The sequence below is a fragment of the Argopecten irradians genome, chromosome 4, assembly GCF_041381155.1.
Source record: "Argopecten irradians isolate NY chromosome 4, Ai_NY, whole genome shotgun sequence".
Lineage (NCBI taxonomy): Eukaryota > Metazoa > Mollusca > Bivalvia > Pectinida > Pectinidae > Argopecten > Argopecten irradians.
In genome coordinates, this window is record NC_091137.1 from 29130940 (window position 1) to 29275118 (window position 144179).

At 34.4% G+C, this 144179-nt stretch overlaps 5 protein-coding genes across 5 annotated transcripts; 1 reads left to right on the forward strand and 4 right to left on the reverse strand.

Moving 5' to 3' along the window:
- Positions 1-536: 536 nt before the first annotated feature.
- On the forward strand, positions 537-33761 carry LOC138322216 (uncharacterized). Its single transcript, XM_069266263.1, has 4 exons — positions 537-576; positions 2039-2635; positions 3182-4381; positions 32458-33761. The coding sequence occupies exons 1-4, from the start codon at positions 537-539 to the stop codon at positions 33759-33761; spliced, it is 3141 nt and encodes a 1046-aa protein (XP_069122364.1).
- Positions 33762-37299: 3538 nt separating this feature from the next.
- Positions 37300-50631, reverse strand: LOC138321217 (uncharacterized). Its single transcript, XM_069264733.1, has 5 exons — positions 49965-50631; positions 46574-46718; positions 39413-39529; positions 38781-38847; positions 37300-37779 (listed from the first exon to the last, which is right to left on the reverse strand). The coding sequence occupies exons 2-4, from the start codon at positions 46705-46707 to the stop codon at positions 38784-38786; spliced, it is 315 nt and encodes a 104-aa protein (XP_069120834.1). The 5' UTR covers positions 46708-46718; positions 49965-50631; the 3' UTR covers positions 37300-37779; positions 38781-38783.
- Positions 50632-58362: 7731 nt separating this feature from the next.
- On the reverse strand, positions 58363-102428 carry LOC138321220 (cell death abnormality protein 1-like). Its single transcript, XM_069264735.1, has 16 exons — positions 100499-102428; positions 99301-100107; positions 98946-99077; positions 98306-98443; positions 85208-85354; positions 69959-70093; positions 68161-68349; positions 67659-67840; positions 66943-67121; positions 66036-66106; positions 65439-65594; positions 63409-63439; positions 63109-63143; positions 60860-60953; positions 60433-60596; positions 58363-59896 (listed from the first exon to the last, which is right to left on the reverse strand). Exons 1-16 carry the CDS (start codon positions 102366-102368, stop codon positions 59859-59861), a joined length of 4368 nt encoding a protein of 1455 aa, XP_069120836.1. The 5' UTR covers positions 102369-102428; the 3' UTR covers positions 58363-59858.
- Positions 102424-116683, reverse strand: LOC138321218 (multiple epidermal growth factor-like domains protein 10). The gene is made up of 5 exons (XM_069264734.1): positions 116604-116683; positions 115943-116046; positions 104867-104980; positions 104243-104374; positions 102424-103997 (listed from the first exon to the last, which is right to left on the reverse strand). Exons 2-5 carry the CDS (start codon positions 116013-116015, stop codon positions 102424-102426), a joined length of 1893 nt encoding a protein of 630 aa, XP_069120835.1. The 5' UTR covers positions 116016-116046; positions 116604-116683.
- A 7594-nt stretch (positions 116684-124277) lies between these two features.
- Positions 124278-135873, reverse strand: LOC138321221 (tax1-binding protein 1 homolog). The gene is given in 11 exon segments (XM_069264736.1): positions 124278-124937; positions 125357-125485; positions 130281-130408; positions 130950-131030; positions 131365-131467; positions 132018-132170; positions 133555-133788; positions 134240-134550; positions 134860-135289; positions 135587-135789; positions 135792-135873. Coding segments are annotated over 11 exon segments (2229 nt in total). The 3' UTR covers positions 124278-124562.
- Positions 135874-144179: the final 8306 nt, after the last annotated feature.

The following is a 144179-nucleotide window of genomic DNA, read 5'->3' on the forward strand; positions in this document are numbered from 1 at the left end:
TTAAAACATAAAGAAGGAGATCAAATACGACAATGCCAGAAAACAAATGGATATTGGATAATAAAGATATCGACGAGATTCATAGAAACAGGAAAATCTATATATCTCTTTATATTAATTAAAAATATAATTCTCGTACTGTACTTGCAAAAGGGGCTTCGTTTGTAAATCTGATGATACGATCATTCAGCTTACAAACAGCTCTAGACACTCCCGGGGTCCACACACAGCAGGGTTTAGTCCTTCGTGTCCAGAAGTTGGAATTGTACTTCCGATTTTTAATCAAAATGTTAGTTTGCTTACTGGTATTTGTACACACTCTTTCTGTAGGATATGCAAATACACGTGATGATACCAAGCGTCTGTACCGAGACTTGGAACTAGTTTTTGATGTCGCTCACCTGCGTCCTGTAATGAACTTATCAGAAAGCGTTAAAGTAACTGTAGATCTTTATTTAGTTGGGATATATGCCTTTGATATCGATACCCAGGTACTTCACTGTAACGTCTTCTGGAATATAATATGGAGAAACAAGATGTTGCAGTGGGAACCTGATCATTATGGAGGTTTGGAAGGTTTGACCATTCCACTAAACGGTGTTTGATCACCAGATTTAAACATTGGTAATTCTAGAGGGAATGATAAGGCCCTAACAGATTCGCAAAATGAGCAAATCGAACTAACAGCTGATGGAACACTGATCTGGTGGCCTGGTCGGGATATAGAAACTATCTGCACTTTTGAGATAACGTATTAGCCTTTCGATATCCAAACATGCCAGATTGTCTTAGAGAAATGGAACCTGAATGATTTCAAACAGTCTTTAGAATTTTTGACAGACGCCACATTTATAAAACGGTAAGTTCCTTTCGGAGAGTGGGTTTTCGGAAATACTAAACTTTTATTTGTGACCATCTTTTACAAGTTTACCTAATTCAGGAGATGATCAGGCCAAAGGAATTAGTTCTAGCCCCCCTTAGGCTATACCCGATTATCTTTCTCATCAAATCGCTTCTGTTTTGTATTGACGTGCTTTCAAGTGAGTGAATATAGACTTGGACTTGATTATATTTAGTTTCTCACTTTCATCTTTATTGCATATCTGGATAGAGTGAAAATATTCAACCGTCGTCTGTCGACTAATGTCTGGTCTTTTTGAGTGTGTACATTCATTGCTTAAGATGATTCTATATGTGGCATTATTCTATGGTTCTTACAATACTGATTAATGTCTGTATATTATACCCAACAGTACCAAGGAATCATCGACTTGGTGGAAATCTGTATTAAAGAAAAAATACTTTAAAAATAACTATTTTTTTTTTTGCGGGTGGGGGCGAGTTAGGTGGTGCGATGTTAATTTCGGTGAATAACATCAAATCACTGCCCTTACTCTGTCCTCTGCGAGTAGTAGCGATAGTAATCCGTTTGACTTACAAGGTTGCGCAATGTTTTCGGATAGCAATAACAATCAGTTGAATATGTTACAAATAGGATGTTTTACTGACTATGTTGTTAAAACTAATGTAATTTCATTTATGATCGGCTGAATACTTATTTGTATGATAGTTTGACCGGCGTCAAAAATTCTTGATATTAATGACAGTCCTTATTTGATTATTTATTGGGTTTGTATAATACTGTAGATGCTTATTCTTTTTTAAGTAGTACATCCCTATAGAACAGATTGAATCAAGTTAATCGGGATTTAACAAAGTTTAAATGAGTGAATTAATGGTGAAATAACAAAAATCTATTACTTTTTACATCGATAACACGTATTTAATCAGAATGTATTGTGCCAAAGGTTGCCTGTATATTCAGCATGACACTTGGGAGTTGGTATGTAAATATGATATTAACAATGAGAGACGATCATTCAATTTACAGACAGTTCTAGACATTCGTGATAGCACGTGGAACAAATACGCACGGACCTGGACTTACTTTATCGTGTTACGGAGTTAGTATTGTGCTGACGATTTTATATCAAGATGTTAACTTGCTTACTCATTCTACTACAAATTCTTTCTTTAGGGTACGCAAATACTCTTGATAATACCAAGCGTTTGTACCAAGACCTGGAACCAGTTTTTGAAGATGCACATCTGCGCCCTGTAATGAATTTATCTGAAGTTGTAGAAATAAAAGTAGACCTTTACTTGGTTGGAATATACTCCTTTGACGTCAGTACGCAGGTACTCCGCTGTAACGTATACTGGTCTATAATATGGAGAAATACGATGCTGCAATGGGATCCTGATCACTACGGTGGCTTAGATGATTTGAACATTCCACTAAAAAGTGTTTGGTCTCCGGATTTAATTATTGGTAACGCTAGAGGGGATAATAAAGTATTAGCTGACGGGCTTAGTGAGCAAATCGGGCTATCAGCTGATGGAACACTGATATGGTGGCCAGGAGGGAATACCGAAACGAGCTGCACCTTTGACATAACGTATTATCCTTTCGATATCCAAACGTGTCAAATTGTTTTAGAGAAATGGTATCTGAATGATTCTAAACAGTCTTTAGATCCATTGACGTACACCATCAATACCGACATGTACCAACCGAATGGAGAGTGGGAACTGAGCGGCACTAAAGTGACAAAATCAGTTCTTCTGTTTGAAGGTCACAATTTTACCCAACTATTTTATACTATTGAATTAACAAGAAGATGGCACAGGAAATGTTTAACAATAGTTCTGCCCATTTCTTTTTGTATGTATTTACTGACCAAATCATGATAATGACAGTCCTTATTGATTATTTAATGGGTTCGTCTAATCATTAGATAGCTTATTCTTTTAAGTAGTACATCCAATAGAACGGATTGACTCCGTACTCGGGATAACAAAGATAAATGACTGAATTACTAGGAGCAAAACAAAATCTATACCTTTTTACATCGATACACGTATTTAATCAGAATGCTATTGTGCCAAACGTTCCCTGTATATTCAGCATGACACTTGGGAGTTGGTATGTAAATATGATATTAACAATGAGAGACGATCATTCAATTTACAGACAGTTCTAGACATTCGTGATAGCACGTGGAACAAATACGCACGGACCTGGACTTACTTTATCGTGTTACGGAGTTAGTATTGTGCTGACGATTTTATATCAAGATGTTAACTTGCTTACTCATTCTACTACAAATTCTTTCTTTAGGGCACGCAAATACTCTTGATGATACCAAACGTTTGTACCAAGACCTGGAACCAGTTTTTGAAGATGCACATCTGCGCCCTGTAATGAATTTATCTGAAGTTGTAGAAATAAAAGTAGACCTTTACTTGGTTGGAATATACTCCTTTGACGTCAGTACGCAGGTACTCCGCTGTAACGTATACTGGTCTATAATATGGAGAAATACGATGCTGCAATGGGATCCTGATCACTACGGTGGCTTAGATGATTTGAACATTCCACTAAAAAGTGTTTGGTCTCCGGATTTAATTATTGGTAACGCTAGAGGGGATAATAAAGTATTAACTGACGGGCTTAGTGAGCAAATCGGGCTATCAGCTGATGGAACACTGATATGGTGGCCAGGAGGGAATACCGAAACGAGCTGCACCTTTGACATAACGTATTATCCTTTCGATATCCAAACGTGTCAAATTGTTTTAGAGAAATGGTATCTGAATGATTCTAAACAGTCTTTAGATCCATTGACGTACACCATCAATACCGACATGTACCAACCGAATGGAGAGTGGGAACTGAGCGGCACTAAAGTGACAAAATCAGTTCTTCTGTTTGAAGGTCACAATTTTACCCAACTATTTTATACTTTTGAATTAACAAGAAGATGGCACAGGAAATGTTTAACAATAGTTCTGCCCATAGTCATCTTATCTTTCACCAACTGCTTCTGTTTTTGTATGCCGGCTTCAAGTGGTGAAAAGACTGGACTTGCCATATCAATTTTTCTCACCTTCATCTTTCTGCTATCTGGATTGAGTGACAATATCCCACCGTCGTCTGTGACAATGTCTGTTTTTGAGGTGTACATCAATGTACAGCTGACTTTAAGTGGATTTTGTGTGGTTCTTACAATACTGATAATGTCTGTATATTATACCCAAAGTACCACGAACATCGCTTGGTGGAAATCTCTTTTTCGTTATTTGTTCGGCACACTAACAGCAAAGAATGTGTTCATCAATCCCTCAGACGATCGAGTTTTGAAACAAAATGGTATTACAAACGGAGCTATCGGGAATGGTGACGTCATTGATACATTTGATGGACAACATACTGAGGCTGAAATTGTAAAGGATTCGCGTGTGATCGGGTGCGGACAGCACCGGAATAATATCGTTGATGATGGAAGTGTGTGGCAGGTGACAGCGGAAAGAATGGAAAGTATTATTGGATCTCGTTTTCAAAATTGTATTCATTCGTGTATGTCCTTGTTTATTATTATCGTTGCTATCCGTCTCTCAAACGAATTGGTTTTTTTCTCATGGATGTATTCCCTTTAATTTAGGATATAATTGATATATAATTGCCACATCCGGTCTTGAAAAAAGTGGTTTGGAATTTGATATTACATGTAAGTAGAAAAGATAAAATTGACATTTTAATCGAGGTAAGGCTTTAAACAACACATTTATATAACTGTTTGTGCTGGATATTGGTGATGGTATTCAGAAACACTTATAATCAAACCTTTCCTGTAACTCTGTGGTAGATCTCAAATTGTTAGTGTTGAGAATAAAGAAGAAAATTGAAAGCGTGCACATGATGCACATGATAAATGCATCAACTATGGGAATTTTATCTCGTTTTGTAACCACTCGATGGAAAACCATTCCATAGTGTATTCTTATTAATGATTGGTAGACATTAAAGAATAAAATGCTCGTTTAAAAAAAAAACCATGAATATTCATAGGACCTTTATTGAAGATAAATAACCGCGACCGAGCTCCAATCCAATAATAGTTATACTGTGTAATGAAATTAATCTTCATGGCAAGATTTGAACACATTATTTTTTTATAGAATATTTCTTTGTATGTTTTATTTTGTCGAACATTTTGTTATAAATATAATTTAGGAAGCCAAGATTGAAATGTCGATAAAACACGGAACAGCAGACGATTAATTATGTTTGCTTGTTTAATTGTGTGTGAAAAATTGACTATAACGAAAATTGATTTACTGCTTTTTGCATTTTGATATTTAAACATCGAACTCGACGTGTTAATCGTAGCTAGCATTAATCTCATGTCACCGTACATTGAATTTATTAATATTTTTGATGTTTTATTTGTATTTGATACTCTAATCACTGACACTACCTCATAGTCGAGTGTTTGCCTGTGTAAGGTTTACGATAATTGAAGTTTGATGAAGACTAGGTAAAGTTTTTGCAGTCGACGCCATCATCACATTTAGAAATACGCCGTGTCCCTATTGATATGAGGTCAGGTGTATTAACTGATGATTGGAATGCTTTAAAGCACTTTCCGCAATTTGTGGATGATGCCCTGATTTGACCTACATTTGGCGACTGTGGTCCTGTGTAGCAGAAAACGCTTACTCTTCCTTTACATCTGGGTTACTGTCTTCTCTGCTTTCCCCACAGTGTCCAGATTCGTTATTTCTAAATTTGGTAGTATTTTTTTTCTAAACCAATCAATTATATTACAAAATGGCTATTTCAACCGCCAAAATGTATAGAGAGGAAATGAATGAACAGTTGTCAGTAGAACAATAGTATTACTTTTTGTCTCGACACCTTAGAGAGTTGTTTGTTAATTGCGGGTGCATTTTAAAGTTTTTCTGCAATAAATTTGTATTGGCAGAGCAGCATAAAAATGTAAGATAAATACTAGTTTATAGCTTTAAAATACCAAGAAATTTTCCATAGATTATAGATTTATAATTGCTTCAATAAACATTTAATTTTTAATTTTTCCAAGCGATAAGAAATTTATAGTTAAACCGTGAAAGATAGGAAAATCAAATTAAAGGCTATTGGATATAGAAATAGTGGTAGTTTTTGTATAATAGATGAAGATACTTTATAGAACTAATTTTATTATTGGGTGGAGTTAATTTCTTTGATGCTAAACATAAACTGCTTACTATGTATCTAGTAGGCACAGTAAATCGCCAATACTAAAGTTGGCAACTGATGAAGCCGGATAAAACATTAAATAATGTTTCAAATTGGTTAGTTACGACAAGTGTTTATAAAACAAATGTTAATTTTCATAATGATTCGCTTGATACTTTATTGTATGTATTTACTAGACCCAAATCATGATAATGACAGTCCTTATTGATTATTTAATGGGTTCGTCTAATCAATAGATAGCTTATTCTTTTAAGTAGTACATCCAATAGAACGATTGACTCCGTACTCGGATAACAAAGATAAATGACTGAATTACTAGGAGCAAAACAAAATCTATACCTTTTTACATCGATACACGTATTTAATCAGAATGCTATTGTGCCAAAGGTTGCCTGTATATTCAGCATGACACTTGGGAGTTGGTATGTAAATATGATATTAACAATGAGAGACGATCATTCAATTTACAGACAGTTCTAGACATTCGTGATAACTCGTGGAACAAATACGCACGGACCTGGAATTACTTTATCGTGTTACGGAGTTAGTATGTGCTGACGATTTTTATATCAAGATGTTAACTTGCTTACTCATTCTACTACAAATTCTTTCTTTAGGGTACGCAAATACTCTTGATAATACCAAGCGTTTGTACCAAGATCTGGAACCAGTTTTTGAAGATGCGCATCTGCGCCCTGTAATGAATTTATCTGAAGTTGTAGAAATAAAAGTAGACCTTTACTTGGTTGGAATATACTCCTTTTGACGTCAGTACGCAGGTACTTCGCTGTAACGTATACTGGTCTATAATGTGGAGAAATAGGATGCTGCAATGGGATCCTGATCACTACGGAGGCTTAGATGGTTTGAACATTCCACTAACAAGTGTTTGGTCTCCGGATTTAATTATTGGTAACGCTAGAGGGGATAATAAAGTATTAGCTGACGGGCTTAGTGAGCAAATCGGGCTATCAGCTGATGGAACACTGATATGGTGGGCCAGGAGGGAATACCGAAACGAGCTGCACCTTTGACATAACGTATTATCCTTTCGATATCCAAACGTGTCAAATTGTTTTAGAGAAATGGTATCTGAATGATTCTAAACAGTCTTTAGATCCATTGACGTACACCATCAATACCGACATGTACCAACCGAATGGAGAGTGGTGAACTGAGCGCAACTAAAGTGACAAAATCAGTTCTTCTGTTTGAAGGTCAAATTTTACCCAACTATTTCATACTTTTTGAATTAACAAGAAGATGGCACAGGAAATGTTTAACAATAGTTCTGCCCATAGTCATCTTATCTTTCACCAACTGCTTTCTGTTTTTGTATGCCGGCTTCAAGTGGTGAAAAGACTGACTTGCCATATCAATTTTTCTCACCTTCATCTTTCTGCTATCTGGATTGAGTGACAATATTCCACCGTCGTCTGTGACAATGTCTGTTTTTGAGGTGTACATCAATGTACAGCTGACTTTAAGTGATTTATTTATGGTTCTTACAATACTGATAATGTCTGTATATTATACCCAAAGTACCACGAACATCGCTTGGTGGAAATTTTATTAAGAAATACTTTAAAACTATTTTTTTTTTTGGGGGGGGGGCGAGTTAATTTCGTGAATAACATAATCTGCTTACTTGTTCTAGTAGTAGCGATAGTAAATCGTTTGCTAAAGTTGGCAATGATGAAGCAATAAAACATTGAATATGTTCAAATGGTTTACGACTATGTTTTAAACAAATGTAATTTCAATATGTTCGCTGATACTTTTTGTATGTATTTACCGACCAAATCATGATAATGACAGTCCTTATTGATTATTTAATGGGTTCGTCTAATCAGTAGATAGCTTATTCTTTTAATTAGTACATCCAATACAACGATTGACTCCGTACTCGGGATAACAAAGATAAATGACTGAATTACTAGGAGCAGAACAAAATCTATACCTTTTTACATCGATACACGTATTTAATCAGAATGCTATTGTGCCAAAGGTTGCCTGTATATTCAGCATGACACTTGGGAGTTGGTATGTAAATATGATATTAACAATGAGAGACGATCATTCAATTTACAGACAGTTCTAGACATTCGTGATAGCACGTGGAACAAATACGCACGGACCTGGACTTACTTTATCGTGTTACGGAGTTAGTATTGTGCTGACGATTTTATATCAAGATGTTAACTTGCTTACTCATTCTACTACAAATTCTTTCTTTAGGGTACGCAAATACTCTTGATAATACCAAGCGTTTGTACCAAGACCTGGAACCAGTTTTTTGAAGATGCACATCTGCGCCCTGTAATGAATTTTATCTGAAAGTTGTAGAAATAAAAGTAGACCTTTACTTGGTTGGAATATACTCCTTTGACGTCAGTACGCAGGTACTCCGCTGTAACGTATACTGGTCTATAATATGGAGAAATACGATGCTGCAATGGGATCCTGATCACTACGGTGGCTTAGATGATTTGAACATTCCACTAAAAAGTGTTTTTGGTCTCCGGATTTAATTATTGGTAATCGCTAGAGAGGGGATAATAAAGTATTAGCTGACGGGCTTAGTGAGCAAATCGGGCTATCAGCTGATGGAACACTGATATGGTGGCCAGGAGGGAATACCGAAACGAGCTGCACCATTGACATAACGTATTATCCTTTCGATATCCAAACGTTGTCAAATTGTTTTAGAGAAATGGTATCTGAATGATTCTAAACAGTCTTTAGATCCATTGACGTAACACCATCAATACCGACATGTAGCCAACCGAATGGAAGAGTGGGAACTGAGCGGCACTAAAGTGACAAAATCTGTTCTTCTGTTTGAAGGGTCAAACAATTTTACCCAACTAATTTTATACTATTGAATTAACAAGAAGATGGCACAGGAAATGTTTAACAATAGTTCTGCCCATAGTCATCTTTATCTTTCACCAACTGCTTCTGTTTTTGTATGCCGGCTTCAAGTGGTGAAAAGACTGGACTTGCCATATCAATTTTTCTCACCTTCATCTTTCTGCTATCTGGATTGAGTGACAATATCCCACCGTCGTCTGTGACAATGTCTGTTTTTGAGGTGTACATCAATGTACAGCTGACTTTAAGTGGATTATGTGTGGTTCTTACAATACTGATAATGTCTGTATATTATACCCAAAGTACCACGAACATCGCTTGGTGGAAATCTCTTTTTCGTTATTTGTTCGGCACACTAACAGCAAAGAATGTGTTCATCAATCCCTCAGACGATCGAGTTTTGAAACAAAATGGTATTACAAACGGAGCTATCGGGAATGGTGACGTCATTGATACATTTGATGGACAACATACTGAGGCTGAAATTGTAAAGGATTCGCGTGTGATCGGGTGCGGACAGCACCGGAATAATATCGTTGATGATGGAAGTGTGTGGAAGGTGACAGCGGAAAGAATGGACAAAGTATTATTCGTGATATATCTCGTTTTCAATTTCCTTGAATTGATTGCCATCTCTACATTACTTGCAAATCGTTGAAAAGCGTTCATTTTTTCGGGTTTATGTCCCGCAAATTATGTCCTTGTTTATTATTATCGTTGCTATCCTTATTAAGTCTCTCAAACGAATTGGTTTTATATATCTCATGGATGTATTCCCTTTAATTTAGGATATAGTCATCTGTGATAATTGATATATAATTATGCCACAATATCCGGTGACCTTGAAAAAAGTGGTTTGGAATTTGATATTACATGTAAGTAGAAAAGATAAAATTGACATTTTAATCGAGGTAAGGCTTAAAGGCAACACATTTATATAACTGTTTGTGCTGGATATTGGTGATGGTATTCAGAAACACTTATAATCAAACCTTTCCTGTAACTCTGTGGTAGATCTCAATTTGTTAGTGTTGAGAATAAAGAAGAAAATTGAAAGCGTGCACATGATGCACATGATAAATGCATCAACTATGGGAATTTTATCTCGTTTTGTAACTACTCGATGAAAAACCATTCCATAGTGTATTCTTATTAATGATTGGTAGACATTAAAGAATAAAATGCTCGTTTTAAAAAAATCATGAAAATTCATAGGACCTTTATTGAAGATAAATAACCGCGACCGAGCTCCAATCCAATAATAGTTATACTGTGTAATGAAATTAATCTTCATGGCAAGATTTGAACACATTATTTTTTTATAGAATATTTCTTTGTATGTTTTATTTTGTCGAACATTTTGTTATAAATATAATTTAGGAAGCCAAGATTGAAATGTCGATAAAACACGGTACAGCAGACGATTAATCATGTTTGCTTGTTTAATTGTGAGTGAAGAATTGACTATAACGAAAATTGATTTACTGCTTTTGCATTTTGATATTTAAACATCGAACTCGACGTGTTAATCGTAGCTAGCATTAATCTCATGTCACCGTACATTGAATTTATTAATATTTTGATGTTTTATTTGTATTTGATACTCTAATCACTGACACTACCTCATAGTCGAGTGTTTGCCTGTGTAAGGTTTACGATAATTGAAGTTTGATGAAGACTAGGTAAAGTTTTGCAGTCGACGCCATCATCACATTTAGAAATACGCCGTGTCCCTATGTGATATGAGGTCAGGTGTATTAACTGATGATTGGAATGCTTTAAAGCACTTCCGCAATTTGGGATGCCCTGATTTGACCTACATTTGGCGACTGTGGTCTGTGTAGCAGAAAACGCTTACTCTTCCTTTACATCTGGTTACTGTCTTCTCTGCTTTCCCCACAGTGTCGAGATTCGTTATTTCTAAATTTGGTGGGTTTTTTCTAAACCAATCAATTATATTACAAAATGGCTGTTTCATCCGCAAAATGTATAGAGATGAATGAATGAACTGTTGTCAGTAGAACAATATTATTACTTTTTTTTGTCTCGACACCTTAGAGAGTTGTTTGTTAATTGCAGCGCATTTTAAAGTTTTCTGCATTAAATTTGTATTGTCAGAGCATCATAAAATTAAGATAAACACTAGTTTATAGCTTTAAAATACGAAATTTCAGAAACTTTTTATTTTTGGTATTTTCTGAAATAAAGACAATCCCCATAGATTATAATGGCTTCATAAACATTTAATTTTAATTTCAAGATAGAAAATATGTTAACGTTAAGATATGAAATCAAATTAAGGCTTTTGATATAGAAATAGGTGTTTTGTATAGGAGATTTCAGAAAAGATGGCGATGACGTCACACAAAGGTACATCCGGGCGCTCAAAGGTACAACTCTGTATATCTGTACACATTAACATGGTGGGAACACAGCCGCTTCGATTTTTGTTTACATTTTATTGTAATAAATAGTACGACCATCCGAGAATTGTTACTTTATCTTAATTTCAAAAGGATATTGCAAATATCAGCTTGAAATTACAAATTAAATTCCAAGTTCCGCAAATATAGTACTGAAATTTTAATAAGCGATCACTGTTTTCTTAGTCTTACTTTGTAAAACACCTTAAGATGTGTGATTGTCACCAAATTAAAGTTTGCTTTCGTAGATCACCCCAAGCGCACGGCAGCCATTACGTACAGTACTGCCGAGATCTCGAATTTCGCCCTTTTTTAGAGTCACAAAATTACGTATTCTAGATAATTTGTTCGTCAGAAATTTTGGATTTTAGCTCATGACATACAAATGAGTCAGTTTATAGTTACTTTTTATCGTATTTTTAAACAAACTTTTAGTATTTTAGGATTTTCGAAGCCGTGCGCAATGTGTCCTGGTCGGCATTTACAGTATTACGATCTGTATTCATAAATCTAAATGTAGTCTATCTAACATGCATTCAAATTATTTTAAAGTAATATCACTTCAATTTGAGACTTCACTAGCAGTCCATGGAATAAAAGCGACTGACATTAAAAAATAAACTCTACAGCATTAAAACCAAGGACGTATAAATCCTTGATTAAAACTGAACGATTTCACCATTTTAATTTTCGAGATCTCGGCAGCCATACGTTTACGTAAACATGTACATTGCGAAGATCTGCATATAAGTGTAACACAGTGGTTTATAGCATTCCTTTAAAGGAAGATATACACGGAAAAGAACGAAATATATATCTTTTACAAGTACTTATTGAGATATGTGTTGGTAATTACGTATTTATATTATTAAATTCCCAACTATGGGCTGTGTCCTGAGGTGATCTACCAGCGAAGGCTCCATGCACGAGCGGCCGTGGTCTGGCAATGTGGTTCACATTTCGTTATATTTAATAGTATTGTGAACAAGTTTTTCATGTATAACAGAAACGTTACACAATAAAATCAATGATCTATTCATGACTTTTCCCAACAAGGATTTCTACCTGTGAAGAAAAAACGGGTACTGTGACGGCCCGACACCGCTTGGCAAGCTGGCTTCAACACTCTATCTACACAAATTAATATATTCAGCAATAAACAATTGTAAATACAAAAATATAAATGTCTGTAACCTCTGAAACAATAAGAAACAATTTTAAAATCGGAATTTGCAAGTATGAATGTGTATACTTTTGTCAAAGTATCGATTGTGTAGCAGCGATGTACGTATCTGTTATTGTTTTTATTAGTCGCCATACTGTGTTTGTACCTTTGAGGACCCGGATGTAAACTTTCTGTGACGTCACGCCATCTTTTCTGAAATCTCCTATTATGAAATACTTTAAAACTAATTTTTTGGAGCGAGTTAATTTCGTTAATAACATAAACTGCTTACTTGTTCTAGTAGGCACAGTAAATCGCTTACGAAAATTGGCAATGATGAAGCCGTAAAACATTGAATATGTTCAAATGGTTTACGACTATGTTTTAAACAAATGTAATTTCAATATGATCGCTGATACTTTTTGTATGTATTTACTGACCAAATCATGATAATGGCAGTCCTTATTGATAATTTTTTTGTAATTGTTTTATTTTTTCCAACAGCAGTAATATATACAGAAAAAACAGTTTAATTAATTATTTTTAAATCATATAGCTTATCATAATGATATTCCTTCTAATCATGCTCATTATTTCTTATCATCATTATCATTCTCACCAGATTTTCATTCACATTTAAAAGTTCATCCTAATCAGTCATAATTGATCCTCATCAACATACTCAAAATATCATTCTCATAAGTCATAGCCATTCATTATCACTTTCACCAATCAAATCCTTTCATCATTTACATTTACTCATATCTTTTACCGTAATTTATCATTTACATCACTCATCCTCATCATCATGGCCACCCATCATCAATGCTGTAATCATTCATCATCATCCTCATCATCTTTATTATCATCTCATCATCATTATCATTCATCATACTTATCATTCATAATCCTAATCATTCATATCATCATTATCATTCATCAGCATCTTCATATATAACTCATTCTCATTTTCATAATCACTCGTCATTATCATAAGTCCTTTCAAATCTTCCTTAGTAATATTAATGATTATGATTAATTAACTAAACATAATTGAGCTGTTGGTATAAATAAAGGCACCACACAGCATTCATACCACTTACACCACATACACGGACCTACTCGCACATACATATATTCTATTTTTCTCACAAACAAGAAAAGTCCTCACTTACATACTCATCTTTACACCCATACATACACATTAGAAAAAACACGAAAAGGAAAAGAGAAATAAAGTAGTAAACAATAGATTGAGAAAGAGAGGAAGAGAACAGAGATAAACGAGAAAGAGACTGGGCTAGAGACAAAAAATAACCCTTTGATATTTTTCCATTAATGTGGCATTTATGCTCGGTGAACGTGAGTTTTGCTTGGAATTGTTAAGACGTATGTGTTAGAATTTGAAGAATACTTCGATAAAATAGAATAAGAAGATCAATAATAATCAAGCTTATGACTATGCCTGCCCTTATATATTACAATTACGCAATAATATATACCGGTATAAGTATATATTCATACAAAAATATATACAGGAAATCCATGTGCTTATAATTTCATGAGTTTTCCCCATTTCCTCCATTTATTTTTACATTTCTGATGTGCAGTTTCACCATTGCTGCAAGCAATATGTATTTGAGAAGTATAATGCTCATAGATACAATTAATAAGTGCATGTGGATTTAAAGCTTTATGTAGACATCTTGGTTTATATATGTAAAATTTTACTATGATTAAAATTTCATTATCTAGTCTATTTGTTGGAGAAGGTCTATCATTCAGACACATACCAAAATGAAAACTTGGCTTATTATATTGAAATGGGATATACAAAGCATTTAAAAGTGTCTCTATAGTTTGCAAAAATCTCTGAGTCTCCCTGCATTCCCATAAAATATGAACAATATTCTCATTTTCAAGATTATAGATTACATATTGGATTATTAACTAATCCTACTTTATATAAAAATGAGTTTGTTGTTAAAATATTTTGAACTACCCTGTATTGAAACCATTGTAGCTTTGTGTTGTTAGTTATCTTGAAAGGATTGTTATATATTTTGTCCCAATTTAATTCAATTTCATCAAATAGATACTCCCATTTTCTTCTACCAGGTGAAATAAAATCACCATTCATGGCCTTATTGATTATTTAATGGGTTCGTCTAATCATTAGATAGCTTATTCTTTTAAGTAGTACATCCAATAGAACGATTGACTCCGTACTCGGGATAACAAAGATAAATGACTGAATTACTAGGAGCAAAACAAAATCTATACCTTTTTACATCGATACACGTACTTAAAGAATTTGGGCAGTCAAAAATCATAATTTCAGTTTATGCTGGAAATGGCTTTATTAGACCGTGTAGAAACCTCTCCGTGCCGCGCGCGACCGGAATAACCTGTAAACCGCTGTTATCGTGGTCAAATTTTCTGACCACCCGATTATGCATATTTTCTAGCCCTAAACCGTGTGACGTCATAATAGTCCGTGGCTTATGGCTGTACTATAACTGATGTGCTATCACTTATATCGACGGTCACAGGAAAAGCCGATCAAAGATTGTTTTATGATTACTTTTGAGTGAAGTTAATCGTACAATAACTTCGGCTCGAATATAAATAATTAAAAGAGTGAAATTCGATGTTTCAAGACTCTAATTTATGCTCTAATAGCAGGTATCTTCGTGTAATTATGAAAGAAAATCCACATAGAAATAAAACTTTCAGAATTTTTGTCGAGGAGTTCAGCAACAAATAAGCTTTACTTAGACAATATTTTCCTGTAGTCTGTATCTTTGATACATTGTGAATTGCAAAGTTTGTGACTGTAAAATGAAATTTTACGTAACAATTTAAGAAATCCTTGATTAAAGCATCAAGGATATAATGCTTGACATACGTACACACCGATGAGTGATCATTACAAACATTGTGTTGTGTGGTGCTAACCGAATAAATCGAGATACATTTATTGCAATACCGTAAAACGTTTCAACATGTGGTAGAACGAATTAACTTTTGATATTATAAAAGATCAAATAATTGAGATATTAAGCAAAACAAACTAGTTTTTTCAGACCGTGCGGTCGCTTTCAATTTTTAATCGATATACGAGTAGATACACCAATGTTATAGATATATAATTAGCCATGCCTTTGGTTTGATGGTTATGAAATACCTGGGCCAGGATTTTGTTTACCTGTACACAATGCCATTCATCGAACTCACCTGTAATTACCTGGCCGCGGGCAATTTGCTATACGGTGGACTATATCGGGTATTTGCTATTGTCTTACTGTCAATCAGGTTAGGACATCCGTTAATTGAATTATGGAAACCCCGTACATCTATGCTCTAGGATTTTTATTGTCACCTCTATTTTTAAAACGAAGATGTAAAAACAAATGGAAATAAAATATACCTGATCATACCTAGGAATATATATTACATACACATATATATATATGTGGTACACAGGTAAAACAAAAATGGAAGGTGACTTATTCAGAAACAAAAATGGTTCTAAAAACTATTTCAACTAAAGGTTTAACCTTAAAAATTATTCCAGTCTAGTACTGTAATTACGGAATCGTGGCATATAGCAATTTTCCGTAATTTCTAAGGTATTAGTAAAAATTCTAAGCATGTATTTTCACCGTTTCGAATCTAAATGTACATGTATAGTCATACAAGAAGGGTTACAGCATTATCACACTAAATACACTTATTTAAATATCACTTAGTATATTTTTAAAAAGGTACAAGATATTACATCAATTTATAATGCCTGTATACAAGTAATTTCAATTTTCATTTGAACACTTTATGTGGTTACTTTTTGGATTATACGATAAATGTTCATATATCATACTATTAAATCTCGGTATGATATACAAAACGGTCGACAATGAATAAACTATTTTAAGAATTTAGTATAATTTTGAAATAATGAATTTAAATCTTCACTTAAACAGTAATTTAGGAACATATATCAGAAATACCATTGATGAATTTCTGCTTTTTAGTAAACGTTATGGATAAAGTTTCAAAGGCAACAATATAGATAAAAATATCATTTTCGGTATAAGTTCGGTACTGTTACTCCAATATCACATAACTGATAACCGTCCACATGTTTTTTTTACTTAAAAACTGTGCCGTGTTTGCATCGTTATAGCAGAAGTTTGAAATAAAAACACGGATTCTAGATATATTCATGCTAAATTTTGGGATTTTACTCGTAAAAAGATAGTGTTACATTATACTGTTTTTTATTACACTGATATTTACATCATATGCTTTCTAAATCTCAGTCCAGACTGATCCGAACATCATTTTGATATCGCTATCAAATTGGACTGATTATCTAATCTAAAGTTAGATATATGCTTGTTTGAATTTTTGAAATGGTGTAAATGGAACGTTTGGAAACTGAAAATATCTACATCATAAAGCTAGAATAACTATTTACTCGAAAATCTCAAATCGTAGATCTAACGTATACGTATACATGTATAGTACTAGGCTTACCTTGTGTAGCCGCGGACTACTCTGACATCACCAGACCACGTGACCACCTAGCTCATTATCTCTAAACCGTAGTCGACACTACCCGTAAATCACGACCAAAACCAACCGATAGCGCTAATTTTTCATTCATCCAAAGCAATATCCTGACGTAATATCAAAAAAAAATTTTGGCTGCACATATCCTTTAATCAGAATGCTAGTGTGCCAAAGGTTGCCTGTATATTCAGCATGACCCTTGCTTGGGAGTTGGTATGTAAATATGATATTAACAATGAGAGACGATCATTCAATTTACAGAAAGTTCTAGACATTCTCGTGGAACAAATACGCACGGACCTGGACTTACTTTATCGTGTTACGGAGTTAGTATGTGCTGACGATTTTATATCAAGATGTTAGCTTGCTCACTCATTCTACTACAAATTCTTTCTTTAGGGTACGCAAATACTCTTGATGATACCAAGCGTTTGTACTAAGACCTGGAACCAGTTTTTGAAGATGCACATATGCGCCCTGTAATGAATTTATCTTAAGTTGTAGAAATAAAAGTAGACCTTTACTTGGTTGGAATATACTCCTTTGACGTCAGTACGCAGGTACTCCGCTGTAACGTATACTGGTCTATAATGTGGAGAAATAGGATGCTGCAATGGGATCCTGATCACTACGGAGGCTTAGATGGTTTGAACATTCCACTAACAAGTGTTTGGTCTCCGGATTTAATTATTGGTAACGCTAGAGGGGATAATAAAGTATTAGCTGACGGGCTTAGTGAGCAAATCGGGCTATCAGCTGAAGGAACACTGATATGGTGGCCAGGAGGGAATACCGAAACGAACTGCACCTTTGACATAACGTATTATCCTTTCGATATCCAAACGTGTCAAATTGTTTTAGAAAAATTGTATCTGAATGATTCTAAACAGTCTTTAGATCCATTGACGTACGCCATCAATACCGACATGTACCAACCGAATGGAGAGTGGGAACTGAGTCGCACTGAAGTGACAAAATCTGTTCTTCTGTTTGAAGGTTACAATTTTACCCAACTATTTTATACCATTGAATTAACAAGAAGATGGCACAGGAAATGCTTAACAATAATATTGCCGATAGTGATCTTATCCTTCATCAACTGCTTCTGTTTTTGTATGCCTGCTTCAAGTGGTGAAAAGACTGGACTTGCCATATCAATTTTTCTCACCTTCATCTTTCTGCTATCTGGATTGAGTGACAATATCCCACCGTCGTCTGTGACAATGTCTGTTTTTGAGGTGTACATCAATGTACAGCTGACTTTAAGTGGATTATGTGTGGTTCTTACAATACTGACAATGTCTGTATATTATACCCAAAGTACCACGAACGTCTCATGGTGGAAATCTCTGCTGCGTCATATGTTCTGCATGTCAAAGGCAAAGAGTGTTTGTATTAATCCTTCGGGCAGTACTGTTATGAAACACAATGGCATTAGCAACACGGAATCATTGATTAGTGATATAAGATTGGAAGATATACCTAAGAATTATCCATGCATGAAAAGAACTCTCGGGAGAGGTGATTTAATTGATACATCTAAAGGCCAGAGTCCTGAGGCTGGATTTGTACAGAACCTATGTGCGGTTGGGGATGTACAGAATCAGAATTATGTATTTGAGGAAGGAAATATATGCCAGGACATAGCTGAACGAATGGACAAAATGTTGTTTAAAATATTTATCGTTCTCAATTCCCTTGAGTTGATAGCCCTGTTTATATTACCTGCGAATCGTTGAAATGGGTACAATCTTTGTTTTGTAACAACGAGTTGATTTGTTACCTCTCGTGGATGTATTCCTTTTCATCGAGGACATGGTCATCTGTGATCCTCGGCATACGCTGCTTCAATTTCGAGTAACATGCATACATTTGTATTTTTGCTTTTCATCTTTGTGTAACCATAAATGGTAAACGCAAATACTTGAAAGATGTACAAATTTTGATATATTGTCCCGAAAAATTGGTCTACCATGTTTTTACAAATAAATGACCTCAACCCTCATTTCCGGTCACAGGAGTCAAATAGGCCATTAAAGAACTTCTGGTAAATAACTATGAAAGCTAAATACCTAATATCTTTATTGTTTGTTTAAGTTGGGCGTCTTTAGCCTATTTGGTGTTTTGAATTTTATCTATTTTATACATCTGTTAAATTCTACTATATGTTGATTAATAATCAAATGGTACATTTACTTGGCCTCTTGTTCATCGATGCATGCGTTTGCCTTAACATCGACAATGTCATGTATCATGCAATGCACTGTTGGCGATGCTTTTACCTTTTACTCAACCTTTTCCTGTACTTGTTGTTGTGGATTGTTAGTCTCGATAGAATGATCTTAGTAACGTCCTATTGACAACCGTGATGATTTAAGGACGTGTCAGGTATAGATTGTAGAGGAAACCCGGAGAAAACCATTGCCCAGCGGCCAGTACCTTACAACTGCCCCACAAGGGATTCCAACTAGCAACCAGCAGTGAAGGGCTTGTAGTAATGTGGGGACAACTTAAGAACTCGGCCATCGCGGCACCACAAATGATTTTTTGTTCAGTCATATGAAAACATAGAATTTATGATGAAAGAATTTCAATCGTGCACATTGTGAATGACTCAGCTATGGACACTATTATAACCATCCGATGACAAAGCATTAAGGTGTTATCATATTGTTATAGACAAAAATGTTATTCTTAATGGTCAAAACGACCGTGTTTTTGTTTTACAAGTGATTTGTTCTGTAATCGTTATGATATCACTGTTCCATATTTTGTTTGCCTAGAAAGGGGAATATCAAATGTTATATCAGTAGAAATACCATTAGATCTTTATTGAAGATAAATAAGCAGAGCTCCATTATATGTCATCAATATCCATTAGGCTATTATTGGTAATAAATTCATTAGATTTTTATTGATGATCAATAAGCGCAGCAGGTCTCCATTATTTATCATGAATATTCATTAGATTTCCATTGATGATTAATAAGCGCTGCAGGGGAGGACGCCACAAAATGTCATGAATATTAATTAGATTTTTATTGGTTATAAGTAAGCGTAGCAGGACTCAATTATGTTCTAATAAAGAAGAAAGTTACAAATCCGAAACTTAATAATTTTGCTACCTAAAGAAACTTTTCTTCCAAAAAGGATTTGAACACACCATTTTTGAATAAGACATTTCCTTTAGTATTTCAATTTATGGAACATTTTGTTGTAAATGTAATTTAGGTAGTCAACATTGATATGCTAATAAAACAGAACAAAAGACAATAAATTATGTTTATTCGTTTGATTGTGAGTGTTATAATGATTGTAACGAAAATTGATTTATCGTTTGCATGTTAATATTCGACCACCTTTTCCGTGCAAATCGCGGAAAAGTCATGTAATTTGACATACAAATGATTGGATATTAAAAGTTGTATCGAGTATCAGCTAGAGACCCTGTGTACCCTGTTTTACACCGAAAAAATGAAATAATGTACACGATGATGTTTCACCACGGAAACTGAGTGCGTCACAAAGAATATTGATATTTCCTTAAAATTACGTTTTAGGAAGAAACCACTGAACCTATCATACATCAACTTCGCTAGACAAAGATATTCAGTACGATGCTCTACCTGAAACCCTTGGCGGATCTCATGTCTAAAGAGAAGTTCCTTATTCAAATTCTGATTGGATGCTGCTAGGTTCAGCCGACCAATGACAAACCGTTTTCTATATGCCAACAACACTGAACAGAAGTGATGTCAGTGACCATTGAGGCACACCATTTCCGTCATCAATAGCTTCTACAAATGTCTAATTACCATTTCGTCAATTATTAAATGTTTTAGGTCTGTTACATGAAGTAATTAGATACGTTTCTTTCTAAATAGATAGAAAAACTAAATGCATAATGCGTAGTTTCTGTTTCACAAAGTATAACCACAGGCGTTTGGCTCTATGGATATTATTCTCTCTATATATATATGTAATACTGTGTCAAGGTATATAACTTGGCCGGTCATATAACACTACCCAATTTCAGAAAAAAGTATGATTATTAACAAACTGTATAAGATGTGACAATGGGAAGATTCTCAATCGACAGCCAGATAATTTATGTTTAATTTGGTATATGATACAATATATATTATGCGGTATAAATGTCTCCAGAAACAACGGAAAACAATCAGATTTCAACTGGTCGGACAATGTGATGTAGTTCGATAGACACGCCAGGGCGCATGGGTATCTCAAACACCACTGCATGACAACGCTTCAACTTCACAAGAATAAAAGCTAGGAAGAAAACAAACTTAACGGTATGTTAGTGTACATCTATATGCCATCCTCTGAGAAAATGTATGTCTCTCGCCGCCATGTTAGTATGTGTGTAGAACTTTTGTTTTTTCGGCGTTGATCGACTCTCGCAAATTATTTGACCAACCTACGCCGAGAGACACATGTTAATAATTATACTTTTCAATCTAATTAAAATTAGAGTTGTAATTCCGCTCCACTCACGTTACGCTCCAATATAAGATCTAACGATGCCCCATTCGGGGTCACCTCAGCATGACCCCTATGGTTAGCCAATCAGCGTGTCGCCTACGGAATCTTCGGTGTGGTTGATTCATTCGGAAGTGTAAACGGATAATAGTACGTCCCGAAATATTCCGATTCCAGGCGAGAGGTCATTCTAAGGTGACCTCGAACGGGGCATCGTTAGATCTTGTATTGGAGCGTAACGCGGAATTGCAAGTCTAATTTTAATTAGATTGTTATACTTTTTTTCTGAAATTGGGTAATGTTATATGAACGGCCGAGTAATAGACATTGACACAGTATTACATATATATATAGAGAGAGAAAAATGTCCATAGAGCAAAACTTCTGTAGTGTAGTTAAACAAATTATGCAAAGATATACCTCATCTCTTGATAAAATTGGCCTCTGAGGCATCAAAATTGATGTGCGAATAAATAACTTACAAATACACGTATGCTTATCTTTGGTATTTTTTATCAGCTGCATACGACGTTTTGCAAAAGGAACTGCCATTTTCTCTATTTATTGGTTGCTTATTCCGTACATAGAAGAGGCACAAATGTGGTCATCAAGCAGGTGGCACAGTGCCGGAATTTCAACTTTGACGTGAGTTCTGTAAAGGGAGAGTATCATACTGAATACTCTTGGCTTGTGTAGTTGATTTTATTTATAAATGACTGGTGTTTTTACTGTATTTTGATTAGCCGATACGTTTCTTAGAAGTATTCATCAACTGCGATATAAACCCCGAAATCGGCGGCGAAAAGCACGCGAGGTTACTGGACTCGGTCCAGATGCCTCTCACGAGTCCAGTAACCTGTGTCAAAAATAGATCGAGGGAAACACCCTTAAGATGTGACTTCATAATCACTTTTAACGTCGAGTCGTAAGATCAACGGTCATCAACTGCAAACTTCAATTGATAATGAACAAATTAATCAAGAACGATAGACAGCGATAAAATAATCCGGTTCATCCAGTCTGAGACATTAACAAGAGGCATTTGGATATTTACCATATACAACATGTAATTGATAAACTACATTTGTAAAAAGAACATTTGCAAATATCATCCTCTTTATTGTAGTAAAGTCTTTTTGAGAGTCAGGTTAATATCTTGTAAATGTCATTATAATAAAAACAGTTATCGACCTATTTTCAGGTGGATACGATGAGTTATCAACCCTCGAAAATGATATAACACTCGGCCTCCGGCCTCAGGATATATCACTTACTCGGGTTGATAACTCACCGTATCCACCTGAAACTAGGTCGATAATTGTATAATATATACCACATATTCCCATTAACATTAAACGATGTCATTAGATGCCACTGTGTGGCCATTATGCATTGCTAACGAAAACTCATTAATTTACAGTAAAGATGCAATTTCTTCTAACTTTATCCAATTTGCTTCGCGACGCAGGTTTGCATTTTTCTTGGTTAAGTGTATCTCGCATTAGAAGAAAGCAATCATATATTGTTAAACATTGAAGAAAACGTTATGCAGAAAACGGCACATTCAGAACGGTCATCATGGTCATATGACAATGTACAGAGCGCAGTGTGTTGAAACCATTAAATGCTTATATATGTTTAAATTATTAAAATTACAATATGATCGCTGGCTCGTTTAGTATGTATTTGCTGACCAATTCATGATAATGACATTTCTCATTGACTACTTACTGCTTTTATCTAATCATTAGATTGCTTTTAACTGTTAAGTAAGACATCAAATTGATCAGGACGATTGATTCCGTACTTGGGGTAATAAAGATAATTGAATGAATTGCTAGAATCAGGACAAAATCTATATCACTTCAAATCGATGCGATACCCGTACTTAATGAGAACGCTAGTGTGACTAACGTTCCCTGAGTATTCAGCATGTCACTTGGGAGTTGGTATGTAAATATGATATTAACAATGAACGACGATCATTCAAATTACCGACTGCTCTAGACACTCGTGAAAGCACTTGGATCGGACACACACTGAGCTGGAAATACTTCATCGTATCTCAGAAGTATTGTACTGACGATTCCATATCAAGATGTTAGCTTGCTTAATCATTCTTGTACAGATTCTTTCTTTAGGATACGCAAATACTCTTGATGAATACAAGCGTTTGTACCAAGACCTGGAACCAGTTTTTGAGGACGCACATCTTCGCCCTGTAATGAACTTATCGGAAATCGTAGAGGTAAGAGTAGACCTTTACTTAGCTGGAATACACTCGTTTGACGTTACTTCCCAAGTACTCCGCTGTAATATGTTCTGGAATATTTTGTGGAGAAATAGGATGTTGCAATGGAACTCTGATCACTATCGAGGCATAGAAAAGTTGATCATTCCCCTAAAGAGTGTTTGGTCTCCGGATTTAATTATTGGTAACGCTATAGGGGATAATAAAGTTCTAAGAGACGGAAGTGGTGAGGAAATTTGGCTATCAGCTGATGGAAATCTGATATGGTGGCCAGGAGGGAATACCGAAACGAGCTGCACCTTTGACATTACGTATTATCCTTTCGATATCCAAACGTGTCAAATTGTTTTAGAGAAATGGTATCTGAATGATTCTAAACAGTCTTTAGATCCATTGACATACGCCATCAATACCGACATGTACCAACCGAATGGAGAATGGGAACTGAGTGGCACGAAAGTGACAAAATCTGTTCTTCTGTTTGAAGGTCACAATTTTACCCAAATATTTTATACTATTGAATTAACAAGAAGATGGCACAGGAAATGTTTAACAATAATTCTGCCGATAGTGATCTTATCCTTCATCAACTGCTTCTGTTTTTGTATGCCTGCTTCAAGTGGTGAAAAAACTGGACTTGCCATAGCAATTTTTCTCACCTTCATCTTTTTGCTATCTGGCTTGAGTGAGAGTATTCCCCCGTCGTCTGTGACAATGTCTGTTTTTGAGGTGTACATCAATGCACAGCTGACTTTAAGTGGATTATGTGTGGTTCTTACAATACTGACTGTGTCTGTGTATTATACCAAAAGTACCACGACCATCTCTTGCTGTAAATCTCTTCTACGTCATCTGTTCTGCATTTCAACACCAAAGAGTGTCTGTATCAATCCCTCGGGCAGTACAGTTATGAAACACAACAGTATTCGCAACACGGAATCATTGATTAACGATATTAAATTGGAAGGTAGACCTAACAATAACCCATGCATGAAGAAAACTCTCAGGAGGGGTGACCGTATTGATACATTTAATGACCAGAGTCCTGAGGCTGGATTTGTACAGAATTCATGCGCGGTCGAGTATATACAAGACCAGAATGATGTCTTTGAGGAAGAAAATACATGTCAGGATATAGCTGAACGAATAGACAAAATGTTGTTTATAACATTTATCGTTTTCAATTCCCTTGAGTTGATAGTCCTGTTTACATTACTTGCTAAATGTTGAAATGGGTGTATATTTTTATATTTTGTGTTGTAATAAGTCATGAGTTATACTGATGTAATTCCGGGTAACATGCATATTTTGTACTTTGCTGTTCATCGTTTTATAAGCATAAAAAGTAAATGCATTTACTTGAAAAGTGTACAAATGTGGTTATCTGAAATGAAAGATTGGTCTATGAAGTTTAATTGAATGACTGCGGTCATATACAGTCACAGGAGGCAAAAATAGGTCAATTTCATTAAAAAAAAACCTTGTGGTCAATAACTATGAAGCCTAGATACTTGATATTGGTACTGTGTCATAATGGGATAAAGGGCAAAAAGGGATAAAGTTCGTTCAATTGAATGACCTTGACGTTAATTCCAGGCACCATGGGTCAAATAGACAAACATTTTAAAATGATATCTTGTTAATAACTAAACGACATAGATAACTAATATTTATCATATCGGGATGAAAGCCTTCAAAGTTTGCTCAAAGGAATTACATTGGCTTTCAATCAAAGTCACAAGGGTCCAACGGGCTTAAACCTATAAACGATTTCTTTTGAATAATTGTAGGCCTAGGGATGAAATATTGAGTCTGTACCATGCTGGGTACGCTACTCTGACCACGTGATAAGTGTATCGTAGTGTAGTGCGATCACCCGTGGGTCTCCGACGATGGTGTTAAATGTTCCAATTTAGTCAATGACTTCCTGTAATGATATAAAGTTATATGTGCTGTAATTTTCATACTCACGAATCAAGGAGAACTTTAAATATGTTATTCAGCACCAAAAGTTACCAACATTTTGAGAGTATCAATGCTTACAATCCATAGGAATTAATTTTAGAAGTACCAATAAGAGCTGAAATTTAATTTTGGTAATAAGTACATACAGTCAAATCATGAAGCCAATTTGTTGTATGCAATTTCACGCCACGTTTTTACAGTGTTATTAACAATTTTAAAGTGATTTTGGAGGTATGTTTGATTCTTAATATGTATAAGGCTTGTCTGTCCATGTCGATGACTTTCACAGCTTAGTTCATCAAACCTAATGGCTTTCAATGATAACTGAAGAAAATTTAGCATGTCAAAATATTCGCCCAGTTACGGCACACATAACTTTAAGAGGCCTAGATACTTGTTCAAATGTATGCTTTCGGCCTTATTTCAAGGTAGAAAAGGTCAAATAGACTAAAATCTTGAACAACTTATTATCAGTAAATAAGAAACGTAGATACCTGATATTGGGACTTTGGCATGCTTGAATGAAAGGCCATTGTCAATGAAAACAACTTCAGTCTGAGTAAGTGATAGATCTGTATTCAAAGCATTTCAAATGTGTTCACAATGTCTTTATTTCTTGTTAAAGAAAAGTTGTTTTCCTTTAGTCAATTTGGTATTTGGTATTTAATATGTTTTTTTGTAACTGTGAACTTCTATATGTGGTATCATTTTGATAAACAAATGACCGATAATGGCATTTTGATTATCGATGCATGCGTTTTCCTTAAAGTTAACAATATAATGTATCATCAAACTGTTGGTGATGCTTTTCGAAAACACCTATTTACTTATATCCAACGGCTATTGGGATTTCAGATTGTTAATCTCGGTAAATCTTAGTAACGTCCTACTGACAACCGTGATAATTGAAGATAAATAAGCGCTACAGGGCACCATTCTAAAAGAAGAAAACGTTACAATTTAGAAACATAAAATGTTTGCTGTCTAAAGAAATTGCTCTTCCAAAAGGATTCGAACACAACATTTCTGAATAAGATATTTCCTTTAATATTGTATGTATTTTTTGTTGTAAATGTAATTTTGGTAGTCAACTTTGAAATGCTAATAAAGCAGAACAAAAGATAATAAACTATGTTAAGTCGTTTAATTGTGAGTGTTCAAACGATTGAAACGAAAATTGGTTCATGAAACAAAATGTTTTTCATGTCAACATTTGACCACAAATTTATTTGACGTGCAAATCTTATCTAGCATTTATCATAAACCATCGTTCTTTGAATTGATTATGTGTGTTATATTTGTATTTCTTTCACTCGTTACTGGCAAGAGAGTTTTCCACACGTATCTACTACTTGCAGCACAAAGGTTGTTCCAACATAGCACCTTCCTTTCATCATCTTCGACAACAATGTCAAGTTTTTTTAGCCCACCATCATCAGATGGTGGGCTATTCAAATCGCTTTTCGTCCGTTGTCTGTGGTCCGTCAGTCCGTTAACATTTCATGTTACCGCTATTTCTCAGAAAGGGCTGAAGGGATCCTTCTCAAATTTCACATGTATGTTTCCATAGGGCTCTTATTGTGCATATTGTATTTTGGGACCCATCGGTCGACAAGATGGTCGACAGACCGCTATCTTGGATTTTGATAGTTAAAGTTTGTTACCGCTTTTTCTCAGAAAGTACTGAAGGGATCTGTCTCAAATTTCATGTGCAGGTTCCCCTAGGGATCTAGTTGTGCATATTGCATTTTTGGACCGATCGGTTAACAACATGACCGACAGACCGTCATCTTTAATTTTGAAAGTTAAAGTTTGTTACCGCTTTTTCTCAGAAAATACTGAAGGGATCCTTCTCAGATTTCATGTGCAGGTTCCCCTAGGGCCCTAGTTGTGCATATAGCTTTTCTGGACCGATCGGTTAACATGACCGACAGGCCGCTATCTTTGATTTTGACAATGAAAGTTTGTTACTGATATTTCTCAGAAAGTACTGAAGAGATCTGTCTCAAATTTCATGCGCAGGTTCCCCAAGGGGTCTAGTTGTGCATATTGCACATTGCATTTTGTACCGATCGGTCAACAAGACGGCCGACAAGCAGCCATCTTGGATTTTGATAATTGAAGTACCCAATATGTAGTAAAAGTTTGAAAAGCAGAAAAAAAATCCCTCTTTCCATTGTCAGACATAGATCATTCTTTAATGGGCGCCAAGATCCCTCTGGGATCTCTTGTATTTATTTATTTCCAATTCAACAGAATAAAAGGTCCATTTAGAGAATGGATAACAAAATAAATACATTTAACATAAATATAAAACGTCACACATAAGAATTGGTTGTCTAGGTAAGAACAATTAAAAGCACTATTGACACATTTAAAAAGGAAACCTATATCTAAAATTGTCTGGCTTCTAAGCTAGGTTAATAAAAATATTTACAGATGTCAGCGTAAGACCTAGAATTGTTATCAATGTGGGTTTTACAAATGTAAAAACATCAAAATATTTCGTTGGGCAACTTCTAAATTATAAATTAAATATATTTGGTAAGGAAACAGCAGTATTCTAACTGACTGTTCATAAGAATGATATACAAAGACCTTAAAACTGACACCAGCTTCAAACTTTTACATGGTCAAAGAGATTTGGAAAATTAAAATAGAAGGCAGATTGTTGATAAAAACAACTAAAACTTTAGGACCAAGTATCGAGTCTTGGGACACGCCTGAAGCTACATCACACCAACTGGATTTTGGCCCTTTTACAGTAATCCGCTGGAATATACCTTTTATATAGGATGTAAACCAATTTAGAATACTGTCTTTTTTGTTTTTCAAAAACTAAACATAAAATTGGAAGTAACGACACATTTCTGTAATTAGAAACGTCATTACGTTTACCTGATTTGAAAAAGCTCTTCTAGAAACAGTCGGGAAAATGGCCTCGTTCAGTGAACGATTAAACATGTTGCACAGTGGTACACATAACTCTTCGGCACACTCTTTAAAAATAGCAGCAGAAATATTGTCGTAGCCACAAGCCTTTTAAAGATCTATTTGTTTCAGTGCTTTAACATATGTCCATTTCAGAACTATGCTGCTGAAAGGACAGTAATGCAAAATTATAAAACTGCAATTCTTCGAAAACGAAAGTAAATGTGTAAGTGTCATGATCGTAATATAATTTCATCTAATTCAGTTTCGTCTACTCTGTATTGAATTATTTATTATTTTAAGCGTGTCCATACTCGGTGCCAATAGCGTACTAGTTATTTTTGGCGCTTTAGTCTTTCCTGTTCTGAAGGTATACATTGGCCTCCTGGACGACTGTTCTAGCTATACATGTTTGTCTGACTTCAGCTAATAATCACAGACTATACCCACAAGAACATGTTTATATGGCCAGTCTCCCCTTTGAACTTTCTGTGTGATTTGTTTCAGGATAAGGTATGTATTCAATAACACACTTGCTGGTGGGATATATTGTTCTGTTTCATCATACTGGGTCGCTGAGGATTGTGTATTACTTCGTTTTAGATTAACAGAACAAGTTACGAGATCCTCTTTGTATATTTGAAATTAGCAACTTTTCGTCAATTTAGCACACCAGACCTAGCCTAGCCAAAAAAATATCAAAAAATGAATTGATGAAAACAATTTATAAAACTGCCAAAATAAAGTCGATAATTATTTTCGTATACGCATGCGCGAAAATATTGTCCTTGGCATATGGACACGCAAACAGAAGGTACATACACAAGAAACCATTGACTTTCAAAATAAATCGAATTATATCCAAGTACAGATGAAGTGCCCATTCTTTGAACGTTGAAACTGGTAGATACATCGGTATCCCTAGACCACAATGGTTGTGTATTGTTGTGATAGCCATGAGGTTGAAGATGAAGCCCATTTTATTTTATTATGTCCAAGATTTTTAGATTTAAGGGTAAAATACTTAAAACTATACTTTTATCGTCGACCATCTGTTTTCAAGATGATTGAATTGTTTTGTAGTACCCATGTAAAAAGTTGAAGAAATTTTGGTAAATATTCAATTCAGGCAACGGCTAGAAGGAAAGTACTACTAAGTTTATTTATATAATATATGTATTGAACACAAACTTATCGTAGCAAATTGCACACAAGATCTCTCATTACCAGTACTTATTGTCTTTTCTATGTTATTAATTCATGTAGTTTGAAAACTGCAATTAACATTTACATTAACTGCATGTAAATTAACTGTAACTGTATGACACACATATATTTTGTTTCTTGTTTTCTCATGACAAACTTATTAATATTAACACATGTTTTTGTAATGTATATGATATTTTTTGTTGTATTCCATTATCTGTGTTCTCCGCCATCATGCAAATATTTAATATGTTGTCATATGTATGTTTATTGTAATCCTATATACAATAGCATTGTATTAATAATGATATGAAATATAGATAGAGTTATTTCCTTTTCATTGTCATTCCAAAAAAATATTTTCACTCTCATCCTCGGTTTTTCTGTTGACGATGTTGTCAAAATCTGATCAACGAAATTATTTTCCTTTCAGCATCTTTGTTGCAATGCAGTCTAAACGTTGTTTTGGCTTCATGATTTAAGGAAATATTTCTTTCACAACATCCACGTTTCTTCTATCGATGCAGGCTTAACAGATTCAACAAAATCTTCTTACTTTCAGCATATCTACAAATTCTTTGCTTTCTCATCCAGTGTGTTTCTCTTGGAAATGCATTCCAGAAAATAATCGCTTTCTCAATCTTCGTGTTTCTGCTGAAAATTCCGGTTTAACAAAATCTACGAAATCATCTTTATCTCGGCGTCTGTATTGTCCTGTCGATGCTTGATCTGAACGAGTTCCTCGAAAGCATCACTTTCCCAGTCTCTCTGACCAACCACAAACATAAATGTGAAACTGTGACGCCCGGCAGGGCCGAGCCAACCGAACCGAACCCACATATGATATTTTTTGCATTCGCAGTATATCAACTACCGAGAAGTACACTGGACAAGTTCCATGGCATTTTCCCAGTCTCAATTTCATTACTTCTCACGATTGTGTTTCTCCTGGATGGGTTAGCTAAACGAGTTCTACGAAATGATCCTAATCCCAGCTAATATGTGTTTCCCCTGGTGATGAGGACTTAAATAGTTAGTTCTGAAATGTATCTTACTTTGCAGAAGATATTGGCTTAGAAGTTTCAGGAAATATATCAATGACAACATCGGTGTTTTCCCTGTCGATGCGGCTTATTGACTTCCCCAAACTTATCCCTGTCCGTTTTACCTGACTGCTTTTTCATCTTGTCTCAACGAGTTCTACGAAATCATCTAAGTACCAGTTCCTACATGTTTCTTCTGGCTGGATAAGCAATATGCTATGGTGAAGAACAATGTGACCTTTTGTCAGACGATCAACTTCCTGGTTGTGAATGTTTACAATACTTCGCTAGGTTGTCTTCTGGTGGTAACATTACCCGACTGTACGTGTTGAAGGAGGTTATAAACAGGTTGCTGATGCTGCAACCTAATAGCCTCGTGACCTGATCATTTGGAATGTTTAAGGCCATAAGCTCCTTGCTATGAATTGGATGTGGTCTTTTATATTCACGAAGTTCATGGTTTAGAGGTAGTTCAGTCGTGTCTGCTACGTTTGGTCAGAAAAATCTTATGTTCAGAAAAAAACTCTATACCAACATTGATGTTTTCATCTCATTTTTAGTAAATGATGTGTGACAATTTTTTGATCAGTGTTGTCCGATGTCGGAAAAATGACGCAAACCAGCAGTGTACTCCCGATTACCACCTATCCCCGGATATCGGCCGATCATTGTAACCATAGCATAAAGGTGGTTTGTTCGAACGTAATCCAATTTGCTTATATCTTGGTGCGTTGAATTTCGGCATTATATGGAAGCTTTCATGTGTTTTCAAAAATTGCAGAAAAAGTTATGCAGAAAATGGCATAACTAAAACCGTCCTCATGTTCCTATGCAGTCCTTCATGTCAATCAATGGTAATGTGCAAAGCGTAGTATTGAAAGCATTTAAACGTTTAATATGCCTAAATGCTTTTTACGACTGTATTCTAAAACAAATAAGATTACACAATATGTTAGCTGTCTCCTTTTGTATGTATTTACTGATCAATTCCTGATAATACAATTTTGTATTGATTACTTAATGGGTTTCATATTAACACTACTTAGCTCATAACTCTAAGTAGGACATCAAATAGAACGATGGATTCCGTACGTTGGGTTATCATGAAAAAAGGACTGAATTGCTAGAAGCAGAATTTTTTTTATAACTCTTTACATCGATGCGATACCCGTACTTAATTATAATGCTAGTGTGGCAAACGTTCCCTGTATATTCTACATGACAACAGGGAGTTGGTATGTAAATATGATATTAACAATGATAGACAATCATCAGGTCTAGACGATACTCGTAATTGCGCGAGGGACAGACGCACACTAAGTTGAAGTTATTTCATCGTTTCCCGGAATTAGAATTGTACTGACGATTTTATATCAAGATGTCAGCTTGCTTACTCATTCTTTTACAAATTCTTTGTTTAGGGTATGCAAATACTATTGATGATACTAAGCGTCTTTACCAAGACTTGGAACCAGCTTTCGATGCCGCTGATATGCGCCCTGTAACGAACTTATCGGAAGTTGTAGAAGTAACAGTGGATTTTTACTTGGTTGGAATACACTCCTTTGACGTTACTACGCAAGTACTCCGCTGTAATATGTTCTGGAATATATTGTGGAGAAATAGGATGCTGCAATGGGACCCTGATCACTACGGAGGCTTAGATGGTTTGAACATTCCACTAAATAGTGTTTGGTCTCCGGATTTAATTATTGCAAACGCTAGAGGGGATAATAAACTTCAAACTGACGGGTTAAGTGAAAAAATCGAGCTAACAGCTGATGGAACACTGATCTGGTGGCCGGGGCGGGATACAGAAACGAGCTGCACCTTTGACATAACATACTATCCTTTCGATAGCCAAGCATGCCAGGTTGTCTTAGCGAAATGGTATCTGAACGATTCTAAACAGTCTTTAGATCCATTGACGTACGCCATCAATACCGACATGTACCAACCGAATGGAGAGTGGGAACTGAGCGGCACGAAAGTGACAAAATATGTTCTTCTGTTTGAAGGTTACAATTTTACCCAAATATTTTACACCATTGAATTAAGAAGAAGATGGCACAGGAAATGTTTAACAATCATTCTGCCGATAGTGATATTATCCTTCATCAACTGCTTCTGTTTTTGTATGCCTACTTCAAGTGGTGAAAAGACTGGACTTGCCATATCAATTTTTCTCACCTTCATGTTTCTGCTATCTGGCTTAAGTAACAGTATTCCTTCGTCGTCTGTGACAATGTCTGTTTTTGAGGTGTACATCAATGCACAGCTGACTTTAAGTGGATTATGTGTGGTTCTTACAATACTGACTGCGTCTGTATACTATACCCAAAGCACTATGATCATCGTTTGGTGGAAATCTCTTCTTCGTCATCTGTTCTGCACGCTAACACCAAAGATTGTTTTGAAACACAACGGTATTCGCAACACGAATGCAGTTATTGATAATATAGGGTTAGAAGGTAGACCTCAAAATTACCCATTCATGAACAAAACTCTAAAGGGTGGCGACGACATTGATGGCCAAAGTTCCAAGACTAGGTGTGTACAGAACTCACGCGCGGTCGGGTATATACAGGAGCAGAATGTTGAATCGGAGGAAGGAAATATATGGCAGGAGGTAGCTGAAAAAATGGACAAAATTTTCTTCGCGACATTTTTCGTTTTCAATTTACTTGAGGTGATTGCTCTCGTTATATTACTTGCGAATCGTTGAAAAAGTATTTGTAACAAAAGTTGATTTGTTACATCTCATGGATATATTTCTTTTCATCTAGGACATAGTCATCTGTGATCATCGCCATATGCTACTTCAATTTAGGATAACTAACCTATTTTTACTTTATCTTTCATCGTTATATAGGCATAAATTGTAAAACATTTTATATATTTGTAAACTTTAAGTTTCGACACAAATGTTTAGAAAGTCGCCGTTTAACTGTATATAATCTTCAACTTTTGCTGCTGTTGATTTCAATTAGTTAGTCTCGATAAAAATGGTCAATTATATGAATGATGTTTTTGTTTGTGTTTTTGAAATGTCACAGAATATAATTCGGCATCGCCATGGTACAATTACAGGCTTGCTCATAGCTCAACTTTGGACTATAGTGATATTTTGTGCGTATAGGTCCACTCAGGATTACTAGGGTTCATAGAAGTCCGGCGGCTTTTCTTAGTTATATTCTGTAACGGTAGTGGACAACAAGGGAAATCTTCAGTATGATGTCAGTAGTCAGTTTTTGGGTACCAAAACATTAATTTGACTTCTAATGATAACAAAATACCTGAGCTTGGCTTCATTCTAAGGAAGAAAACATATTTAATTTATTGTCCGATATTTTTTTCAGAATATTTTTGATTTGGGTTTTTATGCCATTCATATTTTTACGTCTTTGAACGCACTAGTTGTATAGGCAATATTTCAAATAATGCATGTGAATTGGATGAAACATTTTGATATTATTGTATTTGCTCAGTTCAAACGAAACATTTTTCTATCACAATATTCATGTCAAAATCCATTACAATTTCCATCAGTGGCAAAAATCGATCGATGATAACTTCTATTTTAATCTAAAAATAGTTCTATTGTTCAAGCTATATAAAATAATTCCAAAAGACGTGAAAAGTATTATGTTTACCATATAGTTATTTCTAATTTAAAAAGAATGATAACAATGGATTCTTTATTAAAGAGTTTGTATATATTAATCAGTACATTTATGCTGGTGAAAATCACTGCACCTTATTTGCATATTGCGGTATATTCAAGTTTCTCTTATCGTGGCCTGTCATTGTCTAACTACTGATAAAATTGTGTTAGAAACAAGTCATGTGGTATCCGAAATGTGTTCTGTTTTATTCTGTACTATGTCGTCACACTTGTTGTGTGATTTTTTAAAATCATGACTTTTCCGATATTCTCATCATATTTTAGTTAATGATTTGACCCGAATATGACCTTAAGTTGTATGAAAAGTGTGGTCAGTGAAGTAGAGAACGCTATCTCTTCCTGAACACTTAATTTCGTTCTCCTTTATGTTGCTGTTGTTACATTATTTTTGAATTATTTGTCTATTTAGTTACAAAACGTTTCGCCGTCATTTCCAACTGTCTGCTTTGATACCCGAAAGGTATTTAACATATAAGAGAACAGCAATGTGATATGTAGTATTATAGGGTGAAAATTGTATATTATTGATTCATTTACCGATTCTTTGTGGTCTAGTATATGGACAAAACATTGCAGTGTATCATTCTGAATACATTCAGCGTATAATTTATATTAAGTTACTAATATAGAAGATAAAATTAGAGTTTTGTACATAAACATTGCCACTTAATCTTTTAATATCTCTTGTGTACCAATTATATATAATTTAGTGCATGATTGATCCAATTTAATCAACATTCTTTTAAACGGTGATCCCCGAAAACTCTAGTAAGCGATGAACTTAATGGTATTTAAGTTGAGCCTCCTCGATACTCCAGGGGTTACTACCACTTATAATCTCTACACCTGGAATATTGTCATAGCAAACCTGAAGGGTTTATGTATGACAACTGATGAGCAGTTTTGTCCTTTGATGTATATGGTCTTTGATTGGTCAGTTTCTCTCTCCTGAACTGCCTTCAGCTTTTCTATGATATATTCCAGTAATGGATATATCATAGCAATAATAGTAACACATGTAGAAGTGGCAGATGGCACATGTCGTGATAGTGACTTTGATTGAATCTAAAGAAACAATAAGCCGACATATCACAAATTGAAATAACAGATTATTGAAAACGGAATCTTAATGCTAAGTATTCTATTTAAAAATAAACTTTATCAACCTGCATCTTGTAAAACTTTTCTTTTCAGTAGTCGACTATTTATTGTTGAATAAATAGAGGTAACATAGAATAGTGTGAAGCCATTTGATTTCTCGTAGACATGCTTTACATCATCATGCCTTACACACAGCTATCATGCCGATTTAATTCATCATCTACAGTATTAAAACGTCTGATAAGCCTATTTTAAAACCTTTTTGCGTCAATATTTTTTGTAAATACTACTAGATATCCACGAATTTAAATATTCATGAATATAAAATCGTAAGTATTAAGTTTTGTTTTATGTAAAAGATGGATAAAAATAAAGACAATTTTGAATTAGTCTTTTTATTTCAACAAATTCCTTTTTAATTTCATAAACAATTGACAGTACAGACAAAATACACAATGAACAGATTTGTCTTTATAGAGAGTAATTATGCATTTTCTAACTCAGATACATTTAGATGCCGTGGGTTGTTTAAACAAATGTAAAAAAACAACCCGAACGAACTGTGATATCACATGCAATTATGATAGATAGCTAGTCAATGTGTGTGATCTTAACTTTTGAAATCATTCTTTAATATAATTTCCCTAGGAAATTTGACTTTTCTTTACCATTAAAATCTGAAAATTACTTGAAAATGACCAAAGGCTGACCAAAATTCATAGATTTATGTACAAACTATTTGTTACTTTATAAAAATTCAAAAATTTCATTTATAAAATGTTATGAACATCAGATAATGCATATTCGAATTTTAATAGTACTGTATTTAGTATGCTGCAGTGCATTATGCGCATGGGAATTTGAAAGTTTTAAAAATTGAAATACACTCGTAAAGTTTCAAACAATTTAGCCAGTTTTAATTATCTACATTGTATCGCTGCAGAATCTGGATTGTAAGCATTAATTAGCGTTTTTAAGATAATGTAATCATCATCGTTTTTGTTAATTTATGTGTTTTGATATCTATCAGAATTTTGTGGACCTTGGTGTCCCCTTTGTTGATACCTACGTCTGTTTGTCAGTTAATCTTATGTCTTCTTTAAGTCATGAAATAATCTGCTATCGTTTTATCATTATAAGAGAGAAATGAATCAGGTGAAAGTGTAGGAATTGACACAAACTACAACATATTACATGTACGTCGTTGCATCTAACAGAGTTTCCTCCCTTCCGGGAAGGTATCCACTGCTGGAGTCGTTTTCACTGAAAAGTATAACGCAATGCTTGAAAACATAGGACGTCATGGCGTCACGAACTCTTTTTGTTGTAGAGTCGTTATATCGGTATATAACTTGTATTTTTGATATTTATTAAAGCATACACAATGCCCGTAAAATATGCCTTTTGCAATTAATGTTTTATAAATAATAATCAATTTATGAGAAAACTTGAGAAAATAATGAAAAACTATAAGGTACTGTATATTGAAATTAGCATTTAATAATTAATTATATCAAATATAACGTTAAGTAAACATTCATGATATTGAGAGCATTCAACAGTATATTTTTACGGAAACAACAACTTTAATTTAACGTAAAGTAGAAAAGTAATGTAATTACTCTTACGAAATACCTAGCTTTGAATGGACATTAAAGAGGAAATCTATTTTGAGCTAGATCTCGTTTTAAAACACCCTTATTTTACCATGAAATTATTGATGTCCACAATCATATGACTCCCAAAAAACAGAATACATTACAATAAATCATAACATTTCTTCAAAATACATTTTTCGTAAGAATCCACTGATTCTTACATAACAAAAATCTCATTAAAGTTCAAAATTTTTCAAATTCGTCCAGCCGTAGTTTGTCAAATAACACCAGTACAGAATGTCGAAAGTTTCAAGTACAATGTACTTCATTAAGGATTTATCTCATCAGTAGTCATGTATCTGTAATGAAAAGAATTGAAAGATGTGAATATGAAATTGTTACAAAAAGACACAATATTTAGGAATATAAAATGCAATGTTTTTTCTCAAATAATTTCAGGTCAAGAAATTTCCGAGAAAATTCTGATCAATATGAGGTCAAAATCTCTAATCCTGAAATTCTGGTGAATTTCATTTCAATTTCAGGTTAGGGAGTATCGGCTGTGTAATGAAGCTTATTGTACATGTGTCCGCCTGTGAATGTATTTGGTAAGAACCCCGAACATTTTCACTCCGAAAGTAATTCCACATTGATATAAATAATTTTCGAACATTGTTGAATATCATTTGTGACTGAATGAAGAGAATATTCTAAGTGACTGATAAAATTATTTGACCGCTTCAGATAAGGAGTTATATAGACGTTCCCCGACAAGTGACTGTTGTTTATCATGTTTATCAAACTCGAGTTAGTTAATTTTTCAAAGTTTTAAAAGACACGAACTTTAGCGAGTGTCTTGGCAATTTGAAAATTAACTAACTCGAGTTTAGATAAACATGATAAACAACAGTCACGCGTTGGGGAACTTATTCATCCCATAACTTTAACTCTATATTTATAGCGTGGTGACCATTTTCTCTTATTCATTCAGGGAAACTTACCATCATAAATTATGTAATGATATCTTTCCGCCATAAAATATAGTGTCTTAATAGTGATCTAATATTAAATTGTTTACACTATGAATAAGAATCTACCTGTTATAAGTAAATACAATGCTATTTTAAAGAAAGGTGCTATGAAAAGTATCCTGAAGTTGAAAGCCAATCGGAATCAAGAGATCTTGGCATTGACAAATCAGAGGCGCCGTAGGTATTTACACACTTGTGTTTGTGTGTGTAAACATAAATGATAACCAATTACTATGGAATTGATCACATGGTTTTTCCATTGTGAAACATGTATAGTTATGGCATAAATCTAAAAATACTGCATTTTAGTGTTTAACTCAGTGTTATACCTTTCAACTTAGTCGCTTGTCCACATCGCGTCCCAATAGCTTCATAAACCAGCCGTAGTCATCGAAGCTGTTCAAAAGGAAAAAGATAATAAACTGAAATTTAAGGTTAAATCTGTTAACCTGACATAACAAGTTTTATTAGATTTTGTGTATTGAACTGTTTTGAGGTTTTATATCACCTGGATATTACATTACACAAAATTAAAATTGACAACAAATATTTGAAAATAAAGAAAATAAGGAATTCAGGAAAATATGATTAAAACAGTTTAATCTCAATCGGTTCACTAAGAGAATGTTTGAATTATTCTAATTAATTCTTTTCTTTTTGGTATCCAAAAAATATAACTGATACTTTATGGTGAAAACAAAGCTTGAATACAAACTCTTTCTCAATATAACGTCGACCTCGAGATGCCAAAACGACGTTGGTAAAGTTCGATTTACTGTACTATCGATTAGTCCTAAATCCCGGTGATTGTGATGTCATATTCTGCGGTGTTTTTGACGTCATAATCACCAGAAAGCCGTATTTTTAAGTCACGATCACCGGAAGGTAGGACTAATCGACGGTAAAGCGTACTCAAGTCATTTTTGTATAACGAAATCATCGTATCGTTTGATTTACTTACGTCAATCCGTTAAAGGCGTTTTGATCGAACGCCCTTTTCCATGTTCTAACAGCACGTTTCCGTGACCATGGTCCAAGAGGAGCTTGTGCACATATTGGTGGACAAGCTGTAACTGAACTGCAAAACGAAACAAATTAATACAGTTTTATTAAAATTGAATTACTAACACAAGTTATGTACAACGTTTCACAACATTCAACGAAAACATTCAATATAACGAACATATAGAAAGAAAATGGTACACACCTATATAAAGGAACATATTCTACTTATAACATTGAACATACTTAGATACAGCAACTTCCTCAATTTGGCACATTGGGTAGCTATATCATACTTTCATAAATGATGTTATTTGTATTGGTTATATCACCTATTTTGGTATATGCTAGAGCTTAAACTAATGGTAATTGTACCTTCACAAAATTTAAATATCCTCCTTAGAATAGCATCTAGCAAAGAAAAATTGTGGTCCTAAATTGTCATGCTGGCTTGTTCCAGTATGATATACATGGATATTTAGAGTTTGCACTGACATGGACTCAATAGACATGCTTTCTAGTATTATCATTATCAGTGTATAATGATAGTACAACACGTGCGGCGATTCTATTGTTACAGGAATAGTCGCTTGTATATGATAGTGCTGTGATTAAGAGAGGGTATTGCACGATACGGCTAACAGACAGCAAATGTGTCATAGAGTATATAACAAGGATAATCCTTTCCAAGAATTATGTTGTGCTTTGTCACGTGATAGAGAGTGATAAAGAGTCTGTAGGTGCCGTAATCTACATAATCTACATAAATGGTCTAAGTACTGTCCGAAGTTAAATAAAGCCTCTCTAAATAGGATGAGACATATACAGCCAACTTTATCATGACAGCGCACATAAGGTCAATCAAACAAAGCACACTTGTTATTCTTCTGTTTGTTTTTGCTGTATCCTTCGGATAGTAAGACATCATTGTGTGGTTTAGATACGAAATTACTTTATTCTATACTGGAAAACTTAGATGTTCCCGAACATTTTTATTTTGAAAAAAAGAGATAATAATTATAATCATCAACATTTAGGGAAGCTAACCATCACATGTTGTTTATAGTTCTCTCCTTCTGCCAATTAAATATAGAGCTTAGAGAGTTAATATTATGTTGTTTTATATCTTTAAATAAACAACTACGTACCTGCTATAAATGCAGTTAAAAAGAAATGGGCTATGAAAAGTCGAAAGTCATATGCGGCCAATAGGAATAAAATGTTTGCACACATTAGGGTATCTACACATAATTGATAATCGATTGATATTGAGTTCACCACATGCTTTTTACACACACACAATAATTATCCAATTTCCTAGCATAGACAGTATGCTTTATATGCGAAACTTCTTTATTGCTACCATCCCAGGATGGTAGCTTTTAAAATCGGTCGCTTTGCCTGCCATGTTGCTTGGATTTCACATGGTTATAAATAGTCTGTTCACTTTGATTGGCTGGCCAAAACGATTTGCGTGTGTTGATTGGTTACTTGTAGTTGAAGATATCATGTGTGTAAGGGCCACCAGTGAGAAAATTATTGCAAACAAATTATCATTAGATAAACCCAGAGAAGTCCGAATGGTTTTTTTCTGGTTGTCGGACATTATTCTCAGAATTCACACAAGGCGGCGCTACACGCACTGAATAGAATATAAGCCTGCTAACGGATCCCCTCGGAGAAATTGACGGAAATCACTCCGAGATGCCGCGATTGTATAAGTTCGGTGATTTGCCGAGTTTTCTTTACATTGTCGGGAGCGCGTGGAGCATCTATATACATAATGTATAGCCTAACTAGTACTGTAAGCTAGATGCTCATGACCTACTTGTAAAAGCTGTCCGTACATGGGAGATGCTGAAACAAAGTTAGGCTTTACTTACTATAAAAGGGATAATTGGGGAACTGTATGTGCTTAAGTAAAGTACAGTTTTTACCGAAATGTTATGCTTGCTTCTATGCGTATACATGTATTATGTATTTTACCAACTTGTCCTAGTACACGTACATGTATATCAATACAGTGTATATTAGACGGTCGCGCGGAACACTTGTTAGCATTAGGAAAAGGCCCACTACACCTTCTGAATAACTTTATTAAAATAAAAAAACCAGTTAATTTTCATATTACGCAAGTCGTATTATGTTTCCGGACGTCGTCATAATTGCAACACGTTATTACTATACTGCGCCAGACGGCAAAACTTCAACTTATTTGGTGTTGCAACCTCATCTTTGGCCATCGTTATCGGTTTTTATTATGATATATTTGTTTTTAAAGAGACTTTCATTCTTTTCCCGGAAAGGTAGCCTAGTGGCCGTTTCATGAATATCATGAAGTTGCTTATGTAGGTAGTATCGGGTTATACGATATATATGAGGAACTCTAACGTACTTGGCAGGCATGTATAGTCTAAAACAATGAAGCCTTAGTCCAAATCTAACTCTAGAGCAATCTTAAAACTAAAATTGATAATATGATAAGATAACAGTAAAGAAAAAAGTTCAAGAGGTATGTATAAAGCCACACTTGGATTAAAATGACGGGAGCTTCAAAGATCAATGTTATTTACAATATCAAGTTTCGAAAACTTGTGTGACATTATCGATTTATATGTAACCCATCTTTATGTTTCCGACTTTGTTGGTTTCCATGGAACTGGACCAGTATGCCACTGACAAACTGGATAAGTATTAATATACGATTTCCTATCAATCAAATTCAATTGTATTACTGTAAGATGACATTATTCGCTGTGTAATTATTTTCGCTTTATTCGTGATTTTTTAATGTGTAACCTCCGTAAAACGATCTCACAAAATATAACAAAAACAAGCAAAATATATAAACACGCAGTGCGAAAATTGGAACATCGCAATTGGTAAGAAAGCTGACTAAGAAAGACACCCACACGCGCTGTTTTATTTTGCGTGTTTTTCAGGTATTTACAAATTGCACAATCTGCAGATCCATAAACCCTGTACCAAAACACGTTGTATTTATTGTCCAACCTTAACCAAACAAAGCTATGACGTAACATACCTTTAACACAGGTTTTTATAATTCTGCCACTTAAAATAAAGTCCCAGTTATCAACCTCTGTTCGTTTTCCTGTCATACATATTTAGACACGAACAACAACCACCGCAAGTAACGAACAGATAAACACACACGATATTTTCCTTGTTTTTATCTTTTTAGTATTTGTTTCATGATGGTGTTTAATATGTAATTAATTTCAAATTAAAAATAGAGAGCACAAAATACACAGGCAAACTCGCCTTCTCTAGTGACGTCATTTGGGTGTCACTTCCCTAACAAGCATATTCACGTTCCAACCTAAAATTAGGATCTCGGATCAGATAAGTACTCCCCCACTGTAGGCTGAAGTATAAACAACCACTAGAAACAGTGACAGAATCTCTAAGGGAATGCCAAATTTATATCACTGCATTTATAAATAGTGGCATACGGAGGGTCAGCTTCCAAAAACAATGAAGAATAGACAGACATAAGGGCGAAATCCGTAATACTGAAATCAATACATCCTCTTAACATATCATGGTTAGAAAGTCACACTTAACATTGACATGTTGTAATGTAAAATATAATTGTTTTTGCTGATATTGCTGCTGTCAGTTTCGCGTACAAAGCTGACAGTACTTGTTATGAAGTAGCAGCAGGTATAAGTCCATCGTTGTGGTCATGTGGTCACTATCACATCAGGGCTATCATGTAAACAGTGTATACTTTTGATAGAAAATGTACACAGCCATGAGTGGTCGATACACCCCGAGCACGAATATCGCCCCCTCGTGAGAAAGGAAGAGCCCTGGATACACATCACGATAACGTAGAAAAAAGTTACATTAAAATATATTTTCTTTATAATGTAGAAGCATGAAATCCAATCTGAGAAAGCATATTGACTTGATTCTTTGTTAATACATGTTTTGTTTATAATTGTGTTTTTAACCAGATTCTTAGGCTTGGTAAAGGCCTTCACGAAAGACTCATATGCTAATAATAATGCGATATTAACAGTCAGGACCTATTCTTGGTACGTATGTTTGTGACAGAAAATCAGTATGAAAGATTGTCATAGCCATTGTAACTATAACAGTAAGGTCAGAACTGTTTGATCTCGTCATTGTTCACAATGGTCCTATATCAAGTAAGCGTGATCGCATGGCTAGGTCTTCACTATAGGGATTACGTGTAGCTGATTATGTTCATCACGGCTTTGGATGTCTTATAAATAGCCCTTCAGACTAATATTTAATGATACAATGTTCGATGTCTATGATATTAGGATTAACATGGCACACTTTCCCGTGTCATTTCAAAAGGCCTCTCTAATTAGTATTTTAAAACTTCAGTTTAAGAAGATATTTCGAATCTTAAATATGTCATTTAAATTTAAAAGGTTGGTGTTTTAAAATGTTTCATTTGGTTTCCTTTCAGTTTGTCATCTCGTTTTACAATTTGGATCTAGACTGACATTTAGAAAGCCGAGATAGTTGTTCGGTGTACAAGTAAAGTACATAGATTTTAAATGCATTTGTGAGAAAAATTGCCTAACCTTGGAAGCTACTAAATGTCCCGTCCAGGCGTTCTATAAGGCAGTAATAAGAAAGTGGTTAAAATCGAGCGTGATGGACAGTGGCGGTATTTAGTCAGTATTAAATACATCGTTGCCGTAAGCTGAAATAATGGGCCGTCATCTTCTGTAGGCCATCATATTATAGCTTCAATGACGTCAATGATAATTATCTGACAGTCATGGAGTAAAATTCAGTAGTCATGGTTATGGGATTTTGAACAGGTAATGACATTTACTTTATTTCTTTTCTAGGAAATGGAAGTATCATTGCTTCAAATTGCAGTACATATTTAGCCGCATTTTTTTATTTTCTCCATGTTACAAATTGTTGTCCATATCCATTCTGTTCTACTAATAGCATAAAATGAGTTAATCACAGAAACTACTTGTGCGATTCTCGTCAAACTTAGTTTAAGTGTAATATCTTCGAGGTTTTTAATTTGCTTTTCTGGACAAAGCATCTATTCAAAATGGCTGCCACAACCTCTGATTGTTGAATTATATTTCACAAAGAGGCGTCATATTTACCTCATACAAACATTTTGTAGTTGTAAACAATTTTTTTATCACCTACCAAATGGCATTACAGTAGTCATTATTGTATATTACCTACCACATGGTAGTACAATAGTCATAAAAGGTATTGTATATTACCTACCAAATGACATTACAGTAGTCATAAAAAGTATAGTATATTACCTACCACATGGCAGTGTACATTAGTCATAAAAAGTATTATATATAACCTATCAAATGGCATAACAGTAGTCATAAAAGTCTTTTATATTACCTATCAAATGGCATAACAGTAGTCATAAAAAGTATTATATATTACCTACCAAATGGCATTACAGTAGTCATAAAAAAGTTTGTATATTACCTACCAAATGGCATTACAGTAGTCATAAAAAGTATTGTATATTACCTACCAAATGGATTACAGTAGTCATAAAAGTATGTATTTCTACCAATTAAGTAGTCATAAATATAGTATATTACCTACCAAATGGTATTACAGTAGTCATAAAAAGTTTTGTATATTGCCTACCACATGGCATTACAGTAGTCATAAAAGGTATTGTATATTACCTACCAAATGGCATAACAGTAGTCATAACAAGTCTTTTATATTACCTACCAAATGGCATTACAGTAGTCATAATAAGTATTATATATTACCTACCAAATGGCATTACAGTAGTCATAAAAAGTATTATATATTACCTACCAAATGGCATTACAGTAGTCACAATAAGTATTATATATTACCTACCAAATGGCATTGCAGTAGTCAAAAGTATTATATTACCTACCAAATGATTACAGTAGTATAAAAGTATATATATTACCTACCAAATGGATTCAGTAGTCATAAAAATATATATTACCTACCAAATGGCATTACAGTAGTCATAAAAGTTTATATTACCTACCAAATGGCATTACAGTAGTCATAAAAAGTATTGTATATTACCTACCAAATGATATTACAGTAGTCATAAAAAGTATTGTATATTACCTACCAAATGGCATTACAGTAGTCATAAAAAGTATTGTATATTACCTACCAAATGGCATTACAGTAGTCATAAAAAGTATTGTATATTACCTACCAAATGGCATTACAGTAGTCATAAATGTATTGTATATTACCTACCACATGGCAGTACAGTAGTCATAAAAAGTATTATATATTACCTACCAAATGGCATTACAGTAGTCATAAAAAGTATTGTATATTACCTACCAAATGGCATTACAGTAGTCATAAAAAGTATTGTATATTACCTACCAAATGGCATTACAGTAGTCATAAAAGGTATTGTATATTACCTACCAAATGGCATTACAGTAGTCATAATAAGTATTATATATTACCTACCAAATGGCATTACAGTAGTCATAACAAGTATTGTATATTACCTACCAAATGGCATTACAGTTGTCATAAAAAGTATTGTATATTACCTACCAAATGGCATTACAGTTGTCATAAAAAGCAAGTATTGTATATTACCTACCAAATGGCATTACAGTAGTCATAAAAAGTATTGTATATTACCTACCAAATGGCATTACAGTTGTCATAAAAAGTATTGTATATTACCTACCAAATGGCATTACAGTAGTCATAAAAGGTATTGTATATTACCTACCAAATGGCATTACAGTAGTCATAGAAAGTATTGTATATTACCTACCAAATGGCATTACAGTAGTCATAAAAAGTATTGTATATTACCTACCAAATGGCATTACAGTAGTCATAAAAGGTATTGTATATTACCTACCAAATGGCATTACAGTAGTCATAATAAGTATTATATATTACCTACCAAATGGCATTACAGTTGTCATAAAAAGTTTTGTATATTACCTACCAAATGGCATTACAGTTGTCATAAAAAGTATTGTATATTACCTACCAAATGGCATTACAGTAGTCATAATAAGTATTATATATTACCTACCAAATGGCATTACAGTAGTCATAAAAAGTATTGTATATTACCTACCAAATGGCATTACAGTAGTCATAAAAAGATGCCATAGCCGCAGCGTCATCGGATTTCGTTTCTATTGTGGACGGAGCTGCACTGGACAATCGCATGATGGTCAAGACCAAGAGAAGACCGACACATGACGTCATGACTTCAAAGGCTGAAAAATGGAAAGGTCTCATTATTAGTTCATATTTTACAGACAACATAAGTCTTGAATAGGTGGTTTATGGAAAACATTTTGCAATCAAATCAAGTGTGAATATAATGATCTATAATAAAGTAGAATATATTTCTAAGGATAAAATGCAAACCCGGAGGTAAATACTATATGTAGGCCCATAAGTTGCAAAAACGCTCAAACGCGTCATTGACCTCACGTATCGCAAATGCATTTTTTTAACAATATAATTTAAACTTAATGAAAATACCCTTCACGGCTTTTTTAATAACCTCCTTCGACTTTAAGGAAATATCATATCCTGAAAACCATGACAGAAATATACTTGAAAGTTTCTATTGAAAATTATTACAGAAGACACTAAAACAATCCTAAATTGAGGATTAGTTCTACACAGGATCAAAATCAAAATCGCGGTATCTCATCGCTCGCAAAATACTCGAAATTAAATCAAAATTGATTTACAACACATTGTTTCGCTATTAGGGCGATATCACTGATTATACACCATAAGACTAGAAATAAGTTAAACTGATTTGAGATACAGACACAAGATGACAATACCAAATGCAATATAACATGCCTTGTCCGTCAGAGAAATTGCGAAGCTGCTATAAAATTTTGATGGTTTTCCTTGAAGAACGGCGGACATTACGATGCTTAGAACAAGATGGCTTGGCAGGAGACATAAACGGGTCAATTTAACAAGATTCTAAATTAGGAGATGTACTTAATCATCAATTGCTTTTCTTGTGTAAATCATCGTGTGTTAATGCCGTCACGTGCTAGACCCGAGTAGGAGAGGTTTGATTGGTTTACGGGGTATAACGAGCATTTAACGTCTGGTTTACGATATATTAAAGGTTGCTTAGTAGTGGTTTTGGTCTGCCATCATTGAATTCCTTCCAAGATTCCAATGCAGATCCGGAAACTAAACATAGAACAGCGTAGTAACATAATTAATGAACAAGCGATTTCTACAGAACAACATGGTTTATAATAGAGAGAACGTGAAAGAGAAGAATATGATATACTCTGATTTTCCACTGAATTATCATTGACTTGTACATGGTCACGTGACGTTAAATATATTGCATACCGACTCCGGGTTTCCATGTTTAGAAACATCAAGTCAATATTACTCATGAATTCATTGCCCAAACGTTGGATTCTTCAGGGTGGCGACCCATGGCTAACGTTTTTCTTGTAATTAACATGCAGATTAGTGATTTTTTTTTTAAATGCATTTGTTAAAATACTGCATTTATATGTACATACCTAATATAAAAGTACAGACCTTTGTTTTGGTCCATATGGCGATATAACGCCATAGTTAAGTTTAAAATAATGATACGGGATACGACCTCGGCCATTATCTAATCTACCCGAGTGGTATAACACTATATGGACCACAACAAAAGGTCCATTATTGATATATAGTTTTTATCACTAAATATTTACGCGATACTTCTGTTTTGAAATTTACAGTTGTAAATGTGTTACTATACTCTCATTAAACAATTTAGTGATTGTTATGTTCGCGTACACACCAAATCGCGAAACGAAAAACAGCTTATTTACAGTATAAAAATGCTTTGCGATTTAGCAGGTTTGCATTCATGATCATCTAATGTTTGAAGTCGTTCTTTACTCCAAACTACCACTGTATGATTGATTAAATACTTAACGGCGTAAAGATAACATTATCAATAATGTCTAGTTTAATGCTGGGAATAACTACTGAACTAAATACTTCAAAGGTTTAAAGTTATTTACGCTTGTTTGCGGATAATCGAAAGCTATTGAATATACGATTATACTACCGATATTTTCCCCTAGAAGTGCAGATTAGAACAACATGTAAAACCACTTTTATTTGATCAAATCATTTGCTTAGGAGAATTTCGTTTTCCCTGAATACAGAATCCATTAAGAGAATATTATGCTTTATTCATATTTCATGGTCAACTCGTATTTTAGATACTCATCTATTACCTGTACAAATCATACATAGCTACCAGTGTTAATGAAGAGTAAGGTAAGTTAATTGCGATTGGGAAAATGAACAAGTTGATGAATATTTATGTTGTTTGTGTACACCAAGGTTGCTCAACGCCATAGATTCTACAAATAATGTTACAGGAAATAATTTTCTTAGATACATAAGATATACGTCAATTTTGAGATACTTTTACACGAAAGATTAATGCGTTATTGAACTGCGTTTTCTATTTTTAGATCCACTACTTAATTTCGATCGACGTTAACCGGTGATATAATTTGCAGGTCTACTTAAATATATAGCTTTATTTTCTGCCTTAATGAACATATCATATCAAATCGTAGAAAAAGTCTCTGTTCACGCAGACATAGTTAGAAAGATTTAGTGAAACATCTATGATTATTTTGAGCCAGGGACATTGCCTTGGGCCCGAGGTAGGGAAAGGTTGGAATTTGTCGACAGATTCCGCGATCCTTCTTTGACTGTGGCTGATAATTTATATAGTTGATTTTATGAAGACGATGCTGTTCTATCTAGATTTTGTCAGTGTATTTCATTATATCGTAGCAATCATTACTTTTAAAAAGCTGAAAATAGATATTCAATTCTATATTGTATATATTTTTTAATTTACTTTTATACATAAAGATACAAATGGTAACTGAAGTCACAAAACAATGAAAAATACGTTCTTGTTAACATAAAACTACACATGGAATCTAACATTTGTCTGATATTTTTGATCATCTTACGCCATTGTGCTTAAGTTGCTTAGTTTTTAATTTTTGTTTCGGAAGCGTAGTGACCTTTAAATATGCAAGTGCCAAAGTCATACTACATATTGAGACGAAGTATTAATACAAGTAATTAATGTATCTATTGATATATTACTATCTAGAGGAAGGTTAAAACGATACCATCTAGATAAAATATGGAAATGATATTTTACCCTGTTCCTAACACTTTGATTGTGACATTAAAGTAAAGATGTAGTACACATTTACAGACGCATAACAAAAACAAATCAATATACTATCGTTAATCGTTAAACGTTTTTATTCTCTGGAAATAATCCTATATAGAGCTTACAGATATATGGATATAAAACACAAAAACTAAATTCATATAAGCTTCTGCCACATTAAAAAGGTGACCTTAACGACCAGATTTGAATCGATATAACGATATTATATAATACTAATAATGAGACGTATTGGACTTACCTAATTAGGAGTCTATTGTATGATTCAGTGTGTAAATCCCAGTCTCTTGTCCTCTTCTGGGAAATCTTCCTGCCGCCAGCTATCTAATAAGTACAATTAAATGGTGAAAGTAGATTAAGATATTAGTCAAGCTGTTATAGTAATTTGTGCTCAGATGTCCGTAGTGCTGGCCTTATCACACTGAATCACAACAGTGGCATCACATCTCAATTCCTGTACTGCGATGGATATATAGACGATCAGTTTATTTATCTCTGCTACTTATCCGTTCCATGCCCATGGTATATATGGAGGTGTCTATTCCAGCATCCAGCCTGGCAACCACTCAGATCGCGATGTGAACGTTAGGGCGGAGACTAACGCCGATTGACGGGTACCTGTTGATGATCTTTTACCGATTGTCGTGGGAGTATGTTCACATTCACCTCGATATCTATAGACTTTGATTTAACATGTCAAAATACTCCTTGATTTCAGTAATTCGCTTGACATGAAGGTAATCCTAACGCAAACTTAAAGACACATGTGATAAAATTAGTTCCCATTTTGAAATAATAATAATACAAAAACATTCAAAATAGAGCATTATTATTATGCAATATATATTCTTTCCTTGTAGTGTAAACTTTCTTGATATTACTTTTGTTCTAAATGATGCACTTTTTTAAAACTGAATCAGATATACTCTTAATGACCAAACATGCCCCAATGCCCTTGTTGTAGCATGTACAATATTCTATTAATGCTCACATATCATTTCAAAGCGATAAACGCTATGACATCGTTTTAATTTTCCAAATGGTTAATTATGTCAAACAGAGACCTATACATTTGAATATGAATAAACTTAAATACATACTGAATACACTTGTAGATCTCCTATGCTAACGCTAGGTGGACAGACAACCCATTGTGTTGACGGATGTTTACTTGTAAACTTGGGTATCTACTCCCCACTGATTAACTGTTACCTTCAGTAAGTTACATTCGTAGATAGCATTGTTAGCTTTACACTGTTATAACACCACGGATACAGAGAGAAACGCGATGTGAATAAATGCACAATACATAACTAAGGTAATACCAACCTAATTGTCTTCTCGGCGACTTCATGTCGCATTTCAAAGACTCGCACTACTGTTTCGAAACGATTAAATTCGCAATTAATTGTCAAAAAAGTTACTTTAGAATTACATTACATGTCGAATGTAACGGTAATTAATCTGTCAAGGGAGTGTTTGATGTTTTTTCTTGATGTATTTGTATATCCATCCCATAATATCAACATGACGTTGACGAGCCCTTACATTGCCCACACAGATGCAATCAGCATTGCAATATTATGATCAACTAAACTAAAATAATAAATAAACAAAATTCTATAAAAGTAATTGAAATATTTATTTATTAACATTTTGTCTTATGTATTATTAGTGATTTCTTTCCTTACAATTTAAAAGAAAGTATAACCCAATGGAATTCAAGTATAGGTCAGGCGACCTCGAATATGGAATATTTCGTGATTTCGGATTTTACCAATTTGAGAATTTCCGCGCAGACATTTTGGAATACAAATGTAATTCGAAATGTTTCTTAAACATGTTTTATGATATAAGGATGATCCTACAACTAAAAGATCGTGATAAAATTGTATTCATATGTTTTGATTTGTTTTGGCTCAGTAGAATACTTTTAACTGATCTGGTGACAACTGACGTCATAATTTGTCTCTTGTTGCTATAGATATCTTGATGCATGTTTTAAAAATAGCAATAATTGGTCAGTGAATGGATGTTTCATCAATTAATCGACATTGCTTACATATATACTAGTAATACAAATACTTTGATTAGGGTAACTGACGTCATTAACGATGTTTGAATTGGTACGTAATTGCTGAAAATCACGTGTAGATCTAAATTTAAACTTGCAAGCTTTATCTAAACTTTTAATCGAATCATTTGAAGCATATTTGTAAATAAATGGATGTACAGTTTAGAAGTAAAATAGTCTACGTTACTGCCGTCTTTTTAACGTTGATAAGAATGACTTTTCAGGGATATTCTACAATTAACAAATTACAATTGGTATTTACGTCACAAAAATTGACGCTATCATGACATGAGATGGCATTAAAGATAGCTGCAACATTATGGCAAGATCAAAAGAAAAACGAAATTAAAACGCTAAATGATTTTTTTCGTATGCAAATTCGAGTATATAAAAATCAATTGTGAATTTAATTGACATTTTTCATACATTCTCAGCGTAACTTATTGTATTTGAGGTTATGTAGGTTATAGATTTATATTATATTACATTTAATGTACTTTGAATCAGGTTCGTTTGAATAAAATATATTTTGTAATATACTTATATTATCGGTAATGTTTTCCATATTAAACCATAACCATTACTGTTGGTATTTCTAATGCATTATTGGTCTGTGCTGGACAGGTTTAGCCAGTCAATCTGCAAAAAATCGAAGTATTTGAAATTGATTATCTCAGAAATGTATAAATATCCATGTAATCACAATTCTTAACACCACATAGCCGATGTTTTACGCTATTTCCGTGGACATTAAAATGGTGGCGATAATTTGGGGTGTAAAGTAATAAGAATATATAAACTATAAGTCAGGTCATTGAAGTCAGAGTGTAAATGATCGTACATTATCACATGGACCGTAATTGAAACCTTAACTTAGATAATAATACCTGATATTGAATCAGGTGTAGGTGGCGATTATCACTGACATTTTTTCATGAAGTGTGCAAAGGTAAGTAGTATAAATTCCTACTGACCTTGATTGATAGGTCAAAGTCGCTTTTCAGTAATTCTAAATGTAGAATACAAAGAATAAATTCAACGTATGTATATTTCCTTGCTTAGGTATGAAGAAAACATACGAAAAATAATAATATTGCCATAACATTTTGTCACACTTTTTAGTTGGGATGCACTTGCTACTTTACCTCCGATAGATATACTAAGTCTTTATTAATAGCCAATCAAACCGAGACAACCCACCAATAAAGTCGTTAGCATCATTGTACAATCTTCATTCCCATATTCATTAGATCTTATTACTCTCTATTAGATTTACAGAGTGGTCAGTTTTGGCCGTTGACCGTGTTTGGCTTGACCATTACTCTACAGCAGCTCAAGGCAATACATCAAATAAGTCAACGTTATTGAGTTTCCAGAGTCATTTTCTCTTCTTTTGTCGAGCACAACAACAGTATAAGCTTGACGAAGGCGAAGGAACAACTAGGAATATTGAATTTCAACAGACGAATATGTTGCTAAATAAGATGCCAGTCCTATGTTGTATAGGTCGGTCAGATGGTGTATATGCACTTTAATCAGAGTTTACCTTTAGTACAATATCAACACACTCATTTGCATTGAAGACTTCTGTTCTTATCAGGAAACTTCACATTGGTTTGGAGTCTAACGTTATATGCAAACAATGGTCGATTTGGGGATTTTTGAGGATTTGGTATGGTAAAGTCTTTAATGTTTAACAATGATTAAGATATTTTCTTTGTTAAACAAGTTTGATTAATGCGATCATTGTATGGTAATTTTCATAGAACACATATCATATTATTATGTCCACGTTCACTTTGTTAAGTTTGATTAATACATTTATACTTTTCTGTTCTGTAGAATTATATAATAAATTTTCATTTGTTTTCATACTAAATCTGAATAAAGCTTAGCTTATAATATCTGATACTAAATCAGGTGTAGGTGAGTAATAGCACTGACATTTTGTCGTGAAAGTTAGTATTATAAATTCCTAATGACCTAAATTGATCGGTCAATGTCCCTCAAAAAATGTCAATAACATGATTCAAGTAATACACGTATTTATATATCCACGTTGTACCATCGATTGGCGTCTGACGACGTACGAAATAGCCTTGAGCAGGAGAAATACGGTGGAAATTTACCCTTATCAATATTTTGACTTCATAAATTTGGTATATTTTATGCACTTTGTTATCATTTTATAAAATATCACATCAATAGAGAGGTCCCAAATAACTATACGTATGGGAGAAACACCGAAAACTAGATTAGTCAAGATAATGGACAACGCAAGGCCCGAAGGTTTCACAATCAAACAGTTAAAGATCAAGGCGGTGAAATAACGACGTGCGATAGTCCTGTATAACGACAACCGTGAATGATTGGTGGGGAATGTGTTTTCGCATCAAACGTCAATTTGTGACGTCACTGAAATGTCATAATATAAAATGTCGCTTGTGTAGTCGTTTATGCTCTATAAAATTGATAGATTTTGACATTTTTACATTCATTGAATTCGTCGTTTTGTTTATAAACCAGTTACATGTAAAGGTTTGATAATAAAGTACATACTAAAACTAAATTATGTGTTTTCGCATCAAATATTTTTCAAATCTTCTCAATCAAACAGTTAAAGATCAAGGCGGTGAAAAAACGACGTGCGATAGTCCTGTATAACGACAACCGTGAATGATTGGTGGGGAATGTGTTTTCGCATCAAACGTCAATTTGTGACGTCACTGAAACGTCATAATATAAAATGTCGCTTTTGTAGTCGTTTATGCTCTACATAATTGATAAATTTTGACATTTTCACATTCATTGAATTCGTTGTTTATTAATCAGTTACATGTAAAGGTTTGATAATAAAGTACATAATGACAAATATTAGTCATATGATAAATAGAATATGTCGCTCGGTTCCCTTCATTTTACATTTATGACATTCGTTTCGAATTTTTCAATTTTTTGTTCTCATCAAAGGCTCACAAAAATGAAAAAATCTAAACTCGTATCATAAATCTTATATGAAGGGAAACTTATGACAGAACCTCTATTTATTGCACTTTCCTAAGTTTGGGAATAAAATATTAATACTGTGAAAAAAATACCCAAAAAATGAGACATACTCATTGGATACTCAAATAAAGACTGCGGGTGTTGTTGGAGAAAGCAATGTAAGCCATTAATGGTTTTAGTTTTCACACTGCGAACTCACTACTATTGGAAACGCGTATAAAGGTCGACGAAAGTTCATATCAATATTTAACAGCAATTAAGGATGACAATGTTTGTGATCGGCACGTTTGTCATGGTTTATCATTTCGATTTTATAGTGACTTTTCCTATTCGGCACGTGGAGTCTGTACTAATAACTAATGTCACAGGTAATCCCCGTTAATGCCCAAGATTGAGGCGTTCAAAACGTCATGCTTTTGAAAACCAACTTAACGATAATCAATATACAAATGACATTAAAGGATTACAAGACTCATTGCGTTATACGATATCACCTTCATAATGATAAAATAGGTTCATACGATAAGATATAGCAAATAAAAGAGAAACGGATGAGCAAACTCATCATAGACGCTACTAGCTCGGTTTTCACTCGTATTTGTAACGTACCCTTTTGTCGACAGACATATTCGTCCTTTCACCCATGTTGTAGAGATGATAAGCCAAATATAGATCCAATGTAATCATATCAAATACATGTAACGATGAATGAATGTTTAAATATTTCTTGTTTTTATTCAACTTCTGAAGTAAAATAGCAATACTTCCATGACAAAATTAATTTGTTAAAGCATGTACGAATCCTTCATCAACGTGCTACATGTTCCCATCTAAATCAGCTTTAATCATACGCAGAGTGATAACTTCAGCGTTTGGCGGTAAAACGATTGCTCTATTCCGTCTTTGGATATTACAGAGTTAGCTCCCTTGCGGGTAGGTATCGATTGTTACGTCATTGTTTTGTGAGCGCAATTCACGTCGTGTTCACCGAAACGTATGACGTTACGCTCGCATATAAATGACGTCAAAAATAATACCTACCCGCAAGGGCAGATAACTCTTTGATGTGCTAATACGGAATTTAAGTAATACATCAGATGCATTAGGCGTGTTTTATCACCTTTTATAAATCAAAGTGTTTTGTCAAAACCCTTTTTTTTATATAACAATGTGCTTATTGAAGATTTGGTCGTCATGTAGACTGCGTGTATGGTAGTATGAACGCAGATGGCCGCGAACATATTCTATCGAGTGCGTAAGCACCCCAATATTTACGTGATAATACGGGCTAGTGATATTTTTATCATCACGAAGGCACTGTTTATTGTTCAAAGTCAAATTCGTTTTATAATGAATAACTGTAGGGTAAATATCAATTATTTTAATCTAAATCCAATGTTGCTTTAACAATATACTACTCATTGTCGAACTATATATATGTATACGTATATGTGGTGTTTTGTCGATACCCCGATAGTTCAATAACAACCACCATTGTTGTAGAAAAGTGTTTATATCAGAACAATGATTTTTGACATAGCGAGAAATTATATCATATAACATCAGTTATGACCGATGCAGACAGATATTATTGCAATGGACGTACCACCAGCCGTGTTCATGCCATACATACAAAGTCATAATAGGCCTTGGGCTAGGAGGGTCCCACATACAACCCCCTCCAAAACCTCCAAACCAATATTTTTCTGAACCCCTTTGATCCACTGATCGCAAATCAAAATGTTTCCTGCGTCAAGCCAAATATGAAAAAAAAATTGCTAAAAAATACCATTTTTGAGCTTTAAATATGATTTTTTTTTAATTTCCTGCGTACAAATCTCTATATATATTGGATTATTTGGTCCTGATGTGCATTTGTTGTTCTATTCTGGTCATTTAGATACCTCATTTGTCTACTTCGGTTGAAAAAATGTCAATGTTTTGACTATTTTTCACTTTTTAGTGAAATTCGAGACGGCGGCAATCTTGATGAGTTCATCTAAACTTATGCTGTGTTAATATTTTGGTTTGTGATCAGTGGGTTAAGAAAAATATTGGTATGGAGGTTGGGGGAATGCATGTGGGACCCTCCTAGCCCATGGCCTGACAAATTATTATTTCAAATCATGTTTGCTTTATCATCATTATGGTCAGTAATATGTCACAGCCGTTGACGTGCAAGAAGGTTCTAAAATCAAAAAAGTAATATTTTATCTTTTTTTCCCTTACAGCTCTAGTACAACTTCCAGCTCAAAAACGGACCTATTCGGTTAGGGAGATCTGAGATACAAATTTGTAAAAAAAGTAACATAAAAGAAATCGAATCGGTATCATTTCTCTTCTTTATAAATTGCTTTTTCATTCCTAACGTCTAACCTACAACATTTCACATTTGGTCCTGAGTTGAGCGTTTGCCGCAGCAAGTACGGCTTAGGGTTCTGTCTCCTGGCCAAGACACACCTTACTCTTTGGAACTTTCAGCATGAAGGACACTTTGGGCGACTCGTTAACCAGGTATTTGTATATCTTGACTGTAATGGATGTGCTGCTCGATGTCAGTGGTATGCTACAATAAGATAGCACTATAAGGTATATAGGGGTAAGGTTGTTACAAAAAGATAGAAATGTACGATCACCAAACTACATACAAGGAGAGCTCAATAAAATGTTTGTCCATAACTGCGATTTTTTAGTCTTTATTTATATCTAAATGAAAAAAGATGCTTGCAGAAATCACTTTACAATTATTAATGACACTGTAAAAATGTGAAATGAAATCGTAGACTACATTTTGGCTTCTGACCACATATACTCATTTCGCTGCGTTGTTGATGTAGACATAACGATTTTAGGTACTGCCAAATTAATTTTGAGCTTTTATTTGACATTGTAAAACTAAAACCTTTGTATTGTAAGTGTTGTAATTCTCAAAATGTTGATAATTGTAGGAGATGGATAACATATTAAAAGATCATCGTGAATCGTGAGTGTGAAAATAACGGCACATGTAACTTTAATTTCTTAAGCAATTGATACGGATCAATCTGGTTCGAGCATAGAAATCAAATATATACAGAAAATACTTTTGTCTTTCATGTTTTCATTAAATAACTGTCGCATTTCGTCTCTGTCTATAATAGTCTTAACTCCTTGTGGTATGGTATCGATTGTCAAGTAATTATTTTGTATTTTCGTTATATCTTAAAATTTGACATGAATCTAAAATGTTTACTCTATAGTCCATAAACGTTGGTGTATTTAATACTATCAATTAGTCGTAAATATTCTACCTTGCAGATGATGTTTGAAACAAATTTAATTAATTACGTTGTGATTATATTGATTTCTAAGACACCTACGCAATTAATTACATTACAGACTGTGCATCAGAACAGACAAAAACGGTATGATATGTATATGACTGCAAAGCGGTAGAGTTATAAAAGACAAGAGACGTTTATCATAATGAAAAAATTTCCTCAGTCGACTGTTTGATATATTATATGTTAAAAACATATATTCGAATGACAGATTTCCTCTTGTTTACAGCAGATCAGTAATTATATAAACAACACAATTTTTGTTATCAGTGGGTGAATCGTTTTATTCATTATTTACATTATTCAGTTATACTTGGAATGAAATGTATTTTTTCTCAACAATATATCTCTCTTTCTAGCTCTCTTGTAAACAATATCTTCATTTCAGAATTTTATCAGGACGTTGTTATATACAATAAGCACACAGCATATATTTTGAAACATTCAGAAACGATACACATTCTTTACTATTTTCACATGTTCAAAATGCCTTTTTGAGTTTTATATGCTACACAAATGATTAAGGTTAAATATGATGATAAATGTATGATTTTTAATGCAAAATGTTTCTTTCTTATCAACATTCAAACATCTTTTATTCTGGCTGGTTTGCATGCAACCTATAGGTGTTAAATGTAAAAGAAAAAATGCATGCCATGATTTTGTGGCTGTTTGGCACAAACATGAATGTTGCTATATGGATTCCCTACATCAAGAATTACATTTAATCGTTACAATCAATATATGAAGCACTTTGTTATTCTGAACAATACATCAATATTCAGTATTGCTGGCAAAATTGTGCAATGTTGTGCATTTGTGTCTTTATGAAATGTTTTCATTTTTACATTTGATACAAATGTATAATGATACACATGTTCATATGACATTTACTGGACGCTAGCGCGCCATATGATGATTTTTCTGTTATTTACAATTTGTATATATGTGTCATATAAAATCTTTTTAATGCTTATATAACCCATACAAACAATTAAACATGCTATAGAGATGATACAATGTTTTCGGTGTCTCGAAATAATAACTGATTAAATAATATTTAATACTTCCGTTCTAAAAACAAATCGGATTCTAAGAACAAGTGATTTGATTTCCTGTAGCAAGTATCAATGAAACTATGACAGGGTATCACTTAAACTAAAGACATCGATCAGGCTATCATAACAGGATATATCTTCAAATCGACAAGATACAAGATAGAGACATTTACACACATATAGTGTAAAATTTTATATTCAACTTTCTTTCCAGGAATTGTAAAGTAAATGAGTACTTAATGAATCAACCTACACCAGGCAATGTACTGCATCAACAGACATGTAAATTACACACTCTTCAAGGCTTACATGAAAACAATATGCTGATAGCCAGGCCACAATATTTTCGTTCATTGTTCTTATATTAGGGATTTGATAATCCAGTATACTTTCATTATGACCAGATGAGAAGATGAGGATAGAACTGAACGGTGCTGCAACAGTCTTGAAATCAATGGATGTCATTTTTTCAGTTTAAGTATGAAGAGAATATTTGATAAGCATGTTGTTGCTTTCATATGGCAATAGTGTCCAGAAACGTTAAAAAGAAACGTAATTTGTCATTTGACATATTTCCGAATAAAAAGCTTGGTATTTATTGCTATATATAGTGTTGTAGTTTGAAAATCTATATAAGTACACATTATATCTTTTAATTTTTAGTGTTATGGATTATGCTATATGTCATCTGTACCGTATATAGGTGGGTCGTCATCTAAAATAAAAGAAAAAAAGAACACGTTTAGTGTTTTTACAATGTCAAAGTTAAATCTCTATATAAAACTACTCGAATGAACGATTTTGGTTGGTCAGCAGAAGGCTTGCCGTGCGGTGAACAGTCAAAAACTATCAAGAGACTTGAGATATCATTATCTGACAGACCAATTTTTCTTTTACCATACTTACCCTATAGGTGAAATTAATGATTAATATTTTACTGCGCCATCACAACCCTTAAATATCCACATCCTCATCCTACCCTTGTAAAATATAAGTTTGGCTTTTTCTGGATACTCACTGGTTCACTTTGTGATTATATGGGGAAAAAGAATAGAAATGAAATGACATCGAACTGTTTCTCTAACTATAATTAGTATAACAGTATATTCAAGAATAGAAATATGTTTCTGTATTATATTTAATTGTCAAATTAGGATATTTGTTCTGGAATAGATGCAGAATTAAGAATCATTTCATTAGATTTAGAAATACTGATGAAATGAAGTTATATAAACACTGTGAACGTTATACCTTTATTCGCTATGTCTTGATCTATTGTGATGGCACAATCACTATTGCCACCGTCAGAATCTCGGTTATGGCGGGAAATCGATTTCCGAGAGCGTCGTCTGCTTCTTCGACTTCGACGAGACCTCCTTGATCGTCCTCTCTTGAGTTTTGAATATCCAGGATCTCTGAATACCGAAATCGTTGTAATAGACAAATTCAACACACTCAATGTTTATTTATCATTATCAAAAAATACTGATATTTCAATATTCTGTACACAAGTTTTATAAGGCATAACATAGGATAACCCTCAGAAGACTCTAAAGACATTACGGTAATAAACACAATTTGTTGAATAATATTTTAGGTATTGCTCATTTAAAAAAAAAAAAGATACTAAGGCAAGTTATCTCCGGTTGTCACTCGTTACATGAAGCATAGTACTTACTCTTGCTCACGAAGTTCCTTTTTGCGAATAAAGACCTCGTATACAAGGAATGATATGAGGATGATGAAAAGCATTACAAGTCCAAATCCTACCCCTGAAATGACAATAAAAACGTAGTTGAGTAAATGAACATTATCACAAGATATCATTACAAAACCAAAAGAGGACATTAATATTTGTGTCTTTTGCTTAAAGTGAATAGTCGGGCAAAGGAAACCAGTCTAAATGCGTTCTTTGGCCTTCCAAAAGTCATTGCATACCATAATGATGGTCAAGTTCTGCTTACGGTGTCCAGTTTTGACCATTGAAATTTTGGGGAAGCCCCGTGTAAATTTGGCACAGTTTTAAACATAAATTCGCCAAACACTTTGAAAACGAGGCTGTGTGGAAATGTCAACATGGACATGTGTTTCTCAGTCGTGTCGGTTTCGTTTCGTGTGATAAACCACTAATGCGGTATGTAAATTGTTGTTTTGAGATGATACATTTGATGCAAATGAAGTATTCTTACATTTTGGCGGAAACCTTTTGGTTCAAAACTACGGTAGCCATGTTTTGTTTACTACGGAGATTGGTGGATGTTGCGCATGCGTTAAGATTGAACTGCACTGATAGCCAATCGGGAGGACGCATTGGGATTCCCATAATATATATTAATATCTTCGCATACAGAGCGATTTTGATGGGAGATTTTATTTTTCTATTTCATAAGAAATTATACTGGATATATTAACACCATTTTTACCGATTTTAGCCCTTCTTTGCCCGACTATTCGCTTTAACCATTATATCAATTTAGTACTATAACATGTACTTGAAACTTATTCGTAAATTTGTTTCAAACCATAACATTTATTCTGAGAAAAAATACATATATAAGAAGCGAGAGCCACAATCAATGATCCCTATAATAGGACAGTTTGAGATGTCTGAGACACCAAATATGATACAACAGTTTCTATCAATGCGCACAATAAAGCATCCTCGGTCCCAGTAGCAAATCACACTGTTGCTTATAACACGTTCATGCATTTAGGCCAGTGATATTAAAACAACACATACTGTTTATGTTCGTGTTTGAAAACTTCGAGTGTTACTCCAGACTAAATATAGTAACAACTGTTAGCATTACATATGTGTGAAAATGGAATAAATATAGGATCTTATGTGGGTGTTCATTTCATATGAGATTTTATGAAACGAGTCTAAGAAGTTTTATTTTTTATTTTTGCGACCCTTAGTGAGCAACATTAAAACTTTGAGATGAGTTTCATAAAATTTCATTTGAAATGAACACAAATTTAAGATACTTTTTATAACATAACTACAAATACCTACATAACAAAGAATTTTACGTCAAAATATATTCCGAAAATCTAGCACAGGCCGCCATTTTGTCCCGTCGTCCTCGTAATCCTGATGTCAAGTCATTTTTCCTGACGTCATTTTATTATTTCTGTCTGACGTCACAATGAATTTTCATCAATAAAAATCGCTCAAGGTCATATTACACTAGTGGCATACGCAAAAATATTACACGGGCGAAATAACTGTATATCAGGCGGATTATGTGATAAATTAATCGTCGTCCATATTAATAAAACTTACTTCGGGTTGTTACATGGAAAACGTAGCATGCACGAGGTATGCACGTCTATTTTGATCCTTAATTAAGATTGGTCAAGATTTCTACTTCAACTTCTGAGGAAAACAATAAAATCAGGAGGATTCGAGTGATGAAATATCCATGATATCGCAGCAAATATGGCGTGTGCTCCCAGTTGTAAAACAAACGACGGAACTTTTTACACCAAAGACCGAAAATACGATAAAGGGACTAAATGGAAATGTTTACACAAAATTATTTTATCTCATTAATTTCTATCTTGTTTATCTAGGTCTTCAGAAGAATACACAAAAGAGGGTTATATCCTCGTTTCTAACTTCATCTGTGTTGGTTAGTGATATCAAAGTCAAGGACGTACTATGAAATTGTGATCAGTAGAAAAAATAATATCCATTATAAACCTTTCATGAATTATCTGATGTGAGCTTGGCTGAAGTGGTTTGTTAGCGTAGAAAATCAGAAATTGTGCTAAATCACTTGACCAGACATAGTCCCTGCCAAAGGCTACTCTGACAGCCAATCAAAACGTGTTAGATATTTCATTCAACAGTTGTAATGTTAATTTGGTACTCTTGGAATTGAATAACACCAACCTTCTTCGGTGGGTGTGTTTGATACTTACATTCCCATTTGGTTTTACATGTTCCTCCCGAGCACCTGAAATGCAATTAAAGTGGAATATATACACCAAGGGTATTACACACGTTCTCGCGATATTGATTTGATTCCCGTTAAAAACTACCGTGCCATCATGTAATTTTGTAATTATTGTCAATTGTTACCAAGACATTTCATTCATATTTCTTTCATTGTTATTTCGAATTTATTCGCGAATGATGGAAATTACTTTGCTATGTAGACCATTTATATAAGCTACCCGAGACAAAAAGCTGGGCAGACCAGCTTTAAACAAAATTCTTACCTGGTATTCTGTGTTGTTGTTTCTGTTTGTTCTGGAAGAGAGACATACAGGTATTTGTAATTAAAACCCAATAACGATGTTAAGATAATTATCAAAGGTTAATGTGATAGAGGAATGATAAATGGTTTCTTTCTAACATAATATTTTACACAGTTATGATAAAATAATAAAGAAACAAAAACTTTAAATAATTCAAATTCGTTCTGTAAGGGTTATTGAACCATGATAGGTATTGACACAGCCTAATTAGAACACCGACTCGTCAGAAAGTGTCCCGCTCAATGTGCCTTCCGATTAGAAACTGACTGGTGACAGTAAAGTATAATTCAATTTGTATAGTTTCTGGCTAGGAACGGGCTTATATAGGCCTAGCTTTTGATTTATTCAATAAAATTGGTTGAAATGGAAATTACAGTAAATTAAAGAGATCCTAGAGGGATATTGGCACCTACCAAAGAATGGTTTATGTCTGACAATGGGAAGCGGGATCTTTTATCTGCTTTATAAACTTTAAATATCAAAATTCAAGACCTACCTATGAAATTTAAGACAGATCCCTTCAGTGCTTTCTGAGATATAGAGATAACAATTTTCAACAACAAACATACATGATGTGTACCTGTCAGCCATCATGTTGATTTATTGGTCCAATAAATGCAATATGCACAACAAGGGCACTAGGGGAACTTACATATGAAATTTGATACAGATCCCTTTGCTACTTTGTGAGAGTTCGGTAACAATTTTTAACTATCAAAATCCAAACGGCTGCCTTTTGGCTATTTTTTTGACTTATCAGATGTGCGAAACTACGGTCGTTAGGAAACCTACCTATGAAATTTGAAACAGATCCCTTCGATACTTTCTGAGAAATAGTGGTAACAATCTTCAACTATCAAAATCCAAGATGGTGGCTTGTCGGCTATATTATGAATCGATCGGTCCCAAAACAAATATACCAAAATGCAACTACAGCTCTAAGGGAACCTACATTGAAAATTGAAGATCCTATCAGTACTTTGTACTTTCCAAGAAAAAACGGTACTAATCTTTAACAATCGAAATCCAAAATGACGGCTAGTCTGAAATTTTGCAGACCGATTGCTCCCAAAATCCAATATACACAACAAGGCCCTAGTGGAACCTACATATAAAATTTGAAAAAAAGATGCCTTCAGTGCTTTCTAGGAAATAGCGGTAACAATCTTTACCTATCAAAATTCAAGATCAAGATGGACACTACGGACACCTACCTATGAAATTTGAGATGGACCACTTGAGTAATTTCTGAGATATAGCGGTAACAATATTTAGCTATCAAAATCCAAGATGGCGGCCTGGCCGCCATCTTGTTGACTGTTTGGTCCCAAAATGCAATATGCAGAACCAGGATCCCAGGGAAACCTACATATGAAATTTAAGACAGATCCTTTAAGAACTTTCTTAGAAATAGCGGTAACAATCTTTAACTATCAAAATTTAAGATGGCGGCCTGGTGGCCCGGCGGCCATCCTGTCAACCGATCGGGCCCAAAATGCAATATGCGTAACCAGTGTCCTAGGGAAACCTACATATAAAATTTGAGACAGAGCTTTTCAGTATTTTCTGAGAAATAGCGGTAACAAAAAAACGGACAAACTGACGGACGGATAGACAGACAGACAGACAGACGGACGGACAACCTGATTACAATAGGACACCCGAGTTTTGATGCGGGGCCCTTATTATTATAGCATATGGTTAAAAGAACCATATGATAATAAATAGTTAACTCTATACTGTATCAACGAGATCCATCTTACTAAATGTTACAATGCACCACCAGCTGTAACGGGGCTTGACTGGGTCGGTCAACGGCGACCAGACAGCTCGATCGACTCAAAAAGTAGCTATTGTTGCATGGTCCTGGTTCGAGCCCTGGTCTGGCCGCTATATTTTCCTTTTCCTGTTATTACGTATTCTTTTAGAATTAACATTCATATAAAACACAAACACAGTGTTGTATAGTTATTCGTGGTAACTTATAGTACCTTCACACACCCTTCCCGGGCGACTGAGAGGGTCCAAAGACATATCCTCGTACTCATAGTAACAGGAACACATGAAGCTACCGTAAGTATTGATACACCAAGCCATTTGGGAACAATCATTCTGTTGTCCCTGCCAGTCCTCACACTCGTCAAAATCTGAATAAGATAGTATTTAGTGATCAGGAAAATGGAATCAAGAAGAGGACATGAATGTCTACTACTATTCCTTCTATTAAAAATGTATTATCTCGATACCTAGAGTTGAGAGACTCTTCATTCATTTGAGACATTTCACCAACCCTGACTTATTCATTAGGCCGATATCTTGAATCAAAATTAAAAGAAAACTTGTCCAATGTAGACTTTCATCCATATCAAAGTATATACAGCGATATGCAGTGTATTATGCAATGATCCATTAGAAAATATAATTTCCAACCAGAAGCATAGTTATTTACTAGTTATTTAGCAATATTTAGCTAGAGCATACGGTAATCGTAATAAAGAGGCGCTTACTGGCATCAAATGTACCTGAGACAGGGATTCCACGTGTAATTGACTGGTCCTTAAGATTTCAAAGTAAGTTTCATTACTTACCATCTATGTGGATGTTGTCTAGGTAAGGTTCGGCCACGCGTAATTGGCTGGTCCCTAGGATTCCACTGTTTCTGTTTAAATAGGAAGTTTTCTAATAAGTTTAATTGAAAATTAAAGAATATGATTGTTTGTATGATATCAAATATGTGTGTTTGAAGTGAAGGACTAGTGGTGGATGTGAACAACGACCTTCCTGGCTGTTTTTATATGTAAACATAATGACATTACGTAATTGTAATTATTGTTTACACTGTTGTACTGAAATTCATTATTCACATTTTATTTCTGAATGATTCATGTGCATTTATTTCAGTTTCTGGTACATAGTGAATAAATGCAATACATTAGAATAATATATGTTGTATGTATTTATTTTCCCCAGTGAGCACTACCCGTATGTTCTTTCTTATCAACTGGAAGTCTTCACATCTAGAGTAAAACAAGGTTATAACAAATATCTGGCATCACGAACATCACTTCGTTAAGATATCATACATGTTTTGTATGATTGATTAATTAACGTCCTATTAACAGCTATGGTCATGTAAGGACGGCCTCCCATGTATGCGGTCTGTTTGCGTGTATGTTGTACGAGGTGTGTGTTTTGAGAGACTGTGGTATATTCATGTGTGTCATCTTGTATAGTGGAACTGTTGCCCTTTTTATAGTGTTATAACACTGAAGCATGCCGCCGAAGACACCGAGCAACACACCCCAGCCGGTCACATTATACTGACAACGGGCGAACCAGTCGTCCCACTCATACAGATATTACAAACAACTTAAAGGCACCTTCACGGCGAATGGATAATAATACGTTTGAAAAGGTAACTCGGTGTGTTCGTTATAAAAATGACTCATTTTTTTCGTTTGATAATTTCAGTTTGAATATTTTTTTTATTCTTACCTCTTGAGATGGTTGACTAGATGTATCTGTAATGTTGTCCCATTCATCACACTATAGTAGTCGGCCATGATTTGAAGAATAGCGTTAATTTGGAATCCAGATGTCGACTCTGTCATATTGATGACTTCACTGGACACGTATCTATCCCAGATATCACTACGATTAAAAGCCCCATCCAGCTATAGAATAAAGTATTTACAGTCAATATGTATTAAAGATTTATTACATTAATGGAACATACAATACATGCATGTCGAATGTCGAATATACTACGTGTGTTTTGTGAGTGTGTATTTTGGGAGACTGTGGTATATCATGGTTGTCTTCCTGTGATAACGAGATCTCTTCACTAGTAACTACACAATTAGCAATAACAAACACCTCTTTATTGTTCTCAACGTACCGGCCTCATCCAGCAATTTCTTTTAATTACCAACAATGTAACAATGAAAAATACAGGATCCCAAAGTTAATTATAGTACGCCTAACTTTGTATACCTGGTAATTGCAGCTGATTAAAATTATTATGTAAACACTGTTGATGATGTTTTCAGCAAACCGGGCTTAAATTGAAATTGAATCATCATTACAAAATTTAATATCAGATACATACATATACATATGCTTAGTTTAAATATGAATTGATCCCTAGATGGATCCAGAAGTGTTATAAATTACCCTTAGAATAAAGGATCTGGAACTGATTATGAATTTACCCCGAGAATCTGTGACCTGAGTTTCAGGAGCCGGAAATGTCCCGTGTTTTTGTTCCGATACTGCTTTATATACCGAAATGGATGATATATGTAGCATCTTTCACCATCTTCTCTGCTATTCTTGCTATTAGAACACCCTAACTCATGGGATATGTTCACGCGTATGAAGTAGGTCTGTGTTTCTGAATAAGAATTAAGAAATTGATACAGTGATTACATATTTTATCATTTTTTATTATCTGAATTTTGCTTAATTGATTTATTATAATGCAGTTTTAAATACACATGCTTACTTTACCTTTGGACAAAACGCACAAATAATCTTGAAAACTAAATGGTCAAAATGTGTTGCAATTAATACATTTCGTTATACAGAAATAGTCGTCAAGATAGGCTGTATTTACAAGTTTACGTAGCCAATAACTAAATTTAAAATATGATTGATTTATGATAATGAAAAACCGTTTAATTGATAAATATTGGCTTATCAAACATTTGTTACCCTGACATTCGCCTTCATTGTAAACGTTTGAGAATCCCGCCACACAGCGACACCTGGTGTTGACCCTGCCGTCCTCAGACATACATCTCTGATTGGTGATGTTCCAGTTTGGACAAGGTTCTTCATCTTGGAGGTTACATATTCGACCCAACCAAAGATCGGTGACTCTTGGAATAGCTACTTTTGGACCTGAAACATAAAGTATGAATATAAATAAGAAATCTGGTTAAAAAAACTATGTCTTTGTAATTGAGATTATAGAAAACAAAATACCGAACATATGTAATGGTAGTTCAGAAGAAGTGGTCTAAGACTAATGGTATGATGCAACTTGAGATTGCTTCAATGCAGCCATTGAGGTACCGAAAGCTTATCCCTCTGGATTTCCTGGTTGTTATATCCTATATCTATGCTTTATAACGGATTTGCTTTTTTTAATTTTATTACAATAACGTCTTATTTGTGTTGCCAGACGCCCTAAAGAGTAGATATTTTGCACACAATAAGTGATTTAAAGCCTAAGTTATTGCGTGGATATGACCGAAAACTGGTTCTTCACAGTGTATGCCCATTGTTCAAATCAATGGAATCACAGGATAAAAGCGTCATAAAGACTATATTTCATTATTTAGTATGAATGGCAAAGCTAGTAAAAACCAGTAATGTTGTAATATTTCTCACATTGGGGCCAATTTAATTTATAATAGATCAGTGCAATTCTGCCGCTTCATGCGAGGCTTCATTAATTAAAACAAAGAAACCACACCCAAACGGAGTAGGTTGAAATAGTCAATAGTTGCTTATATTATACATGTACTGAAGGAGCGTAATCACTGCCTAGTGTTCTACAGTAAATTTTCTATTTTAAGCTTATGTGTCCATGGGTTTTAATACGAAGCAGGCAGACTATAGGCGTTGGTCGGTTGCTTTTCTCCCAAAGTCACGTTCTTCGCTCCCTCTCGAAAGATGAATGTTCGTAGATGACCATACGGGACAGGACGACACGATAAGATAAATACATGAGACCTGGTCAAACTGTATAACATCAAACATATCATCCAGAATTGCAAGCTTAAATGACATAAAACGACGTGAATTGCACAATTCATGTTGTAATCAATCATGACTTTCAGTGATAGTTACTGAAATTCAGTATAGAATGTTATGTCAGGTAAAGGTGTGCTTGCTGACAATGCTACAATGTGTGACCACCTAGTGATAGATCTGGGAGTGCTCTAATCCACACTGGAGATAGGTCTCTGTCTGCTCTCTGTCATACTACTATAGATAAGGACTCGTATCGCTTCTGAACGGAACATGTTTGGCACATTAGCATTCTCAGTAGTCCAATTGATTCAAATAGAACCGATATATAACAAAAAGAATAATAACTTTCGTGCTCATGTGTAAATTGTAAACCATATATCTAGAATGAAAGGGCTAGCATAGATAATGTCTACTAAACTATTAAATAATGTCTACAGAACTTTGAAATGATATGTCAGAAATAAATGTGAGAAATTGTTTTGCTTCTATTCAAAGAAAACCGATATGTAATTGTTTTGCTTCTATTCAAAGAAAACCGATATGTAACAAACGTGGTATGTTAAATATTATTTTCCTATGATATGTAAATGTATGTCTAAAGTAAACGCAATTCTGCAGTATGTTATGTTGTAAATCTTTGTTCAATTAAAATCAAAGACTACGTACTTATAGCAGCTATACGAGCTCAAAAAATTGAACATCAAACATTAGCATCACTCGTAAAGTGATCTCAGCTCACACAGCGACTTACGTGTAACACATGCTCGTCTATCATCAGAGTCCTTATACTTGTACGTGCACATGCACGTGCTGTTGATACATTTCGCATTAGGAATGTCGATGCAGTTGGCGTCCTCTGCGCATCTGTCGCCAAGTCGTTGAGGCACTTAGAAACAAAATGTATGGGTCACAAATTATTATCGGACACTAAATGATGGTAAACTATTCGCCCAGTTTTAATATCTGCGCATACAACTTTAAACTTGTAATATTGTATCTTAATTGAGTATATGATAAATGACAGCATACCTGATATTCATAGTTTAAAATAATACGTCAATTGTATATTTTGTATATAGCTTTCGATAGCACTGTTAACTGTTTAAGCATCTAATTTGTATGTTTAGTAACGTAGTATTTATGAACAAATATTCAACTATCAAATGCTTAGTTGTGTATTGCCTTTAAAGATTGTAATGTTACGTTATACTGAAAATAATTAAACTGCAAACGATAAAAAGAAGCAATATATTTAAAGCACAAAATTACAGGTATATACACTATGATGTCTACATTATGGAAAAAATCAAAAGATTGTATAAATTATCAACACCATGTTAGTATATCCTTCAAAAGAAGGCAACAACGCATAGTTGTTTCGTTACTCTAGAACTGGTTGCAATGGTTCAAATCCTCAAGATAAATGGATACTTTTATGAAACTCACATAGAGAATATCAAATACACTGATGATAAAAACATAGAAAAGCAAGTGTACAATATATGTTAACAAAATCGCTTATATCGTATAGTTTGAAATATTCACGAGGTTTTTAATTTTGCTGAATTCGCAGATACGCGAACACATTCCAAATATTAATCGCGAAAATTTGCACCCGCAAAATCTAACAACTATTCAGCATATCTAACAAAAGCAAATAACCATAGGTGTCGATGTGAACTTTTTTCATTTGCATTTGACTAATAACATCAACATTATATCATATAAACGTAAACACGCAGGAAAAGGACCTTAATGCCTAGTTGTTAATTCCAGCAACAAGGGATATCGGGTTGATAGTGTTACGCATTACACACTTGAAGGAAGAACTCATTGTCTACAGATCAAGTGTGAACATCTGTATTGTTGTACCCTATATACTCCATTTACTTAATGTGTCCATACTAATTAGTAACGTGATGCTCACGAATACGTCAGATGATCGCTTGAACAAGGGTTAATTGGTAAAAGCAATTTACGAATATTATCATATGAAACGTTATGATAACGTTATGTACATCTCTTATATTATATTGTCTGTTTAGCTTATACAAGCGTGATTGCTGGCAGGACAACTAGTATTGAAACTAGAGCTAGTTGTATACAACTGCGTAGACAGAAAGCTTTGAGAAGACATATAAAATATTGCATTCTTCTTTAATGTTCTAATTTCGGACGATTTTAAAATTAGGTTGCAATTGTTTTGCAATATCTTAAAAGTTCTCTCTATTTAGATTGGCATAACCGATAAACCCCAATAGACTTAAGAAAACATGATGCCAATCAATGTCAATAATACCTGTTAAACTGTAATACTTGGTTTTGCGATTTTTTATAATGGTTTAATTTAGCGAGTCATTCAATTCCTATTGGAAACGTGATTAAAAGTGTTTGTCCGCAACGTATAACATTTGCAAAAAACCCAAAAGCAGCAACCTACTTGTTAACATTATATAACAGAATATTAAAGATGCTCCATCGCGGACATACCATAAATAATATTCATCATTTGATCAATAATTAAAAATGTTTAATCGTGTATATATATGTCTAATTAACAAAAAATAATATGAAATAATTTATTTTGCCTTTGCTGCATGCGCAATCAGTGCTTCATTCCATATAGGATAAAGTGGTATGTATTTTTTTCGGAATGCAATTAATTATTTTTCATAAAAAATAAAAAAAAAATTTCAATGGTGGTAATGGTGTAAAGTAAGTAACTTGTGTAACTGAAGAAAAATTACTAAATCGTCTGCTCCTGTTTTTGATAAGTGGAAAAATACCATTTGTCAGCGGTTGAGCATCTTTAACAGTAACTTTCCAATTAACTCTGATAATAAAATAATGTACTATTTTCTATGGCGTAAACCATATCAAGTGATGAGAGAGACGCTGCTGTGTTCGTCAACACAGAACACAAGTACTACATAGAGCTCTGAGATTCTCGACATGACAACCCGTTTATGATGGATGTGTCTTCCTATCGGCATTGTCTCGTACGATTTTACTTATCTGAATAATGCTAAAATGGCAAGAATCCTATATACCATGGAAAATATTAGCGTAGAGCTAGTCATACCCATGATGGGTTAATAGACAAGATGGATAGATCCCTCCCCTAGCCATATCACAAACACATAACTGTCTTACATGTTACAACGTAAGCGTTACAAACAACATATTGACATCACTATACAATTACCTAGCTAAGAGTGTTTTCAAATTACAATTGGAGAGTTCAATTTCATCGTATCATAACACATCAAACTATGTATTCAATTATTTACTCATGTTCTGGATTGGATATGGATATTTGGTGTAAATCTTGATAATACCTAGCACTAAGCACAAACCTCAGATGTCCTAACCTGTGTCATTTATTGCAATCATGCCTGAAATCTTCTCTATAAGTGTTTGTGTTATACATATTACAGAAGAAAAAAAAACATTGAAATTTTTTTTTTTCATTGAATAGTTGGATTTTCGTATTCTTCCGGAAAACGAAAAGATATCTGATCACTAATAAACACCTAATTCATTTAAGGTACAAATAAAATCAAAATTCATGATCAAAGTGATGATTCAAATAATAGGTTTCCTTTTTTAGCTATGGGTTTATTCCTTATAACATACATGAAACAATTCACTGTTTATGTTCGATCATACAAAAAGCTACATTCACGTTATAAATGCATTCGTGATGAAGATAAACAAAGCCATGCAGCGTTATATATCATCCGTGACGCTAAGGGACAGATATGGTGATAGTATGAGCCTACCAAATTTTAAATCAACTGTTGTAAACGTACTGTTTTAGTGCATTGTTTTAAATCGACTTGTGAGCGCAAGGACGAGTTCGTACAATCGTCACAATGGTTATATGGACGGTATACAGACAATATGATTACCGCGAAAATCGTTACTTTTATATTAGCTAAAGATAAGTTTCCAGAGCTATATATTACTTACACTATGGAAAACGAGTTAATAAGTTACAAAGATTACAATAAAACAATTGATGAAAATTTGGCTTTGCCTGCTCCCCGATTCAAAATTGAATTTTTTGATGAAATAAAATGTTTTGAAATGAAAAAAAAATGATACAAGAATACGTAGGATAAGGGAACATACAAAAGGAAAATTATTTCCGAAGCTTCGATGTTTTGTTAGTTCACGCCATTCTAATCTAGGTCAGGCCGCGATAAAATTAGGAGAAATTGGGATACAAAAATACTAGCTTATAGTCTCCAATGACAACTTTTAAATGAAATCTAAATCATATAAAAATATAGATCATTTCTGTCCCCATATCGTGTGACTACACAAAAAGACGACAAACTTTTCTATTGGCATACCCGTTACTACGAAGTAACTTTTTACGAAGCTCATAATTGAGACCCACTTTGTACGAAGCTCATTATTTGAGACCCACTTTCTACGAAGTTCGTTATTGGAGACCCACTTTCTACGAAGCTCATTATTGGAGACCCACATTTTACGAAGCTCTTTATTGGAAACCAACTTTCTACGAAGCGCATTATTGAAGACCCACTTTTTACGAAGCTCGTTATTGAAGACCCACTTTTTACGAAGCTCATTATTGAAGACCCACTTTTTACGAAGCGCGTTATTGAAGACCCACTTTTTACGAAGCTCGTTATTGGAGACCCACTTTTTACGAAGCTCGTTATTGGAGACCCACTTTTTACGAAGCTCGTTATTGGAGACCCACTTTCAATGAAGCTCGTTTTTGACGAACCATTTTCTACGACTTTACAGTGGTGGTCACTTTCTATGAAGGTTAGTAAACGCATTCACCTAACCATTGCTCGATTGTCTTGGGTATATTAACCATACACGAGTTGGTATTATTCAATTGCTCATGTGGTTGTAGGTAGAATCTGAATGTCAGATAAGTAGTTGACCTACTGACAGTCTAAACTAACAAGCATGCCACCTTTTAATTAACGGTCATAATTAGTTACCTTGTTATTTCAAAATCAGGAAGCCCTTGGTACCCCACAAATCATGATGACCGAATTGTCTGACCTACATATCTTATGATAATTAGTAAGGTTCGGTGGAATCAAGTAATTCAAGTTATAACTAGTTGACGTACATAAGAGATACGTGGCTTGATATCTCATAAACATTCATATTTTCAATTAAACATAGTTTATACCGAATATCACTTAAATATATCTCAGCGCGAGATATATGAATGAACTGAAACATAAATGATGAATCTTCGGCTGGCTAGATTACCTTGGTAAATATATTGACCAACGTCCGGAAATTTAAACACTGTATTTACTTTTGGTCCCAACTATAAATCGCGGTTTGTTTTAGTAATAATTCAGATTTGCTTTTAACGAGCATTTCTACTGGCTTCAACGTTTACTTATTGGCCCATAAAGGGATAAATGGTGAATTAAAATGAATTTAGAATTCTGAAGTATTATCTTTAGGAAAATTAATGTTAAGGGTTAACTTGAATAGGTTTTTATGTTATGGATATATTACCAAAAACAAAATTAGTGAACTTTAATTTAACCGCTTTAAGGCTTTAATAGATATAGTTCCAAACAACGACAGAGAGTACCCCCAGATATCTCATATGATACTACAGCAAGTATACTTACGGTTTATAATGTCACGAAACAATGACACAAGATCTACATATCGATGTACAATATATAGTGTGGATTTACCTGTAAATCGGTTACCTTCTAATTAAAAGAGATTCAATATTTACCTCTATGATTAAGGTTATCTAATTAGTGTTCTACCGTGCACATTTATCTAGTCTCAGTTGATAGAATCAGGTCATCGAAATGAATGTCAGTTAATTTTCGACCTCGTATTATATGAAAGAACTGAATTCTATTTGCGTAGCTGAACAATCTGATTAAAACCAGCTCTTCAATACGCTTACGCTATTACGCATAGCACAACATATTGAAGAGCTGGTTTTAATCAGATTGGTCGCTGAACAACATAACACTATCAACATTACATCTCATTGTAGGGTTAGCAAAACAAATGACATCTTAACGATGGTACATTGTTTTTACTTTTATGTGATACCGACAAAAACAAAAGTTGAAAAAAGAATTACGGATATATTGAAAATTTACGTTGCTCTTTTTAATATTTCTCTAAATCACTGGGGTTTGAAAAATTGTTATGTCGATAACAATGCTATAGCGTTTAGAGCTATTAGTTCAAATCTAAGATAAATTTATTTCCTATTAAAATGTCCAATTTATAGCAGAAATATATCAGAAATTGTAATTAAGAAGATAAAATATTTTTAAATTATCACGTGGAAACAGCGTATTAAGGAATGCAACAAAATAGGTAAATTTGTCTTTTGCTTGCATTTAAGAAAATATAAGTAAAAAACTAATAAAATGGGTAAAGGGTTTATAATACACTTGTTTCAAGCTTTTTCAGTGAACAGTCAAACTCTTTTCCCGAGGTGTTGTGACCAACCCGATGAACTCTTTCCCGAAGCCGGAGCCGAAATTGGTATTTAGGTCGATCCGCCGGTGTTTATGACGTCAACAATAAAGCGCATGCGAACGTTCCGCACTGGTTAACAGTGAAACTATTGACCGGTCAAAAGTATACAGTTGTTAACAGGGATGTAGGGTAACAGATGATTTGCTGGACCCGAAGACAAACTGTTGCCCAAGGCCGAAGGGTCCAACAAATCTTCTGTATCCCGAAAACCCAGACAATAACTGTCTTGTTATACACCATTGTGACGTCACTCCGGTCCAACAGCACATTTTAACAGTCGATTTTAACAGTTCTTTGGACCGCTCGACAGAACAATTTATTTATCGGCATTTTTGTCAATAGAGTTTATAAAGAAACAATTTTATAGGGGTATAACAATCGAAATTACCTTTTTTTTACATCTTTATATTTACACTTGCTAGGCTTGTTCACTATACGCAAGTACTAGCCGATTTTGTTTACCATAACTGCATGGTAACATTGAACTTTGAACTTGCGAATGAAAATGTTCCATGCAACGTTAAGGGGCTACTTTTTAAAAAAGAAACACATGGCTTTGTTTACATTTTGACGTAACATTACGTGTATATTGCTGTTTTTCATAGAATTTGGGGAAAATGTAAACAATTCATATATGTTTTATATTTATATATGATACAAACATTTTTAAAATGAACAATTGTATAAAGAAACGGGAAAAAATATCCCGACCGGGGCGACGTGCAGCGCTTTCATTTTTGTTAAAAATGATGGATGTCAAATGTAAACATTACCTCTGTCTGTGTCCTACGATCGAGTCAATGGGGTTGATGGGCGTGAGACTCTCTGACAGAGCCAGGTCAGTTATAGACATATTCTCTTGTCTTTGTTCTTTGAGAATTTAATCATGTGTATTATAAAACATGCACCGCTAGTAATCCACGTGTTGACAGTCACACGTCACCACAAATACAATGTATCCATCGAACACAAGTGAAGTTGTTTCATCTATAGATGGCGATGGATCTAAGCGTAGATTATATAATCACATGGCTTCGAAGGATGTAATATCGTCAAGTCAGACGACAATATCAAACAAATTTAGCTACTTGAACATCGGTGTTTTGACAACTTCGGAAAACTCCAGTGTGTAAGCGTGCGTCAGCCTCGCCTCGCTGCACAACAACGGTCACCGGCTTCACACATGTGGCCGAGTACAAATACTTTATGTTATTACGCTATTTTCAGCAAAATTGAATACCTATTTAAAGTTCTGATATGATTAAATAAAATTATCTCTGAAATTTACTTTGTTTGTCATGTTTATTTTACACTAAAATGTTGAATTTTTTTTTCGTCGCGGATCAATAATTCTATCTTACGTGAAGAGTCATTATTCGCTGTTCAATTGAGTGAGCGCCTCCCACTTTTGACCGACTTTTATTGAATAATTACGTCACTTTCAAATGACGATTTTATTGCATAAAATATGAATAAAAAGCCGTGTGAGTGTAAATATATGGATTGGATTTCGTTTTTATGTTAACAACGCGCCCCATAGAATATATTCTTAGAGGAATTGCTCCATACAAGCATGGTTAACATAAAAACGAAATCCAATCCCTATATAGAGAATCAGGTAACAATATACAGTTGCTGATTGGGTTTTCGGATTACAGATGTTTTGTTGGACCCAAAGACAAACTGTTGCCCTCGGCCGCCGGCCGAGGGCAACGGTTTGTGTGAAGGTCCAACAAGTCGTCTGTTACCCGAAAATCCAGACAATAACTGTTTTGTTATACCGCATTGTGACGTCACTCCGCTCCAACAGCGCATTTTAACAATCAATTCTTACAGTTCTTTTGACCATAGAACAGTTCATTTATTGGCATTTTTGCCAATAGAGTTTATATAGAAACTATTTTATAGGGTTATAACAAAACGATATGTTCAAAATGTCAAATTGTGAATAATTGAAAGCAAGATTAAATTCCCTCTCCTTTTCTAGCGTGTGTTCTCTTATCGTCCATTATCATAATTACAAGTGAAAGGTATGAAGCGAAAAGGTTCAGGTAATAAAAGAAATTGAATTGAATCAACTTGTGAAGAATATGAAGTTGGAACCCTCGATGTAGTTTAACATCTAATTTATTCATGTCATATTCACTTAAAATGAAATTTAGTATTTTGCCTAAAAATTGCCACAAACATTTTTAGCATTTCCCATCTTCTCGTACACCTATTATGTGAACATGATTTAGTTCATTTCAACCATTTTTATTGACATTGGTAGTACAGTCAATGGGATCCAATACCAGGTTTAGCCATACACAGTCTCTCTCTCGTTTTTCTCTCTCCCTCTCCTTAAAATGTTTCAAGCCTACACGCGCAAATCGAATAATAAAATCACTTTGTTTGTTTGATTTATTACGTCCTATGAACAGCCAGGACCATATAAGGACGACCTCCCATGTATGAAGTGTGTTGTGTGTTTTGAGAGACTGTGGTATAATCGTGTTGTCTTGTTGTAAAGTGGAACTGTTGCCCTTTTTATAGTGCTATATCACTGGAGCATGCCGACGAAGACACCAAGCTACACACCCCACCCAGTCACGCTATACTGATAACGGGCGAACCAGTCGTCCGACTACCTTTATGCTAAGTGCTAGGCAGGAGCAGAAACTACCACTTTCATAGTATTTGATGATGCTGGGCCAGGAGACAGAACCCGGAGCCTTCCTCATATGGGCGAGCACTCAACCAAAGGCCGAAGGTGAGGTGGTGTCAAGGGAGACGCTACGAAGAATAAAGTGATTTAAGAAGAAAAAAAAAGATAAGATCCTAAATTTAGTCGCATTTTACGATCATGCAATAGGGGCAACAGGTACAATTTTAATACCCTGCCTATAGTGCCGAATAAAATCACTATATTTCAATAAATCACTAACTCTTTGTATCAAAAGACGGAACGACATTGTAAAAACACAAATAATGACTTGCTGCTATCAATGATGCCTGTTTACACGGATACTTCAAAGGAAGAAAGGTAATGACAGAAATTAATATATAACTGCTCATTACCTTTAGGGTCTATGTCCGCCTAAGATACTCTTTTATTAAAGTTACGTCAATCTGAAATGCTATATCCCTTCAGTGTCTGTGACATACGCGTCTTTCTAATGTAATACGACAACAAATATACAAGGCACTTGTCAGCTGGAAAGAAGAGGACCAGAGAAAAATAATGTTTTTTCCTGTATGTTAGGTTTTTCAAATAAATTTGAAGCTGTTTTCTCATGGTAACATTGGTAAATAATTTTCAGCTCGTATTTGTTCTTTTAAAATCAAAACCTATGCATTGAAAGTACTGTAATATTCAAAAATATTGGTAAATTTTGGTGATGAATAACATTAAAGTATAAAAAATATAGCACATATAACATTAACAAAATATACATTTGCTCTCAATATTTTCGACACAGATAATTACATCATTATTTTTCACAAATTCCCCAGTAAGAAGTCGTTTACACCTTTCTGTGGACAATAGCGTATGACCAGCCATTTCAAATGGCCTAAAACGGAGTAATATTACGTTGCATGATACAAAAAGGCGACTAAATCTCGGATTTTAAATTTTCCCCTTTTCCTAAATGACTTGAAATATCGATCCTACAATATTATCTTAGACGTGTCTTCATGCTTTTGGCCTTGAACTAAACAAGCTTTGGAGTGTATTATGCGATAAGAGGTGTTCCGAAATGTTACGTTGAAATTCCGTTTAATTTTGATAATATGAAGTTTTATTCACTTCATAATACTAATTTATTATCACCTGGATTTTACAATTATATATAAGCTTAAGTACAGTAACAACTTCCAGTAATTTAAGAATACATAAAAAGTCTCAATACCAAGAACTTAACAAAACAAAATGGTCCTAAAGGAGACATTAACTGCTTTAAACAAGGTATCAAATGGATATAAAAGACGGTGATATACATCACGAAGGACCAGCGGCGTATTTACTGTACAATGAATGGCCGAGACAAAACGTAATTAAATGTTGCCCTACTCTTTGATTGTTGTGAAACAGCTGAGAGGCTAATTACTCCCAGGTACCACCATAACAATTACCATCCAAACGGTGATATAATTAAATCGTGATCTACTCTTTCAAGTGGTTATCGTAGTTCTGAGAGAAGGTGCTGGTTTATGGCTAACACTGCGCCGTAACACCACATTCTCTAGCTGCTGGTGTCAGTCAGGGGAGGGTCGTGGTAAACAGTGTTACTGTTCCCTATATCGCTCTGACCAAATACTACAGTGTTAAAGTATTTTGATGTTAGTTTGGGAATTTATGTTACCTGATACATATTCACATTTTGAGTAGTCATGTACAAGGAATAATTTCACAATGATTTTAAGCCATAAACTTCATCTTTTTTATTCAAAAACACAGTTTAGATCGAAACAAAATGTGAATTCTAAGTAGTCAGTTTGATAGGGAGACAGGCACCGGACGGACAGACACGGCCAAAAAGATAACTATATGGAACAATGAACACAGCAATGCAATAGTTACTTACTTTTCAGGTATTTCCGATAATACAGTATTGACTTGCTTCTAAGGTGTTTTCGACAGATTGAATTTAAAACTTAACAAAATATTAAATATATCTAAATACGTATTGTTTGTGCTTAAATATAACCTTGTATTATCTGTTATCTGTAAAGAAATATGTTCTGTCAAAATGTTTTAAATAATGTAATAAAGACATTTTAGAGTGTAGTTGGAATAATATTTCACATTTTAGAGTGTAGTTGGAATAATATTTCATTTACAATGTAAAACCAATATAGCTTGGCTAAGACCCAAACTGTTCATGGCATGAACTCCTTTAAGAATAACTTTAAAACTCACTAGAACATAGATAATTGATTTTGCGCTAGAACAACAACGTTTCATATTTATCTTCATACCTGCATAATTCTAGCAATTTTCCGGGCGGAATCTTGAGTGTGCGTATGTATTGCAGTCTAGTCTACTATTTATTGTTAGTCTATGTAAGTGTATGATGCTGCGTACATGATGGTATCTATACCATGGAACAGTCAGTACTCAAATAATTAGGTAAAATCAGCGTTCAGGACATTCTTGTGTATAAAGATAATTGGCCCTTGACATTTAGAAATCATCTTACTTGTCATTCCAAACGGTACACTTTTGTCTGATATAATCCAGGTTGGCAAGTTAGTACACAGGAAGCATTTACCAACATTTAAGTTTTGTGTCTAACCTGTTTGTTTTCCGAATAGTATTTTGTATTTGCATATAACAGAGTTATCTGCCCCTACGAGCGTAACATTATACTTTTCAGAGAAAACGACATATTTACATGGTCACTACACAGTACCTATATGTTGCTACTAAACTCAATGTGTGTTTTTTCCAATATTAACATTGGCAGTTAGTCTCTGGTGTACTAATACTACAACAAGAGTTCAAGAGGTCCAAAAACACTGGGTTTAAGGCATTGTGAGAAGTAAATTAAAAAAAATGTTTACATTATCTTAAAATTGACCAATTTCAAAATATATTTTTATTTAAATATGTGAAATTGATTGAAGTGTTGTATTTATCATTGTATATCTGATTAATCGATAGGACTGTTTCATCTACTGCTATTATGTATTCAGTTGTCCATGACAACTAACCGGAAGTCAGTTACTCCAAGTATTTCCCACCAAATCATAGGCTGTTCCATCGTCTGATAGTTTTCTGTATGCAGAAATTAACATTTATTTCCATGCTTTATTTGTTTATCTCTTTTCTTTTGTAAGCGATAATGACTACTCTAAATGTAAATATAAAACTTGGTTGTCATATTTTTGACATGCATTGGTTTGTAAAATACATTGGGTGTTCTAGTATATCTGTCATGGTGCGCTAACAGGCATCAATGGATATGCTAGAACACCTTATGTAAGTTAAAATTATAATGATAATAATAATAATAATCGCATCACAATAGAACCTACCCACAGGGGAGGTAATTTTGTAATATGTTAAGACGGTATCCCACAAGGGAGGTAACTTTGTAATATGTTGAGACTGTAAATTGCTACAGTTGTTATTAAAGTCAAATAAAAAGGAAATGTTACGCAGACATTATGATTTTTTGTTTAATGTCTCCATTACATAACAATTTATTTAGGGTAACCCTTGTAAACCAATAAAATAAGATGAATTTCCATATATTTTGACACTTTAACCAGCCGATCGGGGGATACATTATAACCGGCGACGTCTTGTTACGTTTTATGATAAAGAACATTTTCCAACCAATCAAAATATTCTTTACAAACAATATGATACTTTTGAGACAATCACAGCAGTCTTTAATGATATACAGCTATATCAGTCACTAATAACTCAAACGTACATTATATCAAGGTTTATCAGAAAGTTGCTGTAATCTTGAGTATTAAATTTCCATAAAGCTAGCATCACGGATTCCATTACCAATAGATTAAAACTTAACGTCGAACCTGTGAAGTAAGACTCAGATTAATCTCGATGCGCTATAATTTTTTTTTCATTCGTCAAGAGAAATTTTATTGCAATAAACGTGACTGATGGTGTAAAGATGTTATAGTCTACGTATGAAACGACACGCGTCATATTGCTCACCATAAAAGGGAACAGTGGCGAACTGATAAAAACCGATGTACTACATGCTATGCCGCTAATGAAAATATCTATACATATCATATTGCAATAAGAATTTAGAAGATAAGATAGCTGTTTACTTTATCAGATGTCACTGAACAACATGTATTGTATCATGAGTAAAGTATGTTTATTAGGACGTCGTTATATGTCTAGATAGTTTACAACATAATCGATATTAGATTGTGTACTGGTAATAATAAAGAAAACATAAACCAGTGTGTAAGATAATGCATCAAGAACATATGTTTATGCTACATCTATGTCAGTATGAATTTTATTCAGTTTACTATTTATATCAAGCAATACGCTGGTGTCATTAAACCAGACGATTGTTGGAGTATTTGAAAAATTGAACTTTTGAACAAATAATTTGATTGTAAATTGATTGTATCACATTCCTGAATGTTAACTTTACTCTGATTTTGTTTCACTGAAGTTAATAAAAAGTATTTAAAAACGTACTTTACCAATCCGGATCAACGGTAGTATACATATATTAATAGTTTGAAATTCCTGTTGATATTGCACATTGTTGATGGTTATATAAAATTTGTGTACAATTCGTATCAATGAATTCAAATAATCTATTCGACAATTTACAGTGATCATGTCAGCATGTCGAACCGACTATCTCTTCGTCATTGAAACCTCCTTTTTTGGGAAGTGGATGTGACGCGATGGTAAAAGATGCAGGTATGTCTGGCTAGACGATTCGGTGCCGTAGATCGTGAGTTCGAAGCCTTGATAGGACACGTGTAAAAATCAATAAATTGTCATTCTTTGTTAAATTTTGTTTCTTTGATATATACTAATAGCTATAATATACTGAGATAACAGGAGCAATGCTCAATATTTCATACTAGCAATACACTCTATCGTGGATCCCTACACGTATATTACCAACTAGTTGTAAAGGTGCCTGTCATTTCATAGTTTGGCGAACATGCTACATAGCATGCACAACTTTAGATCTTACTGTAGACCACACCTTCGTGGTTCTGCAGGTAGGGCGTAAAATTGATATCTGCTGTCTCTATTGCATGATTGTAAAAGGTGACTAAATTTAGTATTTTATCTTTTTTTCTTCCAACCTCACTTTTGAGTTTCGGTTGAGTCAGTAAAGAAGGCTCTGGGTTCTGTCCCCTGTACATGACACACCAAATGCTATAAAAGTGGTAGTTTCTGCTCCTGCTTAGCACTCAGCATAAAGAGAATGGGACGACTGGTTCGCCCGTTGTCAGTATAATGTGACCGGGTGGGGTGTGCTGCTCTGTGACTTCGGAAGCATGCCTCAGTGATATAGCACTATAAAAATAGCAAGTGTTCCACTACACAAGAAGACACAACATGAATACACCGCAGTCTCCTAAACCACACACCCGATCTTCATACACGCGACAAACTGCTTACATGGGACGCCGTCCTCACATGACCTTGGCAGTAAATAGGACGTTAATATAATCACAGAAACAAACAAATCATCAAGATCGTAATATCGAATTACATTAGGTTTCACGCATGGCTTTTTATAATAGGGAAAAGCTGGTAGTAAAAGATTCAATGCAATGCAACTGATTTTACTTTAGTATTGTTGTCATTTCTTTATAAAACTTAATACAACGTTCCCCTCGTTATGTTTTAGGTTATTTCCCTCGCCTTCCAATTATGGTGTAATATCTAACTTATTGTCATGTGATCAACATTAATCCAATCAGAACATTCTAAATTAAAGTGAGGTATAATAAAAATAATTATTATACCTCACTAACATTTAGAATGATCTGATTAGATTAAACTTGATCACATGACAATTGAATAAGTTAGATATTTCACCGGAATAGGAAGGCGAGGGAAATAACCCGTCAGGAAAATAACCCCAGGAAAATAACCCTTGGAAGCTCGGCACGTGACCGCGTCATCTGCAACGTCAACCAACAATAGCAACCATGTTGCTTATTTTCGTAGCCCGACGGATTTAGCAACATTGTTACCAGAGATTCGCCCTTGAGAAAATGACACTTTCCAGGGAGACAATTCTGGATGTATCCCTCCACAGAGGGCCATAATTGTATATATTAACATTGAAAGAAGCTACACCTTTCACGAAAAGCTTGACCTTCAATTAATTCCCTATGCATTACATTTCCATCAATTGATATCTACCTCTCACTATTCCCACCAATGATATGTATTTAAGAAGCTTCGAACATAATTATCTACTCTGTTTGTTATAACGTCCAAGAAAAATGAATTGACGGAGAAATAATAACTTAAGTATTTTTAAAAGATGGATATTATAGACAAATGTATGGTCGACATTACTACTCATATCAGTATTGTTATTAAACGTTTTATAGACATTCGTGTGCGATTATTATACGTATTGGTTTTGTTTTGAATATCACAACATCGGAAGCTGTAATCCAACCTTTAGTTGAGTTTTAGTATATGTGTCGTTCTGACTCTTTTGTGCCTTTGTATTATAATATCTTTGCATACAATATTTTTTCTATAATGTTTGTTATATATATTTATTCCAGATTATAAATTTTGTGTATATATTCGTTTGTCGTAAGTGTATGATATTAACCAAATCGAATTAAAATTGATGTATATAATAGCCTTTCATGTCTAATGCCTTATGACAGACATGAAAAATAATAATATGTTGCTGCTTCATTGTTTACAAACCACATAGTCATGCTGTTTAAAAGCAACTGCACGAAGATAAATACAAGGACATAATAAATCACTTACTTTCTTGACAAAGTTTCCCGCCGTTCTCTGGGTAATGTGTGATTTCACACATGCACTTCCGGTCGGGTCCAAATCCACAGATTGAATGGTCAACAGCTAGCCGGCACTTGATGTCGGAATCACATAAATCCCCAATCAGGACTGGATCTGCCAAACAAACAGTCATAGGAATCATAAGTAATAGCTCCAAAGACAATACAGCCCGCCATAATCCCGGTACTGCCTTCAGTGGAAGGGGCATGTTTTCTTTCACTCTCGTGCATATGCCCGTGTAGGTACGAACACAACGATATCCTCCAGTTTGATATCACATCTACATATTGCAGATTCAGAAACGTTTGAGAATTGTTTTAGGATATCGTTACATGTGCTATTGCTCGTGTGTCTTTTGGCGATATATCCGTCAACAAGCTCAGTAATGAAGCTTGAGATATTGGTATTAGTACTAATGGCATTTACACGTGTATCGCACGAGTCGGGTCCGACTGGTAACATGCACTGCTAAATACCTATCCATGGCAGGCACTGTAACATACGCGTACACACCGATAGGTAGTTCACCCATTGCGGGCCCCTATAAAACAAAGTGTGTTAAATATTTGAGGTATTCAAACAGGCAATAAACCACAACCGTTTACAATTCTGAACAACATTCTGAATACAAAGTTTTTTATTTAGCATCTCAAAAAACTACCTTAAAGTATTAGCCATTATCAAATCTAGTAATATGTTATAAATCTGAAAATAACTTCTTTTGGCAAGTTGAAAAAAAAACTAAGTGTACCAAAATTTTATTTGCATTAAGGCTAACCATACGTTTTCGATCGATGTCTAGTTTGTTAAAGAGCTTTTAAATTAAATTAATAACAAAATATGCAAAATAAAATTTGCGTAGAAAATGTAGATTTCAGAAAATAGGTATATGGGATCATGATCATATTCAAATATTTCATATAATCAAAGAAGTTCCTATTATAACATTATGGACTCATAAAATTACAAGTAGATAACAATTATTCAATCGCTGTTTATTTTTTAATGAATGTTTGCATAATACGTAGATTGGTGGGCAAATATTCAAAATCGTCAGTTGAACAATTATGCTCTGATGTGATCATGTCACTGTAGCATATAACAGATAAATTTATTAACAATGTAGTATTCATTTCAGCCTCTGTGATATAATTGATATAATTTACAACCGCAATTAGCACCTCAATGTAGAAAAGGACTCAATATGCATGTTTTGTAAAGCAAGTGGCGAGGAAACCTGATATAGACAGTAGTAAACATAATGACATAGTTATTTGGTAAAACAAATATTACCCTTACCAATAGCTCTTATTTCCTTCGATATGTATAATTATATCTATAGATGCCAGTTTGAATTTCCAGGACGATAACGTTGCTTGATATGTATACATATAATTTTTATCCATTTTTCATTTGAAGAAAAAGCTTCACTAGTCACCTAATAACCGTTCAATCTAGAAGACTAAGCTTACAATGAACGGGCTACAGAAGACTTACAGAAATGGCTGTGTTTTTGATGTTGATTACTGCAGATTGAAACTCAGTGTATATTTAATTCATATGCTATATTGGTAACTCACACCTTCTCCACTTCCTACAAGTCTGTTATATATGTTATCCTATAATGACGAATGCACGAAGTATCACATGGTATACCTACATTCCATACCATTCCTACAATAAAACAGCATATTGGTAAATTGGTAACAATAATATGTATATATACGATTTCTTTTTTGTTTACGATGATAGCATTATTTTATTTTCTGTAATGAATAATAGCAGACAATTTAGTGCGAAACACCGACAGTGAACACACTACGGTAGATGTAAAACTTCACGTGAGGAGGGCATTGAAGTAGTGCTTACAATTTAAGATCTGTTCGTGCTAGAATAGTCAGAATATGAAATATTACTTCGTTAATTTTATTTTTGGTGTGTTATTCATTAATCGATTACTACAACAGTGAATTAAAAAAACCGTTCAGAATCGATTTCGGCGTAACATTTGTATGTAACAAACAAACACGTTTAATATACATTATGGTGTTTATGGAATACGTTTAACGGAGAAAGAGTAGATCAATAAAAAACAGACACAATTGAGATCCAGTATTATTACCACTATGTTAATGCCCATTGCTTATCATATATCATTGTCCGTGAATGTTGTGGTTGAGGTAACATTTCGTCAACTAAAGCGTACGCGCTAAAAGCGTGCGTACTCAGTCGCATCTTAGAAAGTAACCTATTTAAACGTTTCAATTCCACCGTTAATAACTTAGTGTTTTATATGCGGAAAATGAACGTGACGTTCATAGAATAACATTTAGCTATTTCACTTTTGCAACATTATTTTCTTTCGACTAACGTAGATACCTACAAACGGATGCTAATATGAATAATTCGTCTGTATATTAGACATTCCGCAATAACTTCTTTAACATTTCAGTTTACAAATGGCAGCAGATAATTAACAGCTCCAACAATACTTAACAAGATATACTTGATACTTCCATATATCTTATTTTATACTTAAAGTGTTTAAGCGTATTTACAACGTTAATATGTTGTAAGTGATATGAACTCATGGCACTATTGTCTTCATGAAGGCAGCTTTGATGGACAAGGTTTGCCGAGGGCAACGGTATGATATAAAAGTATTTGAGACAGAGAGACAGAGAGGGTAAGTCCAGCATACCATCAACTTTGTCGTGGGGATACATGCATGTGTATACAACCTATCGGCACACAAGAATAACAATGTTTTGCAATAAAGAATTCATTTCGAAAAGTGTTCAGAATTGTATAAGCAAACATAAACTGGTCACTCATTTGATAATTATATGGATATGAACTTTGAAAAAAGAATAATAAAGATAAAAATTTCGGAGGCCATATTTGATTAGCCAATGTTGTACCAAAAGGTTACAGAAGACTCCAATATCATTCACCACCTTATATTTCAATCTGTTCCAAGGTTCCGTCTGACATCAGACATGTATTACTGTGTTTAGTACATTAATTTCAATGGGTTACATTTAGGAGACATACTATTATAACAAGTTTTGCAGTGAGCAGACATTTTGGCAGGCCTTCCCGGAACAATGGGCGGCGACAAGTGATTACAAAGATGTCAACATGTTTTACTTGTGTAAACAAGTTTCACTCGATGTGACCGCTCTACTGACCTTGGCGGACATCTGCTATGTATAATATGCACGTACAGGTCGATATAGGCATTTATTACACGTGCTTGTGATTATCTTGCTATAACGTATACATGGAAGCACGTGCAAGGGCGTCCCGGGAGATGTGTTATTGTGTCTAGGGGTGTGCCAAGATAAGGACAATGTATTATAGACCCCAGACAATATATGTATTGCACCAAGTGGATTTCGAGAGAATCTCGTGTAGTCATACATTAAGCCCACTCAAAGCTTTGGTTTATCTTAAGACTCTTATATCCGGTTTCTATGGTATCCCACACCTCCCATTCTTTCAGCTTCGTTACGTGTGATTCGGTGACGATTGTAATGTCCTTTTGTCACAAACACAAGCTCTTAGTTTTTGCTATTTCCAATGACTAATGAAACCGATAGCTACACAATTCTTTGCTGTCAATTTGATATAGAAAGTTTACATACATTCTTGTTATAAGTATATTCCGATGTACAGATTTCATTTGTTCCGACACCGAAGGAAATATTGTAATGTAATCATTTGTATGTGTAGATTGTACTGAATGGTCGGACTGGTGTTACTGGGGTACTAGTTCTGTTACATTGTATTTATTTTACGGTGGTAACAGAAGATAATCACTGGTTTACCTTCTGCAAACAACGATAACAAATATCATTACATGTTCCTTCTACAAAATGTCTTTCTAAAAATTATAATCTTTATTATATCTGACTTGACATCAACTCAATTTCGGCCATGGGACTTCACCCCTTATGTGTAAAGTTGTGGGTTCGGTTTACCTTATTGGCATGCAAAAGTCTTTTATGTTTTACATGCTAAGTTTGTTACTATGATCGGCGTTAGGTATTCTGGTAGCGGAGTGATGGTTTAATCCGTTGTCAGTGGGGTTTTACTGGGTTAGAAGTTCTACATTACGTCTTCAGAAATATACTTCAGACCGACAAATAATGAGATAGCAGGTCGTTATGTCATCCTATCTATGAGGGAAAAAAACTAAAAATAGGGTTTTAGTTTGCTACCGCTCAATTAACAGCTTACTTAATTTTAGAATAATCTAATAAAAATGTGGCGTTAAACGTTTTGTGCGTAGATTTAATTTTGGGGAGTAGTTATTCGTGTTTTGATAGAGATGTGGTGAGTTAGTTGGATTATACAGCAGAAGATACCGAGCATGCCAACTACCTTGATTACGAACGAATCAGTCATCGTCATCATATTCCTCTCACGCATTCCTGCTGAACGTACAACACCGCTTTCATAGACTCCGTCGTGTCTCAACAACCGGGAGACTGATCATGAGTATTGACACACCAGGAACTTTAGCCTTACTCAAAGCTAAAAATGATATCAATGAAGACATACGGAAGATAAAACAAAACAAAAATCATCCTTGTGATCAGGAAGATCAAATTAGTGATGTATGATCACGCAATGACACAGATGACGTGATATTTTTTTTTTATTTTGGATACCACATATTGTATAAAGAGGAAACTAACTTGGAAACAAATCTGCGAACATGGGAAAAATGTTATTTATGTATGCATACTGAAATCGTTATAATAAATGCATATGATGCTATTCGTATTAATAGTGCGTTACATCACCGCCTTATAGGCGGTTCTACGGTAGTATGAGATAATAAATCCTTCATAACGATATTAGATGAACGACAGTTTGTATTTTTAGTAACAACATCTTTGCCATCACAGCGAGATGTTTCCATTTACTCGTAAGCCGTGCATGAAAAAACGGGCTATAAATTGTTGTTGATGATAAGCTATATGGTTTAATAACTAAACCAGACGTTCTTCCACACTTGCCAATTCCTTATTGTAGGCGGCTTAACAGTTATACAGAGCGCTCGTTCAAACCTAAGGCCATATCATTGATCTTTGGGGCACCATGTATTCCCCAAAGGTACCATTCATTGCAATGTTGAATTTAAAAAAAAACCTCGCTAAAACACAAGTTTATGTCTCAGTTTCTTCCAATAGTACTTAATTGGAAAAGTCATAACAGTCGATATCGTTATCTCGATAGATTTCTCGTAAAGTCAGCTTTATATAATGTTATTTGATTGTCGGTGAACAGTGGTATTGTATCCTTCATACAGTGTGGTACCTATAATTTGTTATTGTATTCTGGATACAGTATGGTACCTATAATTTGGTATTATATTCTGGATACAGTATAGTACCTATAATTTGGTATTATATTCTGGATACAGTATGGTACCTATAATTTGGTATTATATTCTGGATACAGTATGGTACCTATAATTTGGTATTATATTCTAGATACAGTGTGGTACTTATAATTTGGTATTATATTCTGGATACAGTATGGTACCTATAATTTGGTATTATATTCTGGATACAGTATAGTACCTATGATTTTTACAGACGTAATCAGCTATACTCATCAAAATACAAAACATAACCCACGATTTCGAATATATCCCTCTGAATACTTCAATTAATTTCAATTACATAAAGGCTGTTTGCTATATCCGCCCAGAGCATTTGTTAAGAGCATGCTCAGTTCAACTCGGCGTAACCCAGGGATATTTGGTTCGTCTGACACAACAAAGAGACTTATTTCGAATTCTTTTATAGAACGCTATATTGCTATATAGTGTAGGATTATTAAAACATGACAATCCGTTTTCGAAACCATCAAAGTGAAATATGATTACAAAGATTCCTTGATTAAAAGTGACGGGAATATCAGAGATCCGCCTGTATACTACTTCTCTTTCATTATGTTTCACAATGTTTGCTTTCCTAATTGCATACGAATGTAAATTGGATTAATTTATACATGGAAAAATATATTTTGCCATATAACCGTACAATTCTGAATGTAAAAGATCTGTTACTGATTGTTGACGTTGAATAATCCGGTCCTTTGGTACAGTTGAGGTTGTTGTACCCTAAATCAAGTTTGATCGGTCTCCAAAATACCTTAAAACCGATTATTATACGTTATGTTTATCACAGTGTCTGTGATTAGTTGAAACACGTCACATGACAGGGAAATAAAACATAGTATTTCACTAGGGGGCGTGCCCTTATGGTGACCACCCGTCTTTTAAACGAAGTTATCTCCCCTTCCAATTATTCAACAATGACGGACGGAGTGTAAAACGTCATTTTTAACTCATTTTTAGCTCGTCATGATTTCAAAATTAAGTTATATTCAAACCAGATTAACGTACCACGAATTTTGGTACAATAAGCAAATTATGTCCCCTGTGGCAGTGTGATATGAAGGTTTATTTACAATCAGATGTATTATTCCCCCCGGCAAGCCTTTCGGGTAAAACCTTAATATCACACTGCCACCGCGGACATAAATGTATAGTAATTTGGAGAATATGAGTGTGCATGATTTCGTGGAATAGATTTATGATCGTTAAAGTTTGAAATTCGAATGGTTGAATCCTAAAAAGCCCAAAACCCAGATCGCGACAATTTGAAATATTAATTTTCTCGTTTATAGCCCACATGCAATGTAACCCGCGTACATATTTGGCTATACCGTATTTTATTAAATACATTTATTTAATAATGTCATGCTCCATAAATATAAAATTGCACTTTGTATTATGAATTTGTATTCAGATAATGTTTATAATGTTAACATTGTACCATCCATCTAACAAAGGTGAGTAATTAGTGTACGCCAGCTGGACACATCCTATCTGAACTTATGTAAAGCTATTTTAATTAGATGTAAAATGTAATCAATGTTAATAACAAACTTGTCAATGTCGACGTCAACAACACAAGCTTGTTAGGGATTGGTCGACTGTTTTCAGTATATTAGTTCCTTTATCTTACTATCGATGCGACTTATCGACTTTTCGGTGTCTACTAATTTTTCAGCGGATACATTAATTTGCAGTTGATAGTCAGAAATATGATTTTTTTTATTTATAAAAAGACTTTATGATACATATTACATGTAACATATCATGAAATATGTTTAGTTCGTTTTATGTCTATGGTAGGATGACATCTTAATACCAAATCTCATTACATGTAATATACTATTTCCAAACGACATCCGAGTCATGATTGACAGAAATATAATATTCTACAATAAGTAAGTATTATATTTAAATCATGTTACAAAATGTCACACATTCTAAGTTACAAAACACGTAATAAGACTTATATTCCTTTATATGGCGGAAATGTCATAATACAGTCCAATCCCTGACCGTGTTAATGGAATTATGTATCAAATATTTAGGATATCATTTGTTCACAGGGTAAGACAAAAAGACATTACTGTAAGCAACCATATTATCACGCAGTGTTGCCACGGGCGGGCGATTACAATAAGCGAAAATCCTGCATTACAAAACATAAAGCCCGAGTAGAAATGACGATTCAGAATTAAATTGTTGTGAAAATGTTCCAAACATATAAATGCTGAATTTCACAGTCGAGAAAATTAGTTGGTCAAAAGTACATCTGCAACACTGATGTTTGGTTAGGCTATTAGGATATTTTGGTTACTCAGGGAAATGACGGAGAAATAATACTGTTAGCATTACAAAACCTTCAGCGCTTCATAACAATAAAAATCATGCGATACAATGCATCATCATGTTCTCCTTATACCTACCACTTACTGGAGTATTTGTTCGTTTGTCATTTTACATCGTTAGGTTGTTACTCCTCAGGGATGGTATGCGTGTCATTAACCTGGTAATTTGTTGTTATGTGCGTAACTAATGTGATTATTATCAAGATGAACGTCGATTGCTTTTGGCTTAATGATATATAACAAAAAACCTCCTGGTTATGTAGTTTTGCTGTTTTTTTTTGTTTTTTGTTTTTTTGTTGTTTTTTTTTCATTCTCCTGGGATATTGTAGTGGAATGGTGAAAAAATTAAAATCAAGTTTTTAACTTAATATAAATACTCTAAAAGCTTCAAAATAAGACGATTTTTTTTCTTTGATCATCTATTCGGAAAAGTGACATAATATCTGTAATAGAAATTACTTGTAAAACAAGTGCATCATATTAGCATGCTACATCAGATATTTATATATTACTCCGAAACAATATTGATTATAGGGATCAACCAACTAAATAAAAAAAGACCTTCGAAATGGCCCCTGTGTATACAAGATTGAGCCCAGGATAGAATTTTAACCCGGCCGCTGATTGGCTGGCTAATTATGAATTTCAAAAGTAAAAATGTTTTCTGACAGGTAATTATTCCTAGATAACCATAATATCAATTTGGAAATTCATATTGAGATTTAGGTTCAAAATATCAATTTTGATAATGAATAGGTAAAAACATTAGAATTTCCGGATATTTTAGTGCAAAATGCGCCTGATTTCAATAAAGCTACCCTGGTTGGAGTTTGAGCAGAAGGACCCAAACTTTTTTTTCAATCTAGTATTATATGAGAACCTAGACTTTAATTATAGAACACAATACCTAACTAATATGTCTTTGTTTTAATAATACAGTACAAAACTTTAACAAAGTTTAACACTGTGGTCTATGTAAAATCATTTAGTTGGTTGCTCTCTAATATACGAAAAATGATCAAAACTGAGTTATATAATGGCGCAACATCAGCAACATTAATGTTTAATCGTTCATTTGTGATTCTAGGAAACTAGGCGAGGTTAATATACACATGCAGTACAATGTATTTTGGCAAACATTGTACCAAGGTACATGTATACTATATACACTACAATGACTTAAAACAAATTAAAAAACACATGGTATCGCTTTCGATTAGAAAAATCAACAACTCTTAATAAGTAATTAGAAATGTTTCATCCATGATTCATGGATAACCTTAATAACAGCTTAACGATTATCCCCAGGTCACGATCTTAATTAAATAAATGCTGGTATAATCACGCAGGCTATTATATAACAGTCTCACACATATGGACGTGAAACTGACCCGGTGACATTTAATAGGGGATAAAGCGAGAGATCAAAACTTCACTCAATATTACATAATGAACCTTTACCGATATTTTATTTGTACGTGTTGAAAGGGATTGGCGAGACCGATAATAATACAATAGGTATGCAATCTATTACAGATATATACATTCACTTTAGATATAATCGCTTACGAAGTAGGCATTAAAGTATTGCAAGATGTGGAAGCACAAACGCCAAGAATCACTGAATCAGCCGTAAAATGAACTTCCTTTCACTAACGATGATACAAAATAAAATAGTTCTGGCAGACAAGTCTTTTGAATATATAATTTAAAATGCAAAACATCCACGATAACTTGCAGAAATTAAATGTCTAGACCTCTAATGGCTAACTTATGTACGAAGCTTGCTCTTTTATGCAACATGTCAATATTTGATTGTGGAAGCAAATTCTTTTGGGAAACGGGAGATAACTCTTTTGTTATTGTGCATGAGACACCTTGATAGCCTAGACGTTTACGTTAAACCCCTTCACACTAATACTGGACGAAGAGCGCACTACGACCTAGAAAATTATTTAGATCGTGGCAGGTCGTTACAACGTCGTGGCGAGGTCTTTAGGGGCGCCGTATTAACAACGCATGAAGGTCGTCATTACATTGGGCACGATACTGCGTGGTTGTGCTACGACTATTTTGAACATGTTCAAAATTTACGTAGCGAGATCGTGTTGTTTAAAGATCATAGTGGCATCGTATCAAGGTCGTAGACGGAGCGTAGTAGCAGCATAGTAGAAGCGTAGGACTCGCGTGGCTTGGTCGTCAAACTATGATGCAACACTCCCTACGCCGGTCTGGCGTTCGAACTACGATCTCTTGATGCTTGCACTACGACGGCTACGTTCTAACTACGATATCATTAAGTCTAAGCTACGCGCCTCCCACGGTAATCCCCGCTCTTACTACGATCAAGAGGACCATGGTACGTTATTACGACGAGGCCCCCACGACCGTTTTACGAACTATATAAATACAGATTCCAAAGTCAACCATATTAAAGTCACATTAAAACAGTAATTATGAGAGGAGGAAAAAAGAGAGGTGGTCGACGCAGGGGTTTTAAGAAAACGGCCAGATTGCCTCATTCAACTTCGCTAGCCAAGGGTATTAGTCCAATCGGACTGATACCCTTGGTTAGCGAAGTTGTACCCCCTGCAGCCAGTGACCAACTCTTATCCTGACTTGAATTATACCTTGCAATTGCACAAGGTGCATCAAAGCCTGATTTTCCATTAAAAGGTGTTTCCTCTTCAGCAGAGAATAGAACTGAATAAGAAGGTTCAAAGACATCGTAAGAAGCGCAATGTGAACTCGTGGAAGCAGTGGAAAAGTAGCGTGATGCGATCTTCTAGAGCGTAGCAGCGTCCGGGCCAAGTCGTATAATTATCGCATTGGCGGCATGGTTTGTCGTGGTATATTCGTACTAATAACGTACCGTTGACGTAAAGAATGTGGCACAAAGCTCTTTTTGTGCGCGATAGGAGCGTATCAGTGTCGTTATAACAGTCACACTGAAGATGGTTTTTAATAAGTTTCAAGATCTCGGTACTATCTTAATGGTCGTGGAGAGCGTAGCAGAGTCTTCATCCAGTGTGAAGGGGCTGTACAGCCGTCATCAATTTTTTTCATATCAGTTTAAACCAAAAGACAATACTCTTTACAAGTGTTCATTCTAGTTCAAATGTTTTCATATTCTCTCATTAATTCATAGTCTAACTATCAGAGATGATATACCTACCAGGCACACAAGCGTCTTGTTGACTTGACACAAAGAATCCCGTCTCACAAAGGCATGTATCGTTGATACAGATACTTCTGTTGTCAATATTGTGACATTGGGATGGGAAATAACACACCTCACGCAACAGAAGCGGTCCTAAAACAACAGAACATGGTTTATTGTAGGTGACAAAATGATACATTCTGTCATGGAAATGCTAACAAAACGGATGAAAGGATATCCATATAACCATGGACTTAATGCACACCGTATGTAATATACTTTCATATTCTGTATAAAAAGAAATGATTTTTCAGGAATTAGGAATTTTCGTGATCAGAGACGATGACAATAATGTATTAATCAAAATTAGTTTTTGTATCCATGGCCTCACAGTGTCTACATGACTGTTTTATAGTACCAAGATTCCAATTACACGTCAATTGCCGTTTCATTTGAATGGATTCGAGAATGGCGAGCTTGTTCTTATTTGTCTGAAAGACTATGCTTCTAAGCCAATCAAAGAAATGGGGTGTGGACAATTTGATGATAAATCATTAGTTTAGATATGGTACAGTGTATTTTATCAATAAGTTTTGTTCTCTATTTCTACGCAGTGTATCATATCAAATTTGACCACTTGTGATTGGATACGTACGAAGGACGCAATACTCTCCACGTTCAAAGGCATCGAACTCGTCGGAGCATGCGCAATAGTTTGATTTACACAGAGAGTCGTATACTGCAAAATAGCAGTCTTTGTCCTCGTCACAGGCATCACCAACAACTCCTGTAACAAACAAAGAATTGTATTGTCATATTTCGTTTGAAATGTAATCTATTTTTTATTTAAGATTAAATGGTATTAACAATGAAACGTTTTCCTAATACTGGACGAAGAGCGCACTACGACCTAGAAAATTATTTAGATCGTGGCAGGTCGTTACAACGTCGTGGCGAGGTCTTTAGGGGCGCCGTATTAACAACGCATGAAGGTCGTCATTGCATTGGGCACGATACTGCGTGGTTTTGCTACGACTATTTTGAACATGTTCAAAATTTACGTAGCGAAATCGTGGTGTTTAAAGATCATAGTGGCATCGTATCAAGGTCGTAGATGGAGCGTAGTAGCAGCGTAGTAGAAGCGTAGGACTCACGTGGCTTGGTCGTCAAACTATGATGCAACACTCCCTACGCCGGTCTGGCGTTCGAACTACGATCTCTTGATGCTTGCACTACGACGGCTACGTTCTAACTACGATATCATTAAGTCTAAGCTACGCGCCTCCCACGGTAATCCCCGCTCTTACTACGATCAAGAGGACCATGGTACGTTATTACGATGAGGCCCCCACGACCGTTTTACGAACTATATAAATACAGATTTCAAAGTCATCCATATTAAAGTCACATTAAAACAGTAATTATGAGAGGAGGAAAAAAGAGAGGTGGTCGAGGCAGGGGTTTTAAGAAAACGGCCAGATTGCCTCATTCAACTTCGCTAGCCAAGGGTATTAGTCCAATCGGACTGATACCCTTGGTAGCGAAGTTGTACCTCCTGCAGCCAGTGACCAACTCTTATCCTGACTTGAATTATACCTTGCAATTGCACAAGGTGCATCAAAGCCTGATTTTCCATTAAAAGGCGTTTCCTCTTCAGCAGAGAATAGAACTGATAGAGGAGGTTCAAAGACATCGTAAGAAGCGCAATGTGAACTCGTGGAAGCAGCGGAATAGTAGCGTGATGCGATCTTCTAGAGCGTAGCAGCGTCCGGGCCAAGTCGTATAATTATCGCATTGGCGGCATGGTTTGTCGTGGTATATTCGTACTAATAACGTACCGTTGACGTAAAGAATGTGACGCAAAGCTATTTTTGTGCGCGATAGGAGCGTATCAGTGTCGTTATAACAGTCACACTGAAGATGGTTTTCAATAAGTTTCAAGATCTCGGTACTATCTTAATGGCCGTGGAGAGCGTAGAAGAGTCTTCATCCAGTGTGAAGGGGCTGTACAGCCGTCATCAATTTTTTTCATATCGGTTTAAACCAAAAGACAAAACTCTTTACAAGTGTTCATTCTAGTTCAAATGTTTTCATATTCTCTCATTAATTCATAATCTAACTATCAGAGATGATATACCTACCAGGCACACAAGCGTCTTGTTGACTTGACACAAAGAATCCCGTCTCACAAAGGCATGTATCGTTGATACAGATACTTCTGTTGTCAATATTGTGACATTGGGATGGGAAATAACACACCTCACGCAACAGAAGCGGTCCTAAAACAACAGAAAATGGTTTATTGTAGGTGACAAAATGATACATTCTGTCATGGAAATGCTAACAAAACGGATGAAAGGATATCCATATAACCATATACTTAATGCACACCGTATGTAATATACTTTCATATTCTGTATAAAAAGAAATTATTTTTCAGGAATTCGGAATTTTCGTGATAAGAGACGATGACAATAATGTATTAATCAAAATTAGTTTTTGTATCCATGGCCTCACAGTGTCTACATAACTGTTTTATAGAACCAAGATTCCAATTACGCGTCAATTGCCGTTTCATTTGAATGGATTCGAGAATGGCGAGCTTGTTCTTATCTGTCTGAAAGACTATGCTTCTAAGCCAATCAAAGAAATGGGGTGTGGACAATTTGATGATAAATCATTAGTTTAGATATGGTACAGTGTATTTTATCAATAAGTTTTGTTCTCTATTTCTACGCAGTGTATCATATCAAATTTGACCACTTGTGATTGGATACGTACGAAGGACGCAATACTCTCCACGTTCAAAGGCATCGAACTCGTCGGAGCATGCGCAATAGTTTGATTTACACAGAGAGTCGTATACTGCAAAATAGCAGTCTTTGTCCTCGTCACAGGCATCACCAACAACTCCTGTAACAAACAAAGAATTGTATTGTCATATCTCGTTTGAAGTGTAATATAGTTCTTTTTATTTAAGATTAAATGGTATTAACAATGAAACGTTTTCCTTTTCAACTTACACTCCTTAACATAATATTAGTTTCCAATTCCATGACCATAAGGCTTCGACAGTTTATGTACTTGTTTGAACATAAATGAAGATTTTGAGGAAATCGCAAGAAATTTAACTCACTTAGCTTACATGAAGTGCCATTGTCGATTCCATAGTAACCAAAATGACATTGACAAACACCTTGACGACAACTTGTAAGTGGTATAGCGGCAGAACAGTCAACTGTGGTTGTACAATCGTCCATCAAACGTCTTTTCATGCAGCTACTATTTCCGGAAGTGACGTAATATCCTGGTAAACACAAGCATGTTCCATTAAAACATTCACTGTTTGCAACGGCATCCTGACAGTCGGACTCCTTTTCACATGTTTCATCAAATACTTTCCTCAAAATGCAATTTGATCTCAGAGCATTTGAGAAATAACCCGATTCACATAAACAAACACCATTTTTACATAAACTATTGTTGATAGCAGCTGAACAGTCTTGGTCTATAACACAACTTTCATCTCCGATTTTTCGCAAAATGCAACGGGTGTTATTTTGTATTTCCTGAAATCCAGGGCGACATGTGCAATATGAACCATTGAAACATTCACTGTCCGTGATTACAGCACTGCAATCAAGGTCGCTCTTACATTCATCAAATATTCTGTTTTCATCACATTCACGACCATCATGTAATACTTTATATCCCATCCTACATTCACAGAACCCAGATATGCAGTTGCTATTATTAACTGCTTGAACACAGTCTGGATCTTCAGTGCATTTGTCTCCAATCACTCTTGCTTCACAAATGGAGTTGTTGAGTTCGGATTTGAGTCCGAGATCACAGACACACGAACTGGTTTCGTTGTCACAATAACTGTTCATGACAGCGGAGAAGCAATCCTCGTTAGTGTTGCAAATGTCACCTATCTTCCCTGCAATGGAAACGTGTTACAGAATTAAACAAGACCATCAATATAGATACTGAAATCTTCAGTGTAGTAACACACTTAAATAATATATCTTGGCTGATCGGCTTTGTCCGATGCCAAATTTCCATATGCTTTTATCAATAAAATTAGTTGAAATTATAATTGAATAAATTAAGTAGAACGTCTTTATCTTCAATCCCTAATATTCCGTGGTTTTTATAGGCTTGTATAAAACGTCTGAAATTTATTATTCAATTGGAAATAGAAGGCTTGTCTTGACCGAGTTAAAGTTTCTAAAATATTTTATGCGAGTTGCAGTCTATGAGTTGATGATTGGAGATATAATTGAGCATTTAAATTATATTTAATATTTGTAAGCATACTTAGGACGTACGTTTAACACATTCGGTACCATTGGTTAATGACATGTATCCTGGGTGACAGGAACATTCTCCCCTATGACATCTACTCCTAAACACGGCATCGTAACAGTCAGAATCCACTGAGCATGTATCTGATATTCGTCTTTTCGTACATGTATCATTATTTTGGTTACCAATATAACCTTGGTAGCACTCGCATGATCCAGAAGAGCAATTACTATTGGCTATAGCTGAAAGACAGTCTAGTTCCAGGCCACAACTATCTCCAATCTTACGTTTCGTGCATGTTGTTTTATTGTTGTCACTATAGAAACCTGCATTACAAACGCAAGTGTCATTTTGACATGCACTATTATTAATAAGTGTACTACAATCCTCGTTTCTTTCACAAACCGAGTCTAAAGTGTGTTGTGAGCATATCGTGTTACCTTCATCCTCGTAGAAACCGATAATGCACTGACAGGTTTGATTATGACAGGTGCTGTTACTTATTTGAGTGCAATCAAGAGCGATATTACATTCATCGAAGAGTCCTTTAACGACACAAAGAGACCCGTTTGTGTCCTGTTTATGTGTTGGGATGCAGGAACACGTGCTATTAAGACATCGTGTATGATTGACGGATGTGGTACATTCCAAGTCGTCTAAACAGTAGTCACCTAAGGTTATTTGAACACAGTCGGTGTTATTGTCTGTCGGTGTATATCCTAAATTACACGTACATTCATTTGACGTGGGACTACAATGTGAGTCATTCATAAATGTTGAACAGTCACTATCTTCTTCACAGGAATCTTCAATCTTCGATTGGAAGCAATTTTGTCTGTATATATCATCAAAGTGGTAACCTGTAATACATTCACACGTACGGTTCATGCCACACACGCTGTAAATGTTGAGACCAAAATGGCAGTCTTTATCAACACGACATGGGTCCCCATGACTAATAAGTCTACAATCCGCATTATTGTCCATAGCAACGTAGCCACTCTCCCTGTCACACAAGCAGAAGTTTCTCTCTCCGCAGAAACTCATCGGCATAACGGAGCTACAGTCGATATGTTGGCTACAGGTATCACCCAGCATATTCCTTATACAAAACGGCCCATCAGCGGCGGCCCTGAAACCATAGTCACATATACATTGGGGTCCTCTGCCACACGTGCTGTTCAATATGTCGGAGCAGTCATTAAACTCAGGCCCCCGTCTACAGCTGTCACCAAGTTGAAGATTCGTACATCCGTCGCCGTTGATTTTAACCCTGTAGTCAAACGCGCACCCACATTTCTGACTAATACATACACTATTTTTCATCGCCCTAGCGCATTGGTCTGTCGTAGAACATTTGTCTCCAATCTCTAAAGGAATACATTCATTACCAACAGCTTGACCCATGATGGCATTGGCTGTTTTGTGGATACCGTTCTGTATAATGTTAACCTTGAATCCCGTGTCACACTGACAACGGTTGCTATATCCACATACACTATTTCCTATGGTAATCCGACAAGCCTCATCGGATATGCATTCGTCACTCATCGCCAGGGGCACACAAGTCTGGTAGTCTAAACTTGCCTTAAAGCCTATTTCGCACCCACACGTATTATTACCAGTGCAAAGTGATCTATTTATCGAATAACTGCACTCTATATCAAAGAAACAAACGTCCCCTAAAATCATTTTAATGCAAGTGTTGTTAGAGATATCGGCCTTGTATCCAGCAATGCACCCACATACTCTGTCGTCACCACACAAGCTGTGACCTATCGTTTTCGTGCAGTCATGAGAAGTATCACAGGAATCTCCGAGTTTGATCTGGTCGCACGTGTTGTTGGGGATATTTGGTATGTATCCGGTTATGCACGTGCAGGTATTTTCCATGTCACATGTACTATGGTCAATCAATTCACTGCAATCTAAGTCTGGGTCAGTACAGTTATCCCCGAGTCTTACCATGGAACAAGGAAGAGTTATATATATTTGGTACAAATCCGGATTTACACGTACATTTGCCATCGCTGTTGCATACGCTGTTATCTATGGCAGATGTACAAGCGATATCTTGATTGCAAATGTCTCCTAATTCAAGCAGAATACAACTGGTGCCGTTTTCAAAGTCATGAAACCCAGGCGCACATTCACATTGGTTCAAGCTGTTGCATATACTGTGGTTCACAGAGTGATCACAGTCCTCCAGCACTGAACATGCATCTCCTATAGTTCGTCGAGTACAGGAAGACATGTTTTGCACAGCATAATAACCTAATGAACAAACACATACATTATCACACCGAGCAAAGCTTACAGCTGTTTCGCATTCAAAGTCAGTCACACAAGGATCGCCAAGAATTAAGCGAACACAGGAAGTTTGCATTTCTTCTGGCTTATATCCCGGATTACAAGCACAAGTTCCATTATAACAATGAGTATTAGTTGATTCTATGGAGCAATCCTGATCGCCATGGCACCCATCACCGACCGTCTTCCTTACACATCGCCCAGTGTTCGTATCCAATTTCCGACTACTGTTGCAAACACAAGATCCATTCTCACATCTCGTGCCATCAATAGCCGATATACAATCCAAATCACCAGAACAATTATCAAAAATTTCAATTGGAGTACACTTCATATTTTCTATTTTAAATCCAACTTTACAATCGCACAAAGAAGCGCTTGTGCAGACACCATTTTGAATATGGTTTGAACAGTCCGTGTCATATTCACAAGGTATATTTTGTGAAATACATCCAGATCGGTTTGAATTTGGCGTAAATCCTGTGTTGCACACACATTTGGAGTTGATATCACAGACACTGTTGTTGATAGCGGTGGTACAATCGGCTATGGACTGACAATCACTGCCAATAAGGACACCGCCACATCCAATTCCGGTGGCATCGGTATTATTACCAGAAATACACATTAGTTTGTCAATATCGGGGCAGTGCAAGCCGTTATCGTTACAGGGGTCATTCAGTTGGTCACTGGATGAATTTACAGGAGTCGTTAAGTTGTTGTCATTGTCTGACATTTCTTCAACACATTTTGTTTCTTTTATATCCAATATATATCCAACGGTGCATAAACATATTGAGTTGTTACATTCACTTCTGGGTAAAATATAGGAACAGTCTGAAGTATTTCTACATGATATCACTTTGCGACTTCTTTCCGACTCATTCAAAGATTTTTCTAATATATCACTATTGTTTACATCAGATGTATTATCATAATCAATGATAACACATTGTCCACTACCGCCATCTTGTCTATATCCTGGAATGCATGTACACGAGTTCACTTTAGTATCACAGAAACTATATGGAATGGTTAAACATTGTGCATCGTGTGTGCAGTTTTTGACGGATGATTTCACTCTACATTTGTCTGCGTCATCGTCTTTTTCGTATCCGACATCACAGCCACATATTGTCTGATTCAAACAGACGCTTGAGTCGATGACGTCACTACAATCTGGGTCCGTAAGACAAGGGCTCCCGAGTCGACCTGAAGATTGAAACAAATGCATGATGAAATTTTTCTCTTCACATGCAAAGGGAAGTAACTCCTTTATCATCAACGTTTCGTTTTACAAGATCCAAATATGGTATTATCAATTAATGACAAAATCTTGATTTTTTCATGCATTAAGAGAACATCTTGTCAGACATGTTTACAGATTGATTTTAGTCAGATATTTATTATCTGTCATCATACAAACATATACTACAAAATATAGTATACAATCTTACGTGGTAAGCACACTGTTAGGTTATTGTTTGGATAGTGACCAGGAATACATCGACATTTCCCTTCATCACATGTAGAATCTGGCACAAAAACTTCACAGGAAATATTTGCACAATTATCTCCAATTCTTATGTCTGAAAACGATAGAGAAAACAGCTGCAATCTTTCATAATGAAGCAAAATCTAAAGCATATCATTCTTTGTTTGCCAGATAACATTGTATAAGAAGCAGTTTATAAGTAAAATTCCAAACTTTTAACTTTTAAACCAAATCTTTGAAAATTGATACTCAATTAAATACAAATGCACAACACGATCGATTCGCTTTCTTATCAAGTTAAATACGGCATGCTGAAAGGTATAAATTACAGTGTATGTCTGTATCAGTATTTAAAGCGGTAAGCCTAATTGGTTTTCAGTGAAAATGGAATACTGGTAAGATAGGAAAACCATGAAAAAGTATCACTACATGTCAGAAAACCGCGCACACCCATTTTGAAAATCAACATGAATACAAATAATATAATGATTTTTGTAGCTAAAGTAACTACTTGATAAGCCCGCAATAATATGTTTGACCAATGATATATTCTATTTAGGGTCATAACTAGGAAATATTTGCTTACCTTCGTCATATATCCCGTTCGGACAATCATTGACCCCATCCTTGACCTTCGACTCTGGAATACATGATCCATCAGCGCATTTGATTTCCCCTTCAGAACAGTCAGCGGATGAACCTAAATATAAATAAAGTATAACGAGATATTTCATAATTATAGTCACTGTAATATTATAACATTATATTGTTATAGTGTGATTGAATTAACCAATTTAATATTTAACTATAAAATAAATTGACAAAAGTACATTTGAAATAAATGGAATGGGTCCAGTTTAACGAACATTACTTAACCTTAAGGAATTCCTTAACTGAAAGCATTATACCGAAATCTGAAATATTAAAATCTGAAAGGCTTTCCTGTGAAATGTTTTAAGATAAGGATTCCTTAAAGTTAGGAATGTTCGTGAAACTGGGCCCGGTTAAAATATATTCGCGAGGATATAGTACTAGTAATTTTGTTTATTTCTCCATGTCGATGGGAATATAATAAAGGGAGATAACTCGTGCATTCTTAGACGTCTTTAGCAATAATGAATGATGTATGGGCTACATACATAACTTTAGTATTGAGGTTAACTAATTAGGTTAATATTTAGTAGTCTATCGTGTCTTTGATGGTTCCTTTGATTGCTTTGAAAGATAACATGATAAACAATCAAAGGTTGGTACGTAAATCTCTGGAATGCTCTAAAAATGATTCCTTATTTACCTAAGCTCTCTGGCGCCGACTTGGATTAGTTGTTCTTGTTATGCAAGTGAACTAAGAAAGCTTCTCCATTTGTTTTTTTTGTTATGCAAGTGAACTAAGAAAGCTTCTCTGTTGTGTGCAGTAGTGATATTTTCTTTGTGTTCTGATATTTTGTGTATGATGAAGAAACAAACCCAAATTGATGCCATCACCACATAATCTTATTCATACCAAATCGAACCCCCAATTTGTAATACAGGTACATTGTAGTTTATCTGTGTATATATGGTTTGTCAAACATCCATACTTTTTTTTACTTTCATTCACAATGCTACGATCTTCACCCGTACCATTATACAGAAATAAATGCAAATGGTCACAACGCCAGTTTATTGGTAACACTTGTTGGAAAAGTGAATCTTTGTTGTACGGCTCATTGACAACTGATGTCATTAAATACCGAACTATTAATGTTAAACAATCAGGAACAAAATATTTTAAAGAAATATCTTCGAGACAATTTTTTGAAATAAGAAGATAGTATCAAAAGAATATTAAAAACGTTGTAAGAGCTTATTGAGGGAGATGTGGGATGTATGAGTTAGTGTACTGTATGTAATCGATGATGGGAGTGCTACTGAGTGGGATATAACAACCTTCTAGTTTTGATTATGTTGATTTCACTTGATTTTGTGTCATTTGCACAATAACAAATTGTATTTATTATTGATAAAATGCAAGCAAGTGAATAAGTCTTAAATAAAAAGGAAGCAATTGATAACAACACTTAATTAAGAAAATTCAATCAATTTGATAAGTAATGAATATACATGTAGTTTATTTACAATCTTGTTTTCAAGGTTACCAGTACATAAAAACAAATGCAGCTTATACAACATACATTTGTATATTTAATTAGAGTGATCCGGATGTCATTTGACCCTTTTTTCGATTCTGCCTATGTCAATGAAGTTAGTATTACGTGTATTGTGACTACCATTTTCAACCGGAAACAACTTTGTGTCGGTCTATTTTTAGAAGTTGGCGTCCATTGGTTTTCGATGGACTTGTCGTTATTTTAATCGATGTGTATTGTCTAACAAACTATTACTTTTAACTTTTATTTTTTTTAGTAAATAATAATCTAAGTTATGTAGAGAATTCGAAACGTTTTTGCTGCGATGAAATTTTTTTGGTAACACAACTCATGTTGTATAGCTGTCTTGGTCTTAAGGATGTATTCTTCTGAGGTTTAAGTCCCGTTGCAGTCTCGTTTCGACAAAGATCAAAGAAGTTATGAGATTTTCAAATACAATTTATTAATATCTGTAGCAAGTTGCCAGTTGCAAATTTTGTCCAAAAATTACATTTCTATTTTTAGTAGATTTTTTATATGGGGATTTTAAGAAATGACCCATTTGGCGGCCTTTTTGAAATTGTCTTTTTTCGCTTTTAGTAGAGCAACAGTTTTACCATTTTTTACTGAATTTGCTTTTACTTAAATCATCAGTGTGCCAGCATATTTATCTGTATCGAGCTAATTTTTGTTGTAAATCTTAACTAGGTTCGTGGTTATTAAAATATTGAACATTAATGTGTGAAATGATACATTTTTGACACTTTTTTTTTCATTTAATGGTTACTTGAACACTTTTATTTTTTAATCTTAAATACTGAAACATAACAAATATTCAGAGATATGTTTTCTTTTTTTCCATTTTCTTTTATGGTATGGTATCCTATTTTCAAAAATCTATATGAGAAAAAAAGTTTAAAACAAGAAAATTTGGGCTTCTCAGAGGAGCACATCCTTAAAGTCTTGATTTCAGGATACCCATTCCTAATTATAACTAGTTATCGATTCGTATACATGTGTACGCTGTTTTAGATGGATCAGAGAGAGTGATATGATCCGAACCAGAATGAACTTTGACTTATTTTCCCTGAAGTTTCGTCAGAAAATATTGTCAGAGAGCACTGCTAACTACTAAAACACAACATAAATTACTAAACAAGATGTATGTTACAAGATGTTTCTTCATCATGTAGACTTAACACGATAAATGTACATCCTAAATAGGCTTTTTATGTAAAACGAAACAATTTCTTACCTGTAATTAAAGTAAACGTTTAATGGATAACACACTTTATGAAAGAGGCATACTTTCGTCTTTATTTGTTCTACAAATTATTAAACATAGGGAAACCAATTACCTTAATGTGGAAAGTGATTAGATGAAGTGTGTACAAGATAAATCTGTTAAGAAAATGTATTCTTGATGTTACACACTAATCCATTTCGGTGCAAGTTAGTACAAATCATTTCATAAATTATAATGATATACCGTGTTTATATCAGGTGAGCTTAAAATAAATAAATGAAAAATATGAAAAATAAAACAGGTATAAAGTCATATTATTTGTCTTAGTAAAATATTTCCTTATAATATATTCTTACATAATATATCTAAGCGTAACCGCATGGAGAGGGAAATTAACCATCTCTATCTTACGAGTAGAGTTGAAGCTAATTTCAAAGTAATTACGAAATATTATTAAATATCCTCATTTGATGTGCCATATTGCTTTTACTATATAATAACATCCTATTGATGTATGTAGAATTGGTATACGCAAGTAGGTGGCTAATGTTGGTCTGTCCTACTTAGCTTGATATCATAATTTCTTCAATGCCTCTCTGCCCTACTTATCCCAATACTATAATCTCTGGCATACCTCTCTCCCCGGCCACCCAATTTGTTTGTTATTTCTCCTCATACATTTCATCGATCTCAATCTATCATTTTCACCGGCTTCTATAAATTCTTTACAATCTTCATCGCCACCACCACTGCCATAGTAAACCCCCGCCCCTCCCCATCTTTATTTTATACTCCGATGTTTACTGTATATATAATGACACATCAAAGAAAACTTAGAGGCTTGTGCAGGAGACTAGCAAAATGATGATGACACTGGCCTCCATGAGGCAATTAGACAGGATAAGATTAGTATCTCATTAAGAACGCTTACGTGCTCAAACACTCCTCCCTTTCTATACAGTAAAAAACTAGCCGATTTATTACAACCTCGATCACTTTATATTTTTACTACCGATTATACGCCCACGTGATTGTCCTCTCAACACCGACACCATCTTATCACCTTCTATACCTCCGGTTCCATCCTCTATCTAATTCCACCATACTTCCTACACTTACTACAATAAATTACCAGTCCTTTTATAAGCCCTTGTCCTACGTACCTACTAACCTATGAATTACACAGACTGCATCCGATTTTCCTCCAGGCACAGCACACCTTCCTCTACAGATTGATACCCCCTCCTTATACTCCTCCTCCCGATCACTGTCGGTTTGTTTATATCTGTTTTGAGATTGTTTACACCTCCTCACAGTTTCTGTGGTAACCGATACTTGACAGGTGTTATACAAACATGCACCCTATCTCCCTATCGACCATCAGCACGTGTCAGATGCACAGCACGTGCTAGATCACTTTACTGAATATATCGATATCACAACGCATTGGTCCACGCAAAAATATCCAAATCACGATAGCAATCGCACAACATGGTACTAACCCCAGCAATGCTAATATCCCCAACAATACTATTATCACCAACAATACTAATATCACCAACAATTCTAATATCACCCACAATTCTCATATCACCAACAATACTATTATCACCAACAATACTAATATCACCAACAATACTTATATCACCAACAATACTAATATCACCAACAGTACTAATATCACCAACAATTCTAATATCACCCACAATTCTTATATCACCAACAATTCTAATATCACCAACAATTCTTATATCACCAACAATTCTAATATCACCAACAATTCTAATATCACCAACAATACTAATATCACCAACAATTCTAATATCACCAACAATTCTAATACAGTGCATCACCCACAATTCTTATATCACCAACAATTCTAATATCACCAACAATACTAATATCACCTACAATACTATTATCACCAACAATTCTAATATCACCAACAATTCTAATATCACCCACAATTCTAATATCACCAACAATTCTATTATCACCAACAATACTAATATCACCAACAATACTAATATCACCAACAATACTAATATCACCAACAATTCTAATATCACCAACAATACTAATATCACCAACAATACTAATATCACCAACAATTCTGATATCACCAACAATTCTAATATCACCAACAATTCTGATATCACAAACAATACTTATATCACCAACATATCTAATATCACCCACAATTCTTATATCACCAACAATACTAATATCACCAACAATACTAATATCACCAACAATTCTAATATCACCAACAATACTAATATCACCAACAATACTAATATCACCAACAATTCTAATATCACCAACAATACTAATATCACCAACAATACTAATATCACCAACAATTCTAATATCACCAACAATTCTAATATCACCAACAATTCTAATATCACCAACAATACTAATATCACCAACAATGCTAATATCACCAACAATTCTAATATCACCAACAATTCTAATATCACCAACAATACTATTATCACCAACAATACTAATATCACCTACAATACTAATATCACCAACAATTCTAATATCACCTACAATATTGATATCACCAACAAAACTTATATCACTATTAGCAATACTAATATCGCAAAAAAAATATTACTATCACCTACAATACTAATATTACCAACACTACTTATGCCAACAATGCTAATATTACCAACACTATTTATACCAACAATGCTAATATAATCAGCAATTATAATACCAATATCACAAATTTGACTAGCAATAGTTATATGTTCACTCATCCACATCATGATAATTATATTTTATCAGGTTTGATAGTGTTATTTAATGGTTTTAAGAATTTAAAATTGCGGTTGTTGCTGGCTACATTTTACTTGTGCTCAAAATAAAGTTTCAGCTTTCATATAATCCATGATATCCCCTTGCTTATGAGTTGCCGTTCCAGGTTCCTGTTCTATATGGGATATTCTTGATAAAGCCGTATTTTTCAATAATAATTTCATTGCCAACCACATTATTCAATCGCCCAGTTTCGAAAAGTAGGTCACCGAGTTCCTTAGTAAATCATGTGAACTAAATGGCGGACCTTGTTAGATATATTGCAGCCGAACAGTACAGGAACTGCCCAAATATCCAATGTGAGTGGGATTTGTTTAATGTGTACATTTACCACTGTAATCGTTTTTATGTCCTGACGTATGTTATCAAAACTATAGGCATAAACAAACATTGAATAAGATGTTAACACCATTACCTGCTTTACTCCTACACTAATAAGACCATATAGCCCGAGTACATACAGACCAGAATCCCCCTGAATATATAACTTGTTGAGGAATGTTATTTTCTTTAGACTTAACATTTCCCATTAGAATGATCACTAGACTCTAAGTTGTTGATAAGTCATTCTCGGCACAGTTCTTCACTAGACAACTCTCTCCCCTAGTTTGAAACTTAGAATCAGACATGTAGTAGAGAAACAATAATCAAACAAAAATTTTGTGGTTTTTTTCCCGCAATATTCTAGAGACTGGTGACCATTTAATTTTCCCACAGATAATGTATTGCCGAAGTTTTCAGATGTTTTACACAAGATACAACCAAGGGTACTAACTATCCTACATTATATTTATGCTCATGTTGTTTACTATTGGTATATAAGTGAAAGGTGGGTCATCTTGACTCTTCGACAAGATACTGCGGATAAATTGGTTAATAAGACGATATTGCGTAGCTACCATTAATTGATGACGATCTATTGTGGATTCTAACGTATGTTTGCCTAGCTGTGTTATATCACATGGGTGTTGACTATTGATGGAACCAATATGATGATTCATTTATTTCTCGTCACACAAATAATTAGTCGATGACTTGCCAAGATTTAATATAATACAATGGTATAGATGCCTCCACACAATGTCATCAGCTGCAATGGGCGGAGACCGCATCCTTTCCCCAACAATCACATCTATTACATCTTTCACAAAAAAGGCGTTACCATCAGAAATGCAAGTGGATTTCAAAGGATGATCGAGATGAGCATGTTATGTAATGTACTTTAGTTTTTATTGTAGGTTTTCGTGTACTTTACGATGGCCGTCATTTTTCGATCCATTGGTCTAATGTAAAATGTAGAAATGTTATGATAACAAAAGGGTAAAAACTATGGGTGCAAGGATGTAGATTTCTACTAATGGTAAATTTAAGGTATTATACTAGTGAAGAGCAAAATTTATAAGACTATTTTATATGTAGATATGAAGGATAGGGATATTCTACCAGAGGGTCAAAAAATGTTGTAAAACCCGAGGCTCACCGAGGGTTTTCAAACATTTTGTGACCCCAATGGTGGAATATCCCTATCCTTCATACCCACGTATGAAAGAGTATTTTTCTCTTAAACCTCGACGTTTTATAGCAATTTTACTACAATAATTTCCCACCATTTTGAAATAAATTCAAAAAAACGCGACTGCATGTCAATTCTCCATACATGAGAATATGCAAATCTCATTGTTTGTATCTTTTAACGTAAATCCAGCCTACTTTCTGGAAAAAAATGTTAAAATTGCACCGAGAAAATAGTAATTTTGTTGACGCTTTGACGTCACGAGGCTTTATTGCATGTATTGCAATACAGCTGCAGGCGGCAAGAGTGTACTGCTCTGGACCAGCCAGTATTACACATGTAGGTATGAGAGAAATCACTTTATATTATGATCAAGCAGTTTGTAATGTTGTCTTATTCTTTATAATTCTATTTTGTCTTTTTACTGTTATAATTATATTTTGTCTATTTACTGTTATAATGACTATATGAAGAAATTGATATGTTTGTAATCAAGTTCATGACGACAATTGTACATGTACATAGTATATACTTATGGCCACTTAACTATCTGATGAGAGAGTAATCAATCAATCAACCAACCATTACATTCGTTAGGATGTCTGTTCTGTCAGTGTCTGTCTATTAAGCTATCCGCTGACAACAAATTTTTTAATTCTCATTTTATGATGTTGGAATAATATCGCCTTAAACATTTTCTCCACTATCGTCACAAAAACAAAACCATATTATTTTGTTAAACTGCTTCCAACTGTTTTTCGATATTGTAACAAACCCTCTTATAATGAGTTAATCATATGGCCTATCAGGCATGAAATCCCAGTGGCCTTAATTAAAGAATTTATACACGTATATAAACCCATCGTTGCTAGTAGGGGGTATGTAACAACCCCTACCTCCCTGATTAGCGCAGAAACTTGTAGGCGTCATGCATACAGACTCGTCAAATTATATTTTCTCAACAAGATATAGGGCAAGTATCAATTTAGTGCAATATGGTACGTGTATCATAGATTAATAGAATTTAATACTGATCAATGATAAAAACTCAATGATAAAAACTCAATTAGTTAATTTTCGTATCATCAAAGATATCTTTGCTGATGTGGATAAAAGGAATAATATATTGATAAGAATGATTATTGTGACAGTGAGGCTGATGAAAGTGATGATAGCAAGAAGAGCAATGAAATGTGAGACAATAATGAATGAAAACAGCATGATTAGCTATTTGATAATAAGTGAATAATGAAAAATCATAAATGGTTTTGTAATATTTTCGATGACGTATGAGCACAAAGACAAAGACGATGATGCGGAGAAAAAATAAAACTATTGACAGATGGAGGTTGATAAGATTGTAGCAGTATGAATGGTGACTAGGTTATATGAGATAAAGAAGTAATTCCAACAGTGTCGACAAAATATTGTCGAATGTTCGAGGCGATCTACCCCCTTTACCAAGACATAAAAATAAAAAATAAATAAGGACTAGGTTAAATATATTCATAGGAGACGAAGGAAGTTGTGTTTATATTTGTACATTGCATATCAAACCGAATGAAAATAAGTTTGATTGGTTTGTGATTAGCGTAATTGTTATGTATTCTAGTTATCCTAGGCCTAGTGGTTATTTAGTATGACCTCATGATCAAGATCAGTGAAACGGTTTATTGATATACTCATGTTGTTATACCATGTACACGCGCCTAGTAGACCTTGAATAAATGACTTTAGTTGGACCGGATCTGGGATATGAGTCGTGTTTACAACAGTAATATAGTGATGTATGGTTGTAGGTAGTTCTGTATTAGTTAGCATTACTTGAACTTGTCTTTCCTATTGTACTTAACATGATATTATCACCAAATGATGCTATAGGTTTTTGTAAAACGATACCAAAGATTTCTATATGGGTTACATGGTCGCCAGAGACACAAAGTGTTTGTATTGTATCACTCCGATAACAAGGGACAATAACATAATTGTTTTGTCTACATTAGCTTAATCAGGAGTGTAAATAAACATGTCAGACCCAGATTCCAAGCATCCATGAAATGTTTACACGTTTGATCAGATAGGATCCGGAAGTAACACTAGATCGAATAGTCTACCCATAACGTCAATGGATATTTTCACTTTCAACAAATCAATTGAGATCTTAATTCTACCATCCGGAAACAAAATTTTAATCCTCGATTTGGAAAAAAACCCAACTTTAATTGTTTTGATTTTGCCGTACTTATCGTTACCGAGAGAAAATCACGAGAAGGAATTCGGTGAAGTAGAATCAAGCAACCAAACCAATTACTTGGCAATACTGGCAATGGTATTAATATGTTTGGGTATACCTCTAAATGCGAAATATTCATTACATCTCATTTTCTTTATCGGTAATGGTGCGTCTGATTCAAGGTTAAACTATCAAGAACATCACAGGCATACAATTACATAAATGAACACTTATTTTTTAAGATAAAAGTAGCACGAACTACTTTATCATGTAATGGCCTGTTACAAAACCATTTCTGTTTTGTGCGAATTACCTAAATTGTTTCATACACATCGCATCACAAAAATACGATCTTTATGACAATATGTGTTTCGGGTATCTCCTGTTTTTCTTTGATCATCGATGCTTTTTTCGACTGTGACGATAAATCAAGTAACATTTTTGAACATTAACATGTGGAAAACGTTAATATTCGATACATTGTATTTTCGATAAACGTTCGTGCTTGATATCGCTAAGCATTATATGATGCCATTGTATTCTGAACAGATAAGTTATAAGAGGTCTATGGGGCCGAATCACAACCACGCGGAGATAAATTAGAGTATGGTTATATCTTATTCTTTATAATTCTATTTTGTCAATTTACTGTTATAATGACTATATGAAGAAATTGATATGTTTGTAATCAAGTTCATGACGACAATTGTACATGTACATAGTATATACTCATGGCCACTTAACTATCTGATGAGAGAGTAATCAATCAATTAACCATTACGTTCGTTAGGATGTCTGTTCTGTCAGTGTCTGTCTATTTAGCTATCCGCTGACAACAATTTTTTTATTACAGAAATGAGCACTTATTTTTAAGATAAAAGTAGCACGAACTACTTTATCATGTTACGGCCTTACGATATTAGGTAAACCTAGCTAAGCCTATTACAAAACTATTTCTGTTTTGTGCGAATTACCTAAATTGTTTCATACACATCGCATCACAAAAATACGATCTTTATGTCAATATGTGTTTCGGGTATCTCCTGTATTTTCTTTGATCATCGATATTATTTCGACTATGACGATAAATCAAGTAAAATTTTTGAAAATAATGCAAGGTGGAAAAATTTAATATTCGATACATTGTATTTTCGATAAACGTTCGTGCTTGATTTCGCTAAGCATTATATGATGCCATCGTAATCTGAACAGATAAGTTATAAGAGGTCTATGGGGCCTAATCACAACCACGCGGAGATAATTTAATTAAATACATCTACCGTATGAGTAGAGTATGGTTATATCAAACGCTTGATAAAAAATTCGATCACATGTATGACAAAATATGTAAGATGATATTTAGAGTAACTGGCAGTCTGTTTCCCTATTTCGTATGTCAACAACTTCGTAACAGCAGCTACTAAGGGATGTTTCAGTAGTAGCATCAAAGATTGCAAACTAGAAGTAAACAACTACTTGAACTATTCCGTTTGAAGCAAAAGTCTGTTTCGTTTCAATGAACAACGATCACCCAATCACTTAACTTCGGTGATAAAAGATCGCATGATATTGTAGTGATCAGAGTGTCAACTAATACTGTGAAACAATTGAAAAAAAATGAAATCACAATAAACGTTTTCATGCATACTTTTATCATTATTTTATCTTTAGATAGTTAAATGATTCCCGTGATAAAGACAATACTACACCTGTGTGCCACGTTCCGATCAGAATCCCCATCGTGAACAGTACATCCATACTCCATCTATATTTCCTCTTCATTTTGAAATTATCACATCAGAATAGAGAACACCTGTGAAATATAACACATCATACTTCACAATATTCTCAACACTCAAATATACACAAATCACACAAAATGGATCAATTATACATCACAATATGACATAAACACCTAGAACACTAATACGGCGTTTCAAACACATCATTATAACATATCCAATTAACTCCAAAGGAATTCTTTCGCCAAATGATTTTGGTAGTTTTGAAGAACTTTTTTTCCAGCTCAAATGTTGTTGGAACCGTACCTTTGTTGCGAAGCGACCAGTTACCGATATTTTAGAACAGCATCATCGAGCCTACTAGCATAGAGGGTTTAATCAAAATGAACATTACATCTTGAGGAAGCCGATAGCATTTCCTCGAATCCCTGTTCCATCCATTAAGTCTTCGATGGGTCAGATATTTGATAAACATTCGACGATACTACACTTAACCAATAATGCAGACGACATCGCACGCGCGGAAGCCAGCACGCGTATCTTTATCAGTATGTTTTGTATTGAGACGATTTCTCCAGACTTCTCTGTAAAAAGAGTCACGATTTTTATCTTGTACCATTTTGCTAACCTTCAAAGTGCTTGATTCTGTATAGATAAGCCATGTTTCGATGTTTTCTCTGAAGATCAAATGGCGATCGTGGGATGAATATATTCATGTATATCACGTGCAGTATTATGCATGCGATCATGCGCGTGTTGTAATACCAAACAGCTGACCCCCTTAACAGCCTCACTACCAGACCGATAGCACGCTGTGCTATATATCCGGAGAAGTGAGATCCGATGTCCGTGTCTATTATTAGATATGTCCAGAAAGTTCCGGTGTGATATTGATGGTAGAGACGAATCGGGTGACACACATTGATTAATAACTCGTAATTAAATCAAGTAATATCAACCACTTGTTCCTGTAATTGCAATTAACGACTCAGTAATCTATACCCGTAGTCTCCGTACATTTCCTTCAATATACCGGAGAAATGCAGCTAGGTCTAGCTTCCCTTATCTATGGAACTAATATACCTTTGGTGGTTTTAACGAAAGGTTCATACATAGTTGTCGCAGATATAATCCCACAGTAAACAAATAACGTAAGCTTTAAGTTGGGGCACGAAGGAGTAATTCAAAATCATTATGATTTAGCAATTTATTTTTAAATGGTAGAATACATCAACTGAATGAACAATAAATCGGTGTACGGAAATAAAACGATTTCATAACATAAATACAAATATTCGCTATCAAGATCGATCTGTAGAATGATTTGTTCTATACAAATGGATATTGAATTTGATAAAAATATAAATATATAATACCACTTTCCCCCTCGATCCATGCACATGCACACAGGCATGCGTTTTTTCAGGGTTATAAACATGGAGTTGATTATATATATTTGTGTGTGTTTTCTGAGGAATTTTCAGATCAGGAATTATCTCACGCAGTTTCCACTTTGGAGAGTAGACGAAAAGTGAAGTGAGAAGTGAAGAGGTTTTAAGCAGAACAAGTAATGGGAGTCTTCCACCGAGATACGCATCAACGACAACATTGTTGCTCATAGCATTTTCAACTTAATCAGTCTTCCATTGGGATTGAATTTGAAAAGATATATTCTTTTTTAAATGTTTTCATTATAAGTTCAATTTAATCTTATACCAAATGATATTTTCTCGTTGATAACTGCTGCTGGATTATTTTACCATGAGTGGTAATTGACGTATAAAACTAATATCGTTAAGCAGTGATGCTGGGGAATGCCTGCGTATACTAACTATATACAAAACCAAAACTTGATTGGTTTTGGCAGGGAGGCATACTTTTCTGAAATTAAAGTTTGATGTTAAGACAGGTGATAAGTTATAAAAAGGGGAAACAGATGTAAAGCGCTAATTGGTATTGGGTTTAGGGTTATATTAGCCAACTTGTTCATGAGAGGTTACGGGTCAACATCATACCACAAGTTACCAGTATGGAGGCTCTGTCTCAGACACATGGTGTAGATCCACTTCAGACCACATAAATCACTGTATATTAGGGTAAGTAAAGGGGATTAAGGACAACGGACGTTGATGGATTATTTGTTTGCATTACTTCATAATATAAACACTTAAGAAAGAATGAAACTATCAGTGCAATCAGCTCAACATAATTCTTGTTGGTAACTTCTTACGTAACGTATTAGTCGATAGCACTAATTAATTCGTGGTCTCATTGATCGAGAAACGCCATGGAAAGCTATGGTGTCAATGCTAAGTATTTAAATTGGAATATGAGTATGTGCATAAAATGATGTAGATGTATGAAGATGCTACGTTTGTATATTTTAATAAGAAATTAAATTATTATTTTATTGAATGAAACAAAGGAAACCGTTAAATAGCGTCATGATAGGTATTGAATTGAGTGCATCAACCAATCCATGCTAATTGAGTGTAGAGTGTAGAGAATATATATCAACGTTGTAGTGATGTAAACAATGCATCTATATAACAATTTGGTTATTCTAGATTACTCAGATACATGGAATAAGTTTGTGTTTCAATTTAAATAAATAAGCTGAGACTCGATCGAATGATATCGATGATGTCCCTAACAGGCCACAATGACCTGGTCAAATACTTGGACGATTATATCATTTTGACATGAAACGTGCTGAGAATTCCCAATATTAAATACATGTTGGATTTGTCGAAGATGTGGGCTTCAGTATAATTCTTGTAGGGATATACAACAATAGTTAAATCGAACCAATCGCAACAGAGTACTCAATGTCCATCCTCCAATATCACCCCTATAGTCTCATTCGTCCCGACATATCGAGTATCAATATTCACACTTCTACACTATTGTCGACGACCAACATGATTTGGTATCAAAATATTGTCGATAGGTTGTTTCTTCAAAACTGTAATTCGCTTAATAAAATTTAATTCAAAGTGAAATTATACATCCGCCAATCAAAATCTCTTTTACAATTCAATTATAAATATTTCCATTATACAGTAGGTTGCGTAAAATCAGAACATGTTCTATTTCTTCTACAATATCCATTGCGCTATCCATACGACAATTCGGCTTGCCTAATATTTTTTTCTAATGATTGTGTGATCATAGCAAATATTAGGCAAACGAAATGAATTTTAGCAAATCAAGTGAAAACAAATTTAACAAAACATTAGGAATGTCTGATGTAATAGAACATTATTTCGTATCACCTGGAATAAGTTTGGTGTAGCAGCTTGTTATGGTAGCAAACCAGAGAAGAACAGCCTGGCCACGGTCTATATTTTTATTAAGTGGGGAGCCCCTGTTTTGAGCAATGCATAAACAACTAAAAATCAAATATATTCTGAAATTGGTGCATCCAATATGGAGGGTTTGATATAAGTTTCATTTTTTTTCAAAAATAAACATAACAAAAATGGGTTAGAGATTACAATTCTGGGCTCCTCCGGAAGTGCGTCTTGACCGGAAATGCTAGCTTTACTTGAAGGAAAATCCATGGCGCGGGTTTAGGCAAAAATATTGAAAAATCCACCTAATCGACCTATGAAATAAATTGGCTTATTTTGCCATTGTGATAGAAGTGCTCAATTTAAGGTAGGTCTTAAGAAAAAAATTGAGTACAATTTTCTGCAATTTTGGGCTAAAAATCATGATATTTTGCAATTTTTCAGGTATTTTTTTGTTGTTACCATGGTATTCACATGCATGAATAAGCGCAGAAACATGGCCAAATCTGTATCAAAATATCAAATTGTAATTGCAAAAGTTGTGCTGATTAATTATATATATACTTTTGTACAGGTATTTTTTACAGTTAAATGACTATATCTATATTTCTAAGGCATGCGCCTTAATTTCATAGATTGTCCAAATCTACTGTTTTCTGCTACCTATGTTGGAATCATTGGAAATAATGTATAAGACAGCATCACTTCATCAGTTTCAGTAAGCTGTGGGGGATGGTTATTAAAAGCTCGTTATTAAGCTATCCTTATTCATGTGAAATAATTCAAACCACATTATGATGATATCTACCTACCGCTAACTTTAACATTTCAGTCGGCTACGGAATCTTCACTCACATTGGGCATCCGGAGATTCCTTGATTATATTTACACTCAATGACTCAATCACAAACATAGTTTTTTTTGATGATCGGTGATAATTTGTTGGAAGTCGAACACTATAGCAACAAAATTAAGTTAAAATATATCCTGCAAATGACAGCTGATGCAACGAATGGCTCACACGTGAGAAAATTATTAGCTGGTGTTTACGCGATGATAGCTAATATTTTGATTGTTCATTATAACCACTCCGATTTTCGAGGATTTCGTTTCCGGTGTATAAAGTGATAACGCTTCAAAAACATATTTCAATGTTATAAGAGTATATCCTAACCATACTAATTGTGCCTCAAATTAATCATTTTTGCTAGGCAATCATTAGTTTTGACATAGTTTGCAGGAACCGTAGACCTTTAAAGATTAAATCGCGCAATTTATGAAATTAAAAAGCCCCAAAAAAAAAAAAAAAAAAAAGGTCGCGAAACTGTCGTTAATTTACAACAGAATTAGGTTGATCCATAGTGATGCTACATACATAGGGGCAATTTTCTTTTTTATGTCAATAAACCGTTGGAAATATTTCAATCGGTAAGCTGTGTAAAATTGAATAGATCTGAATTTACTATAAAACACTAGTTTCTTTATGTGCACATTACTGATACCACCGACGATAATTCGGTAATGGAATAGAGCAAAATAACGAACTCCTAGCCTGGTAATACATAAAACATTGCGTGCGTATGAAATGATTTAATACATGTTTATCGCTTAGCATCTCATAATATGGATAATGTACTGCACCTGTTCGCGTCCTCATTCATGAATCATGTACATAATAGAAACAGAGGTCAGACATTTCATGTTTAATGTATATGAGGAATGTTATGATTTTCGCTCTGTTTATTACACGTTATAGCAATTCTCGCGGATTAAGTGATATATACAACTAAACGTTTGCGTGTGATTGTATTTGCCTATTTTGAAGGGATTACTTGGTTGGTTTGTTCATTTAGTTTAACATCATATTAATAGTCAGGGCCAGGTGATTTGATAACGACCTTCCGGGTATGCAATGTGTTGTGTGTGTGAATACCTGTATGTTTTGGGTGGCTGTGATGTATTTGTGTTGTATCTTGTGTCTCGTTGTATGTGTGAATGAAACTCGCAATAATATGAATAAATAAATAAATAATCAAAAACAACCGCGGGAAAAAAAATAAATCATAACAGAACACAAATGTTCGGAAAACGTTGTGTGGCATGAAAAATGAGATTTAGTTGCCGCCAAAAGAAGTTGGTATATAATTATACATGTAACAAGTACGAAGGTATTACGCATACACATTGCTTTATGGGTGTCAGTAGCTTGGAATGGAACAGGCTACAGTATTGTTGCGCCCTGAAAATAGTCAATATTAGTATATTATTATCCGATAAGTATGTCAGAGATATCGAGACTACTTGTAATCCAGTGATCAGTAGGTGAAAGAAAATGAATTGCGTTAAGTTGAGAAATACCATTCAAAGATAATTCATAATCGTATCTCATATATCAAACAGTGCCGTTATAACCGTTGGGATAAGCTACCGCGAGAAACTCCTCGTGCGTTTTATACATATTTTTGTCAGAAACAGCCACATGTAACTCTCTTGTGCTGTAGTTTAAATTGAAGAGACGTTCATATGTTTCAGCAATTTGACTTTAATTCTTATCTTCATCTTTTTTTCCCAATTGAGTTGTATACATTTCTGTTTTAAATACCAGACGAAGGCGTATTTGTCTAATGCAGGCCTCAAGATTTATTATGGCATTGGCAGTAACGCGTTGTCCATTAAACAATTTAAAAAGTCATAGATGTGGGATACTATAAACGTACTGATTTAGGTGCAACTAAATTTGAGCTCTAATGTGATTTTGCCCAAGCTATCACAATAATGATCATACCATTTGTTTTATCAAAGACTTGTAGAAAATCAAATTAGTGCGATCATATTTAAGCGCAATTGTAAGCGCATTTCGCGCTACAACTTGTACTCTTATATATATGTAGTAATCAGATCCTGTTAGTCCTTTTAATAATACAATTTGTGAATTATAAATGAGAGAAAACGGCGCTCTTATCTCATTCATCGTAGCGGAGTTGGGGATGGTGCAGCGTTCACTAATTTCTTTCTTTCCTTGTGGAAGTCTACTTCTAAAGTTTCCATAGATCGTGTCACTGAAGTTGAGTTTAAACATCTGTTTTAAAACTAGTAACTGCAATATGCCAAAAACCTTCACTTTTTAAACAGAAAACAGAACATGTGCTTTTGTGAACAACGTTACCTACGCATGACAAACGTTAGGTCACAATGCCTTTCAAGCCACTTGAACGTACCATTACGTTTACAAATTTGTATGATAAAACTAGTAATGTGTGGGTTTGTTAACATGTCGTAAACAGATCGTCTCACATGCAACGTGATGTATGGGATACCTACTGCGTCAGGTATCTTCCGGAACCCCAGGTACACTATGTAATTGATAAACCAACACCAGATCTGTGGCTTTATGTATCCGGAGAGACTTTGAACACTTTCTGGAAGCAACATCTCTTACATTGAACTTCTAATGTAGTACAAAGAAAAGTCACGTGAAACCCACATGGAAGTTCACATGCACTTTGTTGATAATTAGTTAAACGTTTGAATTCGTGAGTCAAACATATACATTTACATATGCCCCTATATAATCAACGGGAGGGGAGTTGCGTTCAAATTAGCGTAAACGCAATGACGTATGAATACAAACGCAGTGCAGGTTCGGACTACTTCTAGTTCACGCTTCGATAAGATTTTGCGTCATAAGTTGACGGATTTTAAAATAACAATAAAGAGTTTTTATTAGATCCAATTAAATATGTATTTGACATCAAAACAAAACATGTGTTCAAGCATTGTAACGGCAATAAACTACAAAATGAATCGCTGTTCGGGGCTACAACCGGGGGCTTTCCTCATGAATGTTCGGGGAATCCCATAGTTACGTCAGATGTACATGTGTGTACGGTCACTCATCTCACCTAAATATACAGAACATCTGATTGTCGGTGAATAATTCTGGGAGCGTCTAAGCGAACAATAGGTTAACAGATCATATACAGGTTTCCAGAAAAAAACATTACAGGTAGCCTATCCGAAACAGTATCATCAGCTTAAATGGCCCCGTCTTTGCATTCAAAATAGGCCTACACACACGCAAACACTTGTCTATCCTCCGTACAATAAAATAAAAGTCATGACTGCGAAGAATTTAGTGTATATCGCGTTCTTAGACCGATACATACATGACAAACATTCAGCAGCTCAACGGTCATACCATCAATAGGCTTTATCACAGTCACTTTCCTCGGTTGAAAATCAAATATGGCGGCTCGCTTCACTTCGGACCGCATCACTACCCTGACAACGATACATACCGGTAGTCGTTCCGCCTTGGTTATCTCAATTTTTATTCGAAATGGACATTATTAATATATATTATCAAATTGAAAAAAAAAATATGTTGAAAATAATTGAAAAGTGTCATTGTTGTATTTCAAACCAAACTGCAGCTATAACATTCAACAATCGGAACTATATCTTCGGTCATCCTGACTACCGTAGTTACCCAACTTAGCAACAATCACCGTTTTAAATTGTACGTAAAGGTAGATTTATTTATGTAAATATATAGATTGAACAGTGTTTTGATTGCGTTAAAGGTGGTATGAACGCAATGGGATACAGACATATTCTACATGTAGCGCTAACGCGCTACATTTAATATGTCTGTATCCCATTGCGTTCATACCACCTTTAACGCAATCAAAACACTGTTGTTCTATCTCTATAATGAAGTTTACAGCCTTGATATTCAATCTGTAAAATAATCGATTGTTTTACTATACGTTGGGATTAAAGTCAATGGTACATGCACCTACTGAAACTTCCATATGTTAAGATAATCAACTATAATTGTACTAATTATTTTCTCTTCAGTCATTTACATTTGTCGTTTATATTTGTTGCTGTGTTGCTTTAAACAAAAACTTTTGAATACAAAAGAAACAAAACATTTTTTTAGTAATTTTAATATGTTTTTATTCATTTCAACACATGCATTTAATCACAGAGGATACCATTATGATATTATACAGATGGTCAGTATCACCCCATGATTACTCCTGGTTAGGTGGTTAATAGCCAGAGTCTATGCCTTAATATATATATCATTAATTTCAAAACATATATGAAAAAGTATTCCTATCTATGGATATTCACTCAGACATATTGTTCTACCTGTTAAAAAGACTTACAGAAAGATCTTGAAAACTTGCTTTCTCCTTTTCAAATGATAACCTGATGTTCATAAATCACAAATCATGACCGTTGTTTCATGGATGATGGTTCTCTCTTTTAAGTGGGAGATTCATTTACATGAATATTTTCCTCTGACCGAAACGTTCGTGAAACAGAAGATGTTCCTCGACCACATGAGCTGAGACTTCTGGTCCAAATGACTGTCCACATGTGTTGCACAATCTGACAGATGGGTGTGGCCGTTTTCTCCTGACGATCTTGTTTTCCGGAGCATTCTCATTAACAAAGGCAACGTCTGATGACGCTGAGGGCTCTGTTTGTGCTGACGAAACACGAGTGGTTTTTGGACTGATCGTGTCCTCAGCTTTCTTGGACGTGTATGGCGCAAACTTTATAACTGGTTTGGCACTAGAGGTCGCTTTTCCTTTCTTAGATCCGAATTTTCTTGAAGCTACCTTAGCTTTGACCACAGTGGACTCCGAAGGTTCCTAGATAAGGCGAGAAATGTGTCATGGATTAAGAGCCTTTGGGCACGGGCTGTATTGTGGGCCGATGGTACATTTTGGTAACATAATTTAATTACAATATCGATAGTAGCTGAAACAATATAGAAAATTACGTAACATATATAGATCTGATCAATACCATTCATTATTCAACAGAAATTGGTAAGTTAGGTTGAACGAACAGCATATTCGTGTACATTTGATATAAAATAAAGAATTACAATTTTTCATAAAAACGAAATCTAAACAACAGACTTGTCTAATAGCGATATTTTGAATTTACACAATACGCATATGTGTATTTTAAATTGACGCTTTGAAACCGAATGATGGATTGTTCAATGTCGCATTGATTCTTTCAGGACATTTACATTTAGTAAACTAGTTCGAAATTTGCTTACTGTTATTTTCTTTGCGAAGAGGCGCCACTCATTGGTCAGATCTTTGCCACGTGAGCTGAGAAGACCCCGAATGCGCTTTGTCATTTCGAGGATCTTCCGGTCTTTGTCTTTATTGGCATTCTCCAAACTCTGCAAAGATCAAAGGTTAAATAGAAACATTTTTATGAACAGTAATGGTATGTTCAATTCGATATTCTAGTATGCATAACGGGAATCTTGGTATGATAAGAAAGACTACACAAAACTTTTATTATAGAGCTTTAAGGTTTTGTTTCTCTGGTTTATCTCTATTGTTCTAAGAACTCTAACGGACGTATTTTCCTTCGCTATGTTCGCAACAACACCAACGAGTATTGCATTAAACTCAAAATAACTCGCATCGAAATACTATTTGGCAATTAAGCAACCGTGCCAATTGTATTCGGATGGAATTACCCTGTAGGTAAAACTATTATTTCATTGGGTTCCTTCTAGTCCGCTAAACCTGCCTATATTATTAGGCTTTTTGTTTTAATTTTTTTTAGCCTACTAATATAGGCAGGTTTAGCGGACTAGTTTCTTTCTTATTGACATTGTTTTGGAAACAGTTTACATGGTTGATTATATTCTTTATGAGAACTCAATATATGGAATGAAACGGTAATAGTAACTATTAACTTCCAGAACAACATTATATAAATATGAAATTACACTAAGCACACGGCTACGGTCATTAATGGTCGATGATTTATAATTCATTCTTTTTATATCAAAAGTCTTCTGTCTGGATGTTTGTGAACGCTAAACACTGCACATACAATAGCATTTTTTCCTGAAAACTACGATAATTCTTTACGGCCATATCAAATTCCGAATATTAAAATGCTTCCACTATGCATTCATATAATGTTATAAATATCCAAGCTTGTGAAACAACCATTCTTTCATATACTGTGTGTTGTATCCAATCCATCATCAGCTGTTTCATTTTATCGATATGTACGCTAATGTAATAACAGCATCGCCCTTAATTCCAATAATTACACATTGTCAATCTTCACATTCTGTACTCCCTCATTTAAATAACACTAGAGGCACTTCGTGGCTTGTGTTTCTAGTTAAGACTACATTTAGTTTATTCTAAACCAACAACATTGTATAGCCTAATGATCAAGTGTTATTGTAGCCAATTATTTAGAAATAAAACAGAAATATCACAAGCAAGGAAAAGTAGCATGTCATTTATATTTAACCGGTATAAATCTTCAGTATTTTTAGATATTTTTGAAACGAGAATGGTCTGTTACCAAATCAAATTAACCATGCTTGGCCAGAATGAATCCACGCAATGGGCGTTTCACGAGACTAAAGTCAGAGTACACCTGGGGAAACCAACGTGCTCTGACAGTTGAATCCGTTTTCAATTACAATCAATGTGTTTAATTTTTCATATTTAACTATTTATTCTAGGAATCTCAGTCGACCAGGTGTGTAATCACATATTTGTCATATAGCCCCAGTACTATAAATTTGGTATTGTAAAAAAGAAATTAAAAGTATTAAAAAAAAATACGAAACGCATACGATAAGCATATACAACAGTAAATCATAGCTTTAACTATAGAATTCAGTCCATACCTCAATTCACACAGTAAGTACATATGTACCTTTGTGTTTTAAGGTAGTCTGCTCAGTATGATAAGTCGAATTTCTATCTACAATACAAGATTAATATACTGTTTAATATAAATGGAAAGAGTAAAATACTATATTCTTTGTCTGAGATGTTCGTTATTGACTTCAAATACGTTATCAATGAGCATCACAAATGTATTGTCTGGACAGTTTGTTACTACTTATAGTGTGTAGATAGTAAGAGTGTTAAAAAGGAATAGGACGTTTATTTGGATAACGTGAAATTTGATCAATATGTATTTGTTGGGGAATTTGGAAATTGGAATGATGAGATTTTAACGATGGCAAAAACAGACATTGCTCGTAAATTAAGATAAGTGTACATCCATCATACTTGAGATTCCATCTGTTTTTGTCTGCTGTAAAAACCAACACAAGTTGTCTTAAATTGTCTAGTGCTGTTTACTTGATGGATACCATAGGAAAGAAATTCAGTAAGAAATATCACCAAAACAAGTTTTATAATCCTAAGCATATATCTAAAATGTAATGTAATTTGTTGATATAATCTTAAAACGTTGAGAAAGTCTATCCCTCGACTTTTAATTAAACATCAATAAGATGAATTTGGTAATTTTATTTCCTATATTGCAACACAAACATGCGATCTTCAAGTCTTGATCAGTGAATTGACCCCAGTAGAGGAAACACAGCAATACATTTTCGTCTATCAATCGCTTAGCAATAAGACATAGCAACTTGTACTGTCATCCAAACATACCCCAGTTTTATCAACGTCCTCCACTTTAAGGAATAACTTTAATTAAAATTCTCCAAAGTAAACATTACAGAAGTTAAAGAAATTTCCTTAAGTTAAGTTTCCTTCTGTAACGCTTATCTATGGTTTTTATATAGAGATTCCACTAGTTGTAAAAACTGTATGTTTAAGGGTGGCGTTCGTTAAGACGCAACTTCAAATGAAAATCTGGTGGATTAAACACTTTGGTTTTATCTTCATTGTTACACATTATGAACTCTTCTGATGAACATTTTCCATTCTATATGTGAGGGATTCATAGGCCTACCGAATTACAGATACGAGCAGCCGCAGGGATAGCTGGTCGTAAATATTCAGTTTGTTTGACACTCAATAAACACAGGCCAATCTTGTAGACAATGTTGAATTTTAATCTGTTGTTAAACTGTTATTAGCCTTTCAATCTTTTGAACAACTGGACCATGATATATACAAGGAATCGTACATTGGTAATCGACTGTTTGACATAATGAGTCAACTAGGCGGTTTCAAAAACAAAATGTGTCTCTCCAGGTACAAACAAGATACGCTGTGTCTCTCAACAGCTCGCCTAAAACTTTTTTTCATAGCAAATACTGATGCGCTAAAATCTAAAAAGGAGTATTGCCTCGGCATAACATGTTGAATCCGGTTAATAGGGCGATTAGTAAGAAGTTTACAGCGGCATAATGATATATTTTCTGATGGAAAATTGTGTCTCTCTTTGGATTTACAGCGTTCTAAGTTTTTAGCAACTGTCCAGCATGAGTTTTTATCTCGTACTCAGGAGGTGGCGTGAAAATGAAGTCAAGGCATACTGACCACTAAGCCACTGCGGCTACTGCCTTATGAAAGAAGTTACAATAAACTCATATAGCGCAATAGTTAAATAACAAATTTGTTTTAGAACATAAAATATATGATGAAAATAAGCATTTTCAAAAATGTTCAACTAAATGATGAATAGATCGAATAAAAAGGTATCAATATGAAACGGTTTTTTTTTCATAAAAATTATTTTAAAGCCGTTTCAAAAATCATTTGTAAATATTGTAATCTGTTGTAAATCGAAATGCCCTTCTTTGATAATAATAAAACTGGCGAATGAAGTCAGTTAAACTTGAAATAACAGTCGGTTCTTCTAGCAATATTGTACTTTATAGTGATTCCAACAATGAAACTGAATATTGTATAATAAGAATCTCGCAATCTGGCAATGCAGTGGCACAAAATGTACTTATAACACAGATACATTTTGTAATCACTTTTATGTCCTGCAGAATTATCAACCTTGCGAAAACAACTGCATAAAGAATACATTGATGTTAATGTGTGTGTTATCATAACAAAAGAAATATCATATCATAAAAATGGACTGCTGAAAAAATGTCAACGTAATGCATGAACATGCATGTATTGTTAAGTCATTTTTGTGTTCGTGGTTGCTATAGGAACAACCACGTTTTATTAATTATTATAAATTAGTAATCTATAATAACAATGGATTTTTGACGCTTGGCACACTGACGGTAAACAAACGTGCAGTAATTAAGATAACAGCGAGAAACATAAGACAACCAGCTTTATGAAAATTAACATTTAATTTCTTTTCAATCAAATTATTCATAAGGTGATGTTAAGTGTGGTATTAAGATAATAACTTTTCGACTCTACAAAATCATCAATCTCGTTTTATATTCCCATTTTAAAAGCCGTTTCGGAACGGAAGTGGGTCTTTAATGCTAATCTCGAAAATGGTTAGTTATAAAACTTTCGGAAATTATCTAAAAGATCCTATCATTATCAGTACTGCAACAATAAACGCATGTAGAACATACCGCTTTGCAAATACCACGCAATCAGATGTTTAACTAATCAAATTGAAATACATATGATAATTTGTCTGCACCGGAGCATCTTTTTGTTGCTGGAATGGTAGATTCATTAGCGAGGGAGGTGTTCTTGGCGGTTAAGTTCAGTGGAAGCATAAAAGAGGGTTGATGTTAGATTAACCGGAAGACTGTTGATGGATACGGCAGTCGAATCAAGTGAAGAGGAAATATTTACGCTGCGAAAAGTAGTGCAATGCTATAAAGACAATACCACACTGAAAGTAGTAAATTGTAGGCGTTGGGAGTTAATGGCCACACCAGAGTGTATTAAGGAATTGTATAATTATTAACAAACAACACAAAAAAAACACATAAAAAACTGTGACTAGGACACAAGGAGTATTAATGGAGATTTGTTCTTGTTACCTGTCCTAACAACTAAGGGCATGGATTGCCATAAAATAAAGATTGTTGGTACTATACTAAATTGTTAAATGTCCACGTGTTTATTGCATTGTTTTGCGTGTTATTTTATTAATATTCATTATTTAGTTTATATTTAAAATAAAACCACGTAATCCTGGTCTCTTTTGAATAGTAAATGATATAGTTCATACAGTATGTCATGATTGTGGACTCTTATAAATAATATGTTTACTACAAACTGAAATAAGTTCCATACCACGACTTGTTGTCTGAGATCATGTACGGTACCAGTATGACGAGAAATACTCTCACGCAGGGCAATCACAGCACCGGCTAGATTCTGTATGGTGGCAGATTGCTTGCTTAGCACAGAGCGCATGCGTGCTAAAATAGAAAAAAAAACAATTGTTATTTTCTAGCACAGTTTAATACTGCAATTGATTACTTCATTATACAAATTGAAATTAAAATAAACGAACATATATTATGTATTATTAGCAGCCTATGTACAAATTATTAATTTCACCAAAGTTAAAAAGCAAGTGAATCATTTTATCATACTACTTCTAAGGTGTATATGCTAACTATTAATTTTATATATTTTCATCTCAGGAACTGTGTTTCATTTTCATTTTAAAATATTTTTATTAAATCGTTAGATTTAATAGGGATTGGGCAGCAGGCTATGCCTATATAAGCCCTCTCCCTCGGGAACTGTGTAGTATATTATACATATATAATTTATAACGACTAGGACTAGGTTAATATTTGTCTTTTATTTCGATACTGAACTATCTTTCTTTCAATACTTGATATAAAAAATTGTGAATTTAATCTAGTTCTATATGTACATGTATTTGTCTGGAAATAGTTTTGATCAACTTGAGATGATATTTTATTATAAGTACACATTGACAGTGCTTACCGATTTTCTTAGGACTCCTTGTCATCCATCCATCCTCCTGGCTGGTACCCTGGTGTAGATCCATAAGGGCGTGACTACCACCTGTGTGCAGTAAATGCTCAATTAGCGGACGTCGTTGGTTAGTCATTAAATTAATGTAAAATATATGTTATTAAAGATGTTCAGGTGAAATGATACATATTGATAACGTATCTAAATTCGTAAGTTTTAATGGCACAGACTTTACGTTTTAACCAGAACGACTACCACAACAAAAATAGCAAGATTTATACAAAATATATCTCTTATTTATTTACGGAAACATAACTATGATTTTGCTTAATTAACTACAATAACAAATAAACCAAAGTTTAGGAGATAGTCTTCGTGACTTAAAATATAACTATAACTAATTTAGAGATTTGGAATAGAATACCCTGGTTATCGACAAGGAGTTTGTAGCCTCTCTCTTGTAGGAGATGGAAGGCGTCCACAAGATAGCTATCTGTTAGTGAGCCTGGTGTCAGCTTCAGCTGGACCTGGACAAACAAATTGCACAAGACCTATGGGGAAAGAAGGTAACAGATTGATGTCTATATCCTACAATAATGTACAATTAGAAATGTTTCTTATATTGTTCCTATTGATTGTGAAAACACGATTAACTAGAAATACATATACTTTACCGTATATCTGGAATTGTTGAAATTTGAAACAAATGACAGCACAGAAATGAAGCTTATACATCGGATAATCAAAGTTATTATTCAGTTATTCACTTAAAATCAAACACATAATGTTATAATTATGTGGTAGGTATCTCGAATACCTTGTAATACATTCTGTACGATTTATTTGTCTGATTTACGATTTATTTGTCTGATTTATTACATTAAAATCTAACTATGATTTCTCGTGTGTAACTTCGGGTCCTGATATCATTTGGAAGGAAATATTTGATCGAGATTGTTCCTCGAATGTATGACAATTTTGCACGCTATATCACCTTCCGTTTCATATTAAGTACATTGTATCGCAATTTCAAAAACCAACATTATACTTTAAGATTTCGGTTTGCTATCAACATACCTTCATTGCGGATTCCCTCACAGCTTTCTTGGTCTCTCCAAGTTCCTCCTTCAGTGACTGGACAGTTTCCTCCAAAGCGATTCTTGTTTCCACGACTTCCTGGTATTTTATATCCTTTTTCTTTGCCATCAGTTTTCTTTGTGCTTTTGCATGCTACAAGAGACATTGTTGAAATGAATTATCGATATGATATTGCTTTCTTCAGATACTGAAAGAACTTAACGATATTTACACACTATAAGTTATTATATTATATAGACAGTTAAAAACCAACTTCTATAAATAGATCACATGATAGAAGTCCTAATCACAGAAATGTAGTATAATTCGTAGACGTGAAATTACACAAATTCCTATCAACGTGGGTTTGCTCTTTTATCCTTTTTTGGTTTTTTTCTCTGGACACTGTTTCATGAATTTCATTAAATTAAAGGGACAATTCAGTCTATGAAAACATTAAAATTTGTACATATATCGGAAAAACCAAGTTCTAATGGATCAGCCGGTTTTACTGTGATATGCCAGAAAAGCCCATGGTGGTGAAATGTGTATGAAACGTTCAAACTCGATCGCTGTCCGCCATTACACGTTGTGGTCGAACCCTGTCCCTTGCACGCAGAGCAATGACACTTTTGTATTGAACTGCTCAAATTGCTCTGACAGTAGTGTGTTTACCTTACTAGGTGAATTTTCTTGCCTAAAAAATCATTTTATCACCTCCTCAGTGGTTATGTAGTTCATTTGTTTAACGTGCGTGACTTTGACTCTGGTATGGGTACAGCGTACAAATTGAACTTGATTAATCGTATTGATCAACGATTTGTAATTACAGCGGTATCAATTAAAATACTAAACAATGACGTGGAATTAGCCAATATTTTATTTTATGTGTTTCATTAGAAATGAAGAACAATACATTTATGCCATATTTTGCTTCTTGGTTATGTAAAAGAATTAGCCTGAGTGAATTGTCCCTTTAATACATGTATAGCCATAAAAAAGTATTACAGAAATTAAGGAAACTTTCTTAACTTAAGATTACTTCTGTAATGATTTCAAGAATTCCTTGAAGTTGAGGAATGATCGTGAAACAAGGCCCTGGGATATATCATTTTGTTCTCTTTCACCATATAAACTTTACTCTGCTTTACGTTAGGATTTACAACTATATACGATTTATAAGCAACGCTGGAGTATCAAGAACAGGAAAGTACTACTACATTATTAGTCCTCAAAGAATAACTTCACTTATAGTTGTTTTTATTTCAAATCTTATGCAACCGTCTTGTTAATTATAAATTGTTAAGTAGGGCCCTGTTGTTCAAATGGGAATTAGACTAGGCTAATTACAGTTTAACAATTTGCAAAATCAATTTTTAAATTATTCCGTTCAAATCAAACACTCCAATATGTCTGAAGAATTACATTATTTGCCAATTTGACAGCTTTAAAGAAGATAATAACCAAAGGTTTCAGCAAATGGGAAAATGAAAACTTCGCCTTTCATCAAAATATTTATGCAGTTATAAATTCAAACCTGTATTTGTTTTTTCAGACTCCTGATCTCCTCTCGCAGTTTGTTCATAGCCTTATCTGCTCGCTCTTCCTGGCGGATGAAGTCGGCAGTTGTTGTCTTTCCAAATACGCATTTTGTGCATCGCTTGGGATTTTCCTCCGTGTTAAACAGAACGCTTTTTGGTCCAGGCATGATCGGAAGACGGACCGGAAACTCTATCTCGGGAATACGTGGTTCTGGTACCGTGTGTACCTTCTATAAATTCCAAGAAATTAGACATAATGTAAAAAACTTAGACATTTATCTATGAAAATCATGTTATATGGTATTATCTCGTTTGTAAATGAGTCATCCAAGAGGAACAAGCATTAGTTAAATATAGTTAATTTTTCAGGAACAGATAAACAATAGTATTTTTTTCCAAGCTAAGTATTTTGGGGACACTCTTTTGTTATTGAAGTATCTGCTACTTCAGATGAAGAAAATGAAATAATGTAAGCATTTAATCATATCAAGTTTAAAAACACAATGGACAGAATACACATATAGCAGATTTTAATATGAACGTGTTTCAAATGGAGAATGACATATCATGTTTGACATATCTAAATCTTAATTATAAAAGCAATCAATGGGTCGGAAATAGTCTCATATAACTATTAGTTGCTACAAGACATATTTGTACTTCGTTTAAAGGACTGCTCACCGGCATTTCTGTGACTTTTTGAACTGGTGAAGTGATGTTGTTGATATCGAAGATCGGCTTTGGTACATCATATGGAACAACAGATCGTTCGGTCGTCACGGGGACTACAGACCTCTCTGTGTTCTCTATGTAATTCTTCACCACTGGGTACATAAACAGAAACTGGAGCGTGTCAGGGGCTAGAGGTTTCTCGGGGCTAAAGGTACCAGCCAAGGTCTCGTGGTCCCTCACTACAGTCAACACCTTCTCTTTCTTTGCTACAGCTTTGCTGATGGTTGTAAGGCTCTCCACTATGTTACGCTCTGTGGACTCTGAAGTGTATCATCAATGACATATCTGATATTTGTAAACACACCAGAGTTCATATCAAATGTTGATGCTCTACAGTTTGGCGACTCACTCACCAGGTATGCTAGTATGTATCATCCAATTAGTTCCACAACCCACATGTCAGCTAACAAAAAATCGAAAACTTAAAATAATACTCGTGCACTTTGATCCATGCAAAAAAAAAAACACAAAAAAAAAACCAATTGTATTTAGAATTGACAATATCAAATAAAAAAGAAGAACATATGAATGAGTGTTTGTCTTTCCTTATCGTTTTTCATCATTCTTACCCGTGCCTTTTTCTTGTTTCCCTTCATCTTTCATTGGTTTTTGCTGTTGACAAGCCAGCTTTTCCAGCAGATCAAATTCCAAATCGCCATCGAGCATCAGAGGATGACAAATGTCAGCAGACCCAAAATGATTGGCAAAGGCGAAAGGTTTCAAGGAGGGTTTAGATTTCTTGACACACACGGGGGTTCTTTCCAGTACATCGAAATGAAGGTCACCTTTGTCAGGAAACAATTCAAGGGCTGAAAATTTCCTCTTGGCCAACAAATTGGTACTGAGTGGTCGTTCGATGGAGTTTTCCAGCAAGTCGAAGCACAGATCCTCGTCTTCGCCAATTACTCCTTCAAGGCGAAAGCTTGTACTCACGCCGACCACGTGATTCCAGGCCGTGACGTAAAGGAATTTGAAATTGTTATCCACTGTCCTGGCAGACTGCAGACCAATAGAAATTGTTGTTATATTTATAATAAGTAAAAACCCTCGAAGATGACTTGATTCCCAGGAACATAAGATACATTATGTATTTTAAATATATATGTTAACGTGAAAATATGTATTTTCATCGTCACGTTAATCATAGTATTTCCTTTGTTGTACCCGAGGAATGCTTTCTTCTCCTTTAAATTTTAGTCTCCTTTGTAATAATATATCCTAATATTTATCATTATTTCTAGATTTGTATTATTATGATTTAATTCATTTATTTCTTACGGGTCTGACTTATTTTACCTCAAAATCTTCCGACGTGAAGAGCACACTGCGGCGGTTGTTACGCCGAGGGTCGGTTACCGTGGAAGGGGCCCATTGATAGCTGATGTAGTCCCGGTACGAGGTCCAGTCTTCGTGGAACAAGCCAACCCAGTCCCAGGTCGAAGGTGTGAAGTCTGACCCCAGGCTGTACCTCGCGACGACGTTCTGGCCACGTAGGCAGTGCCACGGATGGGTTGGAAAAGTACCAAATCGTCTGAGGTGACGCATTCAAGGTCAAGGTCACAATCCTTCATTTGGCTGGACATGGTTGTCTGGTTATAGTGCCATAAATTAAGATCAGAATTATATAAAAAAATAACTGTTTTCTTGAATATAATAAGAAATAGAATGGGTTTGTAAAGCATGTCAACCTTATTGCCCTCTTTTATAGAAAATGATGACCGATTATTGCGAAATCAAATCCGGCCTATTAAAAAAGACAGCATATGGGATATATTGATAGTCCGACAGATTATCTGATTAAGCAAACTATTCTGTTGTTTTATTTTAAACCAATAGTTTTTTGAAAATTTATAGTATGCAACTAATGTCTTTTACTCTTACTCTCCTTCTTTGCGGTAACAAGAAAGAATTCCAACAAATAATCTTATAGCAGCAGGAAATTCGATTGATTCTATAGTAACAAAAGATTAAGATATTGTTTCCAATTTTATTAAAATGACAACGATGTGTGATGTACTTAATGATGATGTACTTGTTGTCGTACTCGTTATTCAGACACTAGTTTATGACAACATCTAGTGTGAGTGTAACCCAGAGGGCCCTCTTATAGCTTCTGTATTGACGTATTACTGCTCGTTGTCAGTATAATGTGACCGGGTGGGGTGTGTTGCTTGGTGTCTTCTGCGGTATGCTTCGGTTATATAGCACTATAAAAAGGGCAAGAGTTCCACTATACAAGAAGTCAGACACAACACGAATATACCACTGTCTCCCAAAACACGCATCTCACACTACATACACACTACATACCGCTAGTATATGGGAGGCCATCCTAACATGACCCTGGCTGCTAATATGACATTAAATTAATCAAACAAACAGATACAAATATCAAGCATCGATCAAATTTTCGATAGTTATATGTGTGATGCAAGGGGAACAACTCTACAACAATACTATGCTAGTTTCTATCTAAACCCAACTGCAATTTATCATACTGGTGTTGATATCCGCAGGCAACCCTAAATACATGTTACACACGTGCAATCTACCCATCGTCACCTAAACGTCGTTTTGAAGTAACCTAAGAATACTGGTTATAATTAAATGTTTATCTTATCTTTTTGTTCAGTTTTCTTCAATAACAAAAGATAAGTATTTTTGTCATTAATAATTGAAAATGTAAGCTTTTTGCTTGTTTGAAAATAAAACAAGAAATATCAAAATAATTACCATCACTAACCTATAGTAACTGGAGTACTTGCCAAGAGCAAACATACCTTTAAATATGTATGTAGGTGTTACATGTATGCATACATTTCAAAGCAAGATGTTATATATATATAATATATCATTATATATTTTATGCCTAACCTTTTACCGAGATTTTATTTCGCAAATTACAGTCATAACAAAAATATTCTTTTGTATATGTTTATTAAAGTATCTCATGAAAATTATTGTCACGAATTCTAATCGCCCCGAAGTTGAAATGCACGCGAAAAAAAAAGATATATTTAGTAGAGTAAAGTTTATACATGTCGAGTTACATTAACCTACATAAAATTGGTTTGTCTTACAAATCAAAAGGGAAATTATAAACGTACACATACATATATAATAGTATGGGAATGACCGTAATATCTATTAATATTTATATACATGTACAGTTAGTGATTTCATCTAGTGAATGGACGTACATACAGGATGTAGTAGGAATGAAAGGAATTCTCTTACAAGGGGTATTGTAGACTGTTTTATCATCTTATATTGAAACCACACTCTTTTAGAGATGCTCCACCGCCGACAAATGGTATTTTTTCACTATCAAAAACAGGAGTAGACGATTTAGTATTTTTCTTCAGTTACAAAAGTTACTTACTTTACACCATTACCAACATTGAAAAGTTTGAGCTTCTAATTTTACTTCAAGTTAAAAATATGAAAAATAATTAATTGCATCCTGAAAAAATTCCGTTGCACTATATCCTATATGGAATGAAGTACTGATTGCGCATGCACCAACGGCAAAATAAATTATTTTATATTATTGTTTGTGTTAATTAGACATATATATACACGATAATACATTAATTATTGTTCAAATAATGAATATCATTTATGCTCTGTCGGCGGTGGAGCATCTTTAAGCATGCGCAAACCAAAAAAATAGCATAAAAACAGTCATATTAGCGGACGATATCATCAAGACTGGACAAAATAGCACAAGTGCAGAAGAAAACTTAAATATTGGGTGTCGATGCAAAGCTTTAGACGGATGTCTGCGGAAATTAAATGTAGTTGCACGACATCATAGACAGGCGAATACTATCACTTCATTTGTGCTTCTTAAACATCAATAATTTAAAATTAATTTCATAAAATGCTTATTGATCAATCAATGCACCCGTTTTATGTTTGCATTTTCACACTATAACCGAGAAAATCCATCTTATTTAAGGAATAGATTTTTATCTTGTTGAGGTAAAGCATAATGAAGATGGTAAAATGCATGCTTAATTTAAAACTATTTATGTTTAAGAAGCCTCGCCGGATTACATAAAATTTACACGGGCTCCATTATCATTATACAATCATAACCTTAACAAAATAAAAATATGTATCTTATATTTACAGTTTTTCACGAAATTGAATATTATTTATTCTCGCGAGTTGCATATTTTTTTTATCAAAATATCTATAGTATTGTCTCTCCCGTCATCGTCAACGAATTCGATTGAACAGCTGATTGGAATCAAAAGTGGGGTCATGACCACACGTTGCTACGCCATCGACTGTTCCCGTGACAATAGAGTCGCCGCGCGTATTGTGCTATCACTATACACTGATACATGTCAGTGCAAACTGTAAATATTTATCAATATGTGATATTGACAAGAGATAAGAAATTTGATTTTGTGTAGTGTATGAGGAATATTTAAGACAAAGATGAAAAGGATAACATTAATATGTTGTAACACGGAGACATAAGAAAATAAGAGTAAGAGCAAGTAAAGTAATGAAAATAGGAGGACGCACAAAATCTCGTGCACAAATGTTGATGGTTAAAAGCACAATGCTACTGAAATATATATACGTGTATATGGTAATATAGGAAAGGGTAACCATTGACAGACTATGAACTAATATATAATACAATTAAAGAGTGAACACACATATTTGAAAGTTGCCGAACACAATTACAAATTGTAACAATAAAGTGTTGACAACAGACGGTAAACAACGGTTTATACGTATAATGTAGTAATCTTCATTCCCCGTAATCTCTAATTTCTGCATCTGCACTATGTGTGTAACTATGCTTATAACGAAGTGATTTTGAGATTCTTTATAACCGAGTTTTATTGTATTAATAGAAACATGCTACTGAAGCATGTTATAAACTAATGAGGATTGTTGTAATCAACAGAAGTTAATATAAATTTACGTTACTATATGGTAGTTATCCCCCTTGTTCTACAGATTGTATGGTCAAGTAAGCAAGACTAACTTAACTTTCGTTTAGTATAATTAGTTTTCTTCTATTCAAAGCAAATTAAATGATTAAGTTAGTAAAATAAACTTACCTTGTGTTCTGACACGGTGGGTGTTCCTATAAAGATAAACATTTTATAATCATGGTATTGTCGCAACTTAAAATGTACGTGAACGGTTCAAGACTCAATAAGTACTGGAAAAACCACCCAGCAAAATTCAACCATCTTTCTGACAAAATTGTATAAATCGGGGTGAAAAAATTACTCACAGGAATGGACAGCAAACCCTGTGATATTGTAAATCCATGGAAACTTTTTAATCGGTGTTTTTATCAGTGTCTGGCACTTACATATATGTGTCGGTATCTCATTACTATGAGATTAAGTAACATTGTGTATATATATATCTCCTGTTCCCCTAACAACGGAAAAGGATTTCAACATTAATGAAATGACTGTATATACATTTATTTTAAGCAACCGGAAGTCCATATGTACGCGTTTTAAGAGTACACAATGTCATTGTTTGAAGAAACTTTAATACATCTCCACAAGCTAGTCTTAGCTTACCAATGATGTCAACTGAGCGAATACTGAGCGAATTGGGCCAAATCTATCAATTGTTTCATCAAGTTGTGTGTTTGTACATGTCGTTATATCCTTTTTTCCCGTTAACAAAATAGTTAGAGCTACATTTACGTGACATTTCATAGGATTGCTGCGCATATCCTTTTTAAACCTTGAAAAATAGATATCCCCGGTGAAAAAATACTAATTAAAGTGCCAGACTAAAGATTAATTAACGCAAATAATTAGTTCATAACTTTGTGCAAAAGTGAATGAACGAAATGAAAGTTATTTGTCAAAAAGAAACTTCTGCAAGACGTCTGGTAATAACTTTTCACTGCCCGACTCACACATATTTCGGAATTATTTGATTAAAAGTGATTGTATGAATGGTTGACATATCAAGGATTAACCAAAAATTAAATATAAGTAACACATTGTCATAAATGCAACATGAAATAGTTAGAAAATAAAGTTTTTCGGAGAAAAAATGTACACACCTTTTCTGGTTGGTAAGGAGCTCATTCAGTGACGTTACAATAGCAAGGGGGATAACTCGCGCGATTTTGCGTGACACAATCGGGGGGAAATGCCGCGCGTCAAGTTCCGGAAACGTTTAGTAAAATATCTGACGTTCTGATTTGTTTCTCTTTCAATGTATGTGATGGGTATAATTTCAAGAAAATATATAATTGAAATGTAAATTTTAAATTAATCATGCAAACTTTTGAAGCGGCAAACGATAAGAAATATTGAATATGAAATATGTCTAACATATATGTATATAGGCTTAGCATTTGATTAAGCGGTTGTTGAAATATTTTTTCTTTACTTTATTTTAGTTCTTTTCGCTTATCTTATTAATTGATTGATTTATATTTATTTGTGTATTGATTCAATTTATGCTTCACTAAAATATGTATTGGTTACATGTATTTGCTCAATTTGATGTCCTTTTAAGATTTTTTGAACGAATATAATTCTACATATCCCTAGTCTTTATTTGGTTATTCTATTCTGACGTCCTGTTTATTTCCTGTGTGAGTACAATGCACAAGTATATACGTGTGTATTGAATTTCGAGAAAACGAGTTTCGACTGTATGTACACACTGTACACTAGCGCTTCGACGTACAGGAAAACACTTGCAAAAAATGAAATTAAAAATAATACCCTGATATCATCAATTCTTCATTTGTGATAAATGTCGGTAATATGTTGCCTGATAAAGAATATCTGGATATGTTATGCCGTAATCATTGCAGGAATCATGATTTACTGCTTCTAGATTCTCCTCTAACCAGGCTTATCTCCCCTGTATCTGCTGGGTGTGACGTTTTAAAGGCAAAGCCGTGTACCGCCAAGGTTAGCCCGCGATAGTGTTACGAGCAGATACAGCACAGAGCATCTCAGGATACGTTATCAAATATAACATATATAAAATTCCTCTGTACGAATACGCACAAGCACGGGGATTTAAAATAAGGCTGTCAAAAATATTTATGTACCATGTAAGTCACATTGGGAAATTAAAGAATTACTAACGACAACGTCTGACTAAAGGACTTATTATAAAACAAATACACGCACAAACCCACACACAATGTATTCTTTAAGTTCACACATTATCAAATATATCAACAACGATCTCAGCTTCAATTTCAAAAGAAACATTTCAATGTATTTAGAATTGCTCAGCAATGAATCATACATATTTCAGATAACTTTCATCTAATTATAAACTCTGTGTGATTATCAAACGAATTTACAGTAAAGGCGATAAGGAAAAATACCGGGAGCTAGGAAAGGGACAACAAAGGAAAATAAAAAGCAAATAAAAAAGAAAAAGGTCTTACTGTAATACATATATATACCAGTCAGTAACTAAGGGAAAGCGAGGCTAAACAATAATAAGACGCCTACATCTAACCACGCAAAAACACACACACACAAAATATGGTTTATAAAAGAAGTTTTATCGATTTTTGATCTAGACCCTAAAACGCTTTAAAATTGCCCGTAAACACTTTGATATGTCGAAATGTATATCTGTAACTAACTTTTTAGAGTAAGATTGCCGATTTTTGATCTATAAACTGACTAATACTCATATCCCTGTGGGGTATAGTTCCGATATATCAGTCAGTAGCTGTTTAAAGTCACTATCGTATTTGTAATTATCGTTATTGATTAGGGTGGTTTTTTTTTCGAAATGCGATAGGCTGATAGCGCAAATATTATTACCGGTAATACTCTAAACAAAAGGCCCATGGGCCTTAGCGGTCACCTGAGTTCGGGAACAGAGTGAAACAAAGACATATATTTACACTTGCTAGGCTTGGTCACTATACGCTAATACTAGCCAATTTTGTTTACCATAACTGCATGGTAACATTGAACTTTGAACTTGCGTAAGGAAATGTTCTGTGCAACGTAAAAGGACTACTTTTAAAAAAAAAGAAACACATGGCTTTGTTTACATTTTGACGCAACATTACGTGTATATTGTTGTTTTTCATAGAATTTTGTAAAAATGTAAAGAATATATATTCTACATGTTTTATATTTATATATGATTCAAACATTTTTTAAATTAACAATTGTATAAATAAACGGAAAAATATCCCGACCGGGGCGACGTGCTTTCATTTTTGTTAAAAATGATGGGTGTCAAATGTAAACATTACCTCTGTGCCTATGTTCGTCCTACGATCGAGCCTTTGGGGTGGACGGGTGTGAGACCCTCTGATAGAGGTCAGTTATAAACATATCCTCTTGTCTTTGTTCTTTGAGTATTTAATCATGTGTATTATAAAACATGCACCGCTAATAATCCACGTGTTGACAGTTCCGCGTCACCACAAATACATTGTATCCATCGAACACAAGTGAATTTGTTTCATCTATCGATGGATCACATGGCTCCCAAGGATGTAATACCGTCAAGTCAGACGACATCTCAAACACATTGAGCTACTTGAAAATCGGTGTTTTGACAACTTCGGCAAACTAAAGTGTGTAAGCGTGCGTCAGCTTCGCCTCGCTGCACAATAACGGTCACCGAGTTCACACATGTGGCCGTGTACAAATTCTTTATGTTATTACGCTATATATTAACTTTTAGCAAAATTGAATATATATTTAAAGTTCTGATCTGATTAAATAAAATTATCTCTGAAATTTACTTTGTTTGTCATGTTTATTTTACACTAAAATATTGAACTTTTTTGTCGTCGCGGATGAATAATTCTACCTTACGTGAAGCATCACCATTCGCTGTTCAAATGAGTAAGCTCCTCCCACTTTTGACCGACTTTTATTGAATAATTACGTCACTTTCAAATGACGATTTTATTGCATAAAATATAGATAAAAAGTCGTGTGAGTGTAAATATAGGGATTGGATTTCGTTTTTATGTTAACCATGCTTGTATGGAGCAATTCCTCTAAGAATATATTCTATGGGGCGCGTTAGCCTCCCTTAGTTCCTCTAAGAATATATTCTATGGGGCGCGTTAGCGCCCCATATGAATATATTCTTAGAGGAATTGCTCCATACAAGCATGGTTAACATAAAAACGAAATCCAATCCCTATATAAAACACTATATATTGGCCCATCAGGCCCTTGAAATCAGTCTGTAATTTTATAGTTTTGACTTTTCAATCTATGAAGAGTATCTGGTTCCATAAAATCTGTGAATTCAGAAAGTATTTTTTTAATTTTAGTCATTTTGACCCTTTTTGGCCCCGCCCATCTGCCCCTGGGGGTTGGCCAGGACCAATATGGATATGATGCTAAAATGCTATCGCAGGGTAATAATTATAACCAAGTTTGACTCATTTCCTAAGAGAATTAAGCAAATATTGCTAAAAAATGTGTTTTTACAATATACACTATATATAATAGATTTGATCCTATACTCAGGGGAAAATCACAAATACCAGGACCAAGAAATTCACAATTTTAGTAAATGGGTTTTAAAAAGACCTTTTAATATATGAAGAGTATTTGGTTCCATCAAATCTGTGAATTCAAAAGGAGACTTTTGAAATTTTAGCCATTTTGACCAATTTTGGCCTCGCCTTCTGGCCTCTGGGGGTTGGCCAGGACCAATATGGATATGATGTTAAAATACTATCTAAGGTTAATAATTCTAACAGAGTTTGACTCATTTCCTATGAAAATTGAGCAAATAATGCTCATTAATGTGTTTTTCCTATATCAACTATAGTAAACTTGACCCCCTACCCAAGGGAAAGGTGAGACCACAGGGTCACATAATTCACAATTATTGTTAAGGACCTAAAGACCTTTCAATCTAT

Excerpts from the sequence above, each read along its gene's own strand:
- LOC138321218 (XM_069264734.1), bottom strand. The coding sequence starts at position 116,015 with ATGAAGAGGAAATATAGATGGAGTATGGATGTACTGTTCACGATGGGG. Across the intron at positions 104,375-104,866 it reads GAACGGGATATATGACGAAG|ACATAAGAATTGGAGATAAT; the intron begins GTAAGCAAATAT and ends TATCGTTTTCAG. Across the intron at positions 103,998-104,242 it reads CCTAACAGTGTGCTTACCAC|GTCGACTCGGGAGCCCTTGT; the intron begins GTAAGATTGTAT and ends TTCAATCTTCAG.
- LOC138321220 (XM_069264735.1), bottom strand. The coding sequence starts at position 102,368 with ATGGAAAATACCTGCACGTGCATAACCGGATACATACCAAATATCCCC. Across the intron at positions 60,597-60,859 it reads AAGGAACTTCGTGAGCAAGA|AGATCCTGGATATTCAAAAC; the intron begins GTAAGTACTATG and ends TTCGGTATTCAG. Across the intron at positions 59,897-60,432 it reads TCAAGACATAGCGAATAAAG|ATGACGACCCACCTATATAC; the intron begins GTATAACGTTCA and ends CTTTTATTTTAG.
- LOC138322216 (XM_069266263.1), top strand. The coding sequence starts at position 537 with ATGTTGCAGTGGGAACCTGATCATTATGGAGGTTTGGAAG. Across the intron at positions 2,636-3,181 it reads ATCAGTTCTTCTGTTTGAAG|GGCACGCAAATACTCTTGAT; the intron begins GTCACAATTTTA and ends TTCTTTCTTTAG. Across the intron at positions 4,382-32,457 it reads GACAGCGGAAAGAATGGAAA|GGTATGCAAATACTATTGAT; the intron begins GTATTATTGGAT and ends TTCTTTGTTTAG.
- LOC138321217 (XM_069264733.1), bottom strand. The coding sequence starts at position 46,707 with ATGACGTCATGTGTCGGTCTTCTCTTGGTCTTGACCATCATGCGATTG. Across the intron at positions 39,530-46,573 it reads GACTACTGTAATGCCATTTG|TTCAGTTACAGCTTGTCCAC; the intron begins GTAGGTAATATA and ends TTCGTTTTGCAG. Across the intron at positions 38,848-39,412 it reads AACGCCTTTAACGGATTGAC|CTTCGATGACTACGGCTGGT; the intron begins GTAAGTAAATCA and ends CCTTTTGAACAG.